Consider the following 144,179-nt stretch of genomic DNA (forward strand, 5'->3'; position numbering starts at 1 on the left):
CTACTCGGCCTTTGTGAGATAACTTATCCACACCACCAGCAGCGTATAAATTGGCCAGGTGTATTTTCAGCCAATTGAGCCCTGATTTTCCCAGGGGCCGTCCTTCACCAAACTCCAAAATCCCCCGGCAAAGATCGGAGCCGAGATGATTTAGATGTGGGTGCATTGGATACGCACGGCCACGGAAATCAACATTGTGCGGGTAGTAAAAACCATCTTCATCCTTCATTTTCCTTGCTACCTAGTCCATGTTAAAAATGTACATGTTTTCAATTCCTTTTTAGTAAATTGAAGTTAAGCCCGAAAGAGTCCTTACTGCAAGTTTAAGCTCTATGTCACACATAAGTGAATATCTCTCTTTATTTTCTTTTCTGGCAGACCAAACTTCTCGTTTCCATTTCTTTATTAATATTTCATCCTCAGTGTCTGGCTTTTCTGGCAAAGGAACCTGCAAGAAGGAAAGTTGAACAATCTTCATTCAGATAACTCGCGTTTTTGTTTTAATTTATTTTGTTCCATATGCTCCGACACCAAATTCCGAAGGCAGAATTATTCCATTATCAATAAAACGTGTGACCTTTACGAGCTTTAACACTAAGGTCGAAAGGAAAAGAATTAGAATATGTTGAGATTCAAATTTGAAACCTCAGTCAAAGGCAGAGTTAACACACCTTTGGGGCTATTTTCAGATATATTTGACCATTAAAGAGACAGAAAACTCACGTCAGAGCAGTCAACCATATTAGCTAGAGAGCCTCCACTAGACCAAATTCTCTCTACCACAGCAAGAACTTTCTTATTAACCCTCCATTTGGTATTCCCAAGACAATCCAGAGCCTGCAAGTAAGAAGTACAAGATATTACACTGATTTTGCTAGCCAAAAAAAAAAAAAGAAAAAAAAAGATTAAGACTGATTTCACTAATAATGAGAAAAATGAGATTACTAATAGGATTTTAACCTCAAAAACTTGCTTCAGTTGATTTTTAGGGACCCTTTTGATAGCTTCACGTTGTGGTTTCACCCCGTGCGTACGCATGACATAGGATGGAAGGAAAAAGTGCCCACCTTTGTCATAGCTGAAAAAATATGCTTATGTCAGCATACAAATTTTGATGGCACAATCCGAAAAAATCATGAGTTGTATGCCTTGCAAAGTAACGGCTGAAAACTTTTTTTGATAACTGTGATGTCCGGGTTAACCCAACTAAAATCGACGAGGCCCTGGCATTATCAACCGGGAGACCACACAGTGGCTCCAATTGTTGCGTCCAGGGGGAATCGAACCGGGGACGTACAAAGTCCCAATAATTTCCATTACCACTAGACCAACCCCTTGGGGTTGTAACGGCTGAAAAACTTTAAGTCACTTTCTTTTTTACAATAGATGTTTAAATGATGAAACTGACAGCATGCTTCTCGATTCCAATTCAATTTCTAGTTGGAAAATGCTTATTGTACAATATATGATGACACTTCACTATGCTAGGTATGTTCCTTTTAATATGCACCACCATGCATTCCAAGCTCGTGGATTGTATTGCTTAAATATTGCAAAATTCACCTTTATACATCTTACCCAGTTGAAAGTACTGAAAGAATTCTTCATCCAATTTTATTGCAAAATTTTGCCACACTTAACTCCTATCCATCTAAATTTTTTTAAAGTTTAGATTTCCATAGATCCCATAGCGTAATCTTTCGAATACACTCCAGGTCTTGACCAAACAATAACAGATGCTGGTAGAGCACAGAAAAAAAAAAAAAAAAAAATAACCATACCCTTCCCACTTAACTGGGGGTACCAACATAGGCATGTAAGGAATCACCATGTGGCTTGCCTGTTTGAAAAAAAAAAAAAAACCCATCAAATATCATATGTGAGAGACGAAATGAAGAACTAGAAGTATATGGAAAGTAAGTAATGACACTAGACTACAACTACTCAAAGCAACCGCATGTAACGGATGTGTCCTTACACTTCTCTCAAGGCCTTGCAGAATAAGAGGGTCGCACCGAATTATACCAAGTCTTTTTCCAGTTTTACTGTTGGAAGAGATAAATAACAAATCCATTACTGAGTATGACCCAATACAATGAAGAACAGACGATTGATCTTACCTTGAGTCGTTCGCTAGACTCTTAGTTGCGTGCACAAATGCTGGCCGTACATCAGGTGGATAATCAACCACTTGATCAGCTGAAGGTGAAGGAGATTGTATATAAGCTGTTTGAATAAACAACTCAATCAAACGACTCCCAACCTGAAAGATACGACGGGAAAAAGGAAAGACTCCTTAGAACACAACACATATAAACCAGTAATTGAGCTATGATCTTTAGCAAGCATAGCTAATGGCTCCCCCAAACCTTAGCCCTCGCGATTTGGCCCCATGATTTCGAACCATCCTGTTCATTCGCTATCTTCCTCACGGTCCGCAGTTTTTGGTGTTTCATCAGATCGGCGACCCTTTTCTTCAACTTCTCTCCTACCTTATCATCAACATCTCCTTCATTTTCCGTACTCTTGCCATTCTTCTTCTTCGATTTTCCCAATAGCTTTTGTATTTTGACCTGGTTTGATCAAGGGTAGCAATACATTATGAGGTTGAAACGCAGTGACAAAAAATATATATAAAAATGGAATAAAAAGGAAGGGGAAGATAGTAACCTCCTGTTCAATGGCGTCTCCGACGGCGATGGAGGCAGAGACGACGCGGGCGACGCCGTGATCGTCCTTCAACATGAGAAGGCCCACAAACTTATGCATGGTGATGACGGCCATCATATCCGCGGGAAGGTGGTCGAAGAAGGGATACAGAGCCGAGGTCTTGCTCTTGCGCAGCCTCTCTTGCTCCTTCTTTATGGCGTCCCTCAAAGGCTCGAACCACCCGAGGAACAGAGACTTCATGTACGGCAGATTCGGAGCCAGGCTCTTCTTGCACATGTCCGACACAAGCTCCTTGTACTCCATGGCCGCCATTTCCCACGCCTCCGTCTCGATCCTCACCTGCCTCTTCCGAAGGACTCGCTCCTTCCTGACCGCTCCCCGGCCCCCAACCCCCGCCGCTCTATCAACCGGAGACTCTCCTTCCTCCGGAAAACTCCTCACACTCTCAACCTCTTCCTCCACGGCCGTCACCGCCTCAGCCACAGCCGAGTATGCTCCGGCGAGCCTCGCCGGACAAGGCTCATCTCCGACCTCGAGGAACGGCGTCGTCGGCTTCGCCAGCTCGCCGGCGAAACCACGTCCCGTCACGCGAGCTCTGCAAAGCGCCTGCCTCGCCGAGTTTCTGCACTTTACATTGGGAATCCTCTCCGCGGAAAACTTCGGCGACGGATTTCCGCCGAAAATTAGGGTTTCTCTGTTGAAAAATCCGAAATCTGCGGAGCATAGAGGTGAAGAAGAGTTGGCGATGGACATCAAGTCAAGAATGAGTCAACGACGATGCTGTGGTTTCACGATAAAGACGAAGAAGAAGAAGAAACTTTCGGTTATACCGCGATACATATACAGATAGATATAGAGAGAGAAATCGGAAAGAGAAAAGAAGTATGGCTGTGAGAAAAGGATATCGTCATCTAAAAACCTCCTTAAAACCTTTGTATGCTCTGTGTCGGAGTGGGGTGGTTTTTGTAATTAACAAAAGTTTTTGGGACATGTACGCTAATAAAGATAGTTGAATAAACGCTTGGTAGCTACTAGTACGTGTGACGTGGACTGATCACCTTATCTACTTTGAAGCAAAAAATAAATAAATGTTTTTGTCTACATTAGCTCCTCTACAAATAAAAAAAAAAATTTGGGTCACAAATGTTCAATAATATGAGAAAATAATGTGTGATGTCTACCTAGTATTTAATTTACCTCATTCCTTTCCCAAAAACAAAAAAAAAATTACATCATATATTTTCATTTTAAATTATATCTGAGTATAAAATTAGAAGTTCAAACCAAGAATTAAAATATCGATACCGATAACGATACCGAAGTTTTGATTTTACTGATATATCGAGTATCGACGGGTATCTTATAACAATTTTTATACCGACTATCGATGATATATCGACCACCGACGGATATATCGACAAAAATCTTATAATAAATAGATATTATGTATATATCAATTAATGATACATATAACAATTATATTTTAAATATATATATATATATATATATAAAACATATCTATATATATTTTTATATATAGGTAATGAATGAATATATAACATTTATTTGAATTTTGAACCACTTGATTTTAACTTGAAACAAGGGAATGCAAAAATAAAAATAAAAAATAAAACATCTTTGATGTTATTTAGCTAACAAATAAAGTTAATCTTATTGTGAAATTAAAAAATCGAAAGAAATCACTCCACATAAACCTATGTGGCTCTATGAATTTTCAGAAGCAAAAATGGGCATTCATCGGCCAAAAAACTCAAGTATAAATTGTGGGTCTGTTTAGAGTTATAAAAATCGTTATTTCAAGAATATTTTTTCTATTTTGGCTGTTATAATAATTTTCTATAAATATCGATATTTGAGGAATAAAAACAATATTTAAACGGTTATAGTAATTTTTAGGGGAAATGGTGGCAAAAACACTCAATATTTGGTCAAAATACTATTTATATACTCAACTTTTTTTTTATTTGGCAAAAATACTACATGTTACGTTATAGTGGTTCCGATACTACTCAGATCGTTAAGTGATAGACGGAAATTCACGTGGCATGAATTTACCTATTTGATGAATTAAAATATCGATAAAATATTTTTTTTAATAAAAATAACTAAAGTAAACATTTAAACTAAACATGTAAAGTAAATATCAATATTGAATAGCCTTTGTTCGCGAAATCCCTAAATCCCCAAAACTTATCTTCTTCTTCAATTTCTTAAATATCAATATCGATTCTTCTTCTTCTTCGATTCTTCGTGGTCTGCGGCGGAAGAACGCAGCGTCGAAATGCCATGTGGATCGCGCATGAACCCACTTTGCTTGGACAACGACATCGAAGGCGGCAGAAGAAAAGAGAGAGAACGTAGTTTTTTCCGGTACGAGGAAAAACAGAAAGAGAGAAAAGCTTTCTCTTTCTTCCATGGTTCTTCTAGTCGCCGCACCGGGATGAGAAAGTCGCAGTCTTTTTCCTCTGCTCGTCCTAGGTTTCACAGCTCCGACGACGAGTACGAGATCTATGATTTCGAAGAAGAAGAAGAAGAAGAAGACAAGGAAGAGATGATGAAGAAGAAGAAGAAATATTGATAACGATTCTCCTTATTTATTAATTTGATTTACAAATAATCGAAAACAAAATACAAAATCAAACAGAAATATTACTTTTTCAAACTTGGCCGTTCATTCTTCACTTAACGTTCCGAGTAGTAACGGAACTACTATAACGTAACATGTGGTATTTTTACCAAAGAAAAAAAACATTGAACATATAAATAGTATTTTGACAAAATATTAAGTATTATTGCCACCATTTTCCCTAATTTTTATCCCAAACTTCCCATTTTCCTTGACGATATATCAAGAGATATATCGTCCATATTTTGAACCTAGAAAACTACTTACAACTTTTATTATTTATTGTCTCTTATGCAATTTTGTATGTTTAGTATTAATAAAAATTCATCAAAACAAAAAAATTCACAATAATACTAATAATAATTATAAATAGCTAAATAAATAAATTTATTTTATGCACATTAGAAAAGCGAATGAAGGAGACAAAAAAACAGTGTTATAAAGTAAAAGTTCTAAAAGAGGCCAAATTGAAAAATACACAATTTTCCCTGATAAATAAATGTCAATATTTTTTTTTCTTTACCTTCTTGTATGACATTTTTCCCATCACACCCCAATAACCAATCACCCAAAACCCAATAAAATAAAAAATAAATTACAAACTAAACCGCGACACAGAACTCTTGTCGTCCTCTTCAACTCGCCGTAGCAGTTGGCTTGAAACAGTCAATGTTGCATAATCCCACCGATCTTACTATATCTCCAAATCTGGCCCAAAAAACAAAATTTTAGCGCAATGGTTCCTGAATTATTATGCATGTGGTATTTCGTCTTTAAACTAGTTTTAAGAGTAAAATAGTCGTCAAACTATTGATTTTGTAGCATCCTAATATTTTTTCATATAAATTATCCAACTTTTGTAACGAAATCTAACTCTAAATAACTTCGAAAAATATTATTAAAACACAAGTTTGCTCTAACAATCCAAATTTTAAACTTCTATTTAGTATTTTACAATAACACTGACGCAAAAAAAAAAAAAAAAATTATATTGTTGTTCAAAAGAAAAGTTTTATGATTAATTATAATTGAATTAGTCAATTTTAAAGAATTAACAAGTTATGTAAGTTGGCATTTATATTTTAGGTTCCTCGCGTTGTAGAGGACTAAAATGCAATCAAATCAATAGTTTGCAGACAAATTTGGCATCGAAAAAGTTGAATGTTACTCGAGGTACGAAACCAATAAACAAAACAAAGTACAAGGCAAAGGTTGGTATTGTCACTTACCGGTCAATGCTGTTCCTTGCTTTCTCCGGGTGATCCGAGCTATTTGACCGGTCAACGCTCCTCCGCGACCGCTGCTCTCTCTTATCCGTGCTCGTTCTCGACTTCTCTCCCGCTGGCCGCTCCGTGCTGACTCTGGCCTTCTGGTCAACGCGCCTGTCGGAGCTGACTCTGGCCTTCTGGTCAATGCACGGCAAACTCCTGTCGGAGCTGACTCTGGCCTTCTGGTCAATGCACGGCAAACTCCTGTCAGAGCTGACTCTGGCCTTCTGGTCAACGCTCGGCAAACACTTGTCTCGACGGTCCGTGCTGGACCGGGACTTCTCTCTGAAATCGGAGCTTATCCGGGGATTCTCCGTTTGCTCCGCGAAGAATCTCCCCGAGCCGTTTTTGAGGCTCGAGGATTTCTCGATGGCCGATATGAACTTCTTGAGGTGCTTTATGAACTGAGGGTAAAGCTCCAAGTCGCAGTGTTTCCCTCCTTTGACCCACAACGGCTCATACTTTTCCTTGCAGCGTTCCCAAAGTTGCTTCCCGTGGGACCAGTCAACCACATCGTCATCGGTCCCCTAAAAAAAAATAATAAGCTTGCTTGTGAAAAAGTAGGCCACTCATGGCATGATCTATCTGTACACATTAGTTCTGGTGCCAACTGTTTTACAGGTAAGCACATAGATGTGATGAAAAGAAAAAGATTCTTAACAATGCAAAAAGATTCAAACCCCTTTTTGTTCACTTGACAATGGGCACACAGATCATTGTATGATATTGTTGTTAAGACTCTTAAATAGAGTTAGGAAAGTTAAATTAGTCATCTTGGTCGAGATTTGCCGATTTGCTCTAGTCATCAATTCAATCCTCTTAAACAAATCGTCACACTCCACACAAAAACATAGAATGATTATCAAGAGACTAATTAGAGAAGAAAAAAAAAACCAGGTGTAAAAAAGGCTTCGAAAGCAAGTACTCACATGGATCACAAGAACCGGGCAATTAACAAAGGATATTTTGTCAATGTTCTGCGTTCAATCAAACAAACAAAAAGAAACAACAATCAGTACAAAGAAAGCAGAGAGAAAAGAAAAGATAAAAATGACACCCCTTTCACCTTATAGATATCGAACCAGTATGTGCGTTTCACGGGATACATGACTCGGAGACCCGACAAGATAGGGCTGTGGAGAACAACGGCCCTCAATTTGGGCAGCCTCGCAGCCAAATCCAAAGTGGGTCCCGAACCGACCGACTGTCCGTACAATATCACGTCCTCCTCTTTCACGCCGTATCTATCCACGAGGCATCTATACACTGCTTCAATGTCTGCATAAGTGTTCTGTTCGCTCGGCTGTCCATGAAAAAAAAAACTCGAAAACTTTTAACTTTTTATTTTTATTTTTTATACTGTCGTGAGTTAGCCTAGAATAAACTGACAGAGTCCAATCACTAGTGAATCAGTCTTGACGGGAAAAGAAAAATCAATAGTCCGAATGGTTATGGAAAAAAAAAAAAAAAAACCCTGATTTATACGAGCTTAATCCTTGGACCTAAAATAAACTTGATTTTTATTTTACCTAATTCCATGAATTAGTCCTCATCTTAGTCCTAGAATAAACTGATCACAGTACTACTAGTGAATCAGTCTTGTCATCGTTTACAAATCCTCGGTCATAAAGGGGAAAATCAACAGTCCAAATGGGTAAGAAAATAGAACACCTGATCTATAAAATAGATGATTCTCAATCGTTTTAACCTTCAAAGCCAGCAAAAAAAAAGAACCAACTAAATGATAAAACTAAAAATGAATAAATTTCCTTACTTCACTATCCTCATTATTTAAAATTTCAAATCCAAATCACGTACCTTCCCAGAAGACTGTCCGTACCCCGAATAATCATAACTGCAGAAAATAAAATAAAATAAAAATAACTAATAGTTAATTCACTTAGCACAGTCAGTCACTGAATCAAAGACACGGACAGAGACAACAGATTTCTAAATCAGCGAAGAAAAAGGACAAACCCTAGAACGTTGACTCGTAGATGATCGCTGAGACCGACGAAGGGCCCGAACATCTGACCGAGATCGGTGGCGTTGCCATGGGAGAAGAGAAGCGTTAGCGACGCCGACGAGTTTCGCACGAATACCGCGACGACCTCGTTCCCTCTCTTCGTCCTTATCCTCAGGAAATCGACGTTCTCCTTCGCCGCCACGCCGGTCATCCTCACCGCTCCGCCGTGCGCCGCCGCCTCCGGTGGAACAGTCTCGAGACCGTACGACGGCGGACTCGGCGGGAAGAACGCGAACTTCGCCGCCATTGATGACGTCACAACTCCCATCGTCCGTTAAGCGAAGAAGAGACGTTTTACGTTTCTTCTGCTCATTCGAAATCTTAGGGTCCCAAATTAAAAAGAAGAAAATAAAAAAGTATGTCTATTTTTTTAAGTTCAATTAAAATATGAGGTTTGGAGAGAGAAAGTGTAGAGAGAGAGGTTTTCCCGGCGTGGAAAGGGAAATGAGCACGTGTGAAAATGATTTTGTATGAATGAACAATGAAGTGAAGAGAGAAAGAAATGAGGAAGAAGAAGAAAGGAGGGAGTGGGATTCGGTGAGGACGATGTATGATATGACATTAAGTACAGGTAGTCTGACCGCCCGCCACGTGTCCTCTTAGGGCAAATTTATCCTTTTTCACTCTTTATGCCAGCTTTGATTCTTTGTCGGATTCGGATTCATCACTAATTACACTCTTTATTGTATTGCAATTGGTATCTTCTCGAAATAATTGTTATATTATTGTTCATTTTCGGTTGATTTTTAAATTCATGTATTCTAAAAAAAAAAAAAAAAAAAAAATTAATTCAAATACAACTTATACCTGTAAAATAAAAATTAATGAAAATTAATACAATAGATATCACAATATTCAAATTAATGAGTCTAAATTTTTTAATTTGTTTCAATAAATATGTTGCGGTGTGTTGTTATTTATTAATTTAATATGAAATGTAATGTTTTAATTTATGTATTTTGTTATCAATCAATAAATTATCATATTTTGTATTTTTGGACATATTATTAATAATATATATGTATTTGGATTAATATGAACGACATAAATTTTCTTTGGCAAATTTGTAATACTTAAAAATAATAATGGGTTAAAACTAAAATATAAAAACTACAATGGGAGAGAATATACTTGGGATATTCTTTAAAGAAGATGTGTTAAGGCATGCGGTGTTTTGCACAACATTTGCGACGTACGTATCACGGAGGAGTCCGATCAAGTACGTCGTGAGAGGTCGCCGATTGTCTTTTCTTGGTTCCAAGGAGAACGTCACTATGGGTTTGGAATCCAATAATGGCAACGATTCTCAAGGTTCTTTGAAAATGGTCAATCGCGAGGGTGGTGGAACCTTAGATGTTTTCTTTAAAAAAATCCCAAGAAGGATGTCGCTATGGGGTCGGGACGCGATAATGGCAACGATTATCTAGGTTCTTTGAAAAGTATCGATCGTTGGGGTGGTGGAGTCTTAGGACGGTTCGTTTGGTCGCGAGAAGACCGTGGGTTATGGTGAGGGACCCGATAATGATACCACGATCTTCAAGGAGCTTTAAGGGTGCCGATCTCGTCTTGATCCGAACTTCTGAATGGCCTTGTCTCCTTGCGAGGGAGAGTTAGGCTCCTTGTAGTGTCATTCACCTAACTCAAACAAAGAGATATAACAAAGTAATGGGATGTTCCTCTTTTCTATGGTAAGGCGCTTGAGAATAATGTGTCAACAAGCTCCAAATCACCTAGAGAGGATTGATAATGAGGTATTTGTGAAGCCAAAATGTTTATAAGAATAAATATGTGAGAAAATGGTAAGAAGGGTGATTTCCCTCCAATTCTAGAGAGAAATGAATGGAAATGCAACTCCTTTGATTTTGTTCATGGTGTTCTTGAGTGAAAAGTGATGGGAAATGGGTTCTTGTGGTTATGGATGTGAGAGATGGAGATGTGTAATAAAAGATGGAGATTTGTGGAAAAGGTGGAGAAGTGTTTGATGTGATGGTGGAAAGGGGAAAAAGATGGTGTTCTTGATGTGATGGGAGAGAAGAAATAATAATGGTGTTCTTGATGTGATGAGAGAGAAGAGAGAAGAAAGAAGATGGTGTTCTTGATGTAGTGGGAGAGAAGTAAAAAGAGAGAATAGTGTGGTTGAGTGAAAAATTGTGTTGAGTTTTAGTATGATGTGATGATTCTCTCCTTGAGGTGAAAGAAGGGGATTTTTAGAGTTAGGGGTGCGTTGAGTGGGTTGTCAGACCCATTTTGGGAGAAAATCAAGTGAAAATGGGATTTTGGGGGTTAAGGGCCATTATGGCCGTGGGAAGCAACGCTTGACCTGTTGGAGTCGAGAAGGGGCGTCTTAGCCGAGTGAGGCACGACCTTAGCCAAGCTGGGGCATTGTAGGTGGTGCCCCACCGAGAGGGACCCGACCTCGGCCGGGCTAGGGCAATCAAGTGCTCCATCGGATGGGACTCGATATCGGCCGGGCTAAGGCAAACAAGTGCCCAGCCGGGTGGGACTCGGCCCCGACCGGGCTAGGGCAAGCAAGTGCTCGGACGATCTCAAGTCGTTGCTTTGTGCTTCGGGATTAATGTCATACGCCTTTTTGCTTTAAGGGGGGGGGGGGGGGGGGGGGGGGGGGGGGGGGGGTCATTTTCCGGCATAAAAAAATGACGCCTTAACAAAATGTAAAAAGAGATGGATTGGAGTTGAAAAATACTATTCATTGTTGCAAAGATGTAAAATAGAGATAGAAAATGTAGATGCGTTGGAGATGCTCTAATGTACTATAAATTTGTAAAATATTGTTATGGGTCAAGACCACTATTTTAACATCCATATAAACAACATAGATGTGTTTGCTGGTATAACGACTTAATCCGCTCCCCTTCTTTTTTGCAAAATGGCGACAAAAACCACTAAACTTTGTCTAATTTAATTATTGTAGACTCTGTATGTATTTACTCTGTGTGTAATACTCGTCTTTTATGCTTGTTGATAGATGAGAGCAAAGAAAAAAAAAGGCAAACCTGCCAAGTCTAACCCAGCACCCGAGACAATTAAAAAGGGAAAATAAGGAAAAAACATCAATATAAATCGAAGGACAATGGTTCTTCATCTCATATTAACTCTAAGGAAATGTTGTTTTGGCCTTAGATATTAGTACCTGTTTTGGAGATGTGTATTTTGGAATAGATGTGCAATTCAGAAGTATTTTGTGTAATTTAGAAGATGTGTAAGCTCAATCTTTTTGGAACAACTAAGTAGAAAAATGTGTGAGTTATGAGATGTGTAATATACTCTTTTGTGTAAGTTATGAATCAATATATATATATATATATATATATATATATATATATATTCTTTTGTGTACACAATCAATGATTCTTCATATCCACAACATAACATACCATAAAGCACAAAATAGTTGTCATTGCATTCTTCATAGCATCATCACAGAACAAACATTACATATTGCGCATTTCTGTTACTAACAAACAAACTCCATTTCAATGTATATACCAAATAAAATAGAGTTGCTTTACAATGACTAATACAAATAGAGCCAATTGAACCCATATAACCTCATAACATTAAAAAAAAAAAAAAAAAAAAAAAAAAAAACCCACTCCCACACTGAGGAAAAATACAAACAGAGCCAATTGAAGCTTCAAAATCCGACTTCGAAGTGCAACAATCTCGCATTCTAACATGTTCTTCTTCCTGATCAAGCCATGAATAATCTGCTTCGACCTATCGCACATTTCAAGGTCTTTCCAGCGAAAAAACTTGCGCCCACTCTTTTCCTGATATAATAAATTACAGTCATGAACCAGCGAATAAAAAATTGCAAGATACAAGAGCTTACCCTTTTCTTGATGCAAATGTAGAACCTCCTTCTAGGGTTCGTGTTGCTCCACGATGCCCACTCACCTAAAAGAATGCCGCAATTGCACGTATCTTCAATGGTTGTGAATATCAAGATTTCAAACTCCCCATTTGAAGAGGAAGAAGAAGTCGATATTTGGGGCTTCAAGGATTCAAAGAAGAACTATGATTTTATTTGCCTATTCAAAATGGTTGATAAAAATAAATAAGTTGTTGGTGAATTAAATTTTCTCAATAAATGGCTCAATAAATAGATGGTTACTCGAATTAACCACGATTTTGACGTGGAGTTCCGTAAAAAAGTAAACGTCAAAAGGAGTAACGGCGCAACTTCAAATAGAGTTTTGTGATTTTACCCGGCGAAAAAAAGAATGAGGAATAAATTGTATCCAGTGTAAGAGCTTAGTGATTTTTGCGGCTATTTTCCCTTTCTTTATATATATATATGTTATATATATATATATTTAGTCTTACGTCATATAATTCTTAACTAATTATTTTGAAAATATATAAATACAAATTATAAGAAATATATATAATATGAGATTATCTTATAAACATATTAACAACGGCCGGTTACACCATAAACTAATTAAAAAAATAGTTACTTTGCGACTAGAGAATGGATGATTGCTTCACAAACAGTTAAACTACGAGAATAAGAATTTTGTCATCCCACGACTGCAGAATATTCACTTCGAATCTTCAGCCTCATACCATTCGAACAATGAAATAAGGGTCGATCATTTTTACACTTCAAACACTTGTAATTTGTTTTTTACATGATAAAACACACATCTGTAAGCCATACAAGATGATGATGACATAAGCAAAATTTGTGGTGAACTTTTATAATTTTGTATGTTCATTTAGTTTTTGCACTCACACTTATTATTAAAATTAATGACATTTTTGCCTCCTAAACTACGGTAATTTTAACAACCGTAGCTCCCAAAATTTTGAAAACTTCCGTTTCACCTCTTAAGCTTAGACCTCAATTTTTTTTAGTCCTTATGTTAATATTATCGTCAAAATAGACCAAAAATAGTCACGTGCTCATCACGTGTTGAGGGAAGTGAGGGAAGTTATTAAAATGCCCTTATGTTTCATCTACTAATCAAATTTATTTATTAAAAATAACCAAAACAACATCCCTCCCTCTCCTCGTCCTTTTTCTTCGACTTTACCAGGACACAGACAAAAAAAAGAAGAAGAAATTGTTTGAACATAAACAAAGAAAACACCATTTTTTTTGCTAGAACAAACAAAACCACCTTAACACCAACGCCAGAGAAGGAGGAGTCGTTCACCACCAGCAAGTGAACGTGAAGAGGTCGGAGAAGGACCGAAGCCCCTTGGATGCGAAGCGCCTCGAAAGCGATTCTCCAGTTTGATTTTGTGATAAATTAGAGCTTTCTCTTTTTGCTTCTTTTCCGCTGCAAAGTGAGGCCTCATCCTCTCTCTCTTTTCCAACCGAACCTCGGTGAGCTCGACTCCAAACTCAGGATCGATGGGTGGTTTTGTTGTTGGATTTGTTTATCTACGTTCTGCATTGTTTTGTTCAGAATTTGGGTCTCCCTTTTATTTGTCTAGTGTATATGGGAAAAGATCTCAAGCAAGAGCAAAGTTTCTCCAACGAGAACGATCCATCGCCATGAGACCCCCCAACTCTCAAGTCAAGGAACACGAACAAAAAAAATAGAGGAACGAAATAATACACATAATCACGTGAACACGTTCTTAAAAGCCACCTTTATGATTCATTATCTTGGTAAAAAAATTTATAAAAGACAAACCATGGCCAACTAAAATTGCAATGGGAATGAAGCAACCATTTTTTTTACTGCTCGTGTTTCAGACTGATATGTTACGAGAAAATAAAACAAACACTTAACACCTAAACCACTTCTTAATTGTGGAAGCACAAGTCATGTCATTTATCGCACGATATTTGGTACTTTTAGGCTAATGCAAATTTATTCAGTTTCAGTTTGATTTTTATACACTATAAGACATATGAAAACAAAAAAGAACAAAAAAGCTTCGATTTTTCTGGTCATTGGGTTCATGGCCAGCAACTGCGACTCAGGAAAAAATTGAAAAGAAAAAAAAAAGAGCAACACAGAAAAAGAAAGCGAGGACTTTTTTTTTTTTTTTTTTAACATTTTAAAATCGTATTTACCAGATACACTTCTTTCTTCAACATATGATAAGCACGTGACAATTTTCTATCTATTTTAACTCCAAACTTGACAGAAGGACTAAAAAGAAATTGAAGTCTAATATAAAAGGGAAAAATACAGTTTTCAAAATTTCGAGAGCCGATTGTTAAAGTCGCCAAAATTTAGGGAAAAAAATGTCATTAATTATTATTATTATGACGTTTACTTCCGACTATCAGTGTTCATTATCAGTTATTTCAACGTCAACAATTTGCCAAAACGTAACGCGTTTGAACTTTAAAGTAATGTCGAATATCAATATGCTATTTTGATAATAAAATCCGTTAGAACACTTATGTTCGAATAAATCAGATATAATGTTGGTGCCCCAAATAAAATCACACGCTGTTAGACGTTGTCAATGCAAGATTTTAGCTATATTAGTTAAGCTTTTATTTTAATTAATATTTATTGTAGATAATAACAATCTGTTAGCACATATTAGGATAGTCAGTTTATTCCACAATTTTAGTTCAATTTGTTGAACTCATTCAGCGTTATCTCATTGTACTCTAGCCTATAAAAGGCAACGTATATTGTCAATAATATTACTCAATTACTTCTCCCCATATCTGCGTATCAGCAACATTTAATATGGTATCAGAGCATATCCGATTCTGGACAAACTGGTTCTCGTCCATCCTCTTTCCCCATGGAACAAAATCTTAAATTAAAACCAACTGATGGAACACCTTTGTCTGATCCTACAGTTTATCGTCGACTCGTAGGACGTCTTCTATATCTCACAGTCACACGTCCAGATATTCAATATTCTGTCAACACACTAAGTCAATTTATGCAACATCCACATTCTACTCATCTTGATGCTGCACATCGTGTTCTACGCTACTTAAAAGGATCTGTTGGGACTGGACTTTTCCTCTCCGCTTCCAGTTCACTTTCTTTATCTGGCTATGCTGACTCTGACTGGGCTGGTTGTCCGACAACACGTCGCTCGACTACTGGGTATTTCACCATGTTAGGCTCTAGTCCAATCTCGTGGAAAACTAAGAAACAATCAACTGTTTCACGCTCTTCTGCTGAAGCAGAATATCGCTCTCTTTCATCTATCACTTCAGAATTACTATGGCTAAGTTATCTTCTACGGGATCTTGGTATATGTCATGATCATCCCATTCCTATATATTGCGACAATCAAGCGGCTATACACATTGCCCAGAATCCTGTTTTTCACGAACGAACTAAACATATCGAAATCGACTGTCATTTCGTTCGTGAGAAAATTCAAAAAGGTATCATTTGTACCTCTTATTTACGTTCTTGTGACCAATTAGCCGATATCTTCACCAAACCGCTCGGCGCCGACAATTTTCGTAGACTACTTTGCAAGTTGGGTGTTCTTGATCTCTCAATCCCAGCTCCAACTTGACGGGGGTGTTAGACGTTGTCAATGCAAGATTTTAGCTATATTAGTTAAGCTTTTATTTTAATTAATATTTATTGTAGATAATAACAATCTGTTAGCACATATTAGGATAGTCAGTTTATTCCACAATTTTAGTTCAGTTTGTTGAACTCATTCAGCGTTATCTCATTGTACTCTAGCCTATAAAAGGCAACGTATATTGTCAATAATATTACTCAATTACTTCTCCCCATATCTGCGTATCAGCAACATTTAATACCCGCATTTACTCTCCGATGCTACAAGTGGCGCTTGGATTTTGGACAAATTAGACGGTTTTGGGACTCATTGTTGGAGGATGAAACGGAAACACCTGGGGATCACTTATCTTCTCCTATTATTGCTATTTGATTGACATCTAGCAAGTGTTTTTCAAGATTTTATCTTTGAGAAGAAAAGGGCTCCACTAAAATTGATATTGCTTGTATCCTTCATAATAATATGAGGTCGAGTAGCATCCATATTTTATTTTTATTTTAGTTTGTATATATATATACACACACACGTGCGGAACCACGTCGCGGTGTGGGGGACACCCCATGCCCACTGAAAATCAAGAAACAAAACTATACACTATTTATAAATTTCAAAATGGTTTGATTATCGATTTAAAAATTTACAATTTGAATAAATTTAAATAAATTATCGAACCGGTTTTAATCGATTCAGTTAATTAAAGTAATTTTTTTAGTCGTTGACAAAAAATCGGTTCCGTTATTCGATTATTTGATTTTCTTTTCATATCTAGATATGTGCCACCTGAACCAAGAAACCTATTTTTATATATTAAAAAAAGTATTGGAAGAACTGTATGTTTTAATTATATATATTTCGCCCCATTAGTAAAAATTTGTATACGATGTTCCTCTTTATGTTTGAGAATGAGAAAGAGCTCCACCAAAATTGACATAGCTAATTGTGTCCTATATAATATGAGGTTGAGATCGTCTTTCTCAATTTTAATTTATTTTAAATATTTATGATGTATAATAAGGATTAATTATATATTTACCTTATGAATTGTTGCACCTATAACAACTCACTCCTAATTTGTTCAGTTCTTTCATCAGGCTCCTTGATCATATATTTTCTTAAACAATCTCCATTTTGTCAGTTTTTTTTTAAGTGATAAAAAATAGTATACTATGTTTAAATATAAAAATAAATATTAAAAACATAATTTAAAATAAATACTCTCTCTCTCTCCCCCTCTCTCTCGACACACTCATCTTTTAGCTAACACCTACATCTGTTTGGATTTTACATTGCAATTTTTTATTTATGGAGCCTTTTTTTCTTCGGCAACTTGATACTTGTATCTGAATAAAATGTGAACATACCGGTAGAATGAATAAGAAACATATTAGAATGTCCCACATCGATTGAGTACTTGAGCAATGTGCTTTTGAGTGTGAATAAATACTTGATACTTGTTATAAGTGTGACATCCCTCCACTTTTGAACTAACTTTTGAGTGTGAGTTAGACTTACACTTTCAATATGGTATCAGAGCGGGGCACAACTTCGATTGTGGAGCCACCCGTGAATGTTCATTCTCACAAATTTTAGGCTCCAGTTGTCTATCTTGAGCGTGAATGAGGTGTATTAGAATGTCCCACATCGATTGGGTACTTGAGCAATGTGCTCGTTATTAGTATGTGTCATACATCCACTTTTGAGCTAAAAAAATCCTAACACCATATCATCATCGTCATCAACGACAACAAAAAGAAGAAGAAAAAGAATATCAACCATCATGGAATTAAAAAAGAGAAATTTCATTTTCTAGACTCAAAAGTTATGGAAATATCTCAATTAGACCCGCTAGTTAAAAAATATCCAAAATTGGACTTTTGTACCAATTTTGGACAAAAATACCCTTACAAGCCCATATAACACTACTAAACAAAATTCATTCTCTACTTATTCAAATCTCTCATTTTCCCTCATTTATCATCATTTTGCATATCCAATTGGTTGAATTCCTTCAAAATGGGTAAGTATGCTTCTCCATCCATCTTTTATAGCTTTAGTCATATAGTTTGTGTAGAATAAATAAAGTTGGTAGATGTAGGTTAAACTTTTCGGAATTTGACGTTATTTCCGATGAAATCCGACCTTTTCGGATGAAATTCATGTAAAAATTCCGATGAAGTTCAAGCAAAAATTTCGACAGATTCCGACACGTCCAATTTTCTGACAGACTCCGACCTGTTCCGACCGGTTCCGACCGATTCCGACCTCTCCGACTAATTCCGACCAATTCCGATGAGTCTGTAAAAAATCAAAGTTTAATGTAATATAATTCATTTTTGTGATATTTCTTACAGTTTTATTGATGGTTAACGACACGTGGGAGAGAAATGGACACTTATACGTGTTCAAAAACTAATTATGTTATTCATAATAAAAAAAAAACTAATTATTAGTATGTTGTTCATAATTAAAAAAAACTAATTACAAAAAACAACTAATTATTAGTATGTTGTTCATAATAAAAAAAAAACAACTAATCATTAATTAGAAGAAAAAAAACAACTAATTATGTTGTTCATAATTAAAAAAAAAATTATTAGTATGTTGTTCATAATTAAAAAAAACTAATTACAAAAAACAACTAATTATTAGAATGTTGTTCATAATAAAAAAAAAAAACAACTAATCATTAATTAGAAGAAAAAACAACTAATTATGTTGTTCATAATTAAAAAAAAACTAATTATTAGTATGTTGTTCATAATTAAAAAAAAACTAATTACAAAAAACAACTAATTATTAGTATGTTGTTCATAATAAAAAAAAACAACTAATCATTAATTAGAAAAAAATCAACTAATTATGTTGTTCATAATTAAAAAAAAAGTAATCATTAATTAGAAAAAACAACTAATTATTAGTATATTTTATTAGTATATTTTGTTCATAAATAAATAAATAAAAACTCTTTCTATTTATCTTAAATTATAAAAAAAAAAATTCAAACACGTCGGAAACTCGTCGGATTCTCAAACCATCGGAACTCATCGGAACGTGTCGGAATCCATCGGAATTTTCCGATGAAGACCATCGGAATCCATCGGATTCGGTCGGATCCGACCGAATCCGATGGATTCCGATGATCTTCATCGGAAATTCCCATATTAAAAAAAAATAAAAATTTATCTCCAAATCTCATTCAAATCAACCTAAAATAACTAATAACCACTCAAATCTTGTATCCTATCAATCCTACACTAATCAAACCATGAAAAAACCATAAAAAAACTAACCTTTTTTGTCATTTTGAGGTATGGAAGTTTGAGAGAGCTTGAAACCTTGGTGGAGGTCGGATTTATGATGGTTTCGGTCGGATTTGGTATAGTGGGCGTCGGAACTCGTCGGATTTGGTGTGGTTGGGCGTCGGAATGGGGCTCACGTCGGATTTGGCGTTCTTTGGTGTGGAGAGAAAGTGAGAGAGTGAGAATGAAAGAGATGGAGAGAGGGTTTATTTTGAATTAAGGGTATTTTCGTCCAAAATTGGTACAAAAGTCCAATTTTGGATATTTTTTAAGTAACGGGTCTAATTGAGATATTTCCATATCTTTCAGGTCTAAAAAATGAAATTTCTCATTAAAAAAATGAGCTCATGGGCAGTTCATCGATGGAGGTTGTTTCATCGAAATAGTTTTTGCCACAACGAGAGACAAATTTTGGTTTAGATGGAGAAGAACAAAAAATGATTCACAGTTGAGGAAGTCTCTCACAGGCTGTGTACAAATTTTGGTTTAGATGGAGAAGAACAAAAAAGGATTCATAGTTGAGGAAGTCTCTCACACGCTGTGTGGTTGTGACTATCACGAGCGAGGACTTTTAGTCAAAAAGTTATTTCCCCCCTCCTTTGATCTGAGGTCAAGACCAAGCATTTGAAACCACGACCATTAACTGCAAAAACACTTCCCGGATTAGGCGTATGAGCCCTTGGCCACGGCTGAGCCTTCCATCGAGAGAGATCAAATCCCCATGTGGTTGTGGCTATCACGAGAGAGGACTTTTAGTCAGAAAGTTATTTCCCCCCTCCTTTGATCTGAGGTCAAGACCAAGCCTTTGAAACCACGACCATTAACTGCAAAAACACTTCCCGGATTAGGCGTAAGAGCCCTCGGCCACGGCTGAGCCTTCCACCGAGAGAGATCAAATCCCCGTGCGTAAACTGTGTCCCAAAATAAAGCGAGATCAAATCGAAAGTTCATTCATGCCCTCTAATGTCTAATGCTCAAAGAATAGATGAAAAACGTGATTTGAACACCATAATTATTTTCGCCGCTCACTCTCCACTAGTGCAAGACACTTACCGAGAAAATCAATAAGACTTTGTCGGCTTGTAATGTTAGGCTAGGGTCAACGGTAAGATATGATAAAAATGTGGCTGTCAATCTCAGTAAAACTCACCAACTCTCACATGATATATTTTTTAACTCACCCATTTCTCACATTCATGACATATAATTTTGTCTTTCGACAACGTTTCATTTTCTTAAGTTTTTATTTCCCAATGTTTTCCTCCAAGCTTTGACTAAGCATCGATCTATTCTCTAAAACTAACGTCACAGAACACCACGCCAAACACTAAAAACAAATACACAATAAAATAAACAAAAAATTGGCTGTATAAGCCACTGAAACTCGTCCAATTTAAAAGTAGCCAACGTTTCGTTAATAATCCGTAAATAGCCTCAGTGATTACGTGGCAACTCATTTAAGAAGAATTTTTTACTTATTTGCCCTTGATTGACCGATTACGTAATTCTTTTTTAGGCAGTTTTTTAGTTTGAATTTTGAAAAAAACTTCGGCAACTTTTAATTATTCAATAATCAAAATCCCGAATTTATGGAAAACGTGGCTGCAGTTATTATGATCTTGGATGCAGTTACTGAAAACGTGGAAGCAGTTATTCTGATCACATAATTTGATTACGTGGATGCAGTTAATATGAACGCATCATATTAGGCGATTAGTTTCCAATTTTGATACAAAAAATATCCCTGATATCTGTTAATAATTATTCTTTTTATTGAAAATATATTCAGTTGTTATTTTTGAACGCTAATTCAAATTAATTTGGCCGCCAATAAACGTTAAACTTTTATTTTCCAGGTTTCAACTATTCTGATCGCATAATTTTGATTACGTGGAAGCAGTTAATATGAACGCATCATATTAGGCGATTAGTTTCCAATTTTGATACAAAAAATATCCTGGATATCTGTTAATAATTATTCTTTTTATTGATAATATATTCAGTTGTTATTTGTGAACGCTTATTCAAATTAATTTGGCCGCCAATAGACGTTCAACTTTTATTATCCAGGTTTCAACGTTTTGAAAAAAAAATTAGTCCCTGAAAATAAATCTCCAAAAGCATGGATGAATGGTCGTCGTTTTCTTTAATCGATTCAGGTATGGGTTTTTTTATATATTTATGCAGTTTTGATAACTGATTTCTCATGCACGTTTACCCTGTTTTCAGTGAACTTATTTGAGTATCAGTGCAATGAATCGTCGAAAGCAGTTGTCGCAGCTAGTCATGAAGAACCTCCGGCAGATGTTGTTTTGTATGATGAACCGGATTTGAGGAATTTTCCTATGAATTTTGATATTAATGTTAATAACGTATTTAGACGCAAAGATGTTCTTCAAATGTCTATTGGCATGACCGCAGTTCGCAACAATTTTGAATTCAAGGTGTTGAGATCCAGTAAAACGCGTTATAGTATTGGTTGTTCGGATATGCAGTGTGGCTGGAAGTTAAATGCGTCGGTATGCAAGAATTCTGGATTATGGGTCATAAGGTCATATGTTAAAAAACATACTTGTTATGGTAAATCTGTTGTGCACAAGAATAAACATGCATCGTCTGTACTTATTAGCAAATGTGTCAAAGATGATTTTCGTGGCCCATTGGCAAATCAAATTACACCTTCAGGAGTGGCTGAAATTATGAGGACTCGATTTAATGTGGAGGTAACATATTTTCGTGCATGGAAGGGTCGTAAAGAAGCTTTGAGGGATCTTCGTGGTGATTTTGAGGAGTCATATAGTCATTTACCAATAGTTGGTGAAATGATCAAAGAGAAGAATCCAGGTTTTTATTTACAGCTTATTTACTATTAATGTTGTCTGTAAATACTATATACTTTTACGTCTTTTGTTTGGTTATTTACTGAACTTGTTGTAAATCAATGACTTATTTACATACTTTTTTTGTTATGTTTTACAGGGTCTTATACTGTGACCGAGATTGAATCTGATGGGACATTTAGGTATTTCTTTTTGGCATTTGGAGCTTCTGTTCACGGATTTCAATTTTGCCGCCCAGTAATATCTGTTGATGGTACTTTCCTGAAAGGCAAATCTTATGGTACATTACTTTTGGCCACTGCTCTAGATGGTGATAATCACTTGTTTCCATTAGCCTTTAGTATTGTGGATTCCGAGAATGACAAATCTTGGTCTTGGTTTATGAATCATCTTCGAATTGTTTATGGTGTTCGAAAAGACTTGGTATTTGTTTCGGATAGGCATAAGTCAATTTACAAGGCAGTTGGCAATGTATTCCCGGAGGCGAAATTTGCTATATGCATGCAACATCTTTGGTGTAATGTGAAGGCAAAATTTGGTAAAACATACATTCAGCCACTTTTCTATAGATGTGCTAAAGCCTATTCTGTAAGAGAGTTTGAATATTGGCTTAATATACTCTCCAACAATAAAGTAAAAATAAAAAAGTATCTTATCAAAGCCGATCCAGAGTTGTGGGCTAGGAGCAAGTTTCCGGGGAAGAGGTTCGATGTTATGACCACAAACATCTCTGAGTGTTTGAATGCTGTTTTGCGAGAAGCAAGAGGCTGGCCGGTTGCATGTCTTGTTTTGAGTTATAGAAGTCTAATTCAAAACTAGATCCACAAGAAGAGGGAGCTAATTCCAAAGATGCAATCAGGACTAACAGGAACTGGGTTCAAGATACTATTTGATTCGCAGGAGGCTGCTCGATCTATGAATGTGAGTTACATATTTTTTGAGATTCTGTTAATAACGTATCATTATTTACAGCTTATTAACAGAATATATTGTTATTTACAATCTATTAACACATTAACAGTTTTAAATCTACAAATGCTGACAATAATTATTTACACGCAACTGCAGGTTAATGCCATTAACGACAACGAATTTGAAGTTGTTGATGGGGCAATTCGTAGAGTTGTTGATGTTTCTCTTAGAACTTGCACATGTTGTTATTGGCAGCTTGAAGACTTTCCTTGTTCTCATGCTTGTGCGGCTTTATATAGGAAAAATTTACGTCCTATTGATTTTGTGCCAGCATATTATAGTCAAGAATACTTCGCTGCCACGTATGAGAAAGATGTTTTCCCTATTTCTCATGAAGGCGATTGGGAGCTCCCTATAGATGCTCAAGTTATAAAGCCTCCCATTCATAAACGTCAAGCCGGGCGACCAAAAGAGAAGAGGTATCGGTCGAAGCATGAAAAATTCCACCCGTACAATCAAAGATGTGGCAAATGTGGCCAGAATGGTCATAACAAAAGGGGCTGCCTAAGATAGTTGGTTAATGAGTTGTCTTTAATAAAGTCTATTTCTCGCTGTTGATGTTTGCGTTGTTTTTTGATTTTGAATAATTTTATGTTTATTTATTGAAAATTTGATGTTTTATGCATATTGTTAATCTTAAGAACATGAGATTCATTTTCTATTCATGTAACAAAGTTACACACGCACATGTATGTTTTGAATTAGTTGTTATGACATTATTCATTAAATACCTTATTTCTGTACTTCTTATAATCAAATGGACTTAACTTTTAAGTTGTAAATTTATGGTAAATAAGATGTACATTAACAGAACTTCACACGTTCTAATACTGTTAATTGCTTGTAAATAATATTCCTATTAACATATTGAAAGGTTAATATATGGCCGCATTGTAGTCAATACTCAAAATATTCCAATTTAATTTGTAAAAGAGGTTATATCAACGACCTTAACACCAAAATTAGCGTCATGCGCTAATTAACATTCATGCAGTAGCCAAAAGTGACATAGTTGCTATGTTTATAAAAAAAACTTAGGTGCAATTCGACTAGAGTTTAGTAAATAACAGATCTCAAATTCCAATATCAAAAGATGGTTGGCTGCTTTCTTCATCTCCCATTTGGCTTGTGTCCTGGCCATCTGGTATTTTGTTAGGACCTCCTTCTTCATTCTTCTTAGCCCTAGATTCGGTGACGTATGGTGAGGTAGTAAACACTGATTTCCTACATGTGCGCTTTGGACGTTGTGTGACAGGCTGTGGATTTGGCAACGTCCTTCCTATCTTTTTTTGCTTTTCATCATCGGTGACCTTGTTAACTACCTGTTAATTTACAAATATTCACAATATGATAAATTAACAACTATTAATTTCCCAATTTTTAACATTTTGTTAGAACATTATAAGTTACCTGCGGGATATCTTCGGTCACCAATGGAGGTGGCTGATTTGTCGTTGGCATTGTATGCTTTGGAATTGGTTGGCCATTCTTTCTCAAGCGCTTGTAAACTTGCTTGTTTACAACTTCTTGCTTGGCCACACTCTCTTGAACAACCTGTGGATGGTGTTCAAATTCGTACTTGTTAGGAATGCTATTCAACACATCATTTACGGTAAAAACCCAATCATCTTGTAGCTTCTGCAAATCATCCTGTTAGAAGTCATTGTTAGTCTTAATCTAATTGCAACATATTACAAAGTTATATTTATTTGCCGTACCGGACTATAAAGTGCTACCTTTTCCATTCCAAGTAGTGGTGAAATATCCTACCATAAAATATTAGTAAACAACCTGTTAGTAAATTACAGGACATTTTTGTAAGTTCAATTAAATTAATTTTGTACCATAGACACAGTATCAGGAATTTTTGGCTCCACTTTTGAAGCTCTTTTTCGTAGCATCTGTAAATAAGATGTAAATAAGTATACCATTAACAATATATTATGGCCAACAAAAATTCTATATACTATGTACATAGCATGCACGCTAACAAATGCTTTATGACAATAATATGCTCAGTGACTACCATGTTCGTTAGGGTCACTTGAGTTGGCTTTGGTTTTGCTACATTCCTAACTTCCGGTACCTGTAAATTGATAAATACATATGATATTCTACTACATGTTAACATATGTAAATAGTATAGAGTACCTCTGTTGTTGTTGGGATTTCCACAGGTGTGGTCACTTTGGGTTGATTGGTAGGTGGTGTATCCTGTTAGACATAATGGTAGAGTCGGTTAAACACATATTTCAGTGTTATGTTGTTACTTATTTAAACGCAATGGCTATACTGTACCTGAACATTAATTGGAGTTTGATTTGGAATTTCAGTTGTCTTAGTAGGTGGTGCTCCACTTGAGACCTGAAATATGATTGTTATTTTTTTGTTAATTGGATAAATAAATCAAATTTACTACCTGTTCTTGTCTGGGTTGTTGTCGTGTTGTTTCATTGTAATCTTTCCGGATGTACACTTGAAATACATCCAATAAGGCGTCGTACTTTTCATGCGCCTCTTCGACACGTTTCTTCAGCATTTCTATTGTTTCGAGAGCGTATTCCAACTTCATATGAACATCATCTGAGGAGTTCATTGTTGTATCACTTTCCAAACCATTAGAACTGCTAGCCACTCCTTTTCCTTTTTCAACATATTTTGGGGAAGTCACGGGACTAACAGCGTCTACTCGTTCTATGTACCCAGCTGCATGTTCTTCTTCAGTAGCATCTACTAGATTAATGCGCAGCTACAACAAAGACAACAATTATTTACAAGCAATTATTAACATATTCAAAGAAGAACTTAGAGATTAGTAATTTGATTTCAAATACCGATTCATTGTCGAAGATATATTGTTGAAGTTCGTCGTACTCTGGGCTGTAATTGAAATTCCATTTGAGGAGGCGAGGTATGGACATTTCTTGTGTACGAGTGGCATATCCTTGGGCTTCAAACTCTGGAATGACCTCATATGCCCAAGCAATTAACGGATGTAGGAAGCCTTCTATATTGAATCCTGTTTTCTCAGCAGCATAGTTTTTGGATTTCTTTAGGGAATGGCATAGAGCGTTGAAGCTAACCGTGCCCCACGGATAACTTTTGAATAATTCCGTGTCAATGGCCATTTTTAAGTGGTCATCGGGAATTTTAGCTTGCCGTTCCCTAGGCAGAATCATTGTCTCTAGAATGGCCAGGTTAATAAGTGCCACTCGTTCTTCGTCCGTACCTCCAAATTTTCCGCTGAGAATTCCAAGTAAGAATTGTGCACGCTGTGTTCCTGTCACCTTGAAGTACTCATCCTTCAAAGGATTATCGGAGCGTAGCTTGTCGTGTATACGTGGCACGCGTTCGCAATTCAGTCCTGTAAATCACAGTCCTTAAACTGTAAATAACTCGGCAATTTACAAATCATTTTTGATATTCTCAGCAAGTAGTAAGTTTGACATTTACCTGATATTATCTCAAAGTCATAGATATTGAAAACCAATATGTTTCCACATACATTGAAATGAAGTTCATCAACATTCCTGGACTCTACTTGACTGAGCACGAGTAAATGAGCCAGTTTTTTGGGATATACATGGCCTTTAAGGTGTTGAAGATGAGCAAATGGCCCACGACTGAACAGCTCCTGTTGATATTCTGTTTCTAGGAGTGGCATGAGGGTTTCAATGATGTTGAAAGATGAATGAACTATGATTCGTTGTTTTAAATCCCAGTTCTTCCTTTCTACTATCATGTCCCCAATCTGCACACAAATAGAATTAACAAACTTATTTACACAACGCTGTTATTTACAACCTTAATATCATCCCCATCTTTAACAATTTTTTACACTACTTCATAGTATATATCTGCTATACTTTAGTATTTACATATTAATAGATCATTATATGTATTTCGAACAACCACAAATTAGTAACCATTTACATTCAGCCCAATATCATTTCGTTTTATTTTTCAAATTAAAATCAAGCGGTCAGTACTCTAAAATTTATTCTGACTTTAAACTTATGTTTTGAATTATTTAAGTTTATTAACATTATGGACAATGAAAATAAAAGTTCGGACAAAAAAACTTACCCTTGTTGCATTTGTTTTTCCCCGACTTGATTTAATCCCCTTTTCTTGATTCTCTGCAAGTTGTTTTTTTTTCTTTGAGGGGGATTTCTTCGCCATTGTTCTATATCACAGCGATTTTGTGTGAAACCAAAGAAAAAAGGGAAAACACAATTATCAGTCCTAGCGATTTTGAAAAATCAGTCGATTTCATATACATGCAACGCCACATATATAAAAAAGATCGAAACAAATTTTATTTTCCTTTACTTACTAACCTCTGTTCGTTCTTCTTCGTCATCGATGTTTCCCTCTTCTGGTTACGATTTCGATTTTGTAAATAAGTGTGTTGACTCTTATTTTCCGGTTCAAATTCGTGCGGTTTCTTCGTCGCTATATTTTGGGGTTTTTTTTTCTTTTTGAAAAAATATTTTGAGCAGTTGCGTGTGGAGATTTAGCCGCGTCGTATCTCATAAATGCTCCTCGATTTACGCATGCATTAATATCCGAATATTAGTGTTGATTCTGATTAATGACCCGCATATTAGTGGGCGGGAAAATGTGAGGGTATAATCGGCCAACATTAGTTGTAAATAAATCCTTGCGGCTATTTACCACCTATTTACAAAACGTTGGCTAAAATTAAATTGGCCATTTTTGTGAGGCTATTTGGCTTAATTACCCTAAAATAAAATGTAGAAATTAATTTTTTTGTATTCTTTTTTTTTCTTCTTTCTTTTCTTATCTTAGATACAAAACAATAAAAATAAAAACAAACAATCGCTGGGGTTCTTTGTGTAATGAACAGTGAAACACATAGAGACTACTCAAATGATCGCTCCAGAGTCGCTAAGTCAACGAGGTTCTTTGTGGGATTTCAAATCGTTAAGCTTTTTTTGAAAATGGTGCTCAAGGATAGTAGTACAGGTTGACTTTATGGCTCTGATCGGTCCAAATGAAGGCCTAAATCATTTTCCCTAGGTTCGTGCCAGGTCATTTCACCTCGAAGAGGCTAGAGCGATTATTAGTGTTCGTGAGCTAAAAGAAATTTAAAAATTTGATTGATCCCCTAAGAGACTACTCAAAACTTCAGGACGGACATGTGTACATAAAAGGAAAAAATCAACCAAAATTGTGCCAGTCAAACCGCTAGTCAATCACAATGAAGCACAAAAAAATTTAAAATTAACTCAAACTCGGATTTCTTCAAAAACATGGTGTCATCGACAAATACCATGGGAAAACACCTAAACACCGTCACTAACCAGAAATCACCAAAAAAATTAAGAAAATAAAATTAAATAAAAAACAACCTAAACTAACAAGAATCCCCCGCAAAAAAATTTCCCCCATCTTCTTTCGATGCCGCCCATACTCATCGATGCCTTGTTCAAGCTGCTATGGATCTTCTTTTCGTTTTGGCGCTCTATATCTCTCTTTGTTGTGTTATTTTTATAACTAGCACGCAAGCGGACGTATCGAACAAGTAATAGTGCTACGTAAGTAACGTATATCGATCACACAGAGACTAGTTACTATAGCGACGTTAAACAACCTAAAGCAAATTGATTTCACGGTATTAAAGTGGGTGGTGCAAGAATTGACTACAGTTAAACTAACAAAAACAGCAACGGAAATGTAACACGAAACTTTGAATAAGAGAAAATGGGGGTTACGACTTCACCGGAAAATTAAGACTCGGGGGTTTCGGGTTCAAACAACTTGGTTCATCGATACGGGGGACTCGTCTTTCTCCACCTTCTCTTTCTTCTTGTCGGAGTTGTCGATCACTTGTCCGCTTCTGAGTGTAATGGCATTGACTTGTGGCCTGAGGTTGATGTCGGTGTTGCTCGGAAGCGTTCCCTGAGGTCGTGAGTTTACCGCGGTCGACGGTTGCCCCATTTGCGTCTCGAGATTTCACATCTATGCCGATTGGTTCGAGAGAGACGTCTTCGTTTCGTGCAAGAACTCGGTGGTGGAGTTTATGAAGGCGGTTTTTGACGTGGCCAAGTTGGCGATGAGCTCCTCTAGGTTAGTCTCGCCCTTGTAGGCCCGAAATGGAGGAGCTTGGTATGGCGGTGGTCGGGGCTGATTCTGTGGTGGACGAGGCTGGGCTTGAGGCGCGGGTTGCATCGGCATGTTGTTTTGGGGACCTCTCCATCCCCCATTCTGGTAGTTGTTCCATGGGCCTTGATTGTAGTTGTTCTGGGGCGGCCTGTTGTTGATGAAGTTAACCTGTTGGCCGTCGTCCCCATAAGCACACTCGTCACTATTGTGCTGCCCGTTGCATCAGAAATAGACTGCAGGGGTGTGCACGGCTTGAACGGAGGCCTTCTGTCCCTGGATTGATTTTGTGAGATCCGCCACCTGTGCTGCCAGTGCCTTCATCAGCTCCATATCGGGAGTGACTGGCATATTCTTCAAGATGCGCCGCTCGGACGGGCATTGATCGTTGTTGTAAGCTAGCTCCTCGAGAATGCTGTGAGCTTCCTCCTCCGTCTTCTAAAATAACGACCCTCCAGTGGCCGTGTTGACTAGGGTGCGAGATGATGGTGAGAGACCGCCATAGAAAATCTGCACCATCATCCACCCTTGGATGCCATGATTGGGACACCACCTCTCTAACTCCTTGAAGTGCCCCCATGCTTCAAATAAAGACTCCCCGTCGTATTGAGCAAATGAGTGGATCTCATTGCGTCTCTTGTGCATCTTCTCGAACGGGAAGAACTTTGAGATGAATTTGACGCGCAGGTCGGCCCACGAGGTGATGGAACCCGACGGGAGGGAGTTGAGCCACGTCTTGGCTCGGTCCCGCAGTGAGAACGGGAAGAGGCGGAGGCGGATGGCTTCGTCGGACACGTTGTGAAGCTTGAACGTGTTTGCGATCTCGACGAAGTTTGTCAGATGGTCTTGCGCATCTTTGGCAGGTGATCCAGAGAATTGGTTGGCTTGGACCATTGCTCGTTCCTTTGATTGCTTTCTGTTCGTCTTGCAGAATTTTTCGATCTCAAGATTTAGTGGAACGAGGTTTGATGTTCCCTCACTCCGCATGCACCTTCAAAACAAAGAAAATGACACGCAAAGTTAGGAAACGCGTAATGAAATCAAATGGCAAAGCAGATTATTTTTCGACGCTATTGTAAAAAGTCCCTGACAACGGTGCCAAAAACTTGTTGCGATATTTTTATAACTAGCACGCAAGCGGACTTATCGAACAAGTAATAGTGTTACGTAAGTAACGGATATCGATCCCACAGAGACTAGTTACTACAGCGACGTTAAACAATCTAAAGCAAATTGATTTCACGGTATTAAAGTGGGTGGTGCAAGAATTGACTACAATTAAACTAACAAAAACAGCAACGGAAATGTAACACGAAACTTTGAATAAGAGAAAATGGAGGTTACGACTTCATCGGAAAATTAAGACTCAGGGGTTTCGGGTTCAAACAACTTGATCTACTCTACTAACGTTAATCTCATTCTCCCTATGATATTACTAGCCTCTCTCGAGTGATCTAGCAACCTACGCAATTGACGGATTATATATCCTCTCGGCCTCTAATCCTATTAAAACAATCACGAGCGATAAACACGAGAATTAAAACGATCACATTAAGCTTAAGCCGTCTAGCAACCTAAGAACAAAACGAAGCATGGATTATGAGCGTGAGTTTTCGCCCTCTCTCGAGTGACAGAAAACTCCTAAGAACAATCCTAAAGATGGCCAATCTAAAGAACGCATTAAGAACACATCCACACAAGTATGAATAATTAAGTAAATCAAAGCATAATTTCACCCTAACGAATCCCCCTAACCCAATTCAATCCGGCTACATCACAACCCCGCTAAAAATCTAGCCTCTAACGGAATCCATATTCAACAACATAATGATCAAAACAAGAACCAACATAACCATAAATAAGAGAAACACTATGAGATTCATGACGGGAAGAATGAAACTATTAATTAACGAAAATTAGAGTAATATAGAATAGGGGAAATAAGGAAAAACTATTAAAAACGAGAGTTCACGGTTGCTTGTTCGTCAGATCCTCGACTCAACTTCGCTCCCAAGCAAAAGCTCTCAAAGAAAAAGTGCACCCAAAGTAGAAAAAAAACAACTCCAAACTAGAATGAGTTAATTAGGTTACAAGAGGTGTTTTTAGCCCTGAATGTGTGTTTTTCGGAGTTATCTGAGCCTTCCAATTTAATCCAATGGTCAAAGATCTTAAGAAAACGTTAATTTCCTATTCCAGCAATCCGGAGGAGCGCGGCGCGCGGCGGACCAAACTCCAGGTTACGTGCGCTCCGCGCATAAGACTCTGTGCGATTTCACGGTTTGTGCCCCCGTATGCGCGGCGCGCGACTAGAGGCACGCGGCGCGCAGTCTTGAATTCAGTCTTCCCGCGGCGCGCGAGGGGATGCGCGCGGCGCGCGTAGTCGCCAATTTTCTTGCTCATCTCTTTTTTACTCTATTTCGACCGTTTTGTCTCCAAATCCCGTCCTCTTTCAACGAAATTGATTGTAGACGCTCTAATGCTCCTCTGAACCCGAAACTACTAAAAAACCTACTAAAAACCATTAAAATACTTGAGGACTCGTAGGTTTTTGCTTCGGGAAATAGGAGTTTTACGCGTGATTAACGCACCAATCAAATCCCCCCAAACTTAAACCGTTACTTGCCCTCAAGTAACAAAAGAAACATAGAAACATAAAATCACACAAAAGAAGTTATCCAGACTAAAATTGGTAAATTTCGATGCCTTGACTACACTGATCGACTCATGCTTTCCTTAACTTCAAACCTCTAGACTTACATCAACATAGACATCTGTGGTTTTAAACTCCAAGTCAACTACCAAGTTTAAAACAACCCTTACAAATTCGTGTTAGCCCTAGCCGTTTGCAATGTTCTTTTATCTCGATTAACTTTTGCTTCCCAAGTCTCGTGACCTTCCCAATCCTAAGACGCAACCACAAGAATCGTTTCCTTTGTCTTGACAATTTCTTCGACTCGACACACAATAAGCCTTCTCTTCCCCCTTGATCTCCACTAATGCGCACACGTCATTCCTAGCTTGTCAGTAGGTCTTAAAGGCTTGTAATATTCAGGCTTAGGTGGGAAAACGAATTTTTAGTGGCTTTAACATTAACCTTAGCGACTCCATCCTCACAAAAACATTACCCTATTTCTTCACTCACTCATTTTTCTCAATGTTCTTGGCTTTGAAAATACCTTTCGAGAACATCTTACCTCCTTAGCCTTTCTTCCCCAAATTCCCCCCAAATTTTGACTCAACCACAACCACACTCTTCAAAAGAACATAGACCACCACGCCATAACTACAAATAATTAATTAGACACATTTATGAGTTTTTTTTTTCAAGAGATATAGACGGGTAAATCACCGGCGTGGTGTCTAAAAAAAACTAACAAACACAGAGAGTGTGGTCATAATACATATCACAAAATTGGAAGAATTCACTCAAATACGTCACTCAGGAGTCGCTAAAGTTAACCGGGTTCTTTGTGGGATTTCAAACTTATTGGCTCGTCTTTTTCTGACTAAGTATTGAGAGAGGACAAATTGTTCGGCTTTTTGTGAGTGGGTTCTACTTGATACATATTTCCGGGTTGACTTTTTCGCTTGAAGGGTTATTCCTAATGCCTATATCACTCTCGCCAGATCAGCATGCGCTCAATTTCGTCTCGACTAGGGGTCCGAAGAGCTTCTTAGTGTGTTCGGTGGTCACTTTTTAGGACTAGTTAGGCTACTACTCAAGGTCATCTAAGCATCGAGACAAACATTATTTGGGCTTTAGGCAATACACAGAACTCAATCAGATTCTTTTTCACTTGGTAATTCACAGATCTTTTCAAATACCTATAGCTCAAGACTATCCATATCATCGGCAAGCATTTAACGAGTCAATCAAAGCAGTCAAAACACCAATTTCTACCAATTATCCTAAAATACACAAAAACCTAGAAATTAACTACTAGTATACAAAAAACAAGGGCGGGAGAAACGTACCTTTGCGGGGGGTGGTCGAGCGCCTCTACTCATCGCGGCCATGGTCATCGTCCTCGTCGGGGTCGCGGGGGGCGTAGAGGCTTGGCTCCCAAGGAGGATACGCCAGGTATAGTGCCATTAGGTGTTGTGGGTATGCCGGGTAGATCGGGGCGTCAGGATATGTTCCGGCTTGAGCATCGGGATGAGAAGCGGGGAAGCTTTGATGCGACGTCCACGTGTTGTAGACGTTTTGGTGGAACTCGTCTCTGTCGCGCTGCCGTTGGCCGAAGTCGGTGAGGAAGCTCCCAATTGCGTTATAGCGCTGGCCAAGTGTTTCGATGTTCTGGTCGATTCGACCCAAGTGGTGGTCGAACCGGTTCATCATGGCTAGCACTTCATTATATCCGGCTGTGGGAGCTTCGTTGGTCGCGAACGGGGGTGGGATTTCGTCGGGAGCATCCAAGATGGGGGCACCCGGGTTGCCTTGGTACTATTCGGGAATGTCGATGAACCCGCGCCCGTCCGGATGTGCGGCTCCGTGTTTCCACTGCTTTAGGCTCATGATCTTCCGGTCGTCGATTGGGTCCCCCAATTTTTCTCGCGTCTCGGAGGCCGGGATTCGAAGTCCCTCGTTGAGGTAAAGCTGTGTGATGAGCCCCCCTTTGTCGAGTGTGACATCGTTGTCGCGATTTGCACAGAACACGAATCTCTCTTTCAAAATTTTCCCGATGTTGACGCCTTTTCCGGTGACGATGCACACCAATAGAGCCAGGCGTTGGAGATCCACCGTGTGTTCCCGCAGGTTAGGAAGGATCGTGGCATAGATGAAGTGCTGCCACGCCTTTGCGTAATGATTCAGGCTCGATATCGGGAGGTGGCTCGGGACTACCTGGCCATGCACCACTTTCGTCTTGTAGGTGGCTCCGGGGTGGGCGAGGAGGCGAATCCATTCCTCCCATTATGGATACAGGCACATGTTGGCGTAGTCGTCATTCTCGGGTTCTGGGATCCTGAGATAATCGTTGAGCGCCGGCGCGGAGATGTTGACCACCACATTACGTACTCTGACGAGATTCCCCTCTGTGACAGAGAGATTAGCGTAGAACTCGCGCACCAACTTTGGTGATGCTGGCGTCTCAATGTTGCACAGTTTCTCCCAATGGAGTCCCCGGATTTGTGCCAACATGTTCCCGCACAGCTGATTGGGTGTAAGCACACGCTCAGCTATTAGTCCCTTCTTTGATATGGCATCCCACACCTCACCGGCACCCTCCAGTAATGTTGATGGTTGAGGCAACGCCGCCCCCGATCGACGGACACGTTTGGGGTTGACTCTCGATGTCGAAGCTCGTAGCATATGCAAAACACAACGTAAAATGAGTCGAGGATATTATGATGAACGTCTATTAACCCATTTTTACCCCCCCCCCCCCAAACATATTCACAACTAGACCCCGTGCGTATTGACCCGTAATCGTACGTAAATATTTCACTTTTTCGTTTGTACGTTCGTTCGGGTATTTCATCGAACACCTAGAGTGCATGCAAATGTTTGATGAACAATCGAGTCATGAAGAGTATCTAAACCATTCCTATAGCCAACATTCTTGCATTCCTTCTTAATATCACGAAATCATCACCAAACCACAATAAAATTCGAGTGAAAAAGCCATACCTTGATGTGTTGGGGAGTGAGAGGTGGAAGAGATGAGGAACACCCAAAAATAAACTAAACCCACACGAATTGAGGTAGATGAATCAAATGCAAGAATTGCGATGAACAAATTTCGTGTTTGTATGATGATTGGGGTCGGATTTTTATGAGAATGGGGTTAGGGTTCGAGAGGAATTGGGGAAGAAATAAATTTTTGAAAAAAAAAACTGCCAAAAAGCCTTATTTAAATCAACTTACGCGGGTCCGTGCGTCGCGCGCCTTATTCTGCGCGCTGTGCGGACCAGAGTCTAGACATACGCGCAAAGCGTGCAAATGACTCTGTGACTTCGGGCGAAAAAATCTTCATTTCGCGCGCCGCGCACATGATGGCCTCGCGGCGCCCGAACCAAATTTCAGCTTACGCGCGCTCCGCGCATATGACTCTGTGAATGGAAAAAGCCGAAAGTTCCGTCCGCGCACCACGCAATGTGTATCTCGCGGCGCGATATGCGTCTTTTTTTTTCAAGAAAACTAACAAGCTAATAAAATACTGAGTTCAAACAAATAAGTAACGAAAATGCAACGAAAGAAAGTCGGGTTGCCTCCCGATTAGCGCTTTAGTTAACGTCAATAGCTTGACGGGATATGTCTTCGGTTCACGAAATGGTGGTGACGAAGGTCACCGCTTTCTCACTTTCGAACACACCCCCAAAGTATGGCTTCACCCTTTGACCGGTGACTTTGAAGCGTTCTCCTTGCCTGTTTGCCAGTTCTACCCACCCGTGTGGATAAACATTCACGACTTCGAACGGACCCGACCATCGCGACTTTAGCTTCCCAGGGAACAACTTCAACCTGGAATTATAGAGGAGTACCGTTTGGCCCAGCTTGAGGTCCTTCCTGACGATGTGCTTGTCATGCCACGGTTTGGTCTTCTCCTTGTAGATTTTGGCATTCTCGTACGCTTCTCGTCGGAGTTCATCAAGGGCGTTCAACTGAAGGAGTCTCTGTTGGCCCGAAGCTTTGTAGTCGAAGTTTAGCTTCTTCATCACCCAAAGCGCCCTGTGCTTTAGCTCGACTGGAAAATGGCATGATTTCCCGTAAATGAGGTGGTACGGGGACATACCAATTGGCGTCTTGTAGGTTGTGCGGTATGCCCAGAGTGCGTCGTCGAGCTTGGCGGCCCAGTCTTTCAGAGAGCTTCCCACCGTCTTTTCTAAGATTTGCTTAATTTCCCGGTTAGAGACCTCCGCCTGACCGTTGGCTTGAGGGTGGTACGCCAATGTCTTCCGGTGTGTGACGATGTATTTGGCGACGAGTGCGTCGAACTGCCGGTCGCAAAAGTGTGCTCCCCCATCGCTGATGATGGCTCGTGGTGTGCCGAATCGGGTGAAGATGGTATTTAAGAACTTCAAACCACCTTCCCATCGCTTGCCGGAGTAGCTTTGGCCTCAACCCACTTGGATACGTAATCCACCGCCAAGAGAATGTACATGTTTCCGTAGGAAGACGGAAATGGGCCCATGGAATCTATTCCCCAGACGTCGAACGGTTCTATTTCCAAAATGTTTGTGAGTGACATCTCATTCCGGTTAGAAATATTACATGTTCGTTGGCACCGGTCACAGGCAATAATGAAGTCTCGGCTATCTTTGAAGAGCGTTGGCCAATAGAAGCCGCTTTGAAGGACCTTCGCTGCCGTGCGATTTAGACCGAAGTGACCTCCGCACTCGAGACCATGGCAATGTCGCAGAACTGACTCCATCTCGTCCTCGGGAACACACATTCTCACAATCAGATCTGTACACTGCCGATAGAGAATCGGCTCCTCCCAGTAATACTCCGGACCTCTGAAAGAAATTTCTGCTTTTGGTACGTCTTGAGGTCGGTAGGCACCACCTTGCCTACGAGGTAATTCAGGATGTCGGCATACCAGGGGAGGACGGCTTGATGGACGGCCAGAAGCTTTTCGTCCGGGAAGTCGTCATTGATGAGTGCCGTCTTGTTTGGAACGTGCTCGAGCGTCTCCAGTCTCGATAGGTGGTCAGCTACTAGGTTCTCTGTGCCCTTCTTGTCTTTGACCTCGATGTCGAACTCTTGGAGTAGAAGGACCCAACGGATTAGGCGTGGTTTGGCGTTCTTCTTCTCCATGAGGTATCGTATGGCTGCGTGGTCGGTGTAGACGATCACCTTGTTGCCAATGATGTAGGGTCTGAACTTGTCGAAGGCGAACACTACTGCCAGAAGCTTCTTCTCCGTCGTCGTGTAGTTCACTTGGGCTTCCTTAAGGGTCCAGCTCGCATAGTAAATAGCGTGGAAAGCTTTATCTTTACGCTGCCCTAGGACTGCACCCACCGCGTGGTCGCTGGCGTCGCTCATGATCTCGAATGGGAGGCTCCAGTCTGGGGCGGTGATGATAGGGGCGGTGCTGAGTCGTTTCTTGAGGGAGTCGAAGGCCTCTAAGCACTCGGTGGAGAAGGAGAACTTGGCGTCTTTCTCGAGTAGTCCGCATAGTGGCTTCGCTATTTTGGAGAAGTCCTTGATGAAGCGCCTATAGAAGCCGGCATGCCCCAGGAAACTTTTCACTCCCTTGACCGAAGTTAGCGGTGGTAGCTTCTCGATTGTGGAAATTTTCATCCGGTCCACCTCTAACCCGTCCTTCGAGACTCTGTGGCCCAGCACGATGCCTTCTTGTACCATGAAATGGCACTTCTCCCAGTTAAGCACGAGGTTAGTTTCTTCACACCTGTTAAGCACCTGAGATAAATTCTCCAAACATTAATCAAATGTAGGGCCAAATATAGAAAAATCATCCATAAAAACCTCAATTGTTTTCTCCACCATGTCGGAGAAGATGACCATCATGCATCTTTGGAACGTGGCTGGTGCGTTACATAGCCCAAACGGCATTCGCTTGAAGGCGAAAGTGCCATAAGGGCATGTAAAGGTGGTCTTCTCCTGATCCTCTGGTGCAATCGTGATCTGGTTATAACCGGAATAGCCATCAAGAAAACAATAGTACCTGTGCCCTGCTAGACGGTCGAGCATCTGGTCGATGAAGGGGAGTGGGAAGTGGTCTTTGCGAGTGGTGTTGTTGAGCTTGCGGTAGTCCATGCAAATTCTGTACCCGGTCACCGTCCGAGTGGAAATAAGCTCGTTATTGTCGTTTCTCACCACCTTCATTCCGCCTTTCTTCATAACGCATTGCACCGGACTTACCTATGCACTGTCGGAGATCGGGTAAATGACCCCGACGTCGAGCCACTTCAAAATCTCTTTCCTCACGACCTCTTTCATCACTGGATTTAGGCGTCTTTGGTGTTCCACCGAGGGACGATGTCCGTCCTCCAAGAGTATGCAGTGAATGCAATAGGAGGGGCTGATCCCTTTGATGTCCGAGAGTGTCCACCCGATCGCTCCCTTGTGCTTGCGTAGCGCCACAAGCAGCTTTTCTTCTTCTCCCTTGGTGATGTGATTTGAGATGATCACCGGAAGGGTTGAGTCTGTGCCTAAGTATGCGTAGCGGAGATGTGCTGGTAATTCTTTCAACTCGAGCTTTGGGGGCTGTTGAATGGATGGAGGCACTCGAGGTTGGCTCTCCCCCAAACTCTCGATCGAGTTACGTCGATATGGCATGGCTGCGTTCATGTACTCCATGTGCTCTAAAGCTTCACATTCATCAAACTCGTTAGTGAAATCGATAGAGTTTAGCAAACTTACTTCGAGAGGGTCCTCGGATCGGTGAGAGAAATCGGCGATGATGGAGTTACATACGTTGATCCGGAAGACATCGTCGCTCGCCCTCGGGTATTTTATAGCGTTGAACACCACTTCTTCGTCTTGCATCCTCAGTTTTAGCTCTCCTTTCTGGATGTCGATGACCGCTCCTCATGTGGCAAGGAATGGCCGCCCTAGGATGATTGGGACGTCGCGGTCTTCCTCCATGTCGAGCACCACGAAGTCGGCGGGGAAGATGAATTTGTCGACTTTGACCAAGAGATCCTCGATCACTCCTCGCGGGTATACGATGGACCTGTCCGCCATCAGGAGCGTGATTCGGGTCGGCCTTACCTCTCCGATGCCGAGCTTCTTGAAGATAGAATACGACATCAGGTTGATGCTCGCTCCCAGGTCGCATAGTGCTCGCTCAAAGAAGGTGTTCCCGATAGCACACGGGACGGTGAAACTCCCTGGATCCTTCATCTTCACCGGCAACTTCCTCTGAATGATGGCGGAGCACTCTTCGGTGAGGGTGATCGTGCTGCAGTCCTCTATTTTCCTCTTTTTCGAGAGGATGTCCTTCAGGAACTTGGTGTACATCGGCATTTGCTCAAGATCGTCAGCAAACGAGATATTTATCTGAAGCTGCTTAAATACCTCGAGGAACTTGCTGAACTGGTGGTCGAGATTCCCTTCTTTCTGCCTCTGAGGAAACGGCAGCTTTGGTGTGCTTGTTGGAGCTGGGGCACTCACCGGAGGTGGCGTGGCTTGGTTCATCGATATGGGGGACTCATCTTTCTCCACATTCTCTTTCTTCTTGTCGGAGTTGTCGATCACTTGTCCGTTTCTGAGTGTAATGGTATTGACTTGTGGCCTGGGGTTGATGTCGGTGTTGCTCGGAAGCGTTCCCTGAGGTCGTGAGTTTACCGCGGTCGACAGTTGCCCCATTTGCGTCTCGAGATTTTGGATCTGTGCCGATTGGTTCGAGAGAGACGTCTTCGTTTCGTGCAAGAACTCGGTGGTGGAGTTTATGAAGGCGGTTTTTGACGTGGCCAAGTTGGCGATGAGCTCCTCTAGGTTGGTCTCGCCCTTGTAGGCCCGAAATGGAGGAGCTTGGTATGGCGGTGGTCGGGGCTGATTCTGTGGTGGACGAGGCTGGGCTTGAGGCGCGGGTTGCATCGGCATGTTGTTTTGGGGACCTCTCCATCCCCCATTCTTGTAGTTGTTCCTTGGGCCTTGATTGTAGTTGTTTAGGGGCGGCCTGTTGTTGATGAAGTTAGCCTGTTGGCCATTGTCCCCATAAGCACACTCGTCACTATTGTGCTGCCTGTTGCACCAGAAACAGACTTCAGGGGTGTGCACGGCTTGAACGGAGGCCTTCTGTCCCTGGATTGATTTTGTGAGATCCGCCACCTGTGCTGCCAGTGCCTTCATCAGCTCCATCTCGGGAGTGACTGGCATATTCTTCAAGATGCGCCGCTCGGACGGGCATTGATTGTTGTTGTAAGCCAGCTCCTTGAGAATGTTGTGAGCTTCCTCCTCCGTCTTCTAAAAGAACGACCCTCCAGCGGCCGTGTTGACTATGGTGCGAGATGATGGTGAAAGACAGCCATAGAAAATCTGCACCATCATCCACCCTTGGATGCCATGATTGAGACACCTCCTCTCTAACTCCTTGAAGCGCCCACATGCTTCAAATAAAGACTCCCTGTCGTATTGAGCAAATGAGTGGATCTCGTTGAGTCTCTTGTGCATCTTCTCGAACGGGAAGAACTTTGAGATGAATTAGATGCGCAGATCGGCCCATGAGGTGATGGAACCCGGCGGGAGGGATTTGAGCCATGTCTTGGCTCGGTCCCGCAGTGAGAACGGGAAGAGGCGGAGGCAGATGGCTTCGTCGGACACGTTGTGGAGCTTGAACGTGTTTGCGATCTCGACGAAGTTCGTCAGATGGTCTTGCGCGTCTTTGGCAGGTGATCCAGAGAATTGATTGGCTTGGACCATGTGTATTATGCCGGTCTTGATCCCAAAATTTTGGTTACCCGCAAGAGCCGAGAAAGCGATTGCCGATTGCGCGGCGTCGGCTGGTGGTAACCCATATTGAAATAGGGTCTTTGGCCCTTCATTCGCCGCGTTGTTCGCTCTATCTTCCATTGCTTATTCCTTTGATTTCTTTCTGTTCGTCTTGCAGAATTTTTCGATCTCAAGATTTAGTGGAACGAGGTTTGATGTTCCCTCACTCCGCATACACCTTCAAAACAGAGAAAATGACACGCAAAGTTAGGAAACGCGTAACGAAATCAAATGGCAAAGCAGATTATTTTTCGACGCTATTGTAAAAAGTCCCCGGCAACGACGCCAAAAACTTGTTGCGATATTTTTATAACTAGCACGCAAGCGGACGTATCGAACAAGTAATAGTGTTACGTAAGTAACGAATATCGATCCCACAAAGACTAGTTACTATAGCGACGTTAAACAACCTAAAGCAAATTGATTTCACGGTATTAAAGTGGGTAGTGCAAGAATTGACTACAATTAAACTAACAAAAACAGCAACGGAAATGTAACACGAAACTTTGAATAAGAGAAAATGGAGGTTACGACTTCACCGGAAAATTAAGACTCGGGGGTTTCAGGTTCAAACAACTTGACCTACTCTACTAACGCTAATCTCATTCTCCCTATGATATTATTAGTCTCTCTCGAGTGATCTAGCAACCTACGCAATTGACGGATTATATATCCTCTCGGCCTCTAATCCTATTAAAACAATCACGAGCGATAAACACGAGAATTAAAACGATCACATTAAGCTTAAGCCGTCTAGAAACCTAAGAACAAAACGAAGCATGGATTATGAGCGTGAGTTTTCGCCCTCTCTCGAGTGACAGAAAACTCCTAAGAACAATCCTAAAGATGGCCAATCTAAAGAACGCATTAAGAAGACATCCACACAAGCATGAATAATTAAGTAAATCAAAGCATAATTTCACCGTAACGAATCCCCCTAACCCAATTCAATCCGGCTACATCACAACCCCGCTAAAAATCTAGCCTCTAACGGAATCCATATTCAACAACATAATGATCAAAACAAGAATCAACATAACCATAAATAAGAGAAACACTATGAGATTCATGACGGGAAGAATGAAACTATTAATTAACGAAAATTAGAGTAATAGAGAATAGGGGAAAGAAGGAAAAACTATTAAAAACGAGAGTTCACGGTTGCGTGTTCGTCAGATCCTCGACTCAACTTCGCTCCCAAGCAAAAGCTCTCAAAGAAAAAGTGCACCCAAAGTAGAAAAAAAACAACTCCAAACTAGAATGAGTTAATTAGGTTACAAGAGGTGTTTTTAGCCCTGAATGTGTGTTTTTCGGAGTTATCTGAGCCTTCCAATTTAATCCAATGGTCAAAGATCTTAAGAAAACGTTAATTTCCTATTCCAGCAATCCGGAGGAGCGCGGCGCGCGGCGGACCAAACTCCAGGTTACGTGCGCTCCGCGCATAAGACTCTGTGCGATTTCACGGTTTGTGCCCCCGTATGCGCGGCGCGCGACTAGAGGCACGCGGCGCGCGGTCTCGAATTCAGTCTTCCGGCGGCGCGTGAGGGGATGCGCGCAGCGCGCGTAATCGCCAATTTTCTTGCTCATCTATTTTTTACTCTATTTCGACCGTTTTGTCTCCAAATCCCGTCCTCTTTCAACGAAATTGATTGTAGATGCTCTAATGCTCCTCTGAACCTGAAACTACTCAAAAACCTACTAAAAACCATTAAAATACTTGAGGACTTGTCGGTTTTTTTGTTCGGGAAATAGGAGTTTTACGCGTGATTAACGCACCTATCACTCTTCCTCCTCCATATATTTTTGAACGGTTTCGACCATTGTCCTCGCGCCGGTTTGAATGGAGATTTACTAAATAGAATAATGGTTTACTTTATTAGCATAATATGGTTAGTGGGTTGAGCTCTGAATATCAGAATCAATAGCAACTATCATCCGCAGCCTCCGTATTAAATTGAGTCACATGTTGGGCACCTAAGTTCGGGCGGTGAGCTAAAAATGGTCGATGACTAATACATGCTTGGATAATTGTATCTAAAGTCATATATGCGGAACACTAGTGAAGATTGATCACGACATGCGAGCATTCTGCAGTTGTGATAAGTGCACGACCCGAACAGACTTTGGTTGTAGATATGTCGTTTAAGTACCGTTACGACACACTAACCAGGGTCGCTATTGTTGTAAATACAAGGGTGGTATCAGACACAAACAGTCGCTCTGATACCATTTGTAAGGAAACGAGAGGGGGTATTAGATACCAACGATTGGTCCGATACAACTCGTCGGTGAAACACGTAGGATATCAGACACGATCAATCGCTCTAATATCACTTGTTGGGAAAAGTAAGTAGGTATGAGACACAAACAATCGCTCTTATACAACTTGTTCAAGAAACACGAGCAGTATCGGACATGAACAATCGCTCCAATACCACTTGTTGGTAACGAACAAGTGGTATCAGACACGAACAATCGCTCTGATACCATGGTGACAAAGCTTTTCGATCTGTTGAACTCATTCGTTAATTAACTATCCTAATCATATTAGATAATTTCAAATTAATAAATGAAAGCCCATGATAACCCATGACACAAGATCTAAGTTATATCAAGCATGGCAAAGAAATTAAATAAACAAGCATAATAAGCAAGCAAACGATAGGGGTATCAGACACAAATCGCTTCGATACAACTCGTCGGGATTATGTGCTCACCTTGATAACTATATAAGTTGCGGAATAAATTAATTACACTAACAAGAGCTAATTAAAAGGATGGTTATCTAACAAGATCTAGATTTACTTTATTGATTAAATAATGAAAGCATTCAAACATGTTAAGCAACCAATAAGATCAAAGAACAAGGTTCATAGATAACTTACGGATTGGGCTCACGAACAAAAACTTCAAGCTTTCACAATTTGTCTTCAAACGCCTTGATCTCCTTCTTCAAGCTTTCAGATCCTCGTACTTGAACGCCTTGATCTCCTTCTTCAAGCTTTCAGATCCTCGTACTTGAACGTCGTGATCTCCTTCTTCAAGTTTCAGATCCTCGTACTCCTCTTGATGACACCGTAGTCTTCCTAAACGTAATCTTCAGACGAATAAAGAAATACGGCGTGGGACCATACTATATAATCTCACACGATCAAGAAACAAATATTCTTTCAAGATCTTATTCTTATTTTCTAAGAACGGAATAGAGCAATTCCAAGGGGTAGAGAGAGAGAGAGAGAGAGAGAGAGAGAGAGAGAGAGAGAGAGAGAGAGAGAGAGAGCCTCTTGGTCGATTTTTCTGAATGCACATAAGTGTGTTTTTCTTTCCTTATGAACCCCATATTTATAGCAGTGGAAATGATATATTCTTGGTAGTTTCCAAAATATATTGTTTCCTTTTATTATTTTCACACTAGTGAATCTAAGCTTGGCCATTGGATCTTATCTCATGAATCCTACTTTCTCTCTTAGCCATCAGATCAATATTTATGAGATTTTATTTGCTGTTTAAATAGAGAATATTTATTAATGAGAGAATAAAGGAAATATCTTATTTCCTTTCAAATATTATTCTCTCATGAATATTCATGAGAGAGAATAAAAGACAATATCTTATTTCTTTTTAAATATTATTCTCTCATAATATTCATGAGAGAGAATAAAAGACAGTATCTTATTTCCTTTTAAATATTTTTCTATCTCCTTTATTTAAACAACTAAAGAGAAAATATTGGTAACTACCAATATGACATAGACGAAATTAGAGGCACACGGCCAAGGGAATTTGGCGCAAATCTTATGCCCAAATCTCCTTAAAATTCGTCCATCTCTTGTTGTGCAAGGCCCAATTGCACAAAGCCCAATTAATTATTTATTTACTTGGTCCAACAATAAACAAATAAGTAATTGATTAATTATTTACTTGATCAAACAATAAATAATTAATACTACCATGAATAATTATTTAATTATGCAAATACCCAGATTTCAGAATTGATTCTGTCAATCATAATTACAACTTGTGAGATTATAATAATGAAACTCATTAATATTAGAGGATCTTTATTCGTCTTATCGAAGTCGAATCGGGGACTATGAACCTAGTAATAGAAGCTTAATAAATCGGATGAAAAGACAAAAATGTCATTTCTCTTTTCCATATCGATTTGTCTAATCTTGGTCAGACTCCACCTAGGTAAGCCAAGACTGAACTCTCCTTTATACTAGAATTATATTTACTCATCGTGACGAGTGTCCACTGATCTAGTCAATATGTGGTCAAGATGCTCCATGTTCAACCCGTATCGAGAAAGGTCAATTAATCTGTTATACCTTTCTTGATACATATATACCCTAAGCACTGTTGCTTCCCCAGCGAAAGATTCTTCCGAACGTAAATACTTCAGAAGTGCTGGCAATCTATCGGTTCTGGAATCAACCCTTAGGTGATTGAACATTGACCTTCTTTCAGGAAGGCTGGATTCTGTATTCGTCAACCATTTTCCACTCAAATCATGCCCTGAAACTCCCAAGACATAAGTTGTGATTAGCATGATAGTAGCCTTTTAGCGAATGAGTCAAAGAGTTCAATAACATGATCCAGTGTCCATGATCACTTGAGGATTTAGATCAAGTCTCACTGTGACCATCATAGCGACCTCGGTTAGTGTGTCGTAACACTACTCAAACGAAAAATCTACAACCAAAGTCTGTCCGGGTACCACAAGTGTAGAATGCTCGGACGTTGTGATCAACCTTCACTAGTGCTCCGCATATGTGACGTTAGATACAGCTGTCCAGGCATGTATCAGTCATCGACCATGTTTTAGCAACATCGTCCGAAATCAGGTGCCCAACATGTGACTCAATTTATTACGAAGGCTATGGATGATAGTTGCTATTGATTCCGATATCCAGACATCAACCAACTAATCATATGATGCTAAAAAAGTAAACCATTATTCTATTTAGTAATCATTTATTTATTATCTCTTGTGGGCAAGAATTCATAACAGCGAGCTCCTCAAGGATGACGTGTGCCTCCTCTTCAGTCTTTTGGAAGAATGAGCCTCCCGGTGCAGTATTAATGAGGGTGCGAGATGATGGAGAAAGACCACCTTTGAAGATTTGGACCATCATCCACCCATGGATGCCATGGTTAAGGTACTTTCGCTCAAGAACTTTGAAGGGCGCCCATGATTCGTAGAGAGATTCCCATCGTATTGTGCGAATGAATGGATCTTGTTGCATCTTTTTGAAGGGGAAGAACTTGGAGATGAACTTCGTGCGCTAGTCCGCCCACGGGGTGATGGAGCCCGGTAGGAGCTAGTAGATCCAAGCGTTGGCGCGGTCCCATAGAGAACGGGAAGAAGCGGAGGCAGATGGCTTCATCGGTGACGTTGTCAATGCTGCTGGGAAGGTGGAGGGGATGAAGACTCATGACTTTCACGTGATCTTGCAAATGTTGTTGGTTGTGGGTATTGGTCCTTATGTCCCAAAGCCTATTCAAGAGACCATCGCAGAGCTGTGAAACTTTTGTAAGCTCATATGTTCCAGAACCTTACGAGTGAATGGTCTCGAGAAAGCACAAGATGCGATCGTTGAAATATTGTGTAAGCTGAAAATCAAATTTTCACCTGCATTTTTCACGATCATGGTTCATGTTACTTTGCATCTTACCCGTGGAAGCACCCCTAGTACCTTCGAGCACACCCTCGAGGCACAGCGACGACCTGAGGATCCTAAATCGTCATCGGCTCTCTATGATAGGGATTGTAGCCGCGAGCCTGGCACCGGACATGGACGTGGAAGACGCGGAAGACGCGGAGGAACTCCCAACTTGAGGGGTGGGAGCTGATTGCACTTAGTCTTTTATTTCGTGTAGACTTTTTATTTTGTTTAGGCTTTTTATTTCATTTAGACTTTTTGTAGTTTTTAGTATATATGTATGAAACTAAATCCCTTTGATTTAACATTTTTGTATTTAGTGATGCTTTTCATAAATGAATGAAACTTTCATTTTCATGTTTTTGAAAATTAAATTAAATTTACAAATTTTAATCGTAATCAGAAAATTATAATATTAAAAAAAAAAGCAGAACTAGAAGCGATATGTCGTTTCTAATAATTTTCTGTGAAATGGCGGGAACACGTTAGAAGCAACATTTCATTTCTAATGTAGCTTCTAAGCCTTTTTGTCATTTCGCGGGAGTCATTTAGGGTACCAAATTCTCAGACTTGGAAGCGATATCAGAGCCGAAATGTGGCTTCTAAATTGTTGGAGTACACCTCCACTTTTAATTATGTATTCTTTCTTACTCAAAATCTTGAAGCCAAAAAATTCTTAGCACATCTCTATAGCCAGCGTAAACAGAGGAGAGTTACGAGTCTCTATAAACTGAGTAAACTTTGATGGCTTCTGTTGCGAGAGAATTAAAGGAAGAAGACGGCGGGGAAGAGTCTTAGGAGAAATTGAAAGCCGACTGACTTCTGATATTGTGAGGATCGTCTTCCTCTCCAAGGACTGACCTTGGATACACCGTTCTTTCATGTTGCCACATTACGTACACCGTTACTGTTCAGGTAAAAACCCTAAAATTAATACACACTCTTGTGGATTTCTTTTCCTATCCGTTCTTGTTCTTGTTCTTCGATCATCTTCTAATTGTAGTGTCAAGGGCATACTAATTTTAACAGGGTAAATGATGAGCTTTTTGAACAAAAAAAAACTAATTAAAACTTATATTCAAAAAAAGAAAAAAAAATAAAACCGGGAGAGTTTTGATAAGTAAAAGTTAAAAATTGACTAGTGCGATAATATCCCAATTTTTTATAGGCACATATATAACAGTCCTTTATCTATTATGATATATATGACCATAAATACTACATGCTGAATATTTAGGGATTCAGAGAAAAATAGGAAGTCTGAATAATGAATCACAGAATAGAATAGTCTGGGTATATATAACCCTAATACAACAAAAAAGGGAAATAAAGAAAAAGAGAAATAATCCTAAATACAAAAATAATAATAATGACTAATATATTATATATATATATATATATATATATATATATATACGCTAATATCCCCCCTCAAACTCACGATGCTACAACAATAAGCATTGAGAGTTTGTCAACTAAGAAGCGGAAGCGCGAAGTGGAATGAGCCTTCGTGAATAAATCGACAATCTGAAGTGAAGAGGGAACATATGGCAATGTGATTGTACCAAGCTGTAGATGATGGCGGGTGTAATGACAATCAATCTCAATATGTTTGGTTCGCTCATGAAAGACCGAGATACGAGCAATCTGAATGGAACTCTGATTATCACAGTATAACAGCGTAGGATGATGAAGAGTGACACCCAGATCAGCAAGTAACCAGCGTAACCAAACAATCTCACATGTAGTCGTAGCCATAGCGCGATACTCAGCTTCAGTGGAAGAGCGAGAAATAACATCCTGCTTCTTGCTCTTCCAAGAGATGAGTGAATCTCCAAGGAAAACACATAATCCAGCGTTGGATTTGCGATCCGTAAGATCACCAGCCCAATCAGCATCAGAGTAAACGCGCAACTCCAATGAAGACGAGGAGGGAAATAATAGACTCTGAAACTGAGTACCACGAAGATACCTGAGAATGCGCAGAACAACAACCCAATGAACTGTGGTAGTAGCAGTGACAAACTGACTGACAATATGAACAGCATGCGCAATATCAGGACGAGTAACCGTGAGATAAAGCAAGCTTCCAACCATCGTGCGGTATAGACTAGGATCGGGCAGAGGAGACCCATCAGATGGAGAGTAGCGTGCATTGGTTTCAAGAGGAGTATCAACGATTCTGTTGTCAGTGAGACGAACGCGCTCAAAGAGATCTGATATATACTTTGACTGAGATAAAAGGTAGCCCTTCGGAGAAAAAGCCACCTCTATACCCAGAAAGTAACGCAACGAACCCAGATCTTTCATAGCAAAGCACTGCGCCAAGTCAGACTTCAACGATTCAATCCCATCATAATCATCACCGGTAATGATCATGTCATCAACATACAAGGACAAGAGGATACGACCTGTACTTGTATGCTTGACGAACAAAGCGGAGTCGTGTTGACTAGGAATGAAACCAAGAGAGGTGATCACAATGGAAAACTTCTCAAACCAAGCTCGGGGAGCTTGTTTGAGACCATAAAGGGCTTTGCGCAACTTGCACACATGACCGGGCTGATGCGCGACACCAGGAGGGGGTGTCATGTAGACCTCCTCGTGAAGATCACCATACAAGAAGGCATTCTTCACATCCATCTGAGATATCTGCCAACGATGTATGGAAGCCACATCGATCAGAGCGCGGATCGTCGTCATCTTTGCGACTGGTGCAAAAGTCTCTTCGTAATCCATACCATACTCCTGAGAATAGCCTTTAGCAACAACACGGGCCTTGTACCGCTCCACGGACCCATCTGATTTGGTCTTGATCTTACAGACCCAACGAGAACCGATGGCCCGCTTCCCTGACGGCAACGGTACGAAGTCCCAAGTGTGGGTTTGATGTAGAGCAGTAAGTTCCTCAGACATAGCAGTCTGCCAAAGGGGGTCAACAACAGCCTCTCTATAGGACAAAGGCTCAGACAAAGAGTGAAGAGACACGAGAAAGGAAACAAAATAGGTAGAGTATGAAGAATAGGCAAAATCGGGAAGTTTAGTGGACTTACGAGGACGGGTGGACTGACGCAGATGAGGATGATCCGCAATCTCAAGTGATGGCTGAGCAGTCATAGCAGGAGGGGTCAGAGGCGTGTGTGTTTCAGGAACCAAAGTATCAGTGTGTACAACCTCATCGGTGTCAACATCAAAAGGATCAATGCAAATAAGATCATTCTGAGTCATGTTATGAGAAGTAGCGGGAACATAGAAGAAAGGAATATGCTCTAAAAACACAACATGATGAGAGACATACAATTTCTGACTGACCGGATCAAAACAACGATATCCCTTTTGACCAACACCATATCCCAAAAAGACACACAAGGCAGACTTATGAGACAATTTATCGCGCTCGACGTGAGGTCAGAGCACGAAACAAGTGGAACCAAAAACACGCAAACATTCATAATCAGGGACTTTTCCAAACAACTTTTCGAAAGGGGACAAACCTGAATTATGAGAGGTTGGGATTCTGTTTATGACATAGGCAGCGGTATGGATAGCTTCCCCCCAAAAAATACTAGGAACCTCGGCAGACAGGAGAAATGAGCGAGCAGTCTCAACAAGGTGACGATGTTTCCTTTTAGCTACACCGTTTTGTTGAGGTGTATCAGTACATGAGGTTTGACAGATAGTCCCATCGGAAGCAAGTAACTGGCAAAAATCGTTAGAAGTATATTCACCCTCTAAATCACAACGAAAACATTTAATGACAGCAGAATGTTGTGTTTTTTTACGAGGGCTCTAAAATCACGATAAATGCTCAAAAAATCAGATCCACGCTTCATTAAATAAACCCAAGCGTAGCGAGTGAAATCATCAACAAATGAAACGTAGTATCTAGAACCACCCTTAGTAGACACGGGAGCATGTCCCCACACATCAGAATGCACAAGATTTTGCAAGTTTAGAACCACTACAATCAAAAATATCTTGGGAGTTCAAATTTCCTAAAACTCCCGTAGAAACCAAAAAACGCAACGAGACGCTGAAACACGACCCAAACGAGAATGCCACAAATAAAAGTCAGACGACAAATGACTCAAACGAAAAGAAGATAAATCCACACTAGAGGCAGCCACATCCGTTACTTTAAGTTCATCCAAGACATAGAGTCCCCCCTGCTTACGGCCTGTCCCAATCACCATCTGAGATCGCGGATCCTGAACACAACAAGATGAAGAAGAAAAAGTGACTACGAAACCAGAATCGGTCAATTGACTAATAGACACAAGATTTAGAGCAAGACTAGGAATATAGTAGACATCAGGAATGGAAATATGAGATGTAACAACAGAACCAAAACCCTCTGATGGCATAGGGGTGCCATCGGCGGTCATAATGGGTATGGACGAGTGAGGGGACAAAGACATAAAAGATGAAAAATGAGGGGACATATGGTTGGAAGCACCCGAATCAAGTATCCAAATGGAGGATGGTATACCTGGGACTGACGATGAAGACAAACCTTTAGAGGAAGAGGCTGACATGGCATGAGGCTGAGAGGAAAGGAACTGTTGGAACTGCTCAAACATGTACGGGTCCACAGATGGGGCAGCAACGTCATTGGTGGGCGGAGGTGTCCACGGAGGTGTCGGACGAGGTGCCCACGGAGCTGGTGCACGAGGTGCCCACGGATCCGTCGGACGGGGTGCCCACGGAGCCGTCAGGCGAGACTGAGGCTGGGTTGGGCGTTGTTGTTGCTGCTGTTGCTGCTGCGGCTGTGCTCTGTCCCTGCCTAACTTCGGACACTGAGCCTTCCGATGTCCCTTCTCTTTACAGAAGGCATATTTATCCAGATGGAGTGATGACCTAGACGTACTACCAGCAGGAGAACGGTACGGGGCAGCAAGGACAGCAGGCACCGTGGGTGATGGACTCTCCTTGTCGATCTTGGACTTGAGACGAAACTCTTCGGCCAGCAGCTCGTTGACCACGGAATCAACAGAAGGAAGATGACTGCGGTGAAGAATCGCACCGCGCAATCCCTCAAAGTCGTCACGAAGGGCCATCAAGAACTGAACCAATCACTGCTCTTCACGCCGAGAGATGTAAGCCGCCACTGCCCTCAATTCAGCCGACTCAGTCAATGCCAACTGATCCCACAATGAGGACATGTCAGAATAGAACTCTTGAATACTCAAACCGTTTTGCCGAAGCGCACGAATATCCATCTCCAACTGATACTGTTTGGCAAAATTAGACTGAGTATAGAGTCTCTCTAGATGTCCCCAGACCTCCTTCGCAGTCTCGTACTTTGCCAACTGAGCACCGATCGAGTGGGTAACAGAATTGTTAATCCACGTGATAATTTTCGCAATGAGGACATGTCAGAATAGAACTCTTGAATACTCAAACCGTTTTGCCGAAGCGCACGAATATCCATCTCCAACTGATACTGTTTGGCAAAATTAGACTGAGTATAGAGTCTCTCTAGATGTCCCCAGACCTCCTTCGCAGTCTCGTACTTCGCCAACTGAGCACCGATCGAGTGGGTAACAGAATTGTTAATCCACGTGATAATTTTCGCGTTGTCAGACTCCCAAACATCAATCAAAGTTGCAAAATCTTCAGCCTTCTCATCGGTAGGCTTACGACGCACACCCGTCACATAACTCCACATCGATTTTCCACGCAAAAAATTCCTCATAACATAACTCCAATATGAGTAATTTTTGCCATCCAGTTGAACACCAATTGCCTGAAGGGAATCATCTCTACGACCCGCCATATCGAAAAAGCACAAATCCAAACACTCCAAAAAAACGAAATCCAAACAAACAGATAGAAATCCCCAAATCGAAATCCGAAAACGAAATCAACAACGCATCCAAACAGCACCAAACCGATGAACAGGACAATCACTCAACCAATTATGACATCCACAAATCAAGAAAATGAGGCAAAAATACCAACGATACGGACGAAAAACGTAGCTCGACTCGCCAATCAATTAACAAAAGCCATGAATGGAGAAGATGGCTCTGATATCATGAAGATTTAGGGATTCAAAGAAAAAGAGGAAGTCTGAATAATGAATTACAGAATAAAATAGTCTGGTTATATATAACCCTAATACAACAAAAAAAGGGAAATAATCCTAAATACAATAATAATAATAATGATTAATATATTATATATATACGCTAATACATGCTAATGCTAAGGCAGAAAAATACCTTTCATGAATATTTACGCTTAAACGTCCATGTTTGTTGAAGAACATAACTCTCACTTTCAAGTTTCAAATGCTCTTTGTATTATTGGTGCCCACATGGAGTTGGAAAATAAATCTGAGGCCCCACATTTTTGAAATTTGAATCGCCACCGTATGATTCCCAAAATTCAAAGCTTCAACAATTAGTATTTAGTGGAGCTCAATTACGATTAGGAAGCATAGGATTTATAATTAAAAAAAAAAAAAAAATACGCATTTGAAGTTTTAATAAAAAGAAAAATGGAGTCCGAGGTTATGCGGGTTTTTTTTTTTTTTTTTTTTTTTTTTCTTCATGTTAACGTAATATCTACAAAATTAAAATGTCAACATATATAGCATAACCAGAAATAAAAATAACTTAAAATGCTGCCATTAAAACTTTCCTCTAGGGTTTCAAAAAGAAAAACACAGCAGCCGCTCTTCCCCTGGGGCTAGGTACGGGCAGTGGCCTCCGCCGCTCGCCGTCGTGCCTTCGGCTCTGGGGGTGGAGATATAAATAATGAAACGCCACCGGTGTGAGAGAGACCTATCCAAGCTTGACAGAGGAGAGGCGGCGGGAGCTTGGCGAGGCGTCGTCGATCGCGGATCCTCGGTGGCGATGCCATGGCCGGCGGCGCTCATGCGTGGTGGGGTGTTGGCGTTCATGGTGTGGCGCTACTCTTCGGAGGCGGTGCGGCGACGGGCGGAGCTGCGGTGTGTCTCCCCGGAGGCGGTGCGGCGACGGGCGGAGCTGCGGTGTGTCTCCCCGGAGGCGGTGCGGCAACGGGCGGAGCTGCGGTGTGTCTCCCCGGAGGCAGTGCGGCGACGGGCGGAGCTGCGGTGTGTCTCTCCGGAGGCGTTGCGGCGACGGGCGGAGCTGCGGTGTGTCTCCCCGGAGGCGGTGCGGCGACGGGCGGAGCTGCGGTGTGTCTCCCCGGAGGCGGTGCGGCGACGATCCTTGGTGACGGAGCTGTGGCGTGTGTCCCCGGAGGCGGTGCGGCGACGATCCTCGGTGACGGAACTGCGGCGTGTCTCCCCGGAGCCGGTGCGGCGACGATCCTCGGTGACGGAGCTGTGGCGTGTCTCCCCGGAGCCGGTGACGGTGCGGCGCGGTTCCTCGACGACGGTTTCTGCGAGGCTCTTCGGTGTAGGCTATCGATCTCTAGTGGCGGTTTTAAATTTTATTTTGTTTTTTTTCGATTTAAAAATATTTGAGACTCGTTTATTTTGTTACAGCGCTTTGTCTGTTTTGGTTTGTTTTGGGGGCGGATTAGCCGTCGTCCACTATCCCGATGTGGATTTCCTGTTAGGTTTTAATCTATGCAGGTTGAAGAGCCACCTTTTCGTGGTTACCGGACCAAGTTTGGTTGGATTTTTCCATCGCCAATCTTTGGGTTTTTTAACGAGCCTCTTGTGTGCTCTATTGGTGCTTGTAATTCTTCCCGTTGTCGGAAGTTTGCACATATCGTACTCTTACCGGATTTTAGTGTTAGATTCACCTCGACTTAGGTCTTGGTAATCCATGTACTATGGTGTTTTTCTCCTGTATTGATGGGTTTTTACCCAATTTTAATGGAATATCCTTACTATTCAAAAAAAAAAAAAAAAATGCTGCCATTAAAAAAAAATTAAAATGTTGTCTATCGCAACAAAAAATTTAATTTTTATTTTAAATCTAATAAAAATAGATTAATAAGAACCCGCCTGGAACTCGATCACACTATTTGGCGGAAGGAGGCATCTTTGTTGAATTTTATAATAGTAATTTAGCCTTGGAAATTCACTGTAGCTTATGACATCATGGTAATAGAAAAGCTTATAACATGCCAAAAAGTGTTATAAAAGTAGTGTTATGTAAGTAGTAACTTTGAACTTGAATTACTACCCTAAAGTATTTTTATTGAGTTTGACTTTATCTATAAAAAAATATGTAGTCATTTGGTGCAAACATTTCCATAGCTTAGAACACTTACAATATTTAAAAAGTTTATAGCTTATGACATATTTGTTATGCTTTGGTGTTGTAACCTACGATATGAGAATGCAAAACGGTCAATGCCAATAGAACTTTATTTTAATAAATACGATATGTATTCGACTTCATCCTGGGCATTCGGACGGGAGAAACACGGAAGGACGGAATTCCGTGCCTCCATTGCGCCTCGTGGGAGTACCGCTTTCCGTGAGCTGGCAGACGGAAGTGTTCCTTCCGAACAGGTGACGGATCTTGGCAGAGAACACACGGAAGTAAATCCTGCCGATAAAGGTTTGGTTTTGTTTTTTTTTTTTTTTTTTTTTAAATCTGGACCGTTGGATGTAAATCCAACGGCCCATATCTCATCTGCCATGAACGATCCTGGTTCAGAGGTTGGAAGCTCGTCCTTCCGATAAGCTCAACCTCGGCTGACGGAAATCCGAGTTCCGTGAGCACGGAAGTACCGTCTTGAAGGCTCGGAAATTTTCCGACCGTTTTGAGTCGGAAAGGTTTGCTATCGGACACGGTTGTGCCGATACCGTCCGATAGCCAGGATGAATTCGACTACGTCCCTTTTGAGCTCCAATAAAAAAAAATCTACAATAATCGGTACGCTTACACTCATAATACTCACCAAACAATTCTCATCATATTATTAAAAAAAAATCTCACCATACCTACAATACAATTTGTATGGATACAACACATAAAGGAAATTTTAGAAAGTATGGGTTGAATGATGTGAAATTCCTACTCTAAAAATTGGTGAAAATTTGAAAATTATGTGCATTTTGACAAAAATGTCACTGACACTAATTTTCAAATTTATGTTATTTGCTCTCCTTCACTCTATCGAACTCTTATTCCTTCTCCTCTCTCACTCTATGGCCATTGGGTCACTGCGGTGTCCTGCTGGTAGTGTTGACTTGCGGTGGGCCATGCAGAAACGTTTTTTTTTTTTTTTTTGTGTGTGTGCATATTGTAGCTCTAATTTTTTTTTTTGAATAGGGTAAAAAACCCATCAATACAGAAGAATAACACCTTAGTACATGGATTACCAAAACCTAAGTCGAGGTGAATCTAACACTAAATTCCAGTAAAAGTACGATATGTGCAAACTTCCGACAACGGGAAGAATTACAAGCACCGATAGAGCACACAAGAGGCTCGTTAAAAAACCCAAAGAATGGCGATGGAAAAATCCAACCAAACTCGGTCCGATGACCACGAATAGGGTGGCTCTTCAACCTGCATAGATAAAAACCTAATAGGAAATCCCCTACGGGAGATGCGACTACGGCTAATCCGAGTCCAAAACAAAACAAGCATAATAAAAATTAAAAGGATCCATACTTCAACCAAGAACCTTATAGCTAAACTGAAAACAAAAAACCAGCCACCAAAACAGTAAGCCAACCACAAAAACCGAACCAAACAACCCAGATTTGCGAACCTTCATCACTCCTCGAAGCGCCCCGCGAAATCCCCCCTGGACCCCGCCGCAGAAGTCGGCTTCCTCTTCAACCACCGTCACGATCTCGGGGTTGAGCGCGCGCAGCGCCGCCACGAGGGCGTGGGGAGAGCGCGCGCAGCGCCGCCACGAGGACGTGGGGCGAGCGCACCCTCCTCAGCGCCCCCGCGCTGCTCACCGCCAGGGCCTCCCCTTGGCGGAGCCCCATGGCTCGGGGGGTGAGGTTGGAGGCCACGACGAACTGAAAGAGCACTCCCATGAGCCTGGCGAACTTTTCCATGCGATGGCCCACCTCGGCGGTCAGGGCGACGCCGCCTGCGGTGGGATCTAGCACGGTGAGCCTCATGGCGAGAGCGTCCTCGTCGGAGGAGCGCGTGGCGAGGGCCTCGAGGAGGGTGGCGCCCAGGTCGAACACGTGGAGAGTGGGGTGGTGGTGGAGGGCGGCGTTGAGGCCACGTGGCCGAAGGTGGTCCAGGGCGTGGCCTCCTGGAACTTGAGGGCCATGGCGCGCGCGGAGTGGAGGGAGTGCGCCTTGTGGGCGGCGGCGGAGGAGGCGCGGAAGCGCATGGGCCCGCAGGCGGTGGCGCGGCACAGCATGGCTTGCAGGAAGCATGGGCTGTATCCACTGAGAATGGGAGAAACGGATCTGAACCGGCGGTGGCGAGCGGACTCGGCGGCGAAGAAGCGGAGAAACGGCATCCACTGAGAAGGGGGTCACGTGGAGAATCGTCTTCCCCTCCGGACCGGAGCCGCGACAGTGACGGCGTCCGAACCCAGAGGGGCGGCGGCGGTGATTCAAAATTAGGGTTTCTTTTTCCTTGTTCTGTTCCGAAGAGAGAGAGTGGATGCCTAGATTTTTTATATCACATGATTGTCATATTGTAGCTCTAATTAATTGAGTTTTTTTTTGTTGAATATAAAATGCATATGGCAACTTGCGTAGTAGGGATAACTTATATTTTTCGTTGAGTTTGACTAATCAAGGTGTCGTTGAGTTTGACTAATCAAGGTGGTGGTTGTCTTGGTGGCGTGAAAAATAAGTTCTCGGATTTAGGTTTACTTGATGGGATCAAGGAGTCTCCTTTTGCTAATTTTTTTTTCTCTTGGACATGGGATTTAACGGGGTATCAACTCATAATCTTCTCCTCCGAAGATTGATACCCGGAAGATCGATGAGATCCATTTCAAGCTTGGAGAAATAGTTTGCATGTAAGTAAATTTGTTCTTGTTGATCAAACATAAATTTGTGTGTAAACTAATATAAATAACATACTTTTGGGGTTAGAATATGTGTTGACCATACTTACATGTAGTAAGCAACTTTTTCGTCATCGCAAATCAAACTTGGAGTACACTGCACATCACCAATTTTATACGGAGCCTATATTTTCATGTAAAAGAGGAACCTATTTACATTTAGTAGATCATGTAGCTTCTCTTATAGCTTAGAAAAACTTATTAATGTTGGTTGAAATTTTAATAACATGAGTATTAGAGCATCTTTAATGGTTTATGACTTAACAATTTTAGGGATTTGCTAGTAAATATTAAAAGTGCTTAGCTAGTTGCTTAACCATTGTTTTACATATTGGCTATTGATTTAGCTAAGTAAATTAGCTCTATAGAGCTAGTTTCTTAACTATTTAGCTATAGAAAAATCTATATGACAAATGGAGCTAATACATTTAGCTAAACCATTAAAGATGCTCTTACTATCTCTAAAAGCGGCCATTTCACCATCTTTGAGGCTCCAAGTTTCATAAACCAGAACGACATCACCACGAAACTCTGCACTATAAAATCAAACATTTTAATTGAGAACCTGATTATAAAGATAAGAGCAGCGTATCGAGGACACCGCGGGTAATTTTCATAAAATCGTACCAAAATAATTAAAACTTTACTCTTTCATCACAATATAATTCAAAAACTTGATTCAAGTTAATTTAAACCAAGTTTAATGCACTTACCTATTTGAATCCTCAATGTCTTCATTTGACCTAGAGGCAGCCAATACGAGGAGGCCGAGACAAAGAGGCGAGAAAGATGTAAACAAATCTAAAAAAATCTACGTTTAAATAACATCAAATTTTTTGGTCTTTATTTTTTAAGAAAGCAAATGAGAGATATAGTTAGGTGGGTAAATATTAGGGCTGAAATCGAATCGGTTCGGTTTGCCCTTTTTTTATATTCGAATCCAAATTTTTGGTTTAAAAAATTTGGTCCAATAACCGGTCCAGTTTAGTACTGTTACTCACATAATCCGAACTAGCCGATGAGGCTACTCGGAATCCCCAGAACAAGATCCGTCCGGCACCGAATTCGAGTCAAATAGGCCCAAGAGCTCACGAAAGTTAAGGAACGACCAGCTCATAAGTCAAGAACGATCCCTACCGAGCAGAACTTCGAAGCGAAGAGAAGATGATAGGTCAAAGACTAGTCAAAACAAACCAAAAACATGTACATAATCGAAATAAAGATAAAATGCTCACCTCGACAGTTATGCCGAGGACACTAAGAACAACCAACCACTACACACACGAATTGGGAGCAATTATTTGATAACCGTCAAAGACGTGTGACTGATCACCCCACGTGCTCGACTCAAAACGTCTATAAATAGAAGAGGAATCGTCGGAAAAGGACAATTCATTTCTTCAAGCACAAAGAACACAAGCCATAATTCTCACTTGTCGACACCCTCATTTATTTTCTTTCTTCTACGAGATTAGTCTGTAGTTTGGAAAAGTCTTGCCTAAACACTTGGGATTCTCGGGATTGCGTTCTCGGTACCTTGTGTCTTTCGTAAGATATTGTTGTACTAAGTTTTCAGGTTAACATGTACAAAATTGAAATTCAAGTTATCTAATGTCTTAAATCCAATACATTTTTAATATCCGATTTTCAAAATTCGGTTACCCGGTTCTTTAAAATTCGGATCCAATTTTAAAACCGATTATCTAGCTCTTAAAGTCCATAATCATTTTGAAACTAGTTTTTAAATCCATACCCGGTTATAAAATTATTACAATGATCAATATCTGAGTAAAAATGACTGATACGATCCTAGCGTGATTATTTATTTTGTTTTTAATAAAAAATAATCAATTAAAAATCTAATATCCGGTCTAGTTTTTGAAACTGGATCGGTTATCCGAATCTGAATTTCGATTATTTGACATGACTCCGATTATCGGTTTTAAATCGGTTTGGTTATCGATTTTATCCAATTTTTTATTCGATTTTGTACAACCATAATAAACATAGATGAATGGAATTAACTTCTTTAAGAAATTGTAGATGTGTCAACTACATTGTCAAAATGAACATAGTCTTCATATATAATCATGAGATAAATGTTGGTAGATAAGGTAACTAAATATTGGTAGATAGGGTAAATCATGTGAAAAAGGAAAACCACATCCACCGAACTGATCGATCAATCATCGCCGCAGATTCACATCCACATGGGGTTTATTTAGTCAAAGCAAGCAAAGAAACACATATCTCTCTTACGTGGCGTATTTTAATTCGCGGTTTGACCAAGCTGATGCGAAGGTACAAATTTTTTTTATTTAGATATTTTTGAAGTGTATCTGAGCTTTTCCTTGTGTGTAATTTTAATGTCAAATAGTGACAAATTAAATCAAACACGCACCTACGTACATACATGTGAGAGAGAAGAGAGAGAGACTTGGAAGTTTTGGTTTTTCTCTAATTTCTATGTCAGAATTGAATATCTCCGACAAATCGACCTCAGAAGAAAGTAGCTTCGTGGGTCGATTCAAGCTACGCAGTTGCAGGTTCGTTGAATGCATTCAGGGTTGAATAAAGTGTTTTTAAAAAAATTACTTGGAAATGATCTCGGAGAGGTTCACAATCCCGAGGTGGGATTGGATCTGAGAAAGGGGAAGAATTAGTGGTAGGGTTTGTGAATGGGCGAGATTGGGCGGAGGAACACGAGCCCGTGTCGGGCGAAGAGGAAGCCACGGGGGCTGGAGGAGGAGACGTCGGTGTCGGCGGGCGGGAAGGCGGCGGAGCAGGTGGCGATGTCGGAGAGCATCTGGGCGAACCTCCCGGAGGACCTCCTGAACGAGATCCTGGCGCGGGTGCCGCCGTTCATGATATTCCGGCTGCGGAGCGTGTGCCGGCGGTGGAACTCCATCCTCCACGACACGGAGGGGTTCCTGAAACTGCAGCCGGGCCACGGGCCGTGCCTGCTGGCGTTCTGGAAGAGGCAGTGTGCTCCGTGTTCAGCCTCCCGCTCAACACCTGCCACCGCATCCCCTTCTCGTTCCTCCCGCCGTGGGCCCTGTGGCTCGTGGGCTCCTCCGGCGGCCTCGTCTGCTTCTCCGGCCTCGACGGGCCCCACTTCCGCACCCTCGTCTGCAACCCCCTCACGCAGACCTGGCGCGCCCTCCCCCCCATGCACTGCAACCGCCAGCGCCACCTCGTCATGGTGGCCCACCGCCACCGGCACCGCCCCTCCTTCAACGTCGTGGCCACCGCCACCGCGGACGTCTCCCTGCCCACGGAGGTCTACCGGTCGGACCTCGACTCGTGGTCCCTCGACCGCACCATGCCCCTCTGCTCCTCCAAGATGGCCCTCTGCGGCTCCACCCTCTACCTCGAGACCCTCTCCCCGTTGGGCCTCCTCGTGTACCGCCTCGACACCGCCTTCTGGGAGCATCTCCCGGCCAAGCTCCCCCGCTCCTTGCTGGACGGCCACCTCGTGGCCGGGGCCCGCAACCGGCTGTTCCTGGCCGGCAGGATCGGGGTGTACAGCAACGTGCAGAGCATGAGGATATGGGAGCTGGACCACTCCACCCTGCTGTGGGTCCAGATCGCTCGCATGCCTCCCAAGCATTTCCGGGCTCTGCTCGCACTCTCCGCCGACACCTTCCACTGCTTCGGACAGGACGACCTCATCTGCTTCACCTCCTGGAACCAACGCAAGGCCTTGCTCTTCGACGTCCACAAGAAAGCTTGGTCCTGGATCGCCGCTTGCGCTCTTCACTCTTACAACACCCAGCTTTGCTTTTACGACCCGAGGTTCGATGCTTCCGTTGTCTGATCACCATTCACACATCTGCTTAACACCACCTGGGACTTTGTACATTGCTCTTCTCTTCTCTCACTCTCACTCTCACTATCTATCAACATAGCTATTTCTTTTCTGTTCCAACTGATGTACACTATTTAAGTTTTTTGTTTTCCACATTGAATTTGTAAATCATGAAAATTTTGATGTTCCTGGGCTCAGTGCATTCCAATCATGTGAGCTCTTTTATTATGCATGTGCAAGATGGTGCTGAGATTAGTAAGAGTCTTACTCTTATGTATGGAATTTAGTTTCTTATTCTTATTGCATGATGACATGTCTTGTGCTCAAGTGTGGGATGCCTTGTTGAACTGAGTTTTGTATTGTTAGTGCTGTAGACTAGAAAGTGAAAATTTATGGGAACACTAGCCAACTAGCGAAACGTTGTAATTCCAATATGGCCATTGTTTCAACATTCCTAACAAGAGTCACTCGGACTGTGTCCGTAGAGCCAAGTCTTATTAACGATAACTTTAAATCGAATAGGTTTTGTAACTCCTCTTCGGTTTCATTGTATATGTCGTCGATCTCGATTACTAATAATTCTTTTGATTGGGGGACTCCCGCGAAGTAACCCGTCCCCAACATAAGGTCGCTCATTAATTTTGGGGAACGGGTCATCGAAGGCATATCTAGAAAATACTCAAAGCCCGACTCTCTAAACAACTCTAATTCTCCCATGGTCATCTTCTTCTTTGAACGTCTCCACGCTCCTATGGAAGTTAAAGGTTTACTGGCTGTTTGAATCCTGACACATACCTCGTCCAACCCTAAAGATCAAATAGTAAGATCACTAGATTAGTTCCATGTTTTGCTATAAATTAGTGACATTTTACAAGACTAGGTTACACGTATGTACTAAATTAGTGACAAACATTTTAGTGAAAAATACATAACTAAACAGAAGTTTTGTTTTGTTTTTGTTTTTTTTTTTCAAATATATAGTTGCAAACAAATAAGTTAATGATGCAAATCTTTAAAGAGACTTTATTATCACTATTATGCCTACATTCCAGATTTGAACACCATTAGACATAAATTCAACTAAACTCACCGATATTGGGTTTCTCTGCCTTCGATTTGGGTAAAGTGTAAAAGGTACAAGAATGGGAGAATGGTGGTGGTCTGAAACTCGCGTTTTGGGTGGGGTTAGGGTTTCCGTGTGGGTTACGAAATGGAATGATGTAGGTGGTCTGACCGGACTAGAATAGAAGAAGGATGGACAAAATCGCCGGTGGGTTCTGTCTGCATCGGGTCGGTTCATGGTTGAAGACACAACAGTTGTCAGATTGCAAGATAGGGCCGAAAATAATGAAATCTTCCGATTGCGGGCCACACGTCTTTGGATGATCAATGATTTTCCGGCACGAGGTAGTTTATCAGGATGAAGTGGACACGAGTATCTTGCGTTCTCACGTGCACCAAAGACACTGGGTTGCCAGTTAGAAGCGGAGTAGTGTATGAGAAAGTGCAGCGGTCACTTCAAAATGCCCGTAGAGAAAAAGAGGCCTCCGAAGAGGTTGACCGCGAGTGAGATAATCGAACAGCTAAATAATCTTTCTCGTACGACGCCGGGCAAACACTCTGGGGGGGGGGGGGGGGTAGGAAATGAAATCTAGGCTTGAGCAGGAAATGCATCTTCTACGAGTTGCCATACTGGTCAACGTTGACGTTGAAGCACAACTCGGATGTGATGCACATAGAGATGAATGTGTACGAGAACTTGCTCAGGGATGTTGTTCAATATAGACGGCAAAGATAAGGACACTGAGAAAGCGAGGTGGGATTTGAAAGACTTGAACATCAAGACTACAGTTGGAGAAATGTGGGAATAAGTGGTACAAAGCGCAAGGTGCACACGTTCTGACATCGAAGCAGAGACATGAGTTTATTGTTTTTCCCCAAGCTCGTGAAGTTTTCCGACGGACTTGCTAGAAATTTGAAGAAAATGTTTTTCTGCTAGAAAGATGGAGGGGATGAAGACTCATGACTTTCACGTGATCTTGCAAATGTTGTTGGTTGTGGGTATCAGTCCTTATGTCCCAAAGCCTATTCAGGAGACCATCGCAGAGCTGTGAAATTTTTGTAAGCCCATGTGTTCCAGAACCTTACAAGTGGATGGTCTCGAGAAAGCGCAAGATGCGATCGTTGAAATCTTGTGTAGGCTGAAAATCATATTTTCGCCTGCATTTTTCACGATCATTGTTCATGTTACTTTGCATGTTACCCGTGGAAGCACCCCTAGTACCTTCGAGCACACCCTCGAGGCACGACAATGACCTGAGGATCCTAAATCGTCATCGGCTCTCTATGATAGGGATTGTAGCCACGAGCCTGGCACCGGACGTGGACGTGGAAGACGTGGAAGACGCGGAGGAACTCCCAACTTGAGGGGTGGGAGCTGATTGCACTTAGTCTTTTATTTCGTATAGACTTTTTATTTTTTTTAGACTTTTTATTTCGTTCATTTTCGTAGTTTTTAGTATATATGTATGAAACTAAATCCTTTTGATCTAGCGTTTTTGTATTTAATTATGATTTTCGTAAATGAATGAAACTTTTCATTTTCACCTTTTGGAAAGTTAAATTAAGTTTGCAAATTTTAATCATAATCAGAAAATTATAATATTTAGAAAATAGCGGAACTAGACGTGATATGTCGCTTCTAATAATTTTCTGTGAAATGGCCGGAACACGTTAGAAGCAACATTTCACTTCTAATATAGTTTTTGAATAAATGACATTTGTTAAATTATCTTGTATATATTATGTAATTAGTATAGGATATTATTTCCTGTTTTATAGAACTAATTTAGTGCCGATTATTCTAGGATATCTTCAGTTTTATTTTCTTTCCTGTTTAATAGCTGCTAGGTTACTATTTTTGTGGGATTTAGTTATGTCCTTGTATCCTATATATATGTTCATTCAGTTAATGATAAATTATTCATTCCGCATAATTCTATCTCTGCTCTCATGGTATCAGAGCCACAAACACATCTATAGGATCTTAGCCAATTCTCATGGCTGATCCAAGTATTAATAGCACCGGTTCTACCGGAAATTCTTCTCGGTCTGGTGGATTGAATTCTATCACCACCACCGATCACCTTCAAACCCATTCCATCACTTCTCTTAAACTGAATGGAAGTAATTTCATGGAATGGTCTCAATCTGTCAAACTCTTCGTTCAAGGGAGAGGTAAATTTGGTTATCTTTCAGGAACCACGATCAGACCGGACGCTAAGGAAGATCTCATCGGCTACAACACTTGGGAGGCTGGAAACTCGATGATAATGTCCTGGCTTGTGAAGTCTATGGAAACAAGTCTAGGAAGAACATATCTCTTCCTTCCCTCAGCAAGTGCAATCTGGACGACAGTAAGGGAGACATACTCAGACCTCGGCAATGCTGGCCAACTTTTTGAGATCAAGTCTCAATTGAGGAAGGCTAGGTAGGGCGAGAAATCCGTGACGCACTACTACACCGATCTCAAGATGCTTTGGCAGGAGATGGATCTCTACTGCGATTACGAGTGGAGCTGCCCGAAAGACAGTGCCTTCTATCAGAAGACTGTCGAGAAGGAGAGAGTATTTGATTTTCTGGTTGGCTTAAATGCAGATCTCGATGAAGTTAGGGGCATAATCCTTGGTCGAGACCCACTTCCAAGCACACGCGAGGTGTTTTCAGAAGTCCGCAGAGAGGAGAGCCGTCGCCAGGTCATGCTCAGACCTGGTGCCAGTGATGCCTCACCAACGCAGCCGGAGATGAGTGCCCTCGTGACTTCCAAACCGGATTCCAGCAACCGGTTCTCAAAGAAGTTTGACCGGCCGATCTGCGAACACTGCAATAGGGTGGGACACATTAAAGCTAAGTGTTGGAAACTTCATGGCAAGCCGGCTGATTCACAACGATCCTTCAACGACAACAAAAGTGTTCTCCAAGTCTCTCAGCCGATAGCAAGCAGCCCCGGGGCTCAGTCATCGACTCTAGAACAGTCCTTCTTCAATAAAGACAACTTAGAGCAATTGTTTAAGCTATGGACCTCTCATCAGTCATCCCTTCCACCATCATCCTTAGCTCAGAAAGGTATCCATATGACAGCCTTAAAAATATCCTTAGATAATTCTAATCCATGGATCCTAGACTCAGGGGCTTCAAATCATATGACTGGCTTTCCTTATATGTTTCACACATATTACCCTTGTTCTGGTCATGAAAAAGTGAAAATTGCAGATGGATCTCTCTCTGCTATTGCTGGGAAAGGTTCAATCATTTTATCCCAATCCATTACCCTCTCCAATGTTCTTCATGTTCCTAATCTTGCCTATAATTTGTTATCTGTCCATAAATTGACAACCGATTCACAATGTAAGCTCATATTTGTACCTACTGGTTGTGATTTTCAGGACCTATGCTCGGGGAAGATGATTGGCAGTGCTAAAGAATACGGTGGGCTATACTACTTCAACTCTGAGGCAAACCTGAGTAAACAAAATCAAAAACCTCATTGTTCTAGTTTCTTTTCATTATCTGATGAAATAATGTTATGGCACTTTCGTTTAGGCCATCCAAGTTTCGGTTATCTAAAACATTTGTTTCCTTCTATGTTTCAAAATAAGAATATTGATCTTTTACAATGTGAAATTTGTCAATTAGCAAAACATAAAAGGTCTAGTTTTCCTACTTTGAAATATAGTCCATCTAAACCTTTTGCTTTAATCCATAGTGATATTTGGGGACCATCACGTGTAAAAAAATATTACTAACACACGATGGTTCATTACTTTCATTGATGATCATACTAGAAATACATTGATATATTTGCTAAAAGATAAATCAGAGGCTGAAAATACATTTAAGATGTTTTATAAAATGGTTGAAACTCAATTTAATAGCCGAATACAAATTTTAAGAACTGATAATGGTAGAGAGTATTTTAATAAAATCCTTGGTGATTTTTTAATTGAAAAAGGCATAATCCATCAAAGTTCTTGTGTTGATACACCTCAACAAAATGGAATTGCCGAAAGAAAAAATAGACACCTACTTGAAGTTACTCGAGCCTTAATGTTTTCAATGAATGTCCCAAAACGTTTTTGGGGGGATGCTTTGCTAATTGCTTCATATGTAATTAATAGAATGCCAAGCAAAGTTCTTAGCTATAAAACCCCTATTCAAACACTCAAATTTTTTTTTCCTGAAAATAAATGTTTCACACATCTTCCTCCGAAAATTTTTGGCTGTACTGTCTTTGTTCACATTCATAATCATAATAGAGGAAAATTGGATCCAAGAGCAACTAAATGCATATTTCTTGGTTTTTCCCCTACACAAAAAGGTTTTAAATGTTATGATCCTAGCTCGGGTAAATTCTTTGTAAGTATGGATGTTACATTTTTGAAAACAAACCTTTTTTTTTATATAAACCCTCTTTAGGGGGAGAAAAATGATAATGAAGAGTGTTTTTGGGAATTAAATACTCTGCCTACTTCTTTGCCTAAATCCGATTGTGTGCATAATGATATTTCATCTTATAATGAAAAAGAATCTAATTCTATTGAGGAACAAAGCACTGATTTTCGTGTTAACTCAAGAGTGCAATCGGAGAATGAAGTTAAAACCCCGGCATTGTCATCATCGGAACCGGACTCGGGTCAAGGTAAGACATCTTCACCTTCTATCATGTCTAACTCACCCATAGCCACTGAAACTAGTGATGAGTCAGCCGAAGACCTAGATGAGCCTATAGCCCTAAGAAAAGGTACCAGAAATTGCACTAAGTTTCCTCTATACCCTATGTCAAATTATGTCTCATATCAGAATCTTTCTCCCGCCTTTAGAGCATTTACCACAAATCTTATAACTGATGATGTTCCTAGTTCTATACAAGAAGCTCTAAGTAGTCCTAAATGGAAGGAGGCTGTTTTAGAGGAAATGAGAGCTCTAAAGAAAAATGAGACGTGGGAGATAACCACGTTACCTAAGGGAAAACGGACCGTTGATTGCAAGTGGATTTTCACGATTAAGTACAATGCCGAGGGGATAGTTGAGAGATACAAGGCGAGGCTTGTTGCTCGAGGGTTTACTCAAACCTATGGGCTTGATTATGAGGAAACCTTTGCCCCGGTCGCTAAACTTAATACGGTTCGAGTTTTACTCTCTCTTGCAGTGAATCTTGATTGGCCACTACGACAATTCGATGTCAAGAATGCATTTCTCAATGGAGAATTGGAAGAAGAAGTCTTTATGCAACTTCCCCCGGGGTTTGACCAAAATTCTGATGGGAGAGTGTGTCTCTTGAAGAAGGCGTTATACAGGCTCAAGCAATCTCCACGAGCTTGGTTTGGAAGATTTTCAAAGGCAATGAAGGATCAGCAATACACACAAGCCCATAGTGATCACACCATGTTCTACAAACACTCTCTTAATGGTAAAATAGCCATATTGATTGTTTATGTGGATGGCATTGTGATGACAAGGGATGATGAGGTCGAACTCGATAGGTTGAAGCATTTTCTAGCTCAACAATTCGAGGTGAAAGATCTCGGAAGCCTCAAGTACTTCTTGGGAATGGAAGTTGCGAGGTCATCAAAGGGAATTGAAATCTCACAGAGAAAGTACGTGCTAGACTTGCTCATGGAGACTGGTTTACTCGGCTACAAACCTGCCTCTACACCGATCGATCCAAATCATAAGCTTACCAAGTCAAATGGTGAAAATCTGGCTGATAAAGAGAGGTATCAAAGACTGGTTAGAAAACTAATTTACTTAGCTCATACGCTGTCAGATATTGCATATGGAGTGAGTCTCGTGAGTCAACACATGCACAGCCCATCTAAAAGTCATCTAGAGGCAGTGTATCGCATTCTACACTATCTCAAAGGAAGTCCAGGAAAAGGAGTTTTCTTCCAGAAAAATGACAGCAGGCAGATCGAGGTCTTTACGGATGCTGACTATGCCGGATGCTCAGACGACCGACGATCAACATCAGCATATTGCACCTTTGTGTGGGGCAATCTTGTGACGTGGAGGAGTAAGAAACAGGCTGTTGTGTCTCAGAGTAGTGCAGAGGCTGAATTCCGAGCCATGGCCCAGGGTATTTGCGAAATCATTTGGATCAGAAGCATCTTGAACGAGCTACAGATCGAGTTCACAGCTCCTATGAAGTTGTTTTGTGATAATAAGTCAGCCATCAGCATTGCTAATAATCCAGTCCAACGTGACCGGACCAAGCGCGTGGAAATCGATCGTCACTTCATCAAGGAGAAGCTAGAAAAGGGAGAAATCTGCATGCCTTTTGTTCCAACATCAGAACAACTTGCCGATGTTCTCACCAAGGGACTTTACAGACAGAAATTTGAAGACTTCATAAACAAGTTGGGCATGATTGACATCTTCGCACCAACTTGAGGGGGAGTGTTAAATTATCCTACTTGTATATATTATGTAATTAGTATAGGATATTATTTCCTGTTTTATACAACTAATTTTGTGCTGATTATTCTAGGATATCTTCAGTTTTATTTTCTTTCCTGTTTAATAGCTAGGTTACTATTTTTGTGGGATTTAGTTATTTCCTTGTATCCTATATATATGCTCATTCGGTTAATGAGAAATTATTCATTCCGCATAATTCTATCTCTGCTCTCAACATTTTTGGTCCCTCATCTTTGACCACTTTAAAAGTTGCACCCCAACGAAAAAAACTGCTTTATCAATCCTTTATGATAGTCATTTTTTCACTTTCAGTCATTCTGTTAAAAAAACCGTCAAAACGGATGAAAAATGGATCATGTGTTTATCATGCGCTTTTTAAATGAGGACAAGATCGTAATTTAATAATAAATTTAAAAAAAATCATATTACAATTAAAATTAATAAAATAAAAAATAAATAAAAAAATAATAGTTAAAAAAATTAAAAATATCTGTCTGAGGATAGTTTTTCCTCCGACCCCCAAAACTAGCAAAATGACGTCGATTCGACGTTGGCTCTGCAAAATGACCTCATTTCTTCCATGGCTCTGCAAGCCATGGCCGTCGATTCGTCGCCAGCGATGGAAGTCCGGCCCAACGCCTCTGAGCAATCCTCTCCGTTGGCACAGAACCTTGTCTTGAACGCCCCAAACACTGGCGATTCAACGCCGAAGCCAGCATCGAATTTTTGCTGAATTTTTGCTTCTCAACAAAACACACACTTACCTGGAATAGTAAAGATGGTCGATTTAATGCTACTCATTAATATAAACTATGAAGTGAAAAATATTGGAATTTCTTAGCTAATAGAACCATTCAAAGACTATTAAAACAAATTCAAATGCTTACCACTGAGATGTCCGGGAGGTTTGACAGCATATTCTTGAGCTTGACAGTGTTGAGGTAACGACTATTTATCCAGCCCTTAACTCGGGTAAATTGGTGTCCATAGTCATTTCTATACACTTGCCATAGTCATTTCTATACAAAGGAAAAGCCCTCACTACACAAAAACACTGAAGACAAACCCATTAAGAAATAATTGAAACCATCTTGTTGTAGACCAAACTCGCAGCAGAATGGTTACATGACCTCAGTCAACCCGATCTGTTCCATCGATGAACATTCCTAAGCACAACACCACAGGAAAATTGTTAATAAGATAAGGGTTGCATATAATCACAATGTTATTCCACACGACAATTAGAAAATAGTGAGAGATTCAGTGATGTATCTCTGAACAGAATCATGAAATACCAGAGTAATTTACCATGTTTTCTTTGTTCTCTTGGAGTGTAATTTCTGTAGTGGAAGGGCTGACAGAGCCAGCAATGGTACCAAGTCATTAGAAACTAAATTATAACATCAATCCACAAGTTTAAACAGAAATCGTTTAACCCGACTTGCCTTCATTGATGGTTGATTTCTTTCCCCTTTTCTTGGTCAATTCCTTTTCTTTGTTAGCCTCTTGGTTAATTGGCTTCTGGGGTTTCTTTATAGCAGACTTGTTGAGACCAGAGTCAGGGAGAGACCTCGAATTCGCTGATGTTTTAGTCAGAGAAGCCCTAACCTTGGTTGTAGCAGGATTAGTCTTCTGACCCAAGTTCTTCTTGATCGATCCTGTAGCTGGGGTGACTGGCTTTGCAGTGACACTGGGTTTCGGCTTCCTGATACTAGAGGTCGAAGATGAGCTTCGGATTTCATCATCTGAAGAAATTTAAACTCATGTGCGTCGGTAATAATGGTGGTGGTGGTGTTGTAGTGGGGAGAGAGAGAAGATTTATTTATTTATTTATCTATTAACAATAATTAGGAAGTATAATAGTTAAGGGTATTCTGATAATTTCCTTTTTTTTGTTCTACACGTGAGAATTTTCAGTTAATTTTAACAACAATACTAACAGAAGGACTGAAAGTGAAAAAGTGACTATCATAAAGGATTGATAAAGCAGTTTTTTTCGTTCGGGGTGCAACTTGTTAAAGTGGTCAAAGATGATGGACCAAAAATGTCATTTATCCATAGTTTTTAAGCCTTTTCTGTCGTTTCGCGGGAGTCATTTAGGGTGCCAAATTCTCAGACTTGGAAGCGATATCAGAGGCGAAATGTCGCTTCTAAATTATTGGAATACACCTCCATGTTTAATTATGTATTCCTTCTTACTCAAAATCTTGAAGCAAAAAAATTCTTCCCTGGTTGCGGCAGATCTCTATAGCCAGCGTTAACAGAGGAGAGTCATAAGTCTCTGTAAACCGTGTAAGGTCTGATGGCTTCTGTTGTGAGCGAATTAAAGGAAGAAGACGACGGGGAAGAGTCTTAGGAGAAATCGAAAGCATACGAGTTTTGGTATTGTGAGGATCGTCTTCCTCTCCGAGGACTGACCTATCCAAGATTCTTTCATGTTGTCTCATTATGTACGCCATTATTGTTCAGGTAATAACCCTAAAATTAATACACATTCTTGTGGATTTCTTTTCCTATCTGTTTTTGCTCTTGTTCTTCATTCATCTTCTAATTGTAGTGTCAAGGGCATACTAATTTAAACAGGGTAAATGATGAGCTTTTTGAACAAAAAAATTTAAAACTTCTTTTTAAAAAACGAAAAAAAAAATTAAAACTGGAGAGTTTTGATAAGTAAAAGTTAAAAATTGACTAGTGCGATAGTATCCCAATTTTTATGGGCATAAACATAACAGTCCTTTATGTATTATGATCTATATGACCATAAATATTACATGCTAACACCATCTCCAATGGTGATGCATTTTACATCAATATTTAGAGATTTTACTCTGATTATGATCTATAATTTGATGCATTATCTATATTTGTATCTTATTTTTCAATAGTGGTGATCCAAATATAGATCACCACTATTCATAGATGTATAAACTTTTTTTAATACTAAAACTTTTAATAATTCTATTATTGACCATATTTGAATTTGTAGTTACAATTTTGTCCCTAATGTATATATTATAATAAAACTGTTTAAAATATATATCCTAAAATACTTCAATTTAAATACAACTAATACATTAACAAAAAAAATACTACAATTAATCCACAATACTACATAGATAATTGAAATAAATATAACATAGGCATTAAAAAAATGTAGTGATTTGGTTTATGTACTTTCTTATCAATTAATAAATTGGCATGTTTGATGTAATAGATCCAAATTTTATTTCATGTGTTTTTATACATAAAATTAAATCACATATACAAATTTGGTGATATGAAAAGAATATTTTGGGCAAATTTGTTAAATATAAAAGTATTATTCAAGTGAGAAAGAATACACCCAGAATATTCTTTAAAGAGAAATAAAATAGAGATGGATTGGAGTGAAAAACACTGTTAACTGATGCAAAGATGCATTTTAGATCAAAATTTTGCATCATGATTGGAGATGCTCTTAGGGAGGAAAATACCTTTCATGAATATTTACACTTAAACGTCCATGTTTGTTGAAGAACTTAACTCTCACCTGAAAATGAAGGTGAAGGGACGTGGTGGTGGCTATAGAGAAAGATGGAAAAAAAAATGAAAAAGAGGGAAATAAATATAGGAGGAGGGCCCATATGTAATTGTACACTTTAGATTCAAATGAGGACTTCTAAATGTGTCATTTTAAAAAAAAAAGATAATAATCTTGAAGCATGCACTAATTTACTCTTACTCATGGCAAATTCTATAGAAAAAAAAAAGTCATCTTACTCTCTCAGTATATTATTTTTTGGAGGTTGTTATTAGTATTAGCTCACTATGAATCTTCTCAAAGATGAAATAAGAAGAATGAATAATGTAATAGTAAACTACTTCGTGGCTTGAGACAAATTTTTTACGTCCATTTTTTTTTTCTTCTTTTCATCGGCTTGAGAGGTAGGGAGGGAGGAGAGAGTGAGACAAATGAGAGAGAGAGTAAAATCCGCTTTACTTCAGGCAGTTTAGTGCTTACGCTTAACATCCGCAAATATCTTATAACACCAAAAAAAAAAGGTAAAAAAAAAAAATAAAGAATTAAAAATCAAACAATGATTACAAAACTATTTAAAAATAAAATTTTACCATTTAATCAATTTAGCTATATCAACAGGGGGCTTTTATTATTTCTTAATGGGTTGAAGAAGATCGCGATATACTACCAAACGTCGAGGCAAACGAGCATTCAATGTTCATTCGCATTGTCGGCATTCGATTTAGTTGTCCTATTTTACAGTGTTGTACGCTTTTCCATTTATTCATCAACTCATTTGGACAAATAAACTTCGTTGTTCTTGCTTTGGAGGAAAGAACAGCAAAACTGATTTCTTGATTACGGTTCACTTTGTCTAGCTTATATTTTAGAAAATTTCATTTGAATAATTATTAAGGAGGAAAAAAAGCACTATATTATTTAATATTAATATTAGAAAAATCATATGAAAAAAGCACATACCCGATGTAAATCATTATGCACTGTAAGTTTATTTCTTCATATTTCAATGACTCTGAAATATCTTCAAACGTCAATGGAATGTTAATCGCGGAAAGGCTTGGGCAAACTTGGACATTGATATAATTCGTTTGTGGTAACAACGCTTTGTTGGCATGTTGAGAAATCGATCTTGTATTGAATCTGTAAATTCATTAACAGTTACTTATAGACATTCACAAAAACAAAACATTATTTACAATAGAGGAAATTGAGGTATAAATACCTACTGTTTTCAATTTTATACTTTTATACGCTCATTCTTTTTTTTCTTTTCGACGGCATAAATACATACTGTCTTGTTTTAGTTGAACCTTAACTATCAAGCTATTAAATTTGGAGACAAAGACGTGTGACGGCCGCCGAAAAAAAAAGAGTATATAAGTGTATGAATATGAAAACATTAAGGAATTTATGCCGTAATTTTCTATACAAAAAAAAAATGGATCCATTTTAACAAAAACATCTGGGAATTTTCTTAAACCATAATGGGAAGTAGTATCACTTAAATTGATCTTTTTCATTGATGGATTGTTTGGATGAAAGTTAGAATCTGATTTTCCTTACTATACTATTACGTAAAATTTCAATTTAGAAAATATACTTCAATACATTATTAAGAAAATTCTCGAAATTTTTATTAAAACGTAGCCAAACTTATTTTCTTAGGAAATTGCGGCATAAATACCTAATATTTTTTTATTTTATATAGTTATATACTCTTCTTTTTTTTTTTTTTTTTTTTTTTTTTTTTTTTTTTGTGGTTGCCATGTGCCTTTCTGTCCAGAATTAACAACTTAGTAGTTATGGTTCAACTAAATCAATACATTAGGTATTTATGTCGCCGAAAAAAAAGAATGAGTATATAAGTATATAAAAATTAAAATATTAGGTATTTATGACGCCATTTTCTCTTAAGAATATCTAACCAATACTTAGTTGCAAGAAAACAATAACGTAAGAACATATAAAAACGCATTAACTCTAAACAAATGAAGAAGTAAAATTGATTGATGATAATTAATAATTGTAAATAATCGTTAATATGCATTCCAAACACAAAAATGCAGAAAAATGAAGAACAAATACATAAACAAATTTGATTGATAACAATTATATATAAGTTGTAAATAGTCGATAATATAAACTGAAATTCTGATTAGTCGCAACGACAAGATGTCGCACACAATGTGTTGACAATGTGTCCGACAACTTGCTTGAACACAGATATGGATAAACAACAAAACAGTGCAGAGAATAAAGTACACACGATATGGTTACCCAGTTCGGTGAAACACACCTACATCTGGGGGCACGCTGCCAGTGGAAAGGATTTTCACTATCTTGTAGTCAATAGTACACACAAGGTTTATATCTGATTACAATCAACAAATCAATAAAACCTAGAGACTATTACTACCAGTGATCACCTAGACAGGGACTCCCCCTGAATTTGAGCTCCGTCTCAATTCCACCCTTCGAGCAACCTCCTGGCTCGGATGACCTCTAGTCTTCAGCAGATCGTGAACCTTCAATCACGAGAACACAAAACCCAAAACTCACAAACACTCAATCTTTGTGGAATAGTGTTTGGGGAATTACACCGCTCTTATCAAAACACAAAGCCTCCCAATCCGCCGGTCTTGCACGTCTAGGAGCTCTAGGTATTTTGATAAAGCGTCAAAGCTGCTAAGGGGGGAGCGCAGGGCTTTTATAGCAGCTGTACAATCCTGGAAGGTATCTCGGGTTTCCTTACCCAGCCTAAAGCGAATATCACAAAATAAAGACTCCATCAAGGCGAATATCGTGCAATGAAGATAGCAGCGAGGCAAATATCTTGCAATCAAGTCAGCAGCGAGGCAAATATCTTGCAATCAAGTCAGCAGCGAAGCAATATCTCATAATTAAGTCACCAGCGAGGTAATCTGTGAAAACTGGAAACTTGCCCGAATATACTGTCTGCACACAGGAGGAAGGATGTCGTACCAGAAGCTGAACCATGAAGACCGACATCTTTCCAAACAACTTGCACTAAAAAATAAAGCCAACATATAACGTATCAACAATCTCCCCCTTTGGCTATTTTTTAGGCAAGCACTTCCAGGAACATTTTTTCATACAAGTGTCATGACCAGAGAAGATAGTCAAAATAAATGACCTCATGACGCCTCTCCCCCTGATTGCCTCAAAACAATACCAAAGGCAAGGATCGACCAACACAGAGGGAGGAATATAACAGGCTGATCAAGGAGATGAGAACCAAAAACGACCAGCAGATAGAAACCACAAACAACATAGTCTGAATACACATACCGATGAGGAGAGCAGAGGCTAATCACCAAGAGAAGCCAAGGAGTGTATCAACCAGAGCAACAACAACTAAAAGAGACCAAAAACAGAGAGACTCTAGAAAGTAGGAGTCCCGCCAGAACCTTCATTATCGTCATCTTCACATCTTCTTCCTCATCCTCATCTTCAACTTTATTCTCTTTATCTTTTGGAGCAGGCTGAACAGTCTGTGCCGGCTGTGAGGTAGAAGCACCATTAGTACCAGAAAGAGAGGTCATCACCTTAATAAGAACCTCACAAGCAGCTTTCCGAGGAGAAGAAGTCTTAGAAAACTTCTTTGAGAGCAGAGACTTTCTGAATAAGAGTCTTGAGGAAGTCACTCTGCACAATCTCGAAAAAAAACAGCAACCTTCAAAGATTCACCGACGGCGACAACAGTAGCGACAAAAGACCTCCACTCCCTAAAAGTCGTCCAGGGTGTCAGTGACTTCTTTCTCAACATTCCTTTGTCTCAACTTCTTCTAGTTCAAAAATCCTTCTTCACAGGCTCGCTTTTCTTCTTCTTCTTCTTCTTCTTCTTCTTCTTCATCTTCATTTTCAGAAGACCTGCTGAAGCTTACTTCCCCAGTAATGTCAATGATCGAGAGAGAGGCTTTCTTGAGCGTTACACTTCTTGCGGCGGAGAGTGATGGATTCTCATGAGGAATTGACCCAGTAATCGCACCTCCGGCCTGACCATCGGCGCGTTTATTGGATCGCAAACCTCGAACCCGGACACCGTGTCTATAACTCTCCAGCCCAGGCCCCTTTGATTTAGCATCTTTTGCCTTCATTGCGGTCTTTTCTTTCTTGGGAGGAAATGTAGTGCTGATCCCACTTCTAGTTCCAACCATTTTGAAAGGAATTTGAACAAAACTGTCACACAAGAAACCGTCGAAAGGGGTGAAAACGCAAAAAGTGTGAAAGAGGGGCGAAGAACAAAGCGAGAAACTAAGAAAAAGGCAATAGATCACTTCCCATCTTTTCTCGAAAAAGTAGCCATCTGCATGTAGGAGAGCATGGCAAGGAGTAATATGACGTTGTAGCAGGGAATGTGCCATGGTCCGTCTCAGGCTCAAGAGAAAAACAAGTGGCATTTTAGCCCGGCAAAACAGTCGAATGGACCAACCAGAAAAATGGGCCCATGAGAAAACTATCATGAAGCATACGCGAACATATAGCAGAGAGGAACCAGCTCTAACAACTTCTTCTGCTATCTCCACAGATGAAACACAAGGAGGAACACTTACTACCTCAGTTTTCACGAAAGATGCAAGGACATCTTGTGCGACATCCTTGAATCCACACAAGAGGAGCGTCACTTGGAGAAACTGAACGTTGTTCATTGGAGGGAACATCTTCATCGTATAGATCAACAGACGATGCCTGGAAGAGACAGACCCAATGACATCTTGGATTGACAAAACATCCTTCCTTGGAGCAATCATCACACCCTTCTTCTTGGCAATGATATTTTCTCTTGTAGGGAGAGTCTTCTTAGGTTGAGCACCTCCGGCCTGACCATCGGCACTCTTCCTAGAGGACATCCCCTTAACACGAACACCACGTTGGGTGATCTGAAACTCTATGGCTTCCTTAACGACAATTTTCTTTTTCTCAATGGTAGTTCTCTTCCCGCTTCTTGTTCCAACCACTCTAACAAAATTTGCAAGATAACTTCCACAAAATAACATGAAGCAAAGAGTGGTTACACTAACCAGAGAATCGTCAATAGCAAGAGCTGAGAACCAGAGAAGTCCAAAACATCGTCGTGAGATAAACTGAGCCAAGAGATTAGTCAAGCTCAAAAAATATGGCTGCATATACAACATGACATCAAGGCAAAGAGAGACAGAGTTTTCCCGATCAACCAAAGGAGAGCAACTGGGCCAGAGCAAGTACGAAGCCCAAACTATGAACCAAAATGGCATAAGAGCCCTGTACGCGCGTCGAATGAGCCAACCAGATAAATGGGCCCATGAATAAAAAGGGAATAAATTCCAATAGTAAACATCCACATAAAACACCATATCATAATCAAAGACCCTCAAAAGACAATACTGGCCTAGACCCAGTAATTGCTATTGAACAATAACACACGGTTCCAAAGAGGACCGAAGATCTTCAAAACTATCATCATCCAAAACCTTAGCAAAAATGTCAGTTAGTTGAGTTTTAGAGATAATCATACCACTGATGTTGTTGCAGAACAATGTCTTGACATCTTGGCCGACATCATACTCAGCACTCATTTGTTTCAACCACAAGAGTAGAGTGTTGCTGCTACCAGCTGCAATATATTCAGACTCTGAAATGCTTTTTCTATCAACTGCACTTCCTGCCCAGTCAGTGTCACAGTACCCCACAAGAGTAGAAGTAGCATCACATGAATATAAGAGCCCAAAGTCAGCAGTTCCAGAGATGTACCTTACAGTGTGCTTAGCCCGAGAAAGATGGCTAACTTTAGGATTAGCTTGATACAGAGCACACATACCAACAAAGTAAGCAATATCTAGACGGCTGGTGATGAGATATGAAAGGCTTCCAATAAAACGTATCCCATCTTCAATCTCACCAATGACCTTTTCAACATGATGATTTCTCTGAATTACTGTAGAAGGAGCACATCTTTGAGGCACAGCTTCAGTCTCCTTGTCAGGGAACGACTTATCACGAGGAGAATCGTCTTTAGTTACAATGTCGACCACTTTGTCCCCAACATCTGTCCTGACATCTGTGCTACTAGATAGAACTTCATCCTCATCATCAGCACTTTCAAAATCATCATAAACGTCATTAACAACCCCATTTATAGACTCCATCATAAACTTGGTGCGTTTGATAAAGACACAATAAGCACAACTATTTCTGGAATACCCAAGAGAGATACCTTCATCACTTTTAGGATAGAGCTTACGACGAGGATCCCGATCAGCAAGGATGTAGCACACAGAGCCAAAGACATGGAAGTACACGTTCTTTCTCCCCCTCCATATCTCATACTGAGTTACAGTAGTGCCCGAACGAATGATAACTCTGTTATGAATATGGCAAACTGTGTTGAGTGCTTCAGCCCTTAAGAGTAGAGGAATGTCTTTGGCAAGCATCATCAATCGAGCCATTTCCTGAAGAGTCCGATTCTTTATTTCAACAACCTCATTTTGTTGTGGGACGATGGGGCCAGAAAATTCAGGAGCTATTCCTTCTATGCTTTCTTCTTTGTCTCTTTGCACTTGCCCTTTTCCACTGAGACTTCCAGTTTGCATAGGACCCATCAAGTCCATGTGTGGGAGCTCCAGAACACGTGAAGTGGTAAGATGTTGCGCCATCTTGTGCGACTTCTGAATCTGTTTTCCTATCTTAGCTTCATCTGCCTTGGACATGAGACACTTGGTGACTTGAGGGACTTTGACCGGGGACCACATGTAACAGTCGTCCGGAGTCCTGGTTCCTTTCATAAGCTCAACCTGTTCCTCTTTTATCACAACACACTCATCACGAGTAAAATCAACACGTAAGCTCAAGTCACAAAGTTGACTAATGCTAATAAGATTAGCAGTGAGGCCTTCAACCAACAAAGCCTCTGTTAAGCAAGACAAACCAGGATAATTAAGTTGGCCTTTTCCAATAATCTTTGCCTTCACTCCATCACCAAAAGTAACATGACAGTTAGAATAAGGTTTTATGTTGGATAAAAAGGTTTGGTCACCTGTCATGTGTCGAGAACAACCACTGTCAAAGTACCAATCGTTACCAGTGAAGACATGCTGAGAGGTGTAAGCAAAGTTGGCGCGATATGACTCATTTTTCACTCTCCATTCTATACGAGATGAGGGAGACCGACTTGGTTGAGCTTGCCTATGGGATGATTGATGCCGATGAAGATTCCTCCCATATAGATGATAACAAAATGGCCGAATATGACCCCTACGTCCACAGTGATGGCAAACCCAACGAGGTCTGTTGACAATAGACCTGATTGGTCTATAAGGAGGTTGCTGATGCTGATTCTGGAACTTGTCACGACCAGATGTCTGAGACATATTTCGCGGCATCTGGGCAGCAGACTTTTGAGGAACAAAAGTAGTCTGAGACGTGGAAGCACTGTGAGTATACCCAAGCCCCTTCATGTTCTTTGCAGGCTTTCCAACTGTGAGAATTTTATCCAGGCTGTCGGTGCCGGAGTTCAGCATCCTGACTGATTTAGTCATCTGATCCAGCTCTCCATTCAGCCGACTGACTTCCTTCTTTAGATCCACAATCGTCTCTAGTAGCCTTGCCTTGTCTTCAGTCAGAGTGAGAATAAGAGCACTCTGTTTGTCGAGAATCTGAGACTCCTCAACCCATTTGGTGTGCAAGGTATTGTATGCGTCATTCATGGCATCGACAGATAGTTCTTCATCTAGAACAATTTTCTGAGAGCATTTACCAAATTTATCAGTAGACTCATGAGCAGTAAAGGCCACAAAATTACTTATCTTATCAGAGTCGCTATCTTCATCCGAAAAGGTAGCGTTGTACCCCTTTTTCCTGTTTCTTGAGGAAGTTAGGACACTCCTTTTGAATATGTCCGAAACCTTCACATTCGTGGCACTGAATGCTTTTGCCTTTGCCAGATCGTTCACCGCTATCACTGTTCCTGTGAGGGTTGGCATCCTTCTAGAATCTTTGTTGAAACTTGTCCTTAACATCTTGTGAGACATTTTTTCCATTCATCTGGTTGAATCTCTTCATGACCCTGCTATAATTTCTTGCAAGCATAGCTATAGTATCGTCAATGTCACTATCAGAATCTGAGAATACCTGATCCTTTTGTTTATGAATAGAGCCTTTTAGGGCCACCCCTTTGTGTTTCTTCTCTGTCTTGGGCAGGGAGAGCTCAAATTTCATGAGAGACCCCATAAGTTCATCAAACTTCAAGGTTTTGAGGTCATGGACTTCTTCAATAGCCGTGATCTTCATTTTGAATCTGGGACTCAAAGCTCTCAGAGTTTTCCGAACAAGATCTTCGTCGGTCATGGGTTTCCCAAGAGAGTAGGATTCATTGGCAAGGTCTCGGATGCGAATGTTGAATTCAGCAACAGATTCATCCTCAAGCATAGTAAGAGCTTCAAAATTGGTTGTGAGGTATTGAAGCTTCTGCTCACGGACCTTTGTGGTACCCTCATACGCAACAACAAGGATTTCCCAGACCTCTTTGGCAATAGTGCATGTATTTATCAACCTGAAAACATTTGTATCGACCCCATTAAATATAGCATTTAGAGCACGAGAGTTACCAAGAGCCGCCTCTTCTTCAGCAGGAGTCCAGTCTTTTTCGGGTTTTGCACCAATAGGGGCTCCTTTGTCATCAGCCTGAACAGGAGCTTCCCACCCGTGTATCACTGCTTTCCAGGTTCTGCTATCAAGGGACTTCATGAAGGCAGTCATGCGTGCCTTCCAATAACCATAGTTGGTTCCGTCGAGTACTGGAGGGCGATTGACAGAACCTCCCTCTCGGGAACTATCCATATTAGGCAATCAGAAAAAAATCCAGGAAACCACCTAAGGGATCAAGGTGCCTGCTCTGATACCAATTGAAATTCTGATTAGTCGCAAAGACAAGATGTCGCACACAATGTGTTGACAATGTGTCCGACAACTTGCTTGAACACAGATATGGATAAACAACAAAACAGTGCAGAGAATAAAGTACACACGATATGGTTACCCAGTTCGGTGAAACACACCTACATCTGGGGGCACGCTGCCAGTGGAAATGATTTTCACTATCTTGTAGTCAATAGTACACACAAGGTTTATATCTGATTACAATCAACAAATCAATAAAACCTAGAGACTATTACTACCAGTGATCACCTAGACAGGGACTCCCCCTGAATTTGAGCTCCGTCTCAATTCCACCCTTCGAGCAACCTCCTGGCTCGGATGACCTCTAGTCTTCAGCAGATCGTGAACCTTCAATCACGAGAACACAAAACCCAAAACTCACAAACACTCAATCTTTGTGGAATAGTGTTTGGGGAATTACACCGCTCTTATCAAAACACAAAGCCTCCCAATCCGCCGGTCTTGCACGTCTAGGAGCTCTAGGTATTTTGATAAAGCGTCAAAGCTGCTAAGGGGGGAGCGCAGGGCTTTTATAGCAGCTGTACAATCCTGGAAGGTATCTCGGGTTTCCTTACCCAGCCTAAAGCGAATATCACAAAATAAAGACTCCATCAAGGCGAATATCGTGCAATGAAGATAGCAGCGAGGCAAATATCTTGCAATCAAGTCAGCAGCGAGGCAAATATCTTGCAATCAAGTCAGCAGCGAAGCAATATCTCATAATTAAGTCACCAGCGAGGTAATCTGTGAAAACTGGAAACTTGCCCGAATATACTGTCTGCACACAGGAGGAAGGATGTCGTACCAGAAGCTGAACCATGAAGACCGACATCTTTCCAAACAACTTGCACTAAAAAATAAAGTCAACATATAACGAATCAACATAAACAATTAATGTGATCATATTCTTCATTTCTCGCCCTCACCGCCTATCTCTAGGTGCTAATTAAACATCTCACCTACACCGAATCTCTGTCACACACCACGCCGTGATTAACTCCAGCCTTCTTTGCCTCATGCGACGACCGAGGAGCGCCAATCTCTTCAGTGTGCCGACGAGTTCCACCACGACATGGTTCGCTCCGCCATGCCCAACCACCACATTTGCCACTATATCTCCGACACGCCCACCACATCACGACCATAGAATAGGTCTGATAAACAGACTACGAAACCAAGAAAAACATCATATCTCAAAAATTGATCAAGATGAGAGAGAGAGAGAGAGAGAGAGAGAGAGAGAGAGAGAGAGAGAGAGAGAGAGAGAGAGAGATTTCAAATACGAACATGTGTCGAATATGAAACATCTTCTGATAACTACTTCATATTAAAAATCCTATTTAAAAGAAAAACAAATCATATATGAATAAAGGGTGTAAAAAATAAGGCTAGTAATGTAATTTTGAAACGCGCAAAATAATGTCACATCGCGAAATGATTATTTTGCTTAAAACATTGAAATGTTGGCTATTTAACGATTAATAAGTTTTATGTGATTTAGTTACTTATAAACAACAACAAAATTTCATAAATAAAAATTAGATAATTGACTTCTTAAATAACATAAGCTTCACTAAGATATATAAATGTTTGAGTTTATGGCTAGTCTCGTCTGTAAACCCCCATATTTACTTCCTTTCTTTTTTCTTTTCTTCGAAAGGTGAATATGAACTAAATTAACCCTCTTGAATTAAAAAAAATAAATAAGCTGTATTTACGAAGAGTTCAAACACACGAATAGAATCGAAGAGTGAAGTTTTGAACAATAAAAAAAAATTATTTTGGCTTGGAACTAACCATAAAAAAAAACTAAGAGGTAAAAACATTTTATGCAACCGCTTCCCCTTTCCCCTAAGACACAAATGGATTAGACTAATTTTGAATTATGAGTCTTAGCCATAAAAAAGATCTCGTTCTTGGAAGAGGTGTTTCTCTTTTTTCTCCTACGGGGTCGTCATTCAGACCTCAGAATCATCGGCATTCCCACCACTACAAGCCTGTCTTGGTCGTTTACACCAACATCAGTTCACTGCATCTCCAATGAAGGGTTCTTTTATGTTTTATTTTTCACTTATATATTTTAAATTTGACTTTTGTATCATCGAAATCTTTGATCAATATGGTTATTCCCATTCTTTAGATCTGAGCCTTAGATCTAAGATATTATTATTAATTTTTTTTTTGCGTGGATCTGAGTTAGACAAGGTACCCTAGAACGTCATCGACGACAAGTGGGGGTATGTGTTACTTGAAAAGACTGATAACTCGTTATTCTTATTGTATTATTATGATTGTGTTTGTTATTCACTTTTCATCTTTTTTTAAGAGTTTTGAATTTTCAGTTGATCTTAATTTTTTAATTCAAGGTTTTATTTTTATTAATATATTCTTGTGCGCAGCTTTTATAAAGGATATTAAATCATTTTTCGACACTTTATTATTCATCAAATCTCTCTAAAACTTGACATATCAAACCCTCCTTTTTATAAGAGTTTATTAATTTTTTTAAAACTAAAAAATAGAACTAAAAACTGAATTATCTCCTTTTATACCCCGCATTATGTTTATAATAATAAATAAAATAAAATGGAACAACATTTTTGCTGGCTTGCACTTGGCCTTCCATTTCTTCTTCGTTGAGGACTTAGCAAGAAGGAGAGAATTCTAGGGTTTTGAGCAAGAAAAATCACACAGCGAGCTTTTGATTAGCAAGGGGGAGAGATTAATTGAGCTAGTCAACCAGATTCAAAGAGCGGTGCTCAGCAACTATGGTGGCGACAACAACAATGATTTCTCTTCTCTTTGGTAACCCGATGCGATAACTTCTTTAGAAAATGGGCACTTTAATTTTCAATTTTGAAAAAAAATCAATAATCTTATAAAAAAAAGGAAGGTTTGGATATGTAAACGCATTTTAAGATATGTATAATTGATATTAATAATAATAGTGATGGATACTTACGATATTTCTAAACATTGTAAAAATAAACATCATTTAGGAAAAATTATGGCAATAATACTCAATGTTTGGTCAAAATACTACTTATATACTACTTAGGGGAAATAGTGGATCCGTTACTACTCGGACCGTTAAGTTCAAACAGAAATTTGAACAACAAAGTATTTACATGTAACTAAATTTGAAACTTTGAATATTTTTGAAACAAAAATGAGTATATAAATAATGTTTTATCTAAATATTGGGTATTTTGTCACCATTTCTCATTTTAATTATAAACACAAAGAAAGACATAATATAACCTTCCGAAAACTTCAGCTACGTATAAAGTTGGTGTCGGTTATTTTTTTAGGCAAAATACTACTAGCATAAAATATGATTTGAAGATTGTACCGACTAATTAATTGGTTAGCGCGAAAAAAAAAACACACACACACACACACATATACACGTATAGACACGTACACAGTTCTCAAGGAGAAACCACTAGCACATAGTTGGAGGTCACGCCCTCGTGTTCTAAACTATTTTATAATTCTTATAAAAAATGCTTATAATTTTTTTTTAATCTGTACTTAATAATCAATCGTGACCTTTGTTGAGAAATTCCAGGTCTAAATACACTTGTCAAAGCTCTGACGGCTCTTAATTTTATGACCTTGATGCTCGTACTCATGTTCTTCCTTTGGGAACTATGCCCTCATTCATTTGCGTGTAAACGTTCTTGAAAATTCTTCTATGAATCGCCCACTATATCAGTACTCTTATTCACTAATTAAAGAATCTTCTTCTTGTTTTCGTGGCTAATTATTACAGGTTATTTTGTATGAGAAATTGTTTCATTTGCCACAAATTTCATAACATTTTCTCACTTTCCATCAACAGAATAATTTTTCCCAAAATGACACCATCTATGTCAACAATGTTGACATCTATTTTTGCCCTTCACTATGAGATGTCAACAATGTTGATATAGATGTCAACAATGCTGACATCTCGGTGACATTTTACGAAAAATATGGGCCGTTTGGTTTAGTTTTCTAAACTCGTTTTCTGTTTTTAAATTCTGTTTTCTGATTCTAATTTTTAAATTTAAAAAACAGATTTAGAATTACGTTTCAGAATATTTTAAATATTGTTTGGTTATGTTTTCCATTCAATTGTATAGAGATAAAATAGAAAACAACTTTTCATTGTTTTCTGTTTTCTAAACAAATTTCAAAGAAAACAGAAACATGATTCTAAATCTGTTTTCTAAATTCATAACCAAATAGTTTTTCTAAAACTGTTTTCTAGAATTTAGAATCAGAAAACAGAAAACGGGAACAGAAAATATAACCAAACGGCCCCTTAGTCTTTTGGTGGAAAGTGAGAAAATGTTATGAAATTGGTAGCAAATGAGACAATTTCTCTATTTTTATTTGCAATTATTTTGTGAAACTCCCTTTCATGAAGAACAGCTAGGGACTTTATTAATAGCCTCAAGAAACGCTTGTGTTGATAGTAAAAAAAAAAAAAAGGAGCGCTTGTGTTGAATGATCACTAAATATAGGAGATTATGGAAATTTCCCAGTAAATTTAAAATGAAAGCTTTCCAATTTGAACATAGCATTTGAACTAGCGTGGTTGTTGGGCCGATCGTTCGTGAGCTAATCAATCCAGCCTTTTTTAGAAGTTTTGGGCCGGCGTTTTTCGGAAAAGAGTTGGACTGAACCGGGTTTCATGAAGGGTCTGACCCTACTTAGGTCCGGTTCGAGTCCAACCTTTTTTAAATAATATAATATTATATCTTTATTTCACATTTATGTTTTTATGTATAAAAAAATACTTTTGACACATAAATTTAATTTATATTAATGATATTAATGTTTTTTTTTATTAATATTTGTTGTTTGGATTAAAATTGTAATTTTTGAATTTTAAAAAATATTGTATATTATTTTTTCTTTATTATAATTTGAACTTTATGAGGTCCAGATTAGGCTATTTTCAAGCTCGGGCCCGAGTCCGACCCTCGACCACGAGAGTTGAGGACTGGCTCTTGATTTGAGCCTAAGGTCATACTTGTTAGGTCCGACTCAGTCCGGTCCTCCAATAAAAGAGTTTGGATCGGACTCGAGTCTCGTTTGAGCTTGAAGAAGAAGGATCGAGAATATAATAGCAAAACTCTCGACCCTTTTGATACCTTTAATTTGAACTAACAAATATGTAAATATTGTCGTATAATTATCCAAACTTAATTTTGTTTTTGCTACTTCTATCATCAAATTAATCTCTCTTCATGTTGAGATACTTCATATTTATTCAAGCATAATAGACTTAGGGTATCATGATAACTTTCCTATTATATATATTCATTACATAAAAAAAGCCAGGCAAACAAAAAAAAAATCCTAAAATTTAAACTATGCAGATGAGACAAACTGAAGATATGTTCCTATTACGCTCTATGCTCTAGGGTATCCAATGGAGGACAATTCAATGGATGTTTTAATTTTTCACACTGTTAACTAATTTTTTTTGGTAAACAATTAAAATTAATAGTTTACCAAAAAAAAAAAAAAAAAACTACCCTTGTTGAAAGGGAAGAAGTTAGGACCGAATCTCTGACGCAGACCGTTTATGTATGGATTGACTCTAACCACAATCACTATAACAGCTAATTATAAGAATATTCAACCTTGGTCAAGCTCTCAAAAGTATGATTTTCATAGTCTTTAATATTTTTATATTAGGTTACACGTTCGTACACAGTTCTTTCTTTTCTTTGGTCTTCTACAAAAAAGCTAAAATTTAGCACGCCTAAATACCTGTACAAATACAAAAACCATGTTATTCCTAGTGACGTGAATTCGTCGGAGTTCAAATTTGAGCGGATCGTCTATCGGGAGGTTCGGATATAGACGAAGCTTTCGTGCGGGGAAACCTTCGAATTAAAAATGGATCGATTGATGCTATGAAGGGTTGCGGAATACCCGTCGATAAATCGGACGAACGCCACAAGAATCTTGATAAGTTCTAGAGCTAAGAGAATACCTCTCAAATCACACAAACTCACTCAATGTTATATATATTTCAAGTTGCCCATACTAGAGTTTACACACACACACACACACACATATATATATATATATATATATATATATATATATATATATATATATATATATATATATATATATACCTCTAGACACAAACCTTACATATTCTAGATAATAACCTCTAGACACAAACCTTACATATTCTAATTCAATGGTTATAAAACCAAATGAATGAAAAAAAAACATAAGCACAAAATAAATAACCATAACCTCTAAGAAAATAAAAACCACCAAGTAATGAAAATTAAAAGCTAGAGGTTACAAAACAAGTAAAAAAAAAAAACATCCAAATTTGTTGATGAGTGCATTGGGCCTTTTTTCACATTGATTGATGCTTGAGATGTCCTCATCACTAGTCTTTTCTTTTCGTAGTCTTTTATGTGGTAACTTCGTAAAATACAAAAATATTTTTTATTTTGTACTCTTTATATTTAATACATTTCCAAGCTATATACAAAAACCATGTATTCTACGGAGAAAGGGTTTTGGGTTCAATTACCCTGCATGCAAGTCATCAATAGACAATAAATTTGAAATAAGATTCATAATATACAATCAGGCCATCTAGGGAGGTCAAACAATAATTTAGGCCTCCAATAAATAAATGCTTAAATCATGTAGAAAAAACCTAAATTTAAAATATTTTAGGCCTAAATTAATATACTTTTTATGCTCAAATATGTTAAATTCTAAATAAATATTAAAAAATATCTATAAAAACAAATTTGCTTTAGGCCTCAAAATCTTAGAGCGGGGGCTTGTGTACAATAACTGATTTGTATTACAAATATGTATCACTTTTTAATTATCTTTTTATTTTATACTTTTCAACTTATGAAAAGCCACGTTCAAACTCTTAAAGTGAACAATGTAGTACTATAGTACACAGATTTTGTTTGTATGCCTTTTTTCATGCTTGCTTAGGAGTACCAATTGCATGTTGATTATTATTATTTTAAATGAAATTTATTAATCTTTTAGTTCTCCAAAGTCTGTCTTGCAGAAAAACTCAATACAATTAATTAATCAGACGTACTTAACCCTAGGTTTGACTCTGGGTTTGAAAACACCCTATAAAATCCCACCCTATATGCCTCTCCAAAATCTCTCCTTCCTTTTCTCAACTTGTTAAGAACAATAAGATCACAAAAAAAAAAAAAAAGCCATATTCACCAAAGATCAATAATTACACAAAAACCATGGTTTACCACAGGCTCACAACAACAATAATGATCTTCTTCCTAGGGTTTCTCTTGGTCATGCATGGCTTGACTATGAGCTCTTCTGCTCAAGCTTACCCAGGTAATATCAATTAAGCTGTTTTTATTTTAATTATTTTACTTTCACCGTGACTCGAACCCTCCGAGCTAGCTACTCTTACCATTGGTCCATTGCGTTGTATGCTTAATCTCAATATATATAATAAGCTTTACTAATCAATAATACATTTAGAAATGAGCAAAATTATCAACCTCCGTATGTATATTCGCAGATGAGGATGGGCTTGCTGTAGTGATCAATGGAGGAAGGAAGGTTCTGATGGGACAGAGAGAGCTGAAATTAGAGAGTGTGAGAAGTGATATCGAAGAGATCAGCTTAAAGCTCTCAGGTGCAACATCTATTGATCATGGTCTCTTTGGAGGGAAAAAGAGGGATTTTAATGGAAAAACACCACTTGGAGATGATAAAACTATTAGTGACCATGGTCATAAGAAAGCGATGAGTGGCTTTGTGGCTTTCAGTGCTGATTATCGTGGCCCTAAACACCACAATCCCAAGCACAATTGATGGTTGTGGGACCCACAAAAAAAGTTTTATTAAGATCAAGTTTTCAAAGATATGATCTTAATTTTTTCCCCTTTAATTAGAAGTTTTTCCTTATGTATAATATATAAGTAGTAGGCCTTTTTTCTAGTAGTCTAGTTTGTTGATCAATATATCATGTAAACATATTCTATATATATAGATATATATATATATATATATAACTGTAAATGTAAATGGGAAAATTTAGATTTTCACGAAATCATATTGTCCTATATTTTAATGGAGAAACGTTGATTATTCTGTGTCCCTCTTTCCTTTGTTGATTATAATGATATATATATATATATATATATATATATATATATATATATATTGGGGAAAATAAAATAAAAAAAAGGGTTGAAATTAATAATATGATTCATTTTTCAGATTTTATTTGTCTGCCATTTTACAGGAACTGAATTGAAAGCTTCAAGTAATCCTCCCCAAGAAAGTTTGGACACTCAGGTCTCTCTCTCTCTCTCTCTCTCTCTCTCTCTCTCTCTCAACACCTAACATTGAAAGTACCACTGCTTGAAATATTATGAGAAACAGTGATCCTAATATATATAAATATATCTTGTACTATACACAGGAAGAGCTAGTAGAAAATGAGGATGATATAGGATTCAAAAGCAGTGATCGGAGGCTAATTGAAGAAGCGAAGGAGGTAGCGAGTCTGATGCACAAAGATTACCATGCTTTTCACCGTTATCCTCCTGTTCACAACAGCGAGCCCTCTAATTGACAATATAACATTATATTATTACACAAACTCCTTATATTATTACCCTACTCTGAGTTTCTATATATATCTCTAAGTGACTCACAATTTTGCCTCCATAGAACTCATATATAATGTTATAGACTTCATATATATACTTAGGGCTAGTAAGTATACAGATGATATATAGGATTTTAGAGTTACTCGTGTTACGTACTTTCGTTGGTTTTTATTGTATTTCGCTTTGTTAGTTTTGAGACACTTATAAAAGTTATAAGCGAGCTTGGTAAGTATATAAGAAAGGCCTTACACAGCTGGCTGGTCAATGTACAATATTATGTATGCTTTTGCAATTTTGCAATTATATCGAGTTTTACTTTTGCTCTTAATTACATAATATATATATATATATATATATATAAATATATATATAATGTGATTTAAATTTAAATACTTTATATATTTAACATAACACTGAAAACATGGGAAAAGAACTTTAAAAAAAGGAAAAGAAGGTAGTAATTGCGCCTTCTTTTGTAATATTACTTCTATGTTCTTTTTATATTTGCTTCTAATAATGCTCTACATTTACATATAATTTAATATTAAAAGAGGCATTGATTTAAAAACACATTTAAAATAGAGTATAAATGCTTATCGCTAAAAGACATGAGTCTTGTAAAAAGTCCAAAACTTTGCGCGTCATATTGATTCCTGAAATCTGGTTTTTTTATTTTTTATTTTTTTTATGATAGTAAGGTGTAGAGATTTATGATAAAATGTGAGAGATGTGGGTTTAGGGTGAGGGTAAAGGAGATGTGGTGTTCTTGATGTTATAGAGGAGGAAGATATGGTGTTCTTGAGGTGATGGGATAAGAAATAGATGATGTGGTGTTTTTAGAAATTGTATTTTATAAGAGAGATATGGATAAGAATGAATTTGTGTAGAGTTTTGGTGTAAAAATTGTGGTCGAATGAAATGAGCTTTTATAGAGTTTTTGGAGTGTTCTTGAATGGGTTGTGGGACTCATTTTGGGTGTAGTGTTGGAGCCAAAAAAAGTGGGTTGGAAACTATTTCGGGGCATTTTGGCTCGGATTTGCTCCGGCCGGCAAGTTGGTTGGGCCGGATGGAGGGTTGGCCGTGGCTCTTGGCCCGGCAAGTGAGTTGGCCGGGCTGGGTGAAGGATAGCCAAGGCCATGGCCCAACAGGTGAGTTGGCCGAGCTAGATGGAGGGTTGGTCGAGGATCCCTGCCCGGCATGTGAGTTGGCCGGGCCAATGTGGTTGGTCGGGTCAAGGGTCCAACTCGGCAGAATGGCCAGCCGGGTGGTTGGCCAGTGGCGGAATCAGAAATTGAATTCAAGGGGGGCACCAAAAAAAATTGAACAAAATTAAAGATACAAAATATATAATAAAATTATCCACGACGAGTTCTAAATTTATGAAAACATTGCATAATAACTTCATTATCAATGCAATAAAAAATTTCTTTCTCAATATAGATAACTAAGCTATCGTTCAACCACTGATCTCCAATACGATTGCGTAGCTTGATCTTTACGAGATGCATTTCATAAAACACTCTTTCAACCCTAGCAGTAGCAACAGGCAGAATCAATGCCAATTTTAATAATCGATAGACTAAATGATATACCTTATCTCTTCCCATTTCAACCATTTTTTTTTTTGCAAGATGACTAATCCCCTTCAAATCTCAAAACTCTAGACTTGAGCGCATATCAACAATATAGTTTTCAAGTTGATCATCAAGTGCCATGAGCTCAATTGTAGAAAAACCTTTTGGATAATAACCGGCAAGTTGAAATATTAGCTTTTGCTTCTCGAAAGCAATAAACAAATTATCGGGACACAAATACGCTACATAAAGAAGCAATGTAATATTTACCTCGTTGAAACAAGTGTTCTATTCTTGAAGTTGCATATTGTTGTCGACGAAAATCGGCAACGGTTCGACCCAAGGCCGGACCAAGTGGCCGCACCCAAGCCAAGTGTGTGAACTCGAAAGTCTCGAGCCGTCGTTCCTCTAGCCCGGAGGCATTCTCTGAGGAGAGAATGGGGTGAATAGGGGGTGACTGCGCTTATTGTGAGCTGCCTACGTACTCGAGTTGCGGGATCATGTCATGACGTAGTTCAATGCGTGTGTGTACGCTATTTGAGGTGCGGAGCCTGAAGGGTGTGCTCGACAGAGGAAACAAAGCGCGGAGAAGTCTTCGGCGATGTTTCGAGACTCTAGAATCGAGTGACCCGAGAGAGAATGTGTCACGCCCCGAGAAAATGGGGTGTGATTATTGAATAAAATTAAACACTAATAAACTTTACATAATTATCCCACGGTGCATACTCAGTTATTTACTTTACAAGTCCAAAGATAAAAGAAAGAAAACGAAAATAAAACAAACCTTCAACACTTGATAGTCTATCCAGCGAAACCTTCAAACTCTCGATCACACTTAACCCCGAGGTCTTCCTAACCCTTCTCCTTCTCACATCCTGATTATAAGAAAAATTTGAGGAAACTAGGGGTGAGCCAGATGCTTAGTAGGTGCTATAGTAATGGTTTGATTTTTAAAAAGATTTTCGAAAATACTACTTACTTTATAATAATAATAAATTCTTGTCACGTGTAAATCACCATACACGTACAAGTATACCTTGCAGAAATGTAAATTGCAGAAATGTAAATGACAGAAATTTAAATGTGTCTTTAGATACTTCTGAACGTGTACTATCTCCTGAGCTGCCTGCCAACTTAACCCGTGGCAGTCCTCTGATCAGAGCAAGGTGCACTCTCCGCACCGTATACATGTGTGTGTGAAACCGACTTATCCAGGATATACGAAACATTTCTTTCGTTAATACGGGATATATGTATAATATCGAAAATATTCTCAACTTCATTATCGGATATCCCGAGTTGAAGTTCCGCCATATTTTCTAAAAACGGTTCTAGGTTTTGTGGCACGTTCACAAACATTCTCATTTCGAAAATAATATATACTTGAGGCCAAACCATAACATCAGGAGAGAAGGGTTATAATAACCTACCTCGAGAATAAGCGTCTATGTTTCTCGTCCACGAGACGTTCGCTCGTCCTGTGAACCTGAACGTTCACTAATATCGAGAATCCAGACGTTCACTTACTCCGTGAACCCTTTAAACGACTTTCAATCTTGAGTCCTATCACGGTAAATCAAACTGATCCTGAATAAGAATTCTACGAGTAATTCACGATACTCAAACTTAAATGTACGATTTAAAAATCGTAAGATCCGAAGGCATATCTAATAATAAGAAATCCAAATTCTCAAAATAAAATCTAAACGATACGAGAACGTGTGAACTCGAACGAAAAATACGTTCAATCTCAAAATCCGAGAAATAATTCTAATAAGCAAATATCGTCCCTTTTTCTTTTCCGAATTCCAGAAGAAAGTATCCACTCTTTTTTTAACCTTAAACGTCATGAGTACAAGGTAATAATAATTAAATAACTCGTTAAATTTTTTAAACGGACGCTCCGCGAGTCTCCGAGCCAAAAACCAAAACGTTGGCCTTCGCTCGGTCTCGGCCTCGCCTCGTCGGCGCTCGCGCGATAGCTCCGTCATGTCTCGGGCCGCGTCCTCGTCGTCTCGAACCGCCGCTGTGGGCTCTGCGTAGCCCGTCCTAAGACGACCCTAGACCCTCGATAACAAAACTCGTAAACGAAGACAAACACGTTAACCGATATATCAACAAGTCATAAAAGAAATCCGAAACATCATGAACCGCAGAATTTATGTTCCTAAAATCCATAACAACCTTTCTCAAACATTACAACTCATATATCAGGATTTCAAAATTGAATCACACGGCCAGCTCATAACAAAACTCACGCCCAAGCTAAAAAAATTCACACGGTCAAACTTAATTTTCTAACACACGGCCAAGCTTAATTTCAACACCCAACGTTCAAAATCCAAACACAAACCAAACATATTCAATCCAAGAATCCTCGTAAACTCCAAAATTTCATTTCACACTCGATAACAACCACTCTCAATTATCAATTATTCATACTCTGAACTTCAAAACCAACACCATACGGTCAATATAAACTCACGGCCAAGACAAAATTTCACACGACCAACTGTACAACTCTCGGCCAAAACCAAAGAAAATTCCAATAAATGATTTCAATTTACAATCCGAGTATGCATTCCCTAGAGACTCTTAACCTAGAGCTCTGATGCCACCCTATCACACCCCACTTCTCCGGGGCGTGATAGAATGTGTGTTTTCTCTTTTGGAGATGAGGGAGATTCTCAGTAGAGAATTCTGGGCGTAGCCGTGTGCGTTGGAGATGATGGAGATTCTACGTAGAGAATCCCGGGCGCAGTCGTGCGTGAGAGATGATGGAGATTCTCAGTAGAGAATCCCGAGCGCAACCATGCGCGGGAGATTAAGCGCTCGATTAGAGAAACTGTGTGCAGAAAGTCTCTAGCAGCGTTTCAGAACTCTAAGAGTGAGTAATCTTGAGGAGGAATGAATATGTCTCTCTCCCTCACGGAGATAGGGTATTTATAGTGGATGTGGAGGCCTAGGAGGGCCTCTGGACGCACTTCCAAGAGTGCGTGGTGGAATTTGGCAAGCGCGGGACGCGAGAGCAGGCCGCATGCGCTTATGCGCTATTGCGCGCCGCGCCAGTCATGGGGCGCGGCGCGCTTTTTGGTCTGCACGCCGCGCCACTTGTTAGGCATGGCATGCCAAACTGTCGGGTGCACGCACTGATAAGTGCATAATTCTTGTTATTTTGTGATCATATCTTCACCACGTTATTCATCGTAATCACTTAAAATCACGTTTACAATTGAACATCTTATGACTTGAGTGTTTACATGTGTTTAGGTGAATCCGGGGGAGTTCGGAGCTAAAATGTCAATTTTTGGAGGCAAACGGATCAGCGCACTGAAGAGGAGCAAAGCAGTAGCTGTACCTAGGTACTAGACTGCTGTACCGCGGTACAGCACACGGGTACCGCGGTACAGTTCCGTTAAAAGCGCAATACGACTCAAGTAAAGCCCATTCGGACTTCGGGATTTTGACCTAAGAGGGGAGACTACGACTTTCAGAGCAAAAGAAAAGCCTCAAAGACTACGAAGAGAGAAGAGGACTTTCGGCGACAACTGGAGTACGGACGGTTTCCTCGTGGAAACCGTCCCGACTCCAAAAACTCGTTCTATTTTCTTTCTTTTTTCTATTGCTTGTATTGTTTTTTATTTAATTATGTCTAGTTAGGTTTTGAACGGTTTAGGGGAATTTCAATCCCAAAACATGAATTGAAGATCTTGGTGTAGACTTTGCTTTTTTACTTCTAGTATTGAAGTTGTTATTTATTTTCCAATCGTCAGTGTTCATAAATTGTTGTGTTTCTGTTTGGATTGATCACCTAGATAGGAATATTATTATTCATAGTCATACTTGCAATTTTAATCCGTAATTGTTAGGATTGCTAGTAATTAGTGGTGCGACTACGGGTACGGGTTTCGCAAGGATCTTGTGCACGTAGTGAAAAGAGTAACCGGAATTAATTGAATCACGCGTGTTGAATTTATATTGCTCCGTTCGTCTCGCTTTCTGAATTCATTGCTGTTGTTAGATTAAATCTAGGCGCGTGTTCATTAGGTTGTTTAACAATTAGGGCTCTTTATCGGCGCAACGTCATGATTAGCTAATATCAAAGGATTGCGGAGATTATAGGCCGCGTGTGTAAATTTTCTGTGGACGTTGATTTTATACGAGTTGTGCGAGCATTGTCGAACCAAGATTGAATAGGATTTTTGCGGGAACAAATGAAACCTTAACCGTGTCTTTTTACCATTTGGTTTTCTTTGTTAAATTTATAATTTCCAAAACCCCCCATGATTCTTTGTATTATAGTTATTTTTCTTGAAATTAGTTAGTCATTTAATTAATCTAGGTCCTTGTGGGTTCGACCCTTATTTGCTGCTATACTTGGTATTCAATTAAGGAATTTATTTGTGATCGCGGAATGACACGCATCAAATTTTGGCGCCGTTGCCGGGGACCTTTATTTAATTATTCGACTTTTTGGTTTCAGTTTTTATTTATTTATTTATTCCAGCTAACATTTTTTTTTCTTTCTTTCTTATCTCTTGGTTCGAGGTACAAATTTGAAATGTCACACTATGAGATCCTCGTCCGTTTTCGCCAACAAGATTCGGAGCCTTTGCATAACACTTGGTGGAGATTCAAAAATTTGCTTCGTCGACTTCCATATCACGGATTTTCAAGAGAGGACCAACTCGACATATTTCTTAATGGCTTGAATACACGAGCAAGGGCATGGGTTGAAAAGGGAAGCGGTAATATCTCTTTTTACCAACAATCTGTTGATCAAGCCTATTTTATGTTGGATAACATGGCAGAGTTTGATTATCATTGTTGGAATTGTTCAATGAACAATTACGGTTGGGAGAGTGATTCTAACATGACCGTGTTGGGATTCTACGACGCTCAACAACAACAAGACGCGCCATTGGAAGAGCTTGTAAGGACATTAGCGATCAACACACTCGAGTTCCAAGAAATCATATATGCCCAATTACAAAGCTTCGAAAATCACATGAGCTACTTGGCTACGTCTTTATGCCGATTAGAAGCTAATATCCCGGAGGTGCCACCGGAGCTCATCATCGAAGAATCCTTGCCCGTTTTTCCAATGGAGAAAACGCCTCACGACTTCATACTTGACGAGTCATCACACGAAGATGTTGAAGGTTATGAATCGCCAGGTAAAAAAAATGAATCCCAACTCCGTATGCTAAGATTGATAATCGCAGATTCAGTGGACAAGGATTCCGTGAAGCCTATTTTCTTTGTTAAATTTATAATTTCCGAAAACCCCCCTGATTCTTTGTATTATAGTTATTTTTCTTGAAATTAGTTAGTCATTTAATTAATCTAGGTCCTTGTGGGTTCGACCCTTATTTGCTGCTATACTTGGTATTCAATTAAGGAATTTATTTTTGATCGCGGAACGACACACATCACGCGCATGCCTCCCTTTTTGAGGTGCTCGGGGAGGGCTTCTAGGAGCGCGCTCCCCGTGCATGTCGAGTGCGGGACGCATGGGTAGGCTGCGCACGCGTATGTCGAGCGCGAGGCACGGGAGCAGGCTGCGCGCGCGCATGTCGAGCGCGGGGCGGGGGAGTAGACATAGCGCGCGCCTTCTGCGATATGGCGCCGGGCGCGCAGCCTACGTTGAGTGTGGTTGCGACGCGAGCGAGCGCGAGCTCGCCTTGGGCCCATTTTAAATAGGCCTTGATAGGCATTTTCGTGGCTTGGCCCGTTGGCCTTCGAATTCGAAATTTGATGTGGGATTCTTCGTAAGTCACGAGGAAGTTAATAATTCCCAAAAACTAATGACAACACTTATCAATGATGGAATAATAAAAGTCCACGCGGTAGTGATGTAAATTTGTAGTCTTATAAGTCTTGCATCGCGATCTTCCTCGAGGTATGTAATTATCACTCATGACAGGTGCTTGTATATTGTGGCTTTCACTAAAAGATGACACTTGACTATTAAAAGAATTCCAACCATCTTCACTCATTCCTTGTAGTCTTTGTTTACAAACTTTGACTAAGACAATGACGTTTACAATATCTTGGTCTTTTTGTTGTAGCGCTTTTGACAATTCATTCAAAATTCCCAATATCGTACTCGTCAAGGGTAGACAAAAGAGCCATATGATTGCATATTGCGATTTCACAACTTTATGATTATATTGGTATGCTTATTTAATTTATTAATATTTACGTTATTTAATTTTTAATAATTATATACTACCAATTAATTTTTATAGTCACGAGCCAGTGGGGACCCGTGCACCCACTGGTCCCCACGTCGCTCCCCCTAACTGCGTCAAGGGCCCAACCGACAGGAGGACCGACCTGGATGGTTAATTGTGTCTAATTCATGTTTTGCCTCGGGATCTGTGCCACGTTTCTTTTTTCTTTTGAGGAATCATTTTTCGATGCCAAAAAAATGACACATTTAATAGTGTGTTTAATTATATGGCTTGCTTGATATGAATTGTGTTTAATGCTTTATAATGATTGATCATCATAAGAATTGTTTTCTAGGATTGTTTGTTATTCGAGAGAGAATAGAAACTAGAAAGTGGTGCAAATATTCGTATCTCCATTATTGACCTAAGTTATTAGAAAACTCTAGGCGATAATGTAGTTATTTGAATCTCTTGTTTATTGCATGTGATTTAGATGCCAAGAGGATAATAACGTCAATTGGATAGGTTTGCTAGAATATATTCTAGAGAGGATAGTGTAATTGTTTGAATTCTCTTGTTTATTGCATGTGATTGTTTAAAGAAAAATTACACGGACAAAGCCATGCAATTGTTTAAATAGTGTTGTTACGTTATATGTTGGCTTTATTTTTTAGTGCCTGTTGTTTGGAAAGATGTCGGTCTTCATGCTCCTAATTTTGGTAGGACATCCTTTCTTCTGTGTGCAGACAGTTTTTTCGGGCAAGTTTCCAGTATTGACAGATTGCATCACTGGTGACTTTATTGTGAGATATTCGTATGAGGCTGGGTAAGGAAACCCTAGATACACTTCCAGGCCTGTACAGCTGCTATAAAAGCCATGCGCTTCGCCCTTAGCAGCCTTGACGCTTTTGATAAAATACTTAGAGCTCCTAGACGTGCAAGATCGGCGGATTGGGAGGCTTTGTGTTTTGTTAATCGTGGTGTATTCTCTCAAACACTATTCCAGAAAGATTGAGTGTCTGTGAGAGTTGGGTTCTGTGATCTCGTGATTGAAGGTTCACGATCGGTTGAAGACTGAAAGTCATCCGAGCATAGGTGGTTGCTCGAAGGGTGGAATTGAGGCAGTGTTCAAATCCAGGGGGAGTCCCTGGCTAGGTACTCACTGGTGGTAATAGTCTCTAGGTTTTATTGATTTGGTGATTGTAATCATTTTAAACCTTGCGTGTACTATTGACTACAAGATAGTGAAATCATTTCCACTGGCAGAGTGCCCCCCAGACGTAGGTGTATTGCACCGAACTGGGTAACCATATTGTGTGTATTCTGCTTATCGCACTGTTTGTTGTTTATCCATTATCTGTGTTCAAGCAAGTTGTCGGACACATTGTCAACACTTTATGTGCGACATCTTGTCTTTGTGACTAATCATAATTTCAATTGGTATCAGAGCAGACACCTAGATCTTTTGGTGGTTCACTGGGTATTTATTTTTTATTACCAGATATGGATAGTTCCAGAGAGGGAGGTTCGGTCAATCGCCCTCCAGTACTTGATGGAACCAACTATTGTTACTAAAAAGCTCGCATGAGTGCCTTCATGAAATCCCTTGACAGTAGAACTTGGAAGGCTGTGATACACGGGTGGGAAGCCCCAGTTATTGTTGATGACAAAGGAGCCTCTACAGGTCCAAAGCCCGAGAAGGACTGGACCCCTACTGAAGATGAGGCAGCTCTGGGTAACTCTCGTGCACTCAACGCCATTTTTAACGGGGTTGATAAAAATATTTTCAGGCTTATAAACACCTGCACAAGTGCCAAAGAAGCCTGGGAAATTCTTGCTGTTGCCTATGAGGGAACCACTAAAGTCCGTGAGCAGAAGCTGTAGTATCTTACAACAAACTTTGAAGCTCTCCCTATGCTTGAAGATGAATCAGTCGCTGAATTCAATGTTCGCATTCGAGACCTTGCTAACGAATCCTACTCTCTCGAGAAACCCATGACCGATGAAGATCTTGTTCGGAAAACTCTGAGTGCTTTAAGTCCAAGATTCAAAATGAAGATCACGGCAATTGAAGAAGTCCATGACCTTAAAACTCTGAAGTTTGATGAACTCATGGGATCCCTCATGACATTTGAGCTTTCACTGCCCAAGATGGAGAAGAAACACAAAGGAATGGCTCTCAAAAGCTCTATTCATGAACAAAAGGAGTAGGTATACTCGGATTCTGACAATGAAATTGACGATACTATAGCTATGCTGGCAACAAATTATAGTAGGGTTATGAAGAGACTCAATCAGATGAATGAGAAGAATGTCTCCTAAGATGTCAAAGACAATTTTCAACAAAGATTCCAGAAGAATGCTAACCCTCACAGGAACAGTAAAAGTGGTGAACGCTCTGGAAAAGGCAAAGGCATTCAGTGCCATGAATGTGAAGGTTTCGGACATATTCAGAAGGAGTGTCCCAACTTCCTCAAAAAGCAGAAAAAGGGATACAACGCCACTCTGTCGGATGAAGAAGAAGAAGATAGCGACTCCGACCAGATAAGTAACTTTGTGGCCTTCACAGCTTCTATTCATACTCATGAATCTATTAATGAATCTGGTGAATCCTCTCAGAAATTTGTTTTAGATGAGGAACTATCTGATGATGCCATGAATGATGCATACAATATTTTACACACCAAATGGGTTGAAGAGTCCCACGTTCTCGACAAGCAGAGTGCTCTTATTCTCTCACTGACTGAAGACAAGGCAAGGCTCTTAGAAACCATTGTGGATCTGAAAAAGGAAGTCAGCCGTCTAAATGGGGAGCTGGACCAGATGACTAAATCAGTCAGGATGCTGAACTCCAGCACCGACAGCCTTGAGAAAATCCTCACCATCGGAAAACCTGCAAAGAACATGAATGGGCTTGGATATACTTATGGTGCTTCCTCATCCCACACTACTTTTGTTCCCCAAAAGCCTACTAGCCAGATGTCGCGAAACATGCCTCAAACATCTGGTGATGACAAGTTTCAAGATCAACATCAGCGACATCCTTCTGGACCAACTAGGTCTCTTGTCAACAGACCTCGTTGGGTCTGCCATCATTGTGGTCGAAGGGGCCATATTCGACCCTTCTGCTATCGATTATACGGGAGGAATCTTCATCAGCATCAATTCACTCAGAGAAATGCTCTTCCTCGCCGTCAACCCTCTACACGGTTAGAATGGAGAGTAAAAGACACATCCTACCATGCCAATATCGCGTACACATCTCTGAATGCGTCCACCGGTAGCGACTGGTACTTCGATAGTGGTTGCTCTCGCCACATGACAGGTGATCATACCTTCCTGACCAACGTAAAACCTTACTCTAACTGTCATGTTACCTTCGGAGATGGAGTGAAAGCCAAGATTATAGGTAAAGGTCAGCTAAATTATCCTAGTATGTCTTGTTTAACTGAGGCTTTATTGGTGGAAGGTCTTACTGCTAATCTTATCAGTATTAGTCAGCTCTGTGATCTGAATTTGCGTGTCAATTTTACTCGTGATAAGTGTGTGGTGATAAATGAGAAACAGGATGAACTTATGAAAGGAACCAGATCTCGTGACAACTGCTACATGTGGACTCCCAGCTCAAACGCTCAGGCCAACAACTGCCTTATGACCAAGGTTGACGAAGCCAAGCTGTGGCATCAAAAGCTTGGTCACTTGAATCTTAGGAGCATGCATAAAATTATTTCTGAGAAGGCCATTGTGGGTGTCCCCGATCTAAAGATTGTTGTAGGAAGAATCTGTGGTGAGTGCTAGATTGGAAAATAAGTCAAGAAGTCACACAAGATGGTGCAACATTTTACCACATCACGTGTTCTGGAACTTCTTCACATGGATCTGATGGGACCGATGCAAGTTGAGAGTCTTGGAGGGAAGAGATACGTGTTTGTGTGTGTGGATGACTACTCCAGGTACACTTGGGTTGATTTTATCCATGAGAAATCTGACACTTTTGCTGTTTTTGAAGCTTTATGCAAGAAGGTTCAGAGAGAAAAGGGAGAAAGCATTGGCAAAGTGATCAGATGGGAGGGATTTGAGAATATGAGCTTTAGCCCATGAATTCTCTGCTCCCATCACACCACAACAAAATGGGATTGTAGAAAGGAAAAATCGACCCTTCAAGAAATGGCTAGAGTGATGATGTTGGCCAAAGACATTACAGCTTACTTTTGGGCCGAAGCTCTCAATACAGCTTTCCATATTCATAATAGAGTTACTATTCGCCCAGGTACTGCTATCACTCACTATGAAAAATGGAGGGGGAGAAAGCCCAATGTGAAATACTTCCATGTCTTTGGTTCTGTTTGTTATATCCTTGCTGACAGGGATCCTCGACACAAATTTGATCCTAAAAGTGATGAAGGTATCTTTCTTGGGTACTCTAGAAATAGTCGGGCCTATCGTGTCTTTAACAAACACACTAAGTCTATGATGGAATCCATAAATGTGGTGGTTAATGATGATCATGCTGTTTCTAACAGTACTAATGATGAATATGAAGTTTTTCCTAGTAACACAGATGTCAGGACAGATGCTGAGAACTCTTTGGACGACATCTGCTCTGGGAGCCCTAATGTCAAGACTGATGCTAATGACAAAGTAAATGACATTGTTCCGGATGAGGAGTCTCTTCCTGTGCCTGAACGAAAAATCCCTTCTAGAAGAATTCAGAAAAATCATCCTGCTCATGAGGTGATTGGCGAGATTAGTGAAGGAATGAGGACTCTCCCAAAACCTCCTGTAAACTATCGGGAGATGATTGGTAATCTCTGCTTTGTCTCTAAGATTGAACCTAAAAATGTGAATGAGGCTATTGATGATGAATACTGAATTAATGCTATGCAAGAAGAACTTGTTCAGTTTGAAAGAAATGAATTCTGGGAGCTAGTTCCTAAACCTGATAATGTTAATGTCATTGGAACTAAGTGGATATTTAAAAATAAATCTGATGAGCATGGCAATATAACTCGAAACAAAGCTAGACTTGTGGCGCAGGGTTATACGCAGGTGGAAGGTGTGGACTTTGATGAAACCTTTGCCCCTGTTGTGAGACTTGAAGCCATCAGACTCTTGCTTGGCATCTCCTGTCATCTCCACTTCAAACTTTTCCAGATGGATGTTAAAAGTGCTTTCCTCAATGGAGGTGGAGTTGATAAAACCTTGTTCATAAAGAAAGAGAATGGCAACCTCATGATAGCTCAAATCTATGTTGACGATATCATTTTTGGAGGAATGTCGAACAAGATGGTGGATCTTTTTGTACGAAAAATGCAGTCTGAATTTGAAATGAGTATGGTCAGTGAGCTTAATTATTTTCTGGGTTTTTAGATCAGGCAAATGAATGATGGTATTTTTATCTCCTAAAGTAAGTACGCTAAAAACATTGTGAAAAAGTTTGGCTTGGAAAAATCTTCTCACAAGCGGACCCCCGCTGCTACTCATATTAAACTCACTAAGGATGAGCTTGGTGAATCTGTTGATCAAAGCCTCTACAGGAGTATCATTGGTAGTCTTCTCTACCTCACTGTCAGCCGACCAGACATAGCCTACTCTGTAGGTGTGTGCGCTCGATATCAAGCTAATCCCAAAGCTAGCCATCTGGCTCAAGCCAAGCGAATTGTAAGGTATATCTCGGGAACTGCTGATTTTGGTCTTTTATATACTTATGATACCTCATCTACGCTTGTGGGATACTGTGATGCTGACTGGGCAGGTAGCATGGTTGATAGAAGAAGCACTTCTGATGGATGTTTCTACCTAGGAAACAATCTCATCTCCTGGTTTAGCAAGAAGCAAAACTGCATCTCCTTGTCCACAGCTGAGGCTGAATACATCGCAGCAGGGAGCAGTTGTACTCAGCTCCTCTGGATGAAACAGATGCTTGTTGAATATGATGTTGGACAAGATGTCCTGACATTATTCTGCGACAATTTCAGTACCATCAATATCTCAAAAAATCCAATTCAACACAGTAAGACTAAGCATATTGAGATCAGACATCATTTCATTCGAGATCTTGTGGAAGATAAAAAGATCAAACTCGAATATATTCACACCGAAAAGCAGCTCGCAGACATTTTTACTAAGGCCTTGGATGCTAACCGCTTTGAAAATCTCAGATCCTCCCTAAGATTGTGTGTGATTGAACAATAGCAATTACTGATTTTTGGAGGGAATTTGGGTTTTATCATTCATGTTGTCAAGATTGGTACTTCTCTGACTTGTGTGTGTTTCATGAAAGTTTTCTCATGGGCCCATTTTTCTGGTTGGCCCATTCGACTGTGTTGCCGGGCTAAAATGCCACCTATTCTTATCTTGGGCTTGAGACGGATCTAGGCCCATTCCATGCCACGACGTCGTATTGTTCCTTTCCAGTTTCTCATACATGCAGACGGTTCCGTTTTCAAGAAAGACTGGGAAGTTACCTCTTGTTCAACTTTTGATTTTTTTCGTGTTTCTTCGCCCTTTTTCCGTTTATTTCTCTAATTTGCGATATCACCCTTCTCGACGGTTATTTGTGTGGCAGTTTTTCTTGAAATTCTCTTCAAAATGGTTGGAACAAGAAGCGGTATCAACACCACCATTCCTTCTAAGAAAGAGAAGACAACAATGAGGGCGAAAGATGTCAAGACAAAGGGACCAGGGCAGGAGAGTAACAACCACGGTGTCCGGGTTTGAGGATTGCGACCCAGTAAACGCGTCGATGGTCAGGCCGGAGGTGCAATCACTGGATCATCAATTCCTCCTGAAAACTCATCACCCTCCGCCGTAAGAAAGGCCATGCTCAAGAAATCCTCTCTCTCTATCACTGACATTACTGGAGAAGTCAGTTCTAGTAGCTCTTCTGAAGGAAGAAGAGAGGATGATGTCGCTGCCGAAAAAGAAACCCTCACCTGCAGGTCTCCTATTTAAAGCCCTCACAAAATAATGCAAGGTAATCCTGAAACCTCCATTCCCTCTGAAGAGAACCCTAGGGACAGTGATACTTTGAATTCTCTTCTTGATGAGCAAGAGCCCCCTCCCATTGATGCTATTGGCGGAATTTTGGGGTTGAGTGGAGATGTCTTGAAAGATGCTCCAACATCTTCTCCTCTGAGGCATGAGGGAGAGACTGATAGAGGTCAGGATGCTGGGGAAGATATTCTTGCCTCTCTGAAGGAGAAAGTCCAGAAAGACGACGACATTTGTATTGCCACTCTTCTGTCTGAGAAGTGAAAGAAGAAGAGAAAGCTTTTGGAAGAAAGTGTGCCCGATGTTCCTCCCGGAAGAGAAGAAGAAGAAAGTAAAGGTTGGCATGATAAAGAAACGAGGAAAGAAGCCCGCTGAGACTCCTATGTCTCCCCTTGACGAACTCGCTGATGTTGAAGAAGAAGAACCTGTGATTTCTCTTGGAATAGGGAACAAGAGATCCGTGGGAGGGCAAAAGCTCCCAAAAAATATCCCTGCTGCTCCCTTGGACAATGTCTCTTTTCATAAGGAAGACAGTGTCCTCAAGTGGAGGTTTGTGTATCACCGAGCCATCTTTCCTGAAAAGGAATTGTCTGCTGAGGCTCTTATGATCGATCCCATCATAGAGCTTTTGCACGATGCTAAGATGCTCAGGACTGTGACCAACATAAGAGTCTACTACCCGACTTTGGTGAAGGAATTTATCGTCAATCTCTCCTCGTCCTTCGATGTCCCTGATGATACTGATTTCAGAAAGGTCTACGTCAGAGGACACTATTTTGAGATTTCTCCAGATGTTATCAACGAGTTTCTTGGTCGAGGGAAAATCATCATTGCTGATCGTGTTCCTTCTATGGACATCATTGCACAAGAGATTACTGGTGACGAGACCAAAGTTTGGTCTTCCAAGGGAACTCTACCATCTTCTGATCTCACTGCCAAGTACTCAATTCTCTATCGCATCGGCATCGCTAACTGGGCCCCCTCTTCTCATGGGTCTAGTATCAAGGCTTAATTGGCTCGTCTGATCTATCAGATAGGTACTCGTTCCTCCTTCGACTTTGGTGAATTTGTCTTTGATCACCTGGCAAAACATGTCAAATCCTTTGCAGTGAAGCTTCCCATCGGTTTTCCTTCCATCATCACTGGTATTCTGCTCAAGCAAAACAAGAATAGTTTGCGCAATACAGATGTGGCAGGAAAAAGACCTGGAGTTCTTAACATAAGTCACAAGCTCTTTGAAGGGAAACATGCTCGTGACCTTGTCAAACCTTCGGTCGCAACATCTGTCGCATCTGGGAGCAAACTGAGTTTGGGTTCAATGTCTGAAGAGGTTCAAAAGAATGTGCCGAAAGAGCTCATTGAGGAGATTGAAGTCCTAAAAAAGACCATTGAGACCATCTCTAGCAGGAAGTCCAAATGTGAAGCTCTTGTTCGCAATCTTACCGCTCCTCCAGGTGATGTTGGTGCTACCACTGCTTAGTCTGATCAAGCTGATGATACTGAAGATGCTGAGGATTCTGACATCGATGAAGGGAACGATGACAGTGTCTCAGATGGCGTTGGTGATAAGAATGTCAGTGCCTCGGCCTAAACCTGCATTTCCTCTTGTTGATGTTTTTTTTTATGATCTGGTTGTGTTTGTTCCTCCCTCTGTTTTGGTTGATCCTTGCCTTTGGTATTCTTTTGAGGCAATCAGGGAGAGAGGCGTCATGAGGTCATTTATTTTGACTCTCTTCATCTGGTCATGACGCTTGTATGAGAACCGTTCCTGGAAGTGCTTGCCTAAAAAAATAGCCAAATGGGGAGATTGTTGTTACGTTATATATTGGCTTTATTTTTTAGTGCAAGTTGTTTGGAAAGATGTCGGTCTTCATGCTCCTACTTCTGGTAAGACATCCTTCCTTCTCTGTGCAGACAGTTTTTTCGGGCAAGTTTCCAGTATTGACAGATTGCCTCGCTGGTGACTTTATTGTGAGATATTCGTATGAGGCTGGGTAAGGAAACCCTAGATACACTTCCAGGCCTGTCCAGATGCTATAAAATCCATGCGCTTCCCCCTTAGCAGCCTTGACGCTTTTTGATAAAATACTTAGAGCTCCTAGACGTGCAAGATCGGCGGATTGGGAGGCTTTGTGTTTTGTTAATCGTGGTGTATTCTCTCAAACACTATTCCAGAAAGATTGAGTGTCTGTGAGAGTTGGGTTATGTGATCTCGTGATTGAAGGTTCACGATCGGTTGAAGACTGAAAGTCATTCGAGCATAGGCGGTTGCTCGAAGGGTGGAATTGAGGCAGTGTTCAAATCCAGGGGGAGTCCCTGGCTAGGTATTCACTGGTGGTAATAGTCTCTAGGTTTTATTGATTTGGTGATTGTAATCATTTTAAACCTTGCGTGTACTATTGACTACAAGATAGTGAAATCATTTCCACTGGCAGAGTGCCCCCCAGACGTAGGTGTATTGCACCGAACTGGGTAACCATATCGTGTGTATTCTCTTTATCGCACTGTTTGTTGTTTATCTATTATCTGTGTTCAAGCAAGTTGTCGGACACATTGTCAACACTTTGTGTGCCGCATCTTGTCTATGTGACTAATCAGAATTTCAAATAGGATTAGAAGCCAAGAGGATAATAATCCGTCAATTGGATAGGTTTGCTAGAACATATTCTAGAGAGGATAGTGTAATTGTTTGAATTCTCTTGTTTATTTCATGTGATTGTTTAAAGAAAAATTACACGGACTAAGCCACTTGAAACGTAAAAATTGCAATCTAGCCAACATTTCGACTAAGTTTTAAATATAGCCACAATTGATGACGTGGATTTTATTAGTCATTTAGCAAATTACATGTTTATCGTTTGTTTAAAAGTCGACTGAATATCACACGTAGCTAGTGTTTGACCGCAGCTAAATATTGAAGCTTTAATACATGTTGTAGCCAACGTTTCACAATCAGATCTCATTCTCCCTCTCTCTCTCTCTAGTCACTCCGACCACCACCACCACGACCACGCCTACTTCTCTCTCTTTTCACTCTGACTACCACCGGGGCATACAACCGCTCGCTGCTCTCTCCGTCCACCATCGGCGCAGAGCACCATGCTCTCTCTTTCGCGTGAGACCACATATTTTCACGACCACCCAGACCACGAGAGACCGCCGAAATCACCTCCCTCCACCGCCTTATCTTCATCCACCGTGCTCGCTCTCATGTATGTATCTGTGTTTGGCGCTGCTCAATCGTTGCACAAGGCGGAGGATGCTGAAGTTCATCGCGGCGTGGTATGTGGCGGAGATTCGTTGTAGGTAGGGTATTTCCGATTTCTTTTGGTTTATTTTCGTTCATTTGTTGTACACACTTTATTACACGCTATGTGAATATTCCATCATATTTTTCTTTCATGTTTTGTAGTTCAATTAGTTGCTCTGATTGATGAATTTGATTTTCATTGACATTCTCTTTCAGTGCACACGAATATATCCCCTTAATTAGGGAGTACTTATGTTTTATTTGAGTTTGAACGTATGAAAAATGTTTATAATAGGCATAAAAAAATTAATTGTTACAACCCTAAAATTTGAAAATACATAGTTTATAAATAAAAATTAACGAAAATTTATTGACGATTCACAAGTGAAAATCTGAAAGCATACAAAACAAACACCAATTAACGATAATTAATGAAAATTTATTGACGATTTACAAGTAAAAATATGAACTAAGCTAATTGTGTGTCAAATTTTATAAGAATTCGTGAATTAATCAAACGTGTTCATTACACACTGCATGTGATAGATTTTATTTACTTATTTTTATCAATATTTAATTTATTTCCTATATTACATGCAATAATGAATTGCCTTTTAGATATTTCAAATTTCAATCTGAAGAATATGGAATTCTTAACTGACGAAGTTGACTTTCTAAATAAGCTGACTCAAACGTTGGCTAGTATTTTGTTACACTGATTTAAACCACACAAGGCTATATTCGATATTTTCTAGGCGTAAATTTCAGTAAATGGCTAGATTATAAAATTTATCAAACGTTGGCTAAATCCTAAAAACTATGTTTGAAATCGACTACGTTGCTAGATTTCCCTTGTTTAAATAGAATTAGATGCCGAGAGTATAATAATCTGGCAATTGGATAGGTTTGCTAGAACATATTTTAGAGAGGCTAGTAAATGATTATTACGAAATTAGCGTAATAATTTGTTCCATGAAATCGTAATCTTGGCTTACTCATATTTGAGTTTACGTGATTTTATTGTTTTTTTATTTTTATATTAATTTAGCTTTTTTTAAACCTTTTAATTACCATGATATCAATTTGCAACTTAAATTATATTAATTTGTTAGTGTAACAAATCTTTATAGATTCAATATATTCGGACTTACAAAATTTATATTAGTTTTGTGACACATGTGTTGCAAATGATCCGCGCACGGAAGCGTACGTGTCGCTCAAGTAAGATAGTGTACACGAAGTACGAGTATCGATCCCACGAGAACTAGTTATTTTAGCGACTTCTTTGGCTTGACGCGAATTGATTTCAATGTGAATGGGAGATGAATTTAAACAACTAATGAAAAATTAATTAAACCGATAAAATAAAGAGCAACGAATTTAAAACAAATTTTTCAGATAAAAGAAAGTATGTGTCATGATTTCACCGGAAAACACTGGCTCGGGGGTTTCGGGTACGAACAACAAAAACTACTTCTACACAAGCTAATCTCACTCTATCAACGATATTCACTAGCCTCTCTCGAGTGATCTAGCAAACGTATGTAATTGTTGGATTGTTATCCTCTCGGCCTTTAATCCTATTAAAGCAATCACATGCAGTAAACACAAGAATTCTAACGATTACATGAACTGCCTAGGTTTTCTACTAACCTAAGATCAATTATGAAGATTAAAATAAAAACACGAGTCTTTACTCTCTCTCGAGTAACTAAACACTCCTAACAAGCAATTCTAATGGTTATCAAGCAAAAGAAAGCTTTAAGAACAATTTCAGTCAATCAAACATAATATTGAAGAATTAAAGCATAATCTAACACTAATGAAAGCCCATAAGTATTATTAATTCCGACTAAATCACAACCCCATTAAAGACCTAGCCTCTAATGGAATTCATGATCATAGATAAGCAAAGAATAATTGTTGAAAGCAAAAGAATGAATATGGAGAGCAAAAGGAAATTCATATTAAATAAAATTGATGTTCAACAATAATTTAAAGCAATAAAATAAATAAAAGAAAAGAAGAAAGAAGAACGAATGAATTCGGAGAAGGAAAACTCGTCGGGCTGTCAATTTCATAAAAGATTGTCTTTTTCCTCTTCCAAAAACTCTAAAAAAAACAACTAAAACAATAAAAGAGAAACTTAAACAAAAGGAAAGATATATTTTTGAGAGTTTAAAGTCGAATATATAGGTCAATGGGTAATTTTCGGAGCATACTGGGTCTTTGGAAGGGTTGAAATGGCCCAAAAACATCAAAAACGGAAGGAAAGTCTATCAAAACCCAAAGAAATGTGCAGCGCGCATGTCAAGGACTCGCGACGCGCGCTGGTGGTCTGGAGAGCCACGCCGCGCACATTTTTCGCGCGGATGTTTCCGGACACACACACTGTGTTTGTATCGGCCGTATCTTCTTGCTCCGATGTCCGTTTTTTGCAAATAAATATGCGCTGGAAAGCTAAGAGAGAGATCTATACAATGGTGGAAAGAATTTATCTAGAATCGTCACTTTAGAATCTCAAATCATTCAGAAGAAGATGTGATGTTTCTTGATTAGCTCTAACTTCAAATCATCCCAAAGTTGCTCAATTGCCCTCAAAATACTTTTAGATCATGATAAACCTCTAATAACAAAAAAAAAATAACAAAAATATATCAAAAATACTTAAGGATTCGATTTAATTCAAGTCCGAAAACGAGCGATTTATACGTATAAAACACACTCATCAACCTGCACTTGCTTTATTTTTGTGACACGCGCACTTGCATGTGTTAGAAGGCCAAATTAAAAATTACACTAATGAACATATCAAATGTTATTAAAAGCCTTGTATTCACATCAGGATAAAAGTTACTACAAAAATACCTCTAGGGGTAACATTATGGATCCATATATAGGGGAACCTAATTTCAACATGTTTATTTATAACTTTGTACATAACTCATCCATTGCTATAAACGGTTAAAGATACGAACGATGAACCACGAACACCTTAAATAACGGAAGCAATTAAACTTCAAATTTATTACAAACAAAAATCAGTAATATTACAATGTCTCAAAATAATTTATTACACATCATACAAATAGTACACGCTACTTTGTGGGAATAATTCCAACATAAGCTGTTATTAAGTGATTAATTGAATAGTACACATAAAAATGATCCACAATTATGTACCAAATTAAATTTAAAACTTGATTTCAATAGGAATTTCATTTCACCAATTGTGCAAGCTGCCTAAGGGTGGGAGAGCAAACAGAAGGGTCATCGAAGCAGCGAGTCGCGAGGAGGGAGCAGACAGGCTCAGTCAAATGAAAAGCGTCCCAAAAGAAATTCTTGTTCGCATCGTTGCACGACTTTTCTAAGGGTATGCACCCAGAAGTCCCGTTGAACAAACTTTTGCAACATGGATTTCTTACATCCGTTAGACCTAATTACCAAATTAAGTGGAAGTAAATTATTAATGAACAAAAACCAAATGTTGTATTTATTTTTTTCATCTCTTTAAAGTTAACAAGTTTCATTGCTTTTGGAAAATTTATGTTTATGTATGTACACAATCTTATATTAATCGCCTATTATTTGAACTTCGAATATATCCCTAACCACATTGCTTTATGAATACACAAAAAAAATGTTGACACTGTAAGACTTTGGTAAAATGGAACTAAATATGCTCACGGTCACACCTTACATCTTAAAAAAAAAAATTAAAAAGTTATAATTTCAGCTATATGATCCCACGTCGAAAAGATGATTGAGCTTAATAAATTTTATTAATTTATGTGTTACACTATTTATTGTCAATTAGTTTTGAGTTGAAAACCTCATAATATTTCTACAGATATTATTCCAAAAGTATGACTATTTCGTAGTGTTTTTTTCATTATCTAGTATGAGCAATTTATTATTAAAGTATGACAATATAAATATTAAAAGTATGTTTTTCATGAAATTTGGCATAAATGTAATTTTTTCATGATAATTGTTGTCATACTCTTGAAATAATTAGCTCCAATTAGATAATGAGAAAAACACGACTAAATAATTATACTGCTAGAATAATCTCGTACTTATACATGTTATAAAACCTTCAAAAGTCTTTTAAGTTGATTATTGTTGTCGCGTATACTCATAAATTAATTGTTTTATTGTAGGTACGTACCATATTTAGAAGGGTTTTGAATGGCATCGTAACCTAGCCAATGTGCATGGCCAAGAGCAAAGGTTGAACCTGAAAGAGTGGATGTGAGATTGTTGAGCATTGGACCAAGTCTTTCGTTAAAAAGTGATACAATTTCATTCACTTCTTCCACGCATTCGGTCCCACCATTTCGCTTCCTCGTGATCGATGGTAAACACCCGATCGGACCTAATTCAAACATTAATACCTTCCGAGCCCCCACATTGTACAGCTTCTGAAAAAAAATAAAAATAAATAAATGAATACATATATAACTAATATAGAGATATATATATATATATATATATATATATATATATATATCCTTGAAATTTGTATATGTGGAAAGATAGAATTCATCAACTAATTGTTGTGGAAAACAAATACATTCAGTTGCGTTGGAATTCAAGTGAAAACTAAAGTAGTTTAATCAAAATTGTTACAAATATAATTGTTAATTATTACTATAAACTAATTTTTATGCAAACTCATATCGTGTGAACTGTTTAGTATGTACTTGTTTATTAACAATAGCGATTGCCAAACAACTTACAATTACACGTGTCCGGTATAATTTAGATAAGAATTAGAACTCACACTATACTCGTATAGAAGGAAATTTGAAATTTGTGTTCCAGCTAAAGATATAGCCATTAGAAACAACCAAAATTCTAAAATGATAAAAGTTTGTCTAAAATTCACAAAAAGTGCTGAATAAAATTTGACAGTAGCAAGCCTATATATAATAAAAAGATTTAGTCCACTATATAATATGTTTATAATTTATGTACATAAGCATATATTTATCTACACATGAATGTAAATATTATACACAAAAGCACACTACTACAAAAATTGACTTACACGACGGAGATTAGATGACGAAATTTCATATTCGTCGTCTAAAGCCCTAATAACCACACTTTCACGACGGAAATCATTTTCGTCGTTTTAAGTTTGTTGTTTGGAAGGATCACACGACGGGACAGATTTCCGTCGTGGAAAGAGTATTAATTAGTAAGTTCAAACGACGGAAATGGTTCCGTCGTGGTTAGAAACACTTTGGTTGTATTTTGTCATGACAAGAATTTTTTTGTCATGACGACAATAGTAGAGGTGTTAATTATTTCCGTCGTGGTAAAAGTTTTCTAATCAAAGATGTTGTCGCAACATAAATCTTTGTGTCGTGACGGGAATTGATTAAACAACGGAAAATATTACCGTCGTTTAATAATTTATATGAAAAATTAAAAATCATTTACATTACCGTTGATGACATATCGGAATTTTTGATGTGTGAAGAAAAAGTCTTTTTTCGTGCGAACTGTCTACATGAGGTAACATTTATGTTACGATTTTTTATTTTATTACCTTGTATACTGTTTTAAATAGCCACAATGATTAATTTAAAATTTTATTTCTAAGCTTGTTAAAAACCCAAGTGGAGCAATCCAAACGGACGGAGGAATTCCATTCGTAGCTAAAAACTGAAAATTGATTCCATAAGCTTCTCAATTTTCCACGACGAAAAATGATGGAATCAACTTATTATGCTATTTTTAGCTTCTCAATTTTACCCATAAACGACGAAAATTTTCTGTCGTTTTGAAAAAGAAAAAACAACGGAATTGATTCCGCCGTGGTAACATATACCACGACATTGGAATCAACGACGGATGGCAACCGTCGTGGAAGTCTTAAACGACGGAAAATTTATGTCGTCTATTCCATATTTTGTAGTAGTGGCAAATATTTATCTTTATATAGTGCAAACATTACTTTGGTAATAAACTTATGATTTTTTACTATTGTTTGAAAATTTAAATAATTGACTATTCTGTCCAAATTTTCTGTTAAAAAAAATGCATGCATGATCAGGCAGTTACTTGCTATTAATGGATTATATATGGGAATTATATGAAAGTGCAATACCTCGAATTGGCGTGCCAATTGATCTACGAGTCGTTGAGCAAATGATTCGGGATTGTATTGTTGTCTTGTTGAAGATGATGAATCCAAATAATTGTTTATGTAATCATTGTTGCCGATGGAAAATATGAATATCGATTTTTTCAAGTGTGTAGACAAATCACTTCTAAGTTTAAAAAATAACTCTGTCTTTGCTGTTAACTCAAACATTTCAACCTGCTCATTTAGATTCAAGCACTTCCCCTGCCAAAACAGTAATGTTATTCGCATAATAATGATCTGAAATAAAATAATAATTTACATATACACGATTTGATCTCATCGTCATGAAATATCACGCCCTTATTTTTAAGACGGGGGATAGATAAAGAAACAAATTTATTTCAAGCTGACGATTGATTTAGAGTTTATTAATTCAAAGACTCCAAGTTCCCATCAAACAAATTCAAATGTTCACATATATGTTCCATTTTTAAAATATAAAACAGTTTCAAATAATGCGTCATCCAATCATCTTCACTTCTTTATTTATGTCTCCGATATATTCCATCATCTATGTAACTGAAGGTCGAAATTTATATATAAAGAGAAACTATTGTTTCATTTCTCCAACATATATTGCATCATCTAGTAACTTATATATTCCCTTAAAAATAACGAATCGAAAAGCTTTTTATTTTCCTTTTCACTTATGCCCTTCCGTGAATTAATCCAGACGTCATACTATAACATAATAGGTATATTTTGCACCAGTTAAAATAAATAAGCTATCGTCATATATATATATATATATATATATATATATGAGTGTGATTGGTCTTTCTTACGTAATGATCGTTTCCAGTTTGTGAGAGAATTCCACAAGAGCCTGATGCGTAATTTAAGCCAGTAAGATCTGAGGACCCTCTTATGGCCAAATATGGACGTGTGTGAGGCAATCCAAGATATTCAGCTTCAATAACATATAAAAAAAATACTCAGAGCTATCATTCATTAATCATTAGCTGGAAAAGAAGAAGAAGAAGAAGAAGATATATGCAATATATGATGGTTACCAATAAAGTCGGCGACGGTTTTGCCGTTGGTGAATCTGCCGGTGACGCCGTTAGGGAAATTAACGCCGTACGGCAAAAAGTCGGCTCTGGCGAGAGTGGGCAAAAGATTGTTGTTTCCACTGTCGAAGAGCGAGTCTCCGAACACATACAATCCCAACGGTACTGGCCGAGCCCAACCTCCATTGATGCCCTTTATTATTATCATTAAAGTAACGATCATCATTATGTGTTTTTCCATCATCGCTCGCTATATTAATGTGCGAACAACGAAACTTGGCTCTATTATTGTGATGGTGATTCTAATTAGTGTGCGAATCAAGGGAACTAGGAAATATATTTATTTTTCTGTTGTTGAGAGAGAGAGAGAGAGAGAAACAGAAATATATTTGTTGTTCTTCTTGGTTAGTGTTGTTGTATGAAAATAAAAAGGCTTTCTTTTATAGCGGTGCGAATTCTGGTTGTATGTATATGTCACATGGAAAGTTCAATTCAATAATATTGGAAATGTGTGTGTGTGTGTACACAATACGCGTTGTGTAACCGATATGTGTGTGTAATATATATTTATTTATATATATACTAGTTTTTTAGCATCGCGCTACGCGCGAATGATTTTAGCATATTATAATGATAATAACAAGTAAAATTTGTAGAGGTTAATTTGTGTTATCAAGATTTGTAAACAATGGACACCAAAGAAACCGGCAATTAAGAAAAAAAATCCTTAAAAATAATAAACGAATAATAAAATGCAAAAAAATTATTTTGTACATTGATTAGACTTTCATGGGTAAATAAGACTTGCGATAAGGTGAAGGAAAATAAATATCAAAGAGAAACTAATAAAGAAAATATAAAACTGTTGTCGCTGTTTTTCGGACAACGATTTAGGAGTCGCAGGCGGTTAGACCCGAGGCTGGACCAAGTGGTCTCGCCTCGACTCGAGCGTGTCGGACTCGGTGTCCCGAGTCTTCCCTTAGCTGTCAGTGGTGTTTGAGCTCGCCGGCCCACCTGGAAAAGATGAGAGAACCGTGAGCTAAGAAGGGAAAACAGAGGGGGTGCATCTGTTCACCTCTCCGACGCTCAACATTAGCGGGATTGAGGTGGAGTATAGAGGATTTAGAGGGTGAGAGGCCAAAGATGAGTGAAACGAGAGAAGTACGAGTTCTACAGTGTTTCGGGACACAAAAATGGGTTACCTTTTAAAGAGGGTGGGCTTCTTGTATTTATAGGCGACCAAGGGGTCATTGGTGGGCCCCTTGGCCGAGGATAACATAGGCTCGGCCATTGGCTGAGGATAACATAGGCTCGGCCATTGGCCGAGGATAGCCTAAGCTCGGCCGAGGATAGCATAGGGTGGCCGAAGATAACATAGGCTTGGCCGAGGATAGCATAGGATGGCCGAGGTCGAGCTCGTGAGGCCGAGGTCGAGCTAAGGCCGAGGTCGAGCTCATGAGGCCGAGGCCGAGGTCGAGCTGAGGCCGAGGCCGAGCTCATGAGACGAAAGTCGAGCTCATGAGGCCGAGGCCGAACTCATGAGGCCGAGGTCGAGCTCATGAGGCCGAGGTCGAGCTGAGGCCGAGGCCGAGGTCGAGCTGAGGCCGAGGTCGAGCTCATGAGCCCGAGGTCGAGCTGAGGCCGAGGTCGAGCTCGTGAGGCCGAGGTCGAGCTAAGGCCGAGGTCGAGCTCATGAGGCCTAAGTCGAGCTCATGAGGCCGAGGTCGAGCTCATGAGGCCGAGGTCGAGCTGAGGCCGAGGTCGAGCTGAGGCCGAGGCCGAACTCATGAGGCCGAGGCCGAGCTCATGAGGCCGAGGCCGAACTCATGAGGCCGAGGCCGAGCTGAGGCCGAGCTCATGAGACCGGCTTGGCCGAGGATAGCATAGGATGGCCGAGGTCGAGCTCGTGAGGCCGAGGTCGAGCTCGTGAGGCCGAGGTCGAGCTAATGCCGAGGTCGAGCTCATGAGGCCGAGGTCGAGCTGAGGCCGAGGCCGAGCTCATGAGACCGAAGTCGAGCTCATGAGGCCGAGGCCGAACTCATGAGGCCGAGGTCGAGCTGAGGCCGAGGTCGAGCTCGTGAGGCCGAGGTCGAGCTCGTGAGGCCGAGGTCGAGCTGAGACCGAGGTCGAGCTCATGAGGCCTAAGTCGAGCTCATGAGGCCGAGGTCGAGCTGAGGCCGAGGTCGAGCTCATGAGGCCGAGGTCGAGCTGAGGCCGAGGCCGAGCTCATGAGGCCGAGGTCGAGCTGAGGCCGAGGTCGAGCTGAGGCTGAGGCCGAACTCATGAGGCCGAGGCCGAGCTCATGAGACCGGTCTTTGGCCCCTCGGCCATGGGAAAAAAATTATACAAAATATATCGATGAGAGAGGGAGAAAAAAAAACAATATAAATAAATTTTTTTTTACAAAATAGATTGGAAACCCCCCTCCCCCCAAAAAGACAAAGGCAAAAAGAAAAAAAGAAAAGAAAAAAAAAACCCAACCGGCAAAGGCAAAGGCAAAGAAAAAAAAAAAAAAAAAAAAAAAAAAAAAAAAAAAAAAAAAAACCGCCACGTGGCGGCGTGTGGATGAAAGTTGAAAAAGCTCTCCTCTTTATTATCTATGTTATAGATATATAAGTATTAACCTACTTTAATTAAATATTTCGAAATTTATTGGTTTATTAATTTTTGTACATTTCGGACTTACCTGTACAGTGTGTTATTTTCAAATAAGAAGGTGATATATATATGTATGTATATATATATATATATATATATATATATATATATGTTCTAGCCAATGTTTTTAGTTGACTTCGTAAAACATAATAACTTATATTTTAGGGATAATTCACTTTAGATTTAGGTGCTGACAGGTGTCGTGACTCACGTGCTCATACGCACAAGTTTTGGGATTAATACTCGTATTATTATTAGGAAAATGCATCATATATATGTATGCCTATATATATATACCATATATCAAACTTTAAATATATAGGGGGAATATACATAAACTATTCCAGTATTTAAATGGGATATTGATAGCTATAATATTTGATGTCATTTACCCAAAAATCAACCGAAAGTGAAAATTTGACACATCTATTACCAATAGACATATACAAAATCTATTATACCCTCGTTCATTTTCTTTCCAATTTCTACCATTTTCCCTTTCATTTCTTTACCTCTCTCTCTCTCTCAACAAAAACGAAGAAGAAAAATCTTGAGAAAGAAACTGCGGAGAGAGAACGCTATACACCGAAGAAGAAGAAGAAGAGGCCCCGCCGGATTTGGTTGCGCATGCAGGAAGGAGCGAAGCAAATGAAGTTCGCCGACGGGGAGAGTGGCCGTTCGAAATTACGCGCGCCGCTCAAAGGAGAAGAGTCGACCGAGAAAGAGAAGGTCGCCAGAATTATTTCATTTGATTTGATGTCAAGGAAACCTAGATTCTTCTCTGTTATGTCCAAATTTCTAGAAAAAAAAAAATTAGGGTTTGATAAATTAAACTTTCTGTCTTGAAATTCTTGCTGAATATTGCTCTCTTCTGAAGCGCGGTTATTATTCGTTTGGTAATGTTTTTAGAATAAGTTTAATACTTTTATAGAGCTCTTTCATAATAATTTGCATTTCGTGAATTTTGGATTTTGTGACAAATCTGTCACAAAACACATGATTTCGTGGCGAATCGATCACAGAATTTCAAGATTTCGTGACAGATGAGTCACGAAATTTAGGATTTCATGACAGATCTGTCACGAAATTGAGATTTGTTACGAAATGGTTATCTGGTACATTTTTCTAAATCTAAAACCTGCACTATACACAGATCATAAGAAGACAACACAATATTTGATTATCTAATATGAATCCCAAGTTTTAGCATCAATACATATTACAGAACAAACCAACACATCCTCAAATGTGTAACTTCTTATTTTCATCATGTAAAATTCAATACATAATTGAAAGCACACCATTAGTAGAAATACATTAGGCATCACGGACAAACCAGAAAACCAACAAACAATTACAAAGTTACAGAGAGAGAATAGTGGCACCAACAATTTGTTGCCAATGGTGCCCACAAGAAGAGTTGTAGTCGCTATTTATGTACATTTGATGTAATATAGTCTCACGTAGACTCTTGCTTGTAACTACTGAATCATTAATAAAAGTTGAAACGTTCATTCATTCTTCCTTGTCTGTTTGAAGCTTTATGATAATCTATAGTCTTTAGTCCTTAAACAAACCTAACAACATATGAAGAGACAAATGTAGATTTGCATGAACAAACTCTTCATGGTTTGCTTAAAACAATATATTCGCAATCTAAGGATCAAAGGACTATTGATCTCAGTACGATTGTTAGGAGAATCTATGATGTCTGGTTATGAGACATTGAGAGTTGGAGACTCTATAGTTCTTCTAGGTATCTTCTGAAGCTACTGAATTGACCAGTGCACTTATAGAGATAGAATAAGAACAAACCATTTAACCTCTTATGTCTCGAAGTCACTACGTATGAATTGCATCATGCTTACCTCAATCCTGAAATGAGACATGCCATTTTATAGCTTACGTATTCTCATTTGAGAAAGTCAGAGTTCGGATTTACTATGTGATTCTGAACAAGACCTATTGGTGAAGTACTAAGTTATGAAGATGTCATGAGTAACTTTGTGAAGTTCTCATAGATATGGAATTCATGTACAAGATTGCTGAAATGCAATGTATATATATCACATCATGCTTTGTTCCTTGGAATGTGAATAAATGAACTGGCCAGTGTCCAAATTGAGTCCTGACTATTTTGGATGAAACAATGTGACTTGTTAGCTCCTCGTCAATAAATTGTTTCTAACTTATTCACAAACGACAAAGGAGTTGAGGAAATAACAGCTAGAGGGGTAAAATGGTAATTTTGTAAATCCCGACTAGCTGATGATATTCATGAAGGGTAAACATAGATAATATTCAATGGATCCACTCATTACAATTATGTTGAATTCTTGAGTAGAAAATAAATTCATTTGAACCGAGAGATTCTCAGTGTCAACTCTTTAGTGGAGTCAGTTGACATTAAGCTAAACTTGGAAAATGTTTGTGAACTTTTGAGTCAAAGTATTTTAGCTCAAGATTTGTTCATTTGGATCCATGAGGTCACTGTCACAAATTATATCGAGTAGGAATAGTTAAACTAGAAGCTAAGTCAAAACAAGAACGAGACAAGTTTTACGAAAATTGTCTTAAGGGTATTTTTGTCTTTTTGGACAAAGGATGAAATGAATGTCAATAAATTTTTTGACATTGTCATACGATGACTTAAACCACTCGGCCAAGTTAAGGAATTTGGGCCATGAGGATTAATTTCATTTCATAGAATTTTACTTGAAAATTCTTAATGGACATTTCTTATGTTGTCATGAACAAATGAAAAAACATCTAGAAGCTCCTTCTAGATGCCACTTGGCCGCCCAACATAGCTAGAAAAAGAGAGATTATTTTTTGCATTGATGTATGAAGATACTTGCAAAAAAAAAAAAAAGAGAAAACAAATTTCCTCTACAAGGAAAGAGGAATTTCGGCCAAAGCAAGAGGGAAGCAAAAGAGGAAACAAATCCAAGGGCTTCTATAAGCTTCTTGGCCGTGTGAATGAGGAAGGAAGGAGCAAAATTTTGCTCATGAATATATGATATTCTATAGAAGAGGAAACTGTTTTGTTGAAGGCAATCTCTCCCCTATAAATAGAGGCATCATTCTCATTGTTTATTCATTCAAAAGTTTAAGAGATTGAGAGCCTCTCTCTCAAGAACATTGGCCGCCCCTTTCTCTCTCCCTCTCTCTAGTTATTTTTCGGTTTTTGTTTTGGCACCTAGGTTCACATTTGACCTAGTGTTTTAGCCTTCGACTCTTAGACTTGTTCTAGAGTCGTCGTGTTTAAAAGTGCCCACACACTAATTCCTTTCTTTCTCGAGTGATTATTGTGATAGAAACTTTTGTGGTTGCTCGAGTTCCCGAGGTTAGAAAAAACGTTTTACTTGTTTAAAAGAAAATTTTTAAATTCTGCCGCTTACTCGAAGCGTTAAATGTTTTCTTAACCCTAGATCAAGTCCAACACAATCGTCAAAACTGTAACCGAAAAATTACACACGACAATGATCTCTTTGTTGTAAGACAGTATAGAGAAGCTTGCAATCTCCTTCGAAAAAAAACTTTAGACCAGCCTTTTCGCCTCGCCATGAGCACTGCCATTACGACCGTCAAAAGCTATGCCTCTTCTGCACTTAACACTGAATCGAAACAATGATGAACTATTAGGGGTTTCGATTTGGAGTTTTTTTATCAGAAAGAAAAGATGCAAGTCTCTACAAATAAGCGCCGAGCAACAGCAATGCAAGCGTCTACAAAAAACGCCGAGCAACGACGATCCCGAACCCAGACTCATGTCAATTTGCCAGAGAGAGATTTGAAACTTGATCTCCGATCACCGATGCCCTTCACAAAGCCTCCATGAAGGCCGTCGATGTCCTCACCACCATGGCCATCCCCGTCGAGCTCTCTCACTGCGACGCGCTCACGAAATCCGCAGTCACTTCTCTGAACAACAAGGTCGCCTCTCAGTACTCGACTTTCCTCGCTCCCCTCGCAGTTGATTGCGTCTTTGGCGTTGTCGACCTGGCCAAGACCAAAATAGTTTGGAAAGAGCGTCTAAGGCACCGGTGATATCTGGCCGACGAAATCAGCCACGGAAGATGGGATCAAAATTTCCGACGGGTTCGGATTAACTCTCTTCTCTTTTTTTTCTTTTTTTTCTTTTTTTATTTATTTATGAGGTATATTCGAAGTTGAAAGGGAAGAAGTGACGGAAAGAAAGGAAAACGAAAGGGAAAAGAAAATGAAAAAAGAAAGAAGGGTTTATTCGTAAGAAATATATTCTCTCGTCTCACTTTAGTATTAGATATGTCAATTTTTTTATTTTGATTGATTTTTGGTAAGTGCACATCAAATAGTATTATTGCGGTCAAATTCCCTATTTAAATTGAATCAAATAATAAATATTTGACAATTAGAATCGGAATTTCTACGTAATGACACATGCACATATTTATGTGTATATATATATATATATATATATATATATATATATATATATATATACATATATACAAGTGCTAATAAACTATCTAATATAAATTCTAACTTTGGTAACCGAATAAAGGAATGATGAAACTGAGATATATCTGTAAAATAGAATACTGACTACGTTTTAAATCACACTTACCCATCCAATCGCTAATAAACTTGATTACGTAAAAGAAGTTGAAATATCATTCATTAATATATCTAATTAACACTACACAATCAGATTTGTAATTAACTTGTACCAGATTAACAAGAGAGAATATAATGCGTATGCCATACCTCCCATGGAGCATATTTGGCTATGTTTTTATCAATCCTGGGTTATTGTAATTAATTTGTACATTATCATCATCATTATAATAACGAAATACGAAATTCCTTTTTACTATGATCTGGTTGCTTTGCGTTGAAGCATCTATGAACACGATGTATCCACTTCATAAATCCAGCGAGTGCTTATCCCAACACGAATATGGCTGTACAGTCGTATTAAAGATTTGTTTACCCCTCTTTCTATATATAACAAACTAAGAATGTACATGCATATATACATATATTATATAGCTTTTCTCGATGATAATGATGTGATCTTATCTTTGTAGAGCTTTCATTTGACCCATGATTTAGTGTTTCTTTTCGCTTTTTATTTTTGCAAGACCCATTACTTAGTTATATGTCTTCAGGGAGACGAAATGTATAAATAAAATAAAAATAAAGGATTGCCCAAGCCAGCTTATTAGCAATTAATTAATTATTACAAAAAGTTATGAAAATTACGAAAAATATCATATAATAAAAACTCTTAATATGGCCCTAATGGCACGATACTATCCCTTGTATTTTACGCTATCACAAACTCATACTGTTTTATGTTGTAATTAAGCACTTATATTTATATATTTTTTAAAGATTTTGAATCCCATTTGTTTGTTGGTTTTATGCATAATTATATTTTAAGAACGGTAAAATAGAACTTAAAATTTAAATGTTTGATATGCAAAGTCTATGAATTATAGCCAAAAACTTTGTATATATTTGACGATGAAGATTAAATCGAACATATTGACTATTTTGAAAGAAATATAAAAGTGTATGTGTGTGAACTTGAAGATTTGTTAGATTTGTTTGGCATGCAACGATATTAACCATTCTCATATTAACGATATTATTTAAGAAAATACAACTCATCCACCAAGTTCAAATTTTATATAAAAAAAATAAATAAATAAATAAATGAAAAGGTATACGAAGTTTCCTGACATTTTTTTTAACCTAGAATGACGCTGACTAATACATATAAATATGTATTAATTGTGCTATCTGAACGATCCCATCATGATATCTTGTTGTTAATCTGGTATTGTGAATACTGGTTCAGGGAAATTCGACTAATAAATTGTTCATTTTAAAAATACCGATTTTCACAGATACGGGTTTTGGTTTTTTTTTTTTTAATTGAACCTGTACTAATATTTCTGACAAGAGATTATAAATATCATGAATTATTCATTTCATTGTCAATTGCTTTTGTAATACAACCCACGATACTTTCACAAATTCTTAATTAAAATGTAAGTGTAGTTAGTAAAATAAAACTAAATGGTAAAAAAGTGTAAACATTAAGAAAAATACGTCTCGCGTTTAAACCTTTGATATAATATTATGGGATATTTTTTTTATATAGTTTTTGTTGAATAAATTTAAAAAAATCAATAATTTATTTTGCTCCAATTGCAAAACAGTATGCCAATTCTTTTTTTTTTTTTTTTTTTTTTTTTGTCACGAGGACTCAACATATATAGTACGATCTATGTCTATATAGTCTTTTTTTTCTTTTCTTTTCTTCTATTTAAAAAAAAAAAAATTATTCCATCTAACTTATTTTGGCTACATTTATGCTAAGGAAAATAACATATAGATACCTTGTATTTTAATGAAATATCAAGTTTAACCTTTGATTTTAAAAAATATCGAGTTTGTATCATCTATATAATTAAAATAACGAAATTATACCATGTAATATATAACAACGCCGAAAATCTTCCTTTTACTAATTTTTCATTGTTGTTGACTCTGATATAAGAAACCGAACCAAATTCCAAATCAGTACTGTAACTCTCAAATTTCAAATTTTAAAATAAAAAATAGCCCTAAATCGAAATAGACTAATAAAATTCATACCTCCCAAGAGATAGCTTCCTTCTGTGTTCGAATTGCAAATCGGAGTTCAGGATTTCATTCTCGAATCATTGATTTTGATGATTATCGACAGTCGATTGTTACCCATTTCATCTAGTCGCGTTCTCGACGATTCAGAGATTATCATTTGTTTTTTGTTTTTAAATAAGTTACATATAGGACGCGAATAAATAAAGGTAAAATGGAGTTGATGTATAAATATTAGAGTCAATATCAATGTAAAGTCAACCAAAGGATGATTCGGGGCATTGTGATCTATTTGAGGGTAATTATGTCATTTTGATTAAACATAAAGTACAAACTCGACATTTTTTAAAACAGAATGTTAAATTCGACATTTCATTAAAATACATGGTATATATGTGTCATTTTACCTTTATATTATAATAAGAACTTTCTACTATGTGTATTATATATTTAGGGCACTCTAGATATCTAGACCATACGACACTATGACATTTGTATATAGACATCTTTTTGAGAAAAATATGGAATAGCTACACTTAAAAATGAGTATGTAAGTGTATAAACTTGAAAACATTAGATACACAAATAAAAATGGAGTATATAAGTGCCACAATTTTCTCTTTTATATTTCTTCTTTGTTACAATGTATTTTGAGGTTTTGTTACTAATTATTAGAGTTGTTTATTAAAATCCATGAGTTTTCTTCCAATGGATACAATGATATAGATGCAAGAAAATAGATTAATATAGAAAAATAGTGTCGATGAGTTTTGCAAAAGATATTATGATTACATATCAAAGATGGTACCACAATTGAGAGTTTTTTGTAGTATAATAAAAATGAAGGACACTGATGCTCATGAAGATGCTACGATAACATCACGATGATGAAGGGAAAGAGATTGTGTACGTTTTCATATGGCTAAAGTTTAATCTCTAGTCCAATACGCAAACTAATCAATATTATGAAGCAAGGACGTAATCGGGGTAATAGTTTGCAAGAGTCTTTCCACGATTCAAATTCCATTAACTTTTTATTAAAAAAAAAAATTGATATGGGAGGAGAATAAACCTACCATTATTTGGTATGGGAGGAGAACAAATTTGGTATGGGAGGAGAACAAATTTGGTATGTCGCTCAAGTAATATAGAATGTAACTTCGAGTATCGTGTCCACAGAGACTAGAAAAACAGCGATTTCTTAAAATTTGATGTTAATTAAATCCAAGTAAATTGAGAAGATGTTTGTAACAAGAACAAAAGTAAACAAAATTAAAGCAGAGAATTAAACACGAGTTATACAAAGATGAGAAGGTAGGGGTCACGACTTCACTGGAGCTAACTAGGTCGGGAGTTTCGGGTTCAAACAATAAATATACTCATATAAACGCTAATCTCACTCTATCAAAATTATTCACTAGCCTATCTCGATGGATCTAACAAATCTATGTCAATTGACGGATTATTATCCTCTCGGTTTCTAATCCTATTTAAACAATCACACGCAATAAATCAAGAGTTCAAATGATTATATAAATTGCCTAGATTTTCTACTAACCTAGGATCAACTATGAAGCCATGAATAAAAGCATGATTATCTATTCTCTCTCGAGTAATAAAGAATCTTAAACAACAGTTTTAATGGTGATCATGCACTAGAAAACATTAAGCATGATTCATGACAAGCAATTCAATAGATGGAGCAAACAAGCATAATCTAACCCTAACAAATCCCCCATTCCATTATCAACCTCAGCTACGTCGCAACCCCATAAGAACCTACCCGTTAATTGAACTCATAATAATAAAAACGCAAAGAAAAATAATTATTAGCAACAAGACGAGCATGGAAAGCTAAAAGAGATTCATATTGAAAATAAACGATGTTCTACAAGATTTAACATATAACAATAAAATAAAAGTAAAGGAAGAAGGAGAAACAATGGTTGTGAGTTCAAGTGATTTTCCGGAGTTGTCGATTCCAATGAAGAACGCTCTCTCTCTCTTAGCAAAGCTCTCAAAAACATACAAAAAGCAGTAAGGGAAATTAAAATCTAAGCAATGGTATGTTTCTAGGTTACAGTAGTGGTTTATATAGGAACAATGATGATTTTTGGAGCTCAAATGGGCTTTTGGTTAAGTTAATTGGCCCAAAGTATTCAAAAATAGAAAGTAGTTACATCAAAATCGAAGACAAGCATGCCGCGCGAAATGTAGGTCGTGCCGCGAAAGTTTCTTCTAGAGGAGGTCACGGCGCGAGAAGTGGTAGGTCACGGCGCGAGGATGTCTGTTGAAGAAGTTCCGTCAAAAGCCGAAGATGGTCGCGGCGCGAGGCACTCCATAATTTTTCGTCTAAGTCTGTTTTTTTCTTCGTTTTGACTCGCTCTTCGTCACAAAAGCTTCCGTTTCTCTTCAAATACTCATCGGCTCTCAAATAACACTATTTTCTTGAAATATATGACAAAAACTCGTGATAACCATTAAAAACACATAAAGAGTAGCTCAATTTAAGCCGAATGAGTACAGATTCGCACGTAAAATACGCACTCATCAACCGTCTATAACGGTTTACATGAGGTATTTAACTTTTTTATTTTATGTTTTTTCTTCTATTATTATAAAGTCGTATGCTCAATTGAATTTTGCTCTTTTTAAGCTTGTTAAAAGCTAAGTTGAAAACTTTGAAGCGGACGTAAGGCATAGCTTTTGTGCCACCACACTTTAATTCTTTCGTCACCAATGACGGTGCTTTCAACACACGATCAATGACTTCGGCTCATGCATTAAAAATTGCGTAAGAGGACAAATAGTTCTCATGCCATATAATTGTGATGCGCATTGGATGCTTATATCCTTATTTGTAGTTGTACAGACCTTCTTCGATCCGTTGAACGTGCATAAGATTTAATGGATTCGATCACTATGTAAGCTTTCCAATATATGATTAAGTGGTAATATTTATTTTTGTGGTTGAGTTTCATAGGAGAAACATTAATTTTTAAGCTTGAGCATATGGCCGCCCGAAGGAATAGAATAATTACTGTTTCTAAAGGACATCCAAGACAACAAGGGAATTTGGAGTGCGGATGTTATATTTTACTCTACATGGACAATATTATTGATAAATGTATTGTCAAATTCAAATTTGAAAACATACACACAAGATGATATACAGTGCTAGGCAAGAATGAGTGGACTCGTTATTTGAACTCATTTCCACAATGAAACTAATATACGACAAGAGTGATGAAAATTTTCGTAAATTTTACATTTCCACGATGGAAAAAAAAAAAGTCGCGGAAACTACTTTCTAGGCGGAAATCTTTCGTCGTGGAAACTTTCCACAATGGGTTTTACTCTTCTGAGAATCCAATTTTTGTAGTAGTGTCTTGTCCTCCCTCAATTCTCTGATCAACTTGATAGTAGTGTCTTCTCCTCCCGTGACGCTCCTCTCCTTCCTCGACTCCGCCGATTTGTCGCAAAACCTAGGCCTCGCAAAATTTTTAAACAAAAACGGTATTTTTTTTAAAAGCTTGTAAAAAATTGTTTTTAAGGGAGAACTTGTCACAAACACCTGTTTTCATTTATAAGTCATAAATATAGTGTTTTATTTGTTGACAAATTTGTCATAAAACTAGTTTTTATTGACAAGTTTGAACTGTGGAACTTTTCATAAAAACATTCGCATTTGGTAAATTGTCACACATTTGTCACTAATTACCATTGCAAAATCTTCAATCTTCTTTGCGCACGTGGGAGAGAGTAGAGAGAGACTTCAATAAGAAAAAGTAGTTTTCTTCTAATTAAGATATCTTGATACGGTTAAGAAAACAAAACAAAATATGAAGTGTCCTTGAAAACCATTGCAAGTGTTATTTTTTAAGTGAAAATTTTGACAATTCTTTTTTTGTTTTATCTAAAGTGAACAAACAGGTTAGAATGTTTTTTAGACCAGGATATCGGCCGTGTTGCGTGGTATGAATTGGACACTGGTTTGTCTGCCAGCCCGACTGTTAAGACAAACCATTGCAATTTGTCATAGAATGTTCGTTATGAATTTTTTTTATTATTTTAATTAAAACGTTTAGATCAAATAATAAGTTGGAATAAATTATTTTTAAATGCCGAAAAAAACATCTTCAAGGTTTAAACTTCTTCTCATCCTTTAATAGAATAAATATTATTTCAAAAGAAAACACAATCAACAACAAACAAAAAAAAAACCCCCCATTTTAATAGAAATCTCTCATCTTGGAGATTTACATGAGCAAATAAATCACATTTGTGCAAGTTGCCTAATGGTGGGAGAACAAAGAGAGGGGTCATCGAAGCAGCGGGTCGCAATGGAATTGCACACCGTCTCCGTTAAATGAAAGGCGTCCCAAAAGAAATTCTTTTCCGGTTCAGGGCACGGCTTCAATAAAGGTACGCACGCGGATGTCCCATTGAAAAAAGATTTGCAGCATGGATTTTTTACATCTGTTAGACCTGATAAATAGATTCAAGTGACAATTAGTAATTAATCATCCATTCTTTTGGGACATTTTGAGTATATATCTCTCTCTCTCTCTCTCGAAAATCTTACATCCAAAAATTTTATGGAGAAGACTTTATCGTTGGATTAAGTCTTTAAATTTCAGATTTCGGTCATAAAGTTGAGTATATATTTTTATCAATAAAAAAATATATTGTATATAATTCAAAATGGCAATCCAAAAAAATAGAAAGATATGTATAAAAAAAATGTTAGTATTTACAATATTGTTTAGTCTTTAATTGATTAATCGCATTAATTACGGTTCAAGTTATAACAATTTGAGGAAGGTTTTGGACATTAATTAAACGGATTGACACATGTTGAAGTGATAAATATACACACATATATATATACGTACCATATTTGGAAGGATTTTGAATGGTGTCAAGGCCTAGCCAATGGGCACGAGCAAGAACAAAGTTTGAGGCTTGAAGAGATGATGTGAGATTGGTGAGCATTGGATCAACTCTTTTGTTGAAATGTGATATCAATTCATTCACTTCTTCATCGCATTCCGTCCCATCACCTCGCTTCCTTGTCACTGTTGGTAAACACCCAATCGGACCTAATTCAAACATTATCACCTTCCGAGCTCCAAACTTGTATAGCCTCTGTAAATATCCAAATATAAATAAATCGTTCTAGTTTAAAATTTAGATGGAAACGCAAAAACTATTAAAACAAAATTAACTGGGTTGTAATATGGAAATACAAAAATATTCTTCCTATAGGATTAGAGTTTAGTAATGTGATCCAAGTAGTTAAATAAAAATTGTTATAAAACTAATTTAATTGGTTGTGTAATTTATGTATTATGTGATTTTTTATTTGAAACATTAACCTAATAATTAGGTATAAACTTATAGCGAGTAAATTAATACTGTTATTGTAGTTTAATGTACATATTTATTTGTTATAAATGACTACATTATACAAACACTAACTACATGTGTTGGTATAATTTAGATAAGAACCAATGCCTATACATTATTATTCGTTAGTATGGTACTTACAAATTCTTTTTGTTCAAAATATGTTAATTTTTTATTAAGAATAGAATAATATTATCTGATGGGCAACACTTTGAAAATGCACATATAATTAGACATTATAAGAGAGTAGAATACCTCAAATTGGATAGCCAATCGATCTACGAGGAGTTGAGCAAATGATTCGGGAGTGTATTGTTGTCGTGTGGAAGATGACGAACCCAGATAATTGTTTATATAATCATTGTTGCCTATTGAGAACATAAATATAGATTTTGACAAGTAGTGATGCAAGTCATTCGATCTTTTAAATTTTAGTCTCAGCTTTATCTTAGTCGTGAACCCAAACAACGAAATCTGATCCTTTAGATTCAAGCACTTTCCCTGCCAAAAACAATAATTATATCGCAATATTATTTGTTGATCATTTCCCAAATGAAACATATATATATATATATATAGTGGAGAGATATCTTACATATTCACTTCCAGTTTCTGGAAGAATTCCACAAGAGCCAGAGCCGTAATTGAAGCCAGTGAGACTGGACGAGCCTCTTATGGCCATATACGGAGGTGGAAATGGCAACCCCAGATGTTCAGCTAGCTTATTCAAAAATATCAAAATCTATTAATCGGTAAAAAAAAAAAGTACATGAATGGACGTAAATATGTATATATATGATTATTGATACCGATAAAGTCGGCGACGGTCTTGCCGTTGGTGAATCTGCCGGTGACGCCTTTAGGGAAATTAGAGCCGTAGGGCCTAAAGTTAGCTCTGGCGAGAGTTGGCAAAAGATTGTTGTTTCCACTGTCAACCAAAGAGTCTCCGAACACGTAAAAAGCCGGTGCCAGCGGTGGCGGAGCAACCGACCCTCTTACACTTTCTATTAACGTCGTTATGATCAACGTCGTCGCAATAAGGATCATATCATCCATCGCTTCCTTATATATATCAATGTCTTATGGAAGAATTAAAAAAAAGTTTTTTTTATTTTATTTTTATTTTGTTTGTGTGTGTGTGTGAAATGAAAAGGGTCTTTATATATAGATAAAGTGGGGTGCAATTCTCGTGGTGAGGTCTCCTGTATATATGGAAAGTTTAATATTATTAGTGGAACGGATTTATGTTCGTTTAAAATGTTACGATTCTTTTTTTTTCAAGTGTTCTGATTCTATTGTCTCATTATGTATTAGAAGTCTACAAGTATATATATTTTTATGAATTGTCTCTTTATTTAGAAATATAGGTGGAAACATGTCATGACTACTCATACACAAATGTTTTCAGATTAATTAGCTTATTCTTTTTAGGGAAATGCAACATTTATATCAAATATCATAGCATGGCAAAAAGATCTCAGCTATTAAACGTTGCTTGCAATATCTAAATGGAATCGAGTAATATATCATTTGCTGTCAGATGATGAATTTGAACGTAATATGACTTGAACATTTTTAGCAATAATACACCATCCGATTATTATAGCCATAAATTTTTTAAATAAAATTCAAACAAAAAAATCTAATTAAACTATGACCATGTTTATAAAAAAAATAAATAACAAGAATAGATGAAAGTGGCAAATATATATGGGTAATATAACAAACTCATTCCCGCAATGTATAATATGGCCCAGCTATCCATAATCAATTTCAATATCCTGTTAGAGGAATTGAAATATCATTGATTAATATCGCCCTGTCCATTATCTATCATAGACCATATTTTGCCTTGGCTATGTTTCATTAATTTATTGATCCTCTCATTTAAGTACATTATCATGTAAATTAATTAACAGAGTAGAAAATTCCTTTTGACTACGATCCATTATTTAAGTACCGACAGGTACATTTCATGAAAAATTGAATATGAAAAACAATTTTTTCATATCATTATACATATATATATATATATATATATATATATATATATAACACCAAATAACGGAATCAAACGCAAAATGAAATGATCAAACGCAACACAAAAATAATTAACTTGATGCGCAAGCAACTAAGAACAATTGCGCACCAAGAACAGAATGAAGAAGAGACACGAGGATTTTTATCCTCGGTTCGAATCAGCTCGATCCTATTCCTAAACCAAGTCAGGCATAAGTAACCCTATTTGTTATCCACTATATGTTCGAAACAGTTACACCCAGGTCACAATCGAGAATCCTATAAAGAAAACTCCAAATGATGTAATAGTGACCTTCTCGTGTTCAAATCTGCAGCATAGTCTAAGTCACAATATCAAACTTGGTCTTCTTCTGATCTCTCTCGTGAACTGCATTTGATTTCTAAGCTCCCTTAAATGCATCGCACTCTATTTCACAATATCAAACCGCTTCTCAATGTGCTCATCTAGGAGGAAGCCTTCTTCTGACTCTATTTCACTGAGCAAAATGCATGCCTTCACGTATTGCCTATAATTCCGTTGCCAGAACAGAGTTTAGACCCGCACATTCAACTTAAGCTCCGACTTTCGAGGATGAGCTTTAGCTTGGTTGAAAAGTGGCCGTAAAATCTGATCGCCTATTCTCATGCGTGAGTATGCTCCGACACAACCAAATTAATATCCCAAACCGCGCGGACTGATTAAACAAAATGCCGTGGCAGTCTCTTTCATGGAATTCCTCCACGCTTCTTCAACCAAAGGACTTATAATGGCATCGTTTGGCATAGGTTTGTTTAAAAAAACGTTTTTAGATTTAGTTTTTGGAAAAAACTGTTTTTTTTTAAACTGACATGTGTTTGGTAAACTGTTTATAAAACAGTTTTTGCTGGTAACAAAAGCTGATTTTGGTTTGGTAAAATAAATATATTATAATAAAATGACTAAAATAGACATGTTTTTAAAAATTAAATAATAAAGAGCAAGAAGAACTAATATAATGTCAATGCGTATATATAATTGGTCATCTTTTATGCTAACCAAACCTCTTTTTTTTTTTTTATAAATTAAAGCCTACGAAATGGAAATAGTTAAAAAGTATAGACATCTTTGTTTGCTTTGCTCAGAGAACTTCTGCAGGATGAGTAAAAATAAAAAACAAGACACTGAGGAAAGTAAAAAGGCCGAGGAAAGAAGAGTAAGAGGGCACAAGAGAAGCATACACGTGGCAAAGTACATGCCGAATTTTCGGGAACTAAGAAGGAAAAGACAATCACGTGAGGATATTAAAGTAATTATATATAGGATACATAAACGATTTTTCCAAAAGCTAGGATTTCTAGCTTTTTCTATTCATGTACAATTTTTAAAATCGTTTTTAAAGTTTTTTCTAAAAACTGTTTTACCAAACACAAATAAACGGTTTAGTTTTTAAAAAAAACAAAAACATGGATTAATAATCTGTACTAAACAGGGCCAATAGCTCATGGGCAGTGGTATCCCATGAATATTTGTATGATCTTAGTTATACGTATTTACTGGGATCAATTTTTTTATTTTTTAGATAAATAAATACTAGAATACTAAATAATATGGCATAGTAAAATCTAAAATATGGACAATTAGGCCAATAACCCAACAGTCCACCTTTCTTTTAAAATGTAGTCAAAGTTTCATTTTATTAAAAAGAAAAATAGTCCACCAAACCCACAGTAGAATTTACTCTTTTGTTAATTAATTTACTGTGTTCTTTGTGGGCTATTATTTCAATAAAATGAAACTTTGGCTATTAAGATTATTACACAAGTATGGTATTCCCAATAATTTTTTTTACCAAAATCCAATAAGTCTATTTTAATCGAAAAGTATAACTAACAATTTTGTGTATTTACTTTCTTCATCTCTCTCTCTCTCTCTCTCTCTCTCTCTCTCTCTCTCTCTCTCTCTCTCTCTCTCTCTCTCTCTCTCTTGCGTTGCTTCTTTTTTGTTTTGTTTTTGAGCAGTTGAATATTCACGACATTCACTTTCGTTCTCATAAAACCGTTTCAATATTTTTTTTCATTTGAAGAATCTAGAAATTCATTTAATTATTTATTGACATGGACATCAATAAATCTTCAAAGATTCTGAAAATTCTTTTGAAGATTATGAGTCTGTTGTAGATTTATTGAGTAATCGCATTTATTACGTATTTTAAAAGATTTTGGACTCACTAACTAATTGATTATGCGAATTTACACATCTTCAAGTGATAAATTGTCACGCCCCTAAAATGGGACGTGAGTATAAAAGCGATATTAAGAGAAAACTAGACCATTAATGCTAACAGAGCCAAAACATACCCACAGTGCATACTCAGCAAATGAGAGATTTTCTTTCCATAGATATATTTTTAGGTATACATAAATTAAAGCTTGATACATATAAAATAATTTACAAAGGTAACAGATTTTTTTTAAAATTAAATAAATAATTCTTAAGTTAGGTATATATAATAAACCAAATACTAATATTTAGTTTTACAAAATACTAAATTATGATATTAATATTCAGATTATTACATAAATATTGTATAACAGCGAATTACGTCTCTCTCACTCAAGAAAAAAACTAGGATATTAATTTTTTTAGTACTTCTTCTGGGGAATAAGACTCTGGTGGTCTTAATCATCAGAGGACTCTGTTGTGAGTTGAAAATGAAAAATGATTGATGTGATAGTTGTTGGAATTTATCTAGGGTTAATAAAAAGTTTAACGCTTCGAGCAAGCGGCGGAATTTAAAAATTTTCTTTAAAACAAGTAAAACGATTTTACTAACCTAGACAAATAGCAAGTACATATAAATTAAAACTATAAACGAGCATTGAATGTTTAATTCACGAGGTTTTTTAAAGCCTTTATCTTTCTTCTTCTTTAACCTTTGAGAAGCTTGAACATTGAGAAGCCTTCGGAAGGTTGAAACGTTCGTCTCCCCTCGCAGCACGTCTCTCTTTTTTCCTCGAGAACTCGAGCAACCACGAAAGTTTCTATCACAAGAATCACTCGAAACAAAAAAAAAAGGAATTAGTGTGTGGGCACTTTTAAACACGACGACTCAAGAACAAGTCTAAGAGTCGAAGAGCTAAAACACTAGGTCAAATGTGGACCTAGGTGCCAAAACAAAAACGAAAGAAAAATTAGAGAGAGCGAGAGAGGGAAGGGGCGGCTACCACAAGGTCTAGAGAGAGAAGCTCTCAATCTCTAACTTATGTGGGATTGAATGAAATGTGAAGAATGAAGGCTCTATTTATAGGAGAGGTTTTATCTTCAATAAAGTAGTTTCATCTTCTATAGAATATCACATATTCATGAGCAAAATTTGCTCTCATTCCCTTTATTCTACACGGCCAAATAAGGCTTCTAGAAGCCTTGGATTTGTTTCCTCTTTTGCTTCCCCCCTTAGCCTTGGCCGAATTCCCTCTTGCCCTGTAGAGGAAATTTGTTTCCTCTTTTTTCTTTTGACAAGTATCTTCATGCATTAATACACAAAAAACTATCTCTTTTTCTCCTTGGGTTGGGCGGCCAAGAAGGCCTTCTAGAAGGTGTTTCTAGATTTTCTTCACTTGTTCATGACAACATAAGAAAAGCTCATTAAGAATTTTCAAGTAAAAGTCTATGAAATGAAATTAATCCACAAGGCCCAATGAACTTATCATGGCCGCGTATCAATATGTCATCATATGACATTGTCAAAAAATTTATTGACATTCATTTCATCTTATGTCCAAAAAGACAAAAATACCTTTTTGACAATTTTCGTAAAAATTGTCATGTTCTTTTTTTTTACTTAGCTTCTAGTTTAACTATTCATACTCGATATGATTTGTGATAGTGACCTAATGGATCCAAATGAACAAAGCTTGAGCTAAAATACTTGGACACAAAAGTTCACAAACATTTTCCAAGTTTAGCTTAATGTCAACTGACTCCACTAAAGAGTTGACACTGAGAATCTCTCGGTTCAAATGAATTTATTTTCTACTCAGGAATTCAACTAAATTGTGATGAGTGGATCCACTGAATATTATCTATGTTTACCCTTCATGAATATCATCAGCTAGTCGGGATTTACAAAATTACCATTTTATCCTTCTAGCTGTTATTTCTTCAACCCATTTGTCGCTTGTGAATAAGTTAGAAACAATGTATTGACGAGGAGCTAACAAGTCACATTGTTTTATCCAAAAGAGTCAGTACTCAATTTGGACACTGGCCAGTTCATTTCTTCACATTCCAAGGAACAAAGCATGAGGTGATATACATTGCATTTCAGCAATCTTGTACATGAATTCCATATCTATGAGATCTTCACAAAGTTACTCATGACATCTTCATAACTTAGTACTTCACCAATAGGTCTTGTTAAGAATCACATAGTGAATCTGAACTCTAACTTTCTCGAATGAGAATACATAGTTATGAAATGGCATGTCTCATTTCAGGATTGAGGTAAGCATGATGCAATTCATACGTAGTGACCTCGAGACATAAGAGGTTAAATGGTTTGTTCTTATCTTGTCTCTAGAAGTGCACCGGTCAATTTAGTACCTTCGGAAAATACCTAGAAGAACTATAGAGTCTCCAACTCTCAATGTCTCATAACCATACATCATAGGTTCTCCTAACAATCGTACTGAGATCAATAGTCCTTTGATCCTTAGATTGCGAATATATTGTTTTAAGGAAACCATGAAGAGTTTGTTCATGCAAATCTACATTTGTCTCATCATATGTTGTTAGGTTTGTTTATGGACTAAAGACTAAGGTTTTATCATAAAGCTTCACACAAGGAATAATGAATGAACGTTTCAACTTTTATTAATAAATAAGCAATTACAAGCAAGAGTCTTCATGAGACTTTATTACATCAAATGTACAAAAGTAAAGACTACAACTCTTCTTGTGGACACCATTGACAACAATAGTTGCACTAATTGAATGTAAAAGTTGCACCAATTTAGTGTTATGAGTTGCTTAGTCATCGTTGAGTAATGCTAATATATATCACTCATCTTGCATGATGAATATATAATTATTCTTCATAATTTATTAAGAAAAATTTGAAATAACACACGCTTACCCAATTAATGTCAAATATTTTAGGGTTATATAGCTAAATGGCCTCTCAATTTAGACCAATTTGAATTTGGCCACCATTTGGTTAATTTCGTGTTAATAGACAGCCCAATTTATTTACACGTTGTAAAAATACTATATAACCCCTAACCTGTTCCCGCCCACTACATTAATGAAATAAAAAAACATTTAAATCAGAATATTAGATAATAACTGTCCCTGTAATCGAGGAGCATCATTAAGTTTCGGTAATTAAAAGAGCCGATACGCACAATCTTTCTCTCAAAAGAAGAAATTGGAAACACGCAAACCCAAATTTGAAAACCCAGAAATCTAACGCGCGTCTTGGTTCGGCGAAATCTTCTTCTTCTTGGCGTCTGGTAATTTTTGGGCGACTTTAACAAAAAAGACAACGATACCATCAAACCCAACGGCGAAGAAAGGTATTTCCAGGAAATTTACAAAAAAAATTTTTTTTGAAAGATGGGATTTTACACTTCTCTAATATTAAAAATCGATCTAACAATATGAAATGAGGAAAGCAGAAAATCTGTAACAAGATAAGGATTTAATAAAAATCTTCAGAAAAAACTCGGAATGTAATTAAACATAGTGGGTTTATGTCGGTTATGATATAAGTAAACAAAGAAAAGGTAATTGTTAATTAAATAGGTCTGCATGTTATCAATTCTGTCATTATCCCCTAATATGTCGATATATGTTTAATATCTGTTTTCCAAAACAGTTAATTTCAGTTTTAAGCAAAACAGAGTGCGATGAATTAGCAGATATATGAGTTTGTTTAATGATGATTAACCATGTGTATTCACAGATTAGAGTAAATGGCAAAGACGTCTCCTATAAAGAAGAAGGTAAATGCCGATAACAAGGAAAAAGAGATCAAGTCATCTCGTCGAAAGAAAAAAGAACCAAAGGTATGTTATAAATGTGAATTATTTACACTGTTAATCCTTATAACTACTACACTGCCGATAAAATAGATAATTATATGTTCAAATGATTTGTAAAGTGTATATTTACAAGTTTGGTGTGTTGAAATTGGGAATTGTTAAAGGATGTAAATATGTACGTGTAAATAGGGTGTTAATAAGTTAACATATACAGTAGTGCAAACTCAATAGCAGTAAATAAGTTATGTAAATAAATGTAAATAAATGTAAAGACCTGTATGTAAATAAGTGATTGTAAATAAGACTAAATTAATGGTCGTAAATCTATGTAAATGGTGTTGGTAATGTGTTCAAATATGTAAATAGAAAAAAAATATATAATAGATATATAAACTGACTCTGTTTAATAGTCCATAGAAATGTAATTAGTTTATGCATTGGTTGTTAATATGTTCCTAATAGATAACTGACGACAAAACACCGTATTGTAGATTGGTGAACTTATTGTGAAGCCAGAAAATTGGGACTTGAAGCAACGAATAATAGTACATTCGTCCTTCAATGTCATTAACAACCTCATGTCCCTACTCGAGACTGAACAACAAATGGAAATTTTCAATCAAGGGCCATTTGCTCATCTTCAACACCTTAAGGGAAAAGTGTACCCAAAAAAATTAGCACATTTACTTGTGCTTAGTCAGGTGGAGTCTGGAAACAATGAAGAGCTCCATTTTAACATCGGTGGTAACATATTGGTTTTCAATATCTACGACTTTGAAATAATTTCAGGTTCGTTTCAATTAATTTTCAAATATTGTATACCTAAATAAATTGTTATTACTAAACACTTCAATTAACATATAACATGCATTTCCATTTACAGGGTTAAACTGTGATAGTGTACCGAGTATTCAAAATCAGCTTCGATCAGACAACCAATTGAAAGATGGATATTTCAAAGTAGCCGGGACACAGCGAGCACCATATTTACTTGGGCTTCTACAAAGCAAATTTGGTGGAAACGATGAGGAAAAGGTAGCACTCATCAATTTGGCTATTTTGGAGACAATGATTCTGCCTCGAGAAAGGCAAGCAAAAATTCCAGATGACCATTTAAAAATGGCCATCGGCGCGGACTTGTTCAAGGATTATCCATGGGGTACACTTAGCTACAATGCATTATGCAAATCCTTAAAAAGATCAAAGAACTACGCTGCCGAAAGAACAGGATTCAACATCGACGGATTCCTACATCCGTTAATTGCATGGGCGTATGAAGTCATCCCAGATTTCGAGTACCATGGATACACATCGAAAACAACCGGGTTTAGCATGCCACGACTACTTAAATGGAATTTTAGCTTCAGTGCAGAATACGAAGATCTCCTAAAGAATATATTCAACAACAACCAGGTAAATATAAAAGACTTGAAAAAGGTTTGAATATTAAAGTGCATTGTTGTAAATTACTGTTTATTGTATTAGGTACGTATTCAGCCACTGAACGCTACAGAGGAAGAAATAGCAGAAGGGTACATTGAGCGCGTAGACCCTGCCAGTCCAGAGCCAATCAACGAACCAGTTGACAAGGGGAAAGGTGTTGCTAGCAGTTCAACACACTCGCACGCTGAAATGCCTAGCCATCCAGAAGAGGACTTGCACCAGAAATTGGATCAAGCTCTCCAAACGATAGAAGTCCTAAAGCACCGTGTGGAAGAAGCTCATAATAAATACGACACGTTAATGGCGTTATTTCAAGCATACATCCAAAAGGATTCTGACAACGCAACACCAAAGCCAGACCGACAGAAGAAGGTAACATGGTTAATAGTTTGTAAATTAGCAATCACCTAACGACCAATTTACAGGGATCAAAGCAATCATCACCAAATGACATAATCAGAGAACCACAAGTCACAGATGAAACCAAACAAGTAAGATTTTACATCCAACATACATTTATAATCTGTAAATTGATAAATACTAATCAGTACACATAAATTATAGGAGAGAACCCCAATTCCTATTACAAGCACATTTGAAGATACAACAAATGTTCAAGAAACAACACATGTCCAAATCCCAACAAAGAAAGAGGTATTCAGATATAGCTGAAATTGAAATTAAATTTGAATGTTGTTAAATTGAGACCAATTTACAGGTTCAACTAGAAAAAAAGACGGCAAGGCCACAGCCCACTCAAGTAACCTTAACAAACATGGTAAGATTTAATTAAAATCAAATTTCATTAACAACCTGATGTTAATAAATAGTTTTCCTATGCAGATGCTACGAAAAAGGACAGTAAATGTTGGGACAACTGCCACAGAAGAAATTTCAATGGTACGATATAAAGATTACTATATTCAGGTTGTTGTTTACTAAATTTTCACATATCTTCTTATCAGGATATATCACCACTGCTAGGAGAAAAGGCAGCTCATTATAGTCCAGTAAGTATATGTAAATGAAATAAAGGAAAGATTATTATTAACTGACCATAACTTGTCACATGACGACTTGCAAAAACTTCAAGCTGATTGGGTATTTACCGTAAATGATGTCTTGAGTAGCTTACCTAACAACTACAAATTTGGACAACGTCCACAGGTTGTTCAAGATAAGGATCCCAAACCTAAAGATGTACCCGGTCGCGTCTACAAACGCTTGAGGAAAAATGGCCAACCAGTGGCAATGCCTACACTAAAGAGTGCACTTCCAAACCAATCCACTCCAACACAGCCAACAATAGTGCAAGACATTCCCCAATCCAGTAATGTAGGGAAAGGAAAATTTGAGGTATGTTTAAACACAGTTAATTGTTGAATAATGATGTTTATATCGATGTTAATTGATGTCATTTCACAGGAAGTCATTGCTAAGCCACAACAAAAAAAAATCTTCACCAAAAGTGCCAATTCCACAGCAAGTACCCTCAAGACCCAAACGAACATGTAGGAAATCAGTCTTTACAACATCTCCTTACGTCATTGAAACCAAAAAGAAGAGGAACGAAGACGAGATACCTGGTGGAAACAACTCAGTTCACAACACAGACAACACCGATGACGATCCTCTAAGTCAACCATCTTTTGACTTAGGAATTTAGTTTATTTACTGTTTTACTGTCTTAACACTGGTACTTATGGTATTTTGGGGATGTATTTTGAGTGCTTTAGCACTTATACACAACTTGATACTGCTAATGGTTAATGACTACATTTCTCTTTATTGTTAATGCCCACTTAGATAAGATCACTTCATTACAAAAGCTATTTAGAAAAATGTTGAAAGTACATGTTAGTAGGAGTTCAAAATAGGACATGTTATTTGTTGATGATGTTGTTGATAGTCATATCCATGTACTAATATTTGTTATAAACTTGGTTTTCATGTTCATTGTTAACAAGTATAATTAACATGATCATCAATTAACAAAGCAAATACATTAATAAATAACCAATTTACATGTACTCCAGATCTGAATAAAACATTAAATGATTTATAAATAACAACATTTAACTAAAAACACAACAAAAAACAAATACTAAAATGAAAGTTGTTAATAAAAATCATCCATTAAAAAACATAATCTAAACCCAAGTCTTGATACTCGCACAACATTAACAAGACATAATCCAAACAAATTAACAAGTAAATAATCTAATTTTGGCAACCCCTTTTGTTATGACCAATCTGTCCACATTTGCCACAACGATGGTTATACGGGTGAAGTCTTTCATGCTTCGATCGAAACCTCTTCTCTTTCGGGCGCCCAACTTGACGTTTTTGAATATTAGGCTTAATAACTGGAGTATCAACGGGAAGCTCTCAGTCCTCTTCATGAGAAATTGGGAAGACATCTTTCTCATAAGTGGCTGAGAAATATTCCTGGGTATAATCACATGGGACAAAATCAATGGGGCGTAAATTTTTACGGTATAAGGCCGCACACGCATGAGAACATGGAAATTCTTCAAGTTGCCAATAACAGCATGTACAGGTCCTTTGATAAACATCAACAACACGACGAATAGTACCGTCAACAACTTCAAACTCATTGTCGTTAATAGCATTAACCTGAAACATGTAATGTAAATTGGTTGTTAATAAACGAGTAATTAACAGAACACAGAAATGTAACTATACTTACATTCATAGACCTCGAAGCTTCCAGCGATTCATAAAGCATCCTAAAACCAGTTCCAGTCAGACCTGATTACATCTTTGGAATTAAATCCCTCTTTTTGTTAATCCAATTTTGAATTAAACTTCGATATCTCAAGACAATACATGCAACCGGCCAACCTCTAGCTTCTCTTAAAACAACATTCAAACACTCAGAAATGTGTGTGGTCATGACATTAAACCTCTTTCCAGGGAATTTACTTCTAGCCCACAACTCTAGATTAACTTGGAGAAGATACTTTTTTTTTTGCTATTAGAGAGTATATTGAGCCAATATTCAAACTCTCTTACAGTATAAGCTTTAGCACATCTATAAAAAAGAGGCTGGATATATGTTTTACCAAAATTGGCCTTCACATTACCCCATAGATGTTGCATGCATATAGCAAAACTGGCTTCCGGAAACACCGCGTTAACCGCCTTCTGAATTGACTTGTACCTATCCGATACAAACACCATCTCTTTCCTAACACCATACACAGCTTTAATATGACTCATAAATCAATACCAAGATTTTTCATTTTCAAAATCCACAATACTAAATGCTAACGGAAATAAATGGTTGTCACCATCTTGAGCAGTAGCCAATTGTAAGGTACCATAAGATTTTCCTTTCAAAAAAGTGCCATCCACCGATATTACCGGACGACAATACTGAAACCCATGAACTGAAGCTCCAAATGCAAGGAAAAAAGACTTAAAAGTACCATCAGCTTCGATCTCAGTCACCGTATATGAGCCTGCAATATTAATTTGAAGCATTTATAACAGTAAATAAGACATCACAATAAGCAGTTGTTAATTTGTCATTGTTAATCGGCTGTAAATTAGAAATCAATTAACATACATGACACAACGTAAATAACCTGACAAATAAATTAACAAAAGCTAAATAGATACCTGGGTTTTTCTCTCTGATCATTTCACCAACAAGTGGTAAATGATTGTATGACTCTTCAAAATCACCACGAAGATCCCTCAGAGACTCTTTACGTCCCTTCCATGCTCTATAATAAGAAACCTCCACATTAAATCTTGACCTCATTATTTCAGCAACACTGGATGGGGTTATTTGATTTGCCAATGGACCCCTAAAATCATCTTTGACACATTTGCTAATAAGAACAGACGAGGCATGTTTATTCTTGTGTATAATTGACTGTCCATAGCACGTATGTTCTTTAACATATGACCTGATAACCCACAATCCAGATTTCTTGCACACCGACGCATTCATCTTCCAAGAACACTGATCATTCGCACATCCAATACAATATCGCGTTCTACTTGATCTAAACACCTTGAATTCAAAATTATTGCGAACAACAGTCATTCCAATAGCCGTTTGGAAAACATCTTTGCGTCTAAAAACATTATTAACATTGATTTCAAAATTCATTGGAAAATTCCTCAAATCAGGTTCATCATACATAACTATTTCTGGAGCCGTCAATTCTTCACTACAATTAGCCATCATCTCTGTCTTTGATTGACGGCATTGTTGCTCAAATAATTTAACTGAAAATAAGAAAAATAAATTCAGCATAAAAGTACTGTTATGCGAGTTAAAGAAGAGAGCTTCATGAAAACATATTTACCAGAATGCATGAGCGAAAACGAAGAACTCTCCTTCATGCTTTATCGTCAACTATTGATAATACAAAAAAACTGGACGTTCTATGGTCAGTTTTTAAAGCATCATTGTATACAAAAATTTAAAATAAATTTGGCGGCCAAATGAAAGCAATATTTTCGCCCATTATGTATCAGAATAAAGTCTGCAAATGCTAAATATATTGAGATACTGTGAATATTCTATTCTGCCACAAATATAGAAACTAATATTCAGAAACTTCCAGCTAAATATTTCTCCAACCACGTCCAAAATTTCAGGGAATTACAATAACTGTTTTCCTATTCAGTTTAATCCGATATTTAAAAAATAGAGCGTCATTACCATTAATGCCGATATACACAGAACCAAACACACGTCCAATTTAACTACTTTCCCATTCAGTTTATTTTAAAATTTAAAAAAAAAAAAACTGCCTCAAAATTAATGAAGCCCGATAATTAATAAGGGCAAATTAGTAAAAAAAAATGCAGTTATTATCATGCCACGTAGGCGTAATGGCTATTTACTAATAATTAACCAAATGTTGGCTAAAGCGCAATTGCCAGTGTTTGTAAGGTTTATGTGGCCAATTTTTTGAATATTTTATTACATTCATGTAACATTTATCACACAATTTCGAAATAAAATAAATAAATAAATGTAGGATTTTTCTTACTCACCGACTCAAGAACATGCAGCCCAGTAAATATATAAACAAAAAT

The 144,179-nt window shown here is 38.4% G+C and overlaps 10 protein-coding genes, 2 non-coding genes and 1 pseudogene across 12 annotated transcripts in view; 6 read left to right on the top strand and 7 right to left on the bottom strand.

The window, feature by feature from the left end:
- LOC149408317 (DNA-directed RNA polymerase 2, chloroplastic/mitochondrial-like) overlaps window positions 1-3,587 on the bottom strand; it is a 13,193-nt gene extending 9,606 nt beyond the window's left edge. Inside the window, exons 1-9 of the mRNA XM_089616784.1 lie at window positions 2,671-3,587; window positions 2,370-2,573; window positions 2,121-2,263; window positions 1,979-2,045; window positions 1,782-1,840; window positions 961-1,078; window positions 724-837; window positions 317-448; window positions 1-241 (exon numbers count right to left, since the gene is read on the bottom strand). The exon at window positions 1-241 is cut by the window's left edge and continues 179 nt beyond it. Coding sequence (XP_089472910.1) covers window positions 1-241; window positions 317-448; window positions 724-837; window positions 961-1,078; window positions 1,782-1,840; window positions 1,979-2,045; window positions 2,121-2,263; window positions 2,370-2,573; window positions 2,671-3,423 — 1,831 coding nt within the window. The 5' untranslated portion in view covers window positions 3,424-3,587. The remainder of the gene's footprint in view (window positions 242-316; window positions 449-723; window positions 838-960; window positions 1,079-1,781; window positions 1,841-1,978; window positions 2,046-2,120; window positions 2,264-2,369; window positions 2,574-2,670) is intronic.
- Window positions 3,588-5,698: 2,111 nt separating this feature from the next.
- On the bottom strand, window positions 5,699-9,093 carry LOC149408318 (uncharacterized). Its single transcript, XM_089616796.1, has 6 exons — window positions 8,563-9,093; window positions 8,404-8,440; window positions 7,652-7,888; window positions 7,515-7,562; window positions 6,547-7,112; window positions 5,699-6,025 (listed from the first exon to the last, which is right to left on the bottom strand). The coding sequence occupies exons 1-6, from the start codon at window positions 8,877-8,879 to the stop codon at window positions 5,953-5,955; spliced, it is 1,278 nt and encodes a 425-aa protein (XP_089472922.1). The 5' UTR covers window positions 8,880-9,093; the 3' UTR covers window positions 5,699-5,952.
- Window positions 9,094-21,532: 12,439 nt separating this feature from the next.
- Window positions 21,533-23,735, top strand: LOC149408319 (uncharacterized). Its single transcript, XM_089625039.1, has 8 exons — window positions 21,533-21,569; window positions 21,640-21,724; window positions 21,791-21,929; window positions 22,158-22,254; window positions 22,390-23,024; window positions 23,070-23,171; window positions 23,319-23,403; window positions 23,494-23,735. Exons 1-8 carry the CDS (start codon window positions 21,533-21,535, stop codon window positions 23,733-23,735), a joined length of 1,422 nt encoding a protein of 473 aa, XP_089481165.1.
- A 6,145-nt stretch (window positions 23,736-29,880) lies between these two features.
- LOC149408320 (small nucleolar RNA R71) lies at window positions 29,881-29,984 on the top strand. The gene has a single exon (XR_016301820.1). It is a non-coding gene; the product is annotated as a small nucleolar RNA R71 (small nucleolar RNA).
- An 8,860-nt stretch (window positions 29,985-38,844) lies between these two features.
- Window positions 38,845-40,137, bottom strand: LOC149408321 (uncharacterized). The gene has a single exon (XM_089625069.1). The coding sequence runs from the start codon at window positions 40,135-40,137 to the stop codon at window positions 38,845-38,847; it is 1,293 nt and encodes a 430-aa protein (XP_089481195.1).
- A 181-nt stretch (window positions 40,138-40,318) lies between these two features.
- On the top strand, window positions 40,319-40,422 carry LOC149408322 (small nucleolar RNA R71). Its single transcript, XR_016301830.1, has one exon. It is a non-coding gene; the product is annotated as a small nucleolar RNA R71 (small nucleolar RNA).
- A 39-nt stretch (window positions 40,423-40,461) lies between these two features.
- On the bottom strand, window positions 40,462-40,830 carry LOC149408323 (uncharacterized). Its single transcript, XM_089625076.1, has one exon. The coding sequence runs from the start codon at window positions 40,828-40,830 to the stop codon at window positions 40,462-40,464; it is 369 nt and encodes a 122-aa protein (XP_089481202.1).
- Window positions 40,831-50,585: 9,755 nt separating this feature from the next.
- LOC149408324 (uncharacterized) lies at window positions 50,586-52,191 on the bottom strand (annotated as a pseudogene).
- Window positions 52,192-59,810: 7,619 nt separating this feature from the next.
- On the top strand, window positions 59,811-61,375 carry LOC149408325 (Galactose oxidase/kelch repeat superfamily protein). Its single transcript, XM_089616808.1, is given in 2 exon segments — window positions 59,811-60,341; window positions 60,344-61,375. Coding segments are annotated over 2 exon segments (1,137 nt in total). The 5' UTR covers window positions 59,811-60,037; the 3' UTR covers window positions 61,177-61,375.
- Window positions 61,376-88,284: 26,909 nt separating this feature from the next.
- Window positions 88,285-90,026, top strand: LOC149408326 (uncharacterized). Its single transcript, XM_089628816.1, has 4 exons — window positions 88,285-88,459; window positions 88,650-88,766; window positions 89,379-89,431; window positions 89,559-90,026. Exons 1-4 carry the CDS (start codon window positions 88,357-88,359, stop codon window positions 89,709-89,711), a joined length of 426 nt encoding a protein of 141 aa, XP_089484942.1. The 5' UTR covers window positions 88,285-88,356; the 3' UTR covers window positions 89,712-90,026.
- Window positions 90,027-104,792: 14,766 nt separating this feature from the next.
- LOC149408327 (uncharacterized) lies at window positions 104,793-105,971 on the top strand. The gene is made up of 2 exons (XM_089625102.1): window positions 104,793-105,489; window positions 105,601-105,971. The coding sequence occupies exons 1-2, from the start codon at window positions 104,793-104,795 to the stop codon at window positions 105,969-105,971; spliced, it is 1,068 nt and encodes a 355-aa protein (XP_089481228.1).
- Window positions 105,972-110,740: 4,769 nt separating this feature from the next.
- Window positions 110,741-115,229, bottom strand: LOC149408328 (GDSL esterase/lipase 7-like). The gene is made up of 5 exons (XM_089628774.1): window positions 114,915-115,229; window positions 114,687-114,811; window positions 113,863-114,102; window positions 111,913-112,165; window positions 110,741-111,177 (listed from the first exon to the last, which is right to left on the bottom strand). The coding sequence occupies exons 1-5, from the start codon at window positions 115,153-115,155 to the stop codon at window positions 110,960-110,962; spliced, it is 1,077 nt and encodes a 358-aa protein (XP_089484900.1). The 5' UTR covers window positions 115,156-115,229; the 3' UTR covers window positions 110,741-110,959.
- A 13,252-nt stretch (window positions 115,230-128,481) lies between these two features.
- On the bottom strand, window positions 128,482-130,670 carry LOC149408329 (GDSL esterase/lipase 7-like). Its single transcript, XM_089625113.1, has 5 exons — window positions 130,424-130,670; window positions 130,210-130,331; window positions 129,870-130,115; window positions 129,101-129,353; window positions 128,482-128,693 (listed from the first exon to the last, which is right to left on the bottom strand). Exons 1-5 carry the CDS (start codon window positions 130,668-130,670, stop codon window positions 128,482-128,484), a joined length of 1,080 nt encoding a protein of 359 aa, XP_089481239.1.
- Between the last annotated feature and the right edge of the window lie 13,509 nt (window positions 130,671-144,179).

This window comes from Urtica dioica, chromosome 1 (genome assembly GCF_054948205.1).
Source record: "Urtica dioica subsp. dioica isolate 48M chromosome 1, U.dioica_male_clone48M_v1_H2, whole genome shotgun sequence".
NCBI classification, from domain to species: Eukaryota; Viridiplantae; Streptophyta; class Magnoliopsida; order Rosales; family Urticaceae; genus Urtica; species Urtica dioica.

Bases quoted from the DNA above. Each gene is read 5' to 3' on its own strand.
- LOC149408327 (XM_089625102.1), top strand. From the start codon at position 104,793: ATGTTCCTCCCGGAAGAGAAGAAGAAGAAAGTAAAGGTTGGCATGATA. The intron at 105,490-105,600 runs GTATCAAGGCTT...AATCCTTTGCAG, and splicing joins CCCCTCTTCTCATGGGTCTA to TGAAGCTTCCCATCGGTTTT.
- LOC149408319 (XM_089625039.1), top strand. From the start codon at position 21,533: ATGGATGAATGGTCGTCGTTTTCTTTAATCGATTCAG. The intron at 21,570-21,639 runs GTATGGGTTTTT...CCCTGTTTTCAG, and splicing joins GTTTTCTTTAATCGATTCAG to TGAACTTATTTGAGTATCAG. The intron at 21,930-22,157 runs GTATGCAAGAAT...CGTGCATGGAAG, and splicing joins GCTGGAAGTTAAATGCGTCG to GGTCGTAAAGAAGCTTTGAG.
- LOC149408318 (XM_089616796.1), bottom strand. From the start codon at position 8,879: ATGGGAGTTGTGACGTCATCAATGGCGGCGAAGTTCGCGTTCTTCCCG. The intron at 8,441-8,562 runs GTTTGTCCTTTT...TATTTTCTGCAG, and splicing joins CTACGAGTCAACGTTCTAGG to TTATGATTATTCGGGGTACG. The intron at 7,889-8,403 runs GTACGTGATTTG...TTTCATGGACAG, and splicing joins ACGGACAGTCTTCTGGGAAG to CCGAGCGAACAGAACACTTA.
- LOC149408321 (XM_089625069.1), bottom strand. From the start codon at position 40,137: ATGCCAGTCACTCCCGAGATGGAGCTGATGAAGGCACTGGCAGCACAG.
- LOC149408329 (XM_089625113.1), bottom strand. From the start codon at position 130,670: ATGGATGATATGATCCTTATTGCGACGACGTTGATCATAACGACGTTA. The intron at 130,332-130,423 runs GTATCAATAATC...TGAATAAGCTAG, and splicing joins GACCGTCGCCGACTTTATCG to CTGAACATCTGGGGTTGCCA. The intron at 128,694-129,100 runs GTACGTATATAT...TCTATTTATCAG, and splicing joins TCAAAATCCTTCCAAATATG to GTCTAACAGATGTAAAAAAT.
- LOC149408328 (XM_089628774.1), bottom strand. From the start codon at position 115,155: ATGATGGAAAAACACATAATGATGATCGTTACTTTAATGATAATAATA. The intron at 112,166-113,862 runs GTATTGCACTTT...ATTTTTTTTCAG, and splicing joins AATTGGCACGCCAATTCGAG to AAGCTGTACAATGTGGGGGC. The intron at 111,178-111,912 runs GTACGTACCTAC...TTTGGTAATTAG, and splicing joins TCAAAACCCTTCTAAATATG to GTCTAACGGATGTAAGAAAT.
- LOC149408326 (XM_089628816.1), top strand. From the start codon at position 88,357: ATGGTTTACCACAGGCTCACAACAACAATAATGATCTTCTTCCTAGGG. The intron at 88,460-88,649 runs GTAATATCAATT...GTATATTCGCAG, and splicing joins TTCTGCTCAAGCTTACCCAG to ATGAGGATGGGCTTGCTGTA. The intron at 89,432-89,558 runs GTCTCTCTCTCT...TACTATACACAG, and splicing joins AAGAAAGTTTGGACACTCAG to GAAGAGCTAGTAGAAAATGA.
- LOC149408323 (XM_089625076.1), bottom strand. From the start codon at position 40,830: ATGGAAGATAGAGCGAACAACGCGGCGAATGAAGGGCCAAAGACCCTA.